Source organism: Schistocerca americana, chromosome 1 (assembly GCF_021461395.2).
Source record: "Schistocerca americana isolate TAMUIC-IGC-003095 chromosome 1, iqSchAmer2.1, whole genome shotgun sequence".
Taxonomy (NCBI): domain Eukaryota; kingdom Metazoa; phylum Arthropoda; class Insecta; order Orthoptera; family Acrididae; genus Schistocerca; species Schistocerca americana.
This window is the reverse complement of record NC_060119.1, coordinates 797356361-797500539: the sequence shown is the minus strand read 5'-3', so window position 1 is coordinate 797500539 and position 144179 is coordinate 797356361. Positions and strand designations below refer to the sequence as shown.

The following is a 144179-nucleotide window of genomic DNA, read 5'->3' as shown; positions in this document are numbered from 1 at the left end:
TCCTCTGCATTTAACAGTGGAATTCCCGTTGCACTCTTAGTGTTACCACCGTTGCTTTTAATGTCACCAAAGGTTGTTTTGACTTTCCTGTACGCTGAGCCTGTCCTTCCGACAATCATATCTTTTTCGATGTCTTCACATTTTTCCTGCAGCCATTTCGTCTTAGCTTCCCTGCACTTTCTATTTATTTCATTCCTCAGCGACTTGTATTTCTGTATTCCTGATTTTCCCGGAACATGTTTGTACTTCCTCCTTTCATCAATCAACTGAAGTATTTCTTCAGTTACCCATGGTTTCTTCGCAGCTACCATCTTTGTACCTATGTTTTCCTTCCCAACTTCTGTGATGGCCCTTTTTAGAGATGTCCATTCCTCTTCAACTGTACTGCCTACTGCGCTATTCCTTATTGCTGTATCTATAGCGTTAGAGAACTTCAAACGTATCTCGTCATTCCTCAGTACTTCCGTATCCCACTTCTTTGCGTATGTCTTGAACTTCAGCCTACTCTTCATCACTACTACATTGTGATCTGAGTCTATATCTGCTCCTGGATACGCCTTACAATCCAGTATCTGATTTCGGAATCTCTGTCTGACCATGATGTAATCTAATTGAAATCTTCCCGTGTCTCCCGGCCTTTTCCAAGTATACCTCCTCCTCTTGTGATTTTTGAACGGGGTATTCGCTATTACTAGCTGAAACTTGTTACAGAACTCAATTAGTCTTTCTCCTCTTTCATTCCTTGTCCCAAGCCCATATTCTCCTGTAACCTTTTCTTCTACTCCTCCCCTACAACTGCATTCCAGTCGCCCATGACTATTAGATTTTCGTCCCCCTTTACATACTGCATTACCCTTTCAATATTCTCATACACTTTCTCTATCTGTCCATCTTCAGCTTGCAACGTCGGCATGTATACCTGAACTATAGTTGTCGGTGTTGGTCTGCTGTCGATTCTGATTAGAACAACCCGGTCACTGAACTGTTCACAGTAACACACCCTCTGCCCTACCTTCCTATTCATAACGAATCCTACACCTGTTATACCATTTTTCTGCTGCTGTTGTTATTACCCGATACTCATCTGACCAGAAATCCTTGTCATCCTTCCACTTCACTTCACTGACCCTTACTATATCTAGATTGAGCCTTTGCATTTCCCTTTTCAGATTTTCTAGTTTCCCTACCACGTTCAAGCTTCTGACATTCCACGCCCCGACTCGTGGAACGTTATCCTTTCGTTGATTATTCAATCTTTTTCTCATGGTAACCTCCCACTTGGCAGTCCCCTCCCGAAGATCCGAATGGGGGACTATTCCGGAATCTTTTGTCAATGGAGAGATCATCATGACACTTCTTCAAATACAGGCCACATGTCCTGTGGATACACGTTACGTGTCTTTAATGCAGTGGTTTCCATTGCCTTCTGCATCCTCATGTCGTTCATCATTGCTGATTCTTCCGCTTTTAGGGGCAATTTCCCACCCCTAGGACAAGAGAGTGCCTTGAACCTCTATCCGCTCCTCCGCCCTCTTTGACAAGGCCGTTGGCAGAATGAGGCTGACTTCTTATGCCGCAAGTCTTCGGCCGCCAATGTTGATTATTTATCAAAATTTAGGCAGTGGCGGGGATCGAACCCGGGACCGAAGACGTTTTGATTATGAATCAAAGACGCTACCCCTAGACCAAGGGTCTGGTATGCAAAGATGTTAAGGACCTACTAACTCAACTTGACCTTGGCCTCCTAAACGCAGGTGCCTGCACGCATTTCAGTATGGTACATGGCACATATTCGACCATTGATGTCACAGTTTTCAGTCTTGGCCTTCTCCCATCCATCCACTGGAGAGCACATGATGACTTGTGTGGTAGTGACCACTTTCCACTCTTCCTGTCCCCCCCCCCCCCCCCCAGAGTCCTTCATCTCGCTGCTTGCCGAGGTGGTCTCTTCCCAAGGCTGACTGGGACACTTTTGGATCTGCTATCACCATCGATAAGATGATTCACACCATCAGTAGTACCATTATAGCTGCAGCTGATTGGGCAATCCCTTGTAGCTCCAGCTGCCCCCAGTGGACGTCAGTGCCTTGGTGGTCGCCTGAAATCGCTGCAGTCTGTAGAGACTGTAGGCGGGCTCTCCAATGTCATAAGCACCATTTGTCCCTGGAGAACCTCATTGCCTTCAAATGGCTCTGTGCCCAGGTTTGCCTCCTCATGAAACGTAGGAAGCAGGAGTGTTAGGAACGCTATGTGTCCATCATTGAAACACGAACGTCCCCTTCCCAGTTGTGGGCAAAGCTCTGCCGACTTTACAACTATCAGACCCCTGCAAGTGTCAGTGGAATTTCCACAAATGGAGCTGTATGTGCCAATCCAGACGTAACCACAGAGCGTCATGCTGAGCATTATGCTCGCATCTCTGCATCTGAGAATTATCACCTCACCTTTCGTCTCTTCAAACAGAGGGTGGAATGACAACACCTCTCTTTTCCTCCACGCCACCCTGAGTCATATAATGCTCCCTTCAGTGCGTGGGAATTTCTCAGTGCTCATGCCGACTGTCCTGGCACATCCCCTGGCCCAGACCGCATCCATTCACAGATGCTGAAACAACTGTCAGTGGATTCCCAGCGCCACATCCTTGCTGTCTTCAACTGCATCTGGAGCGATGGCGAATTCCCGTCGCAGTGGCGAGAAAGTATCATTGTTCCAGTCCCGAAGCCTGGTAAGAATCCACTAGATGTTAATAGCTATCGTTCTATCAGCCTAATCAACGTTCTATGCAAGCTATTCGAACTTATGGCGAGCCGGCGGTTGTGTTGACTCCATGAGTCTTGGGGCCTTCTGGCTCCATCCCACGGCGGTTTCGCCAAGGACGCTCCACCATCGACAACTTGGTGCACCTGGAGTCTGCCATCCGATCGGCCTTTTTCCGGCGACAGCACCTTAATGCCGTCTTTTCCCAACTGAAGAAAGCCTATGATACCACTCGGCGACACCACATCCTCGCTACTCTGCATGAGTGGGTCTCTGGGGTCCACTCCAGAGTTTTATACAGAGCTTTTTGCTGCTCCGCACTTTCAGAGTTCACACTGGTGCATCTCACAGTGCACCAAATATACAAGAGAAAGGGGTCCCGCAGGCCTCTGTCCTGAGGTTCCCACTTCTTGAAATTGGCGTCAATTATCTCACATTAGCAGTAGGATCATCAGTCTCTCCCCTCCTACATGCTGACGATTTTTGTATTTCCTTCTGCTCCTCTTCTATTGTTCTGGCTGAACACCGGCTGCAGGGAGCTATGCGGAAGGTGCAGTCATGGGCCCTCACTCACAGCTTTCAATTTTCAGCCACCAAAACTTGTGTCATGTACTTTTGTCATCGTTGTACTGTCCATCTTCATTGATGACCAACTACTAGATGTAGTGGACACTTACTGCCTTTAGGGACTGTTATTTGACACCCGCTTAACTTGGCTTCCCCATCTTTGTCAGCTTAAGGGCAAGTGCTGGTGGCATCTTAATATTATTCGATGCCTGAACCACACTAATGGGGTGCTGATCGTCCTACACTGCTGCAGTTGTACAAATCCCTCGTGCAATCCCGTATTGCCTTTGGAAGCGTGGTGTATGGTTCAGCATCGCCCTCCGCCACTGTGGAGTTCGGCTCATGAATGAACACCGTGAACAGCCTCCTTGTGGAAGCTGGTGTTCCTCCACTGTGGCTCTGAAGGCAACTATTGCTTGCAAATTATACTGCCCACATTCGCAGTTCACCTCGCCATCCAAATTACCATCTCCTTTTTCCTAACATGGCGAACCATCTCCTACAATGGAGGCCCTGCACTTGGAATCCCCTTGCTGTCCGTGTCCTGTCGTTTCTTAATGAACTTGACACTTTCCCCCTACCAGATTTCTGTGGGTCCACTTCTGTACACCTCCATGGTCCATATCTCGGCCATGGCTTCGCCTGGACCTATCACAACGCCGAAAGGTCTCCGTTCCACCTGAGGTCCTCCGCTGGCAATTTCTCTCTCTTCTCAGTGAGTTCCAGGGCTCAGAAATAATCTACACCGATGGATCAATGGTCGACAGACTTGTTGGCTTCGCTTACACTCACGCTGGGCACACTGAACAGCACTACTTGCCGGATGGCTGCAGTGGTTTCATTGCAGAGTTGGTAGCCATTTATCGCACCCTTGAGCATATCCACTCTTGCACCAGTGAGTCCTTCGTCATCTGTAGTGACTCCTTAAGCAGCCTACAAGCTCTCAACGAGTGCTTCCCTCGACATCAACTGGTAATGACCATCCTTGAGTCTCTTTATGACCTCGAGAACAGTGAACATTCCGTGACCTTCATTTGGACTGCCTGGACAAACAGGCTACTAGTAAACCATGTCTGGAGATTGGCCTGCTGGAGACCGATTTGCGATCGGTTTTCCGCTGCAAAGTTTTTGCGATCTGGGATACTGAATGGCGCACCCTCAGTACACCATACAAACTCCTTGTTATCAAGAAGACAACAAATGTGTGGTGGTCATCCATGCAAGCCACTCGCAGGGAATCTATTGTTCTTTGCTGGTTCTGCATTGGCCATACATGACTAACACATGGTCACCTCGTCCATCCCAAGGACCCATCTCGGCGTTGCTGCGGCTCCACTGTGACTGTCGTCCACATCTTGTTGGACTGTCCACCTTTAGCCAGTCTGCGGCGGACTTGCACCCTTCCCAGCACCCTACCTACGGTGTTGGGCGACAGTGCCTCAATAGCAGATTTAGTTTTACATTTTATTCGTGATGAGTGTTTTTATCATACCATCTAAGGGTGGCCGTCTGGCCTTCTTTCCAAGGCCTCCAACCTCCCTCCATTTTAACTCTGTCTCACTTTCTTTGCATTTATTTGTCTTGGTGTTCGTCTTCTCCGTATGTGTGTTCAACTCACCTTGTCTTTTTGGGATGGACATTTTAGTGTGTTGCAGAGTGGCTGGCTCAACCTCTTTTATTCTTGTGATCAGCCGGCGCAGACCATTTGATTTCTGGTTTTCGTACTTCCTTCTACTTTCCCTTGTGGTGTACGTTTTCCCCATTTCTTGTGCATTTCTTTCATTTTCTCTTTCGTTGTGGTTCCCCATTCCTTTCTAACCCAGTTTACTGTCTCACACTAAATTTAGGTGTCTTACATTGCGCTTTGTTTGTGTCAGGAAAAAGGGCCTGATGACCCTGCAGTTTGGTCCCTCCACACTCCAAACCAACCAACCAACCAACCAGCCCAAAATGAGCAGGAACCCTGTCACGGTGGAACCACATGCTGCGCTTCACATTTGCTGTTACATCTTCAAACAAGCGCTATTCCCCCTCTTGCGTACAGCACAACCTAGCAGTGCATGACAGTGTTTGCAGCCATGTATTGCCATACACTTCTCAGTCCTTATGATGAGCCCCACCTCACATAGAAGTCCATCACAACATGAAACAGTTCAAGTTTTGCAACACAGAATTAAGGTGTTCTAAGTAAAGCAATATATAACAGAAACACAAGTAGTTGTGCGTTAATCTTTACATTAGTTACAGATTTAAAATAGCATGAATACTATTATCATACCAATATAAGCCACTGCAACAATGCACAAGAACTTCTACACCATTTGATACATGTTGTTTTGCAAAAAGTGGAAATTTTCCTTTAACATAGGCGCCAAAGTTTCGTTCCTGTAATATTATAGTCTCCCTACACTCAATCGTTATTGTTAAAAACATTCACCAAGTAAGTAACGAGACTTTTTGAGAAGATACATCTTCAGCTGGTTCTTAAATGGTGGCACTATTCTAGCCAATTTTTTTGATGTTCAGCAGGTTCATGATTGCACAAACTCAAGCCTTTTTAATACTGTGCAGTAAATATTTTCGTTTCTTTGTTTTTTATTTGGTTTTAGGTGATATCCATCTATTATCCATCTATTTTTGTTTCTACACAAGGTATACTATCAAGATTTACATGTGACATATTCTCATATCATCTTTAACAAAACTGAAATTAAATATTTATGTGACAGTCATAGATAAATATTCATTACAAATGTAACTACACTTTGATGTCTGTGTCCTTCAGACACATTCCTGTAATGTGATAAATCCCTATATCATTTGCACTTAATAATACAGTAATGGATGCTGGCAATGGGATCTTCAGCTGGTTCAAATTGCAATATAATTTCACTTTCTGTGTCTGGTATTTGGTGCATGATTGTATTATATGATTTAATTTGGCTTCTCTTCACTGTCATGACTGCACATGAAGAAATCGATAACATTATTAATTTTATAAAGGTGACAGGTAATATCCACATCCTAACTGCATTCTTATTACAGACCTTTGGTGCCTTTTACTCATTCTGACTCCACTGAACCACACTTTCCTCTGCAGTTTCAGTTGAATACCGGCATAAAATCGTCCTTTGTTCTTTTGGGCAATAGTCCTCTCCTTGGTCCATTCCTCCCATGCTTTTAGTGTATTTTCCATATAAAATCACTACAGGGGACTCCAGTTCCTTGGAACATGCCTTGAGTTATGCTTTTGTTAGCATATCTGTCATCTATATCATTTCTGTTGATGCCTGTATGTCCTTTGATCTACAAGAAGTTTACATCAGTATCAATGCCATCGGTTCACTGTGGGGTGTATCAGGAGTACAATCAAGTATGATGGCAAAATATTTACTTCGTTTTACAAAATGAATTATTCGTTTTTTTTATTTTTTTGGCAAGCATTAACATATCTGTCAGTGATTTCGTTTCCAAAAATGCCTGTATGTTCTTTGATCTACAAGAATTTTACATCAATATCAGATTTTCTAGCAGTATGAATCAGACACAGTATATCTTAAACGTCGTGATGGGTGGTCGCATTCCAATAAGAGTTTCTATCCTCTGGAGAGTACTTTTAGAATCTGTTAAGAAGAAAACTTTTTAAATCCGTTCCTTATTTCATACATAGCCACTTCGTGAATTGCTAATATTTCTGCATGATAGATAGACTCTTCATGAGGTATAGCATACTTCCTCATACTGTTTTTTAATGGGCAATCGTATGCATACCTTGTTCCTTTTGAAATCTTGGAGCTGTCCATTTACATTTGGATGAATTTTTTCCACCTGTTTTCTCTGACAGATATTGGTTGTTTGTTCTCAGTATTCTCTTTCGGTGTTGGGAATAATATATCTTGTTACCCAAGGAAACTGGCTCATATAGATAGCTGTATTCCAGATTGCTTGAAGGTCTAATTGCGATAAAGCTCAGAGCTGGTGATAGCTTGTTGTAAGAAGAAGAGTTCAGAGAGTATGTTTGTTTATTTTTGTTTCAGTAACCGTTATCGGATGAAGAGGGACATTTCTTTTCCTTCTATGGGAAGTGCGTGGTCGGTGAGGCAACATAGCCCCCAACCATGTTCTTCTTGTTCTGTATTATGGTTTCTCCACTTTAATAGAAATTTTAGTGCACTCAGATAGGATATACACCCATGATCTAGTACCAATCCTATTAACGACCTATAGAGAATCAGAAGAGTCTATGGATCAGCTAGTATCAGCCACATACACTTGGTGGATCCTAAAATGTTCAGTTTTTTATTAATTTTTAACGTCACATAGTTGACGTAACACTACGTTCTGCTGTCCAGATATAGCCCTCAGAACCTAACTGTTGGTTTATTAAGAAAGATATACAGACCCAATAATAGATTATCAGGCGTCAGCATCAGCTTCGGATCACGTCCAAATTTCGTAGAATGGTTTTGAATGGTCTCTAGTGGTCCCAACATGAACACGACAGCTATTATTGCAGTAACACTGTACCCAAAAGTAGCGTGATGACGTTCAGTGGTGAAGCAGTCCCACAGTGTCCTTAGAAAAGGGTTGAAACTTCTCAGGGAGTAGAACGTCTTCTTGTAGCTCATTGCACCGCGAACTGTCGTTTTCGACTGGGAAATGTATAGGAGTCAACGCCCCAGCGAAAGGGGTGGTTTCATTGACGCCCTTTACGACAACCCCTGTGGCCTTTTCGTGTCAATTTCGCGCGGCGGTGTGTGTGAAATGTTTCCCTCGGCGACCCATAATAAAACCGTCTGTTTTCAACGCTGGGTGTCGCGGTTCTAAGCTCCATCGCAGAGACGTCAAAAGTAGGGTTGAAATGTGGGTAAGAGGGGCTGTGATGATCTTCTCATCGTGTGAAACATCCACGGTGGCATTCGGCACAATTGTGACGAAATTTTGTGCCAATGCTGCGTTGTTAATCTATCTTACAGGTCACATGAACTTCCGACTTGGGACCCCTTTCTCATGTGTCGACTTCTTGCTCTTCGTAGCGTCGCCAAGGCCGAGGGTGGCGTCGGTGGGTACCAGCCTTCTGTACCATTACAGAGGTAGGTCGTAGTCACCTTTGAACCAAATTACAAACTTATGCGGTGCATTGGGGGATAATTACAGGGTTTCGAGAAAGTGATCCTTTAATTTTGTTGCACAGTGCAGTTTGGCGTAAGGATTGTGGGGCGCAGTTGTTATAGCTTAAGCAATTCCTATACTGTATTACTGGAGTAACATATCGTTATAATAAGCATCTCGTACACAGATTTATTACGTTAAGCGGTAATATTTGAGTCCTAAATGCGTTCTTGCATATCGGTAGTAGCACATTATGTTCTGTTTTTGTCCTAACTGCTCATATGCATAGTTGGACACTAACAACTAGGTATTGGCTCTGTACGTCCACGTAGATATTTTTTCTGATAAAGTTGTGTCAATATCAGGTATGACTCCATATGTACATAGCAATAAATTGGGGATATACACATCCAGTTTTTTTTTCTTTGCATATAGACACCTCGATTTAACTGTTCGCTGCAGCTGCTGACTTCGGATGAATTTTCAATCTCTTCTTGCATGCCCGACTGATATAAATGTGGGCGCTGTAAGAGTGCATCAGTTTACGAATAGCCATGAAATGTAAATTTCCAATATTTTTTTCTAGGTTTTCCATGAAAAGAATGAAAGACCCCAGATCCATTCTACTGTACTCGTTGTTATTACTTTTACGTTAATGTGTACTTTATTTATTTATTTATTTATTTATTTATTTATTGTTCCGTGGGACCACATTTAGGAGAAGTCTCCATGGTCATGGAACGAGTCAATACATGAAATTATAACACGATTGTAGAAACAGGTAAAATGAAATATAAGAAACATATTCAGGCGACAAGTCGTTAGTTTAAATGAAGAAAATCAAGAATGTAACACTGGAATTTGCTTAATTTTTTAGCTCTTCCAGGAGCTCCTCGACAGAATAGAAGGAGTGAGCCATGAGGAAACTCTTCAGTTTAGACTTAAAAGTGTTTGGGCTACTGCTAAGATTTTTGAGTTCTTGTGGTAGCTTATTGAAAATGGATGCAGCAGAATACTGCACTCCTTTCTGCACAAGAGTCAAGGAAGTGCATTCCACATGCAGATTTGATTTCTGCCTAGTATTAACTGAGTGAAAGCTGCTAACTCTTGGGAATAAGCTAATATTGCTAACAACAAACGACATTAAAGAAAATACATACTGTGAGGGCAATGTCAAAATTCCCAGACTATTGAATAGGGGTCGACAAGAGGTTTTCGAACTTACACCATACATAGCTCGAACAGCCCGTTTTTGAGCCAAAAATACCCTTTTTGAATCAGAAGAATTACCCCAAAAAATAATACCATATGACATAAGCGTATGAAAATATGCGAAGTATACTACTTTTCGTGTTGGAATGTCACTTATTTCAGATACTGTTCTAATGGTAAATAAAGCGGCATTTAGTTTCTGAACAAGATCCTGAACATGGGCTTTCCACAACAGCTTACTATCTATCCGTACGCCTAGGAACTTGAACTGTTCTGTCTCGCTTATAACATGCCCATTCTGTCTGATTAAAATGTCAGTTCTTGTTGAATTATGGGTTAGAAACTGTAAAAACTGAGTCTTACTGTGATTTAGCATCAGATTATTTTCCACAAGCCACGAACTTATATCATGAACTACATTATTTGATAATGTTTCAATATTACACACAAGATCCTTCACTACCAAGGTGGTGTCATCAGCAAACAGAAATATTTTTGAATCACCTGTAATACTAGAAGGCATATCATTTACATAAATAAGAAACAGCAGTGGCCCCAGCACCGACCCTTGGGGAACGCCCCATTTAACAGTGCCCCATTGGGACTGAACATCATTACCACTCTCAATATTGCGGAGGATTACCTTTTGCTTTCTGTTCTTAAAGTAGGAGGCGAACCAATTGTAAGCTACTCCCCTTACTCCATAATGTTCCAACTTCTGCAGTAATATTTTGTGGTCAACACAGTCAAAAGCCTTCGTTAAATCAAAGAAAACACCTAACGTTCGCAACCTTTTATTTAATCCATCCAAAACCTCACAGAGAAAAGAGACTATAGCATTTTCAGTTGTTAAGCCATTTCTAAAACCAAACTGTACATTTGACAGCAAATTATGTGAATTTAAATGCTGCAGTAACCTTGTATATACAACCCTCTCGATAACTTTAGCAAACACCGATTGCATAGAAATAGGTCTATAATTGTCAACATTATCCCTGTCTCCCTTTTTATAAAGTGGCTTCACTACCGAGTACTTTAATCGGTCAGGAAACCGACCACTCCTAAAGGAAAAGTTACAGATATGGCTAAGTACTGAGCTAACATACGTGGAACAATACTTCAGTATTCTGCTAGATACCCCGTCATATCCATGAGAGTTCTTGGTCTTTAGTGATTTAATTATTAACTCAATCTCCCTCTTGTCAGCTTTCTACCAGAGGAGGTTGCTGATCCCACACCTGACATCTTGAGCCAACACTACTACAGGATTACGTTCAGTAGTGTATGTGTCAGTTAACTCTATTGTTCATTTTCCCCAGTTCTTTTATTCATCATCCTTTTGTGGATATCAAGTTCCATGTCAACTTATTATCTCCTACTATAGTCATGGGATCAGAAGAGGTTTCACTTGAATTGTGAGTAGCCACTGGCACCATGTGCTTATCTAATATCATCCTTTTTCCATTTCTGCATGTCATTTCCTTGGTGTCTCCGTATCTGGGGTATCCATACTAAGATCTTTCTCCTGCAAGACCTGTACAACGTTGGTGACAGTCACCAATGTTTTAAGATTTTTGCATAAGTCATGCTATGCTCTCTCTGCAGTCTCCATTGTCCATAGTGGAGTGTCAATTATAGTCCTTTGGAGATCAGAATATAAGTAATTCACTCTTTTCTAGCTTATGAATTTTATGTACACTTCATGTTTATCAGCTGCTAACCAAAGATATTCCTCATAATATTTTGAGCCTATATTGTGAATAGACATAATCTGTTTTTGTGAGTTGGCAAATAAAGTTGTCCTTGACCCAATGGTTAATTTAAGAAATGCAGTACTGAAGTAGGAATGGTCCTGTTAGAGGTGGTATGTTTTTGCACTCCTGCTTCCTCTAACATTTGTGCTGACTTACCTAGATAGTTGAAAGAGAAAGATCAGATTAATATGGACTCCAACCACGATGCAAATTGCCATTTGCCACATTTATAAACAATTGTCAGAGATGATTGAAGTAACGAGTGATATAAACAACAGTATAACTGGCTGAAATTTTAACCTCAGAACTTTATATTGGCAGCTGACATCCACATTATCACCGATCCACATATATTAGTGAAGGGGTACATAAACAAGAAGACACACAGAGCCAGCTTTGTGTACGCAGATTCCACATGAGGTTTCTTCATACATGTCTCGAATGGATGCCACCAGGTTTTTAAAATGCTCCATTCACAGAGAAAAATTCCTTAGCTATTTCCACGAGAATGATACCGTATGAAAACAACAAATAGAAGTACCCCCGTCCCCTCCCGCCATTTATCAATAGTTGACAGAATTATGCATAAGACAGAACTTGCTGAGCTGTTATTTATCAGGTCAAGTATAGGGCAAGACCAATTTCGTCTGTTGCCAATGTGTAGGTCCAAGAATTTACTTGCTATTTTGTTTATCATAAACCCTCTGATTTTTTTAGAGCAGAGTGTGGTGAACGTATTTTTAATATTTACAACAATCCCACTACAACTAAATTACTGTTGTGCATTCACAGAAACACTACTGATAGATAGAATTTCTGAGAGATTCAAACTTTTCTGCTATATCCCCTATAAAATTAGCACCATCACATTCTGTGGGTTATGCTCTTGACTGACTCAGCATTCAGAACATTTCTTTTGAGTACAAAACTTTATATATGTCCTTCTGCATGACTTATTGGACTAGTTAGCCTGTGAGACAGTATGTGTCTAAGAAATGGTGTGAAGCAGGGTTGTCCAAGCATTAAAGCTATGAGCAAAGGAGTTGTCATTAATGAAGAAAATTGATTTTAGTTTGCATTAGCTAACTTTTTTAATACGACATTAAACGCAAATTACCATATGCATAACTGTGTTGCTGCAGTTGAGATCTATTTTGCACTAAGATTTGTACCAACAACATTTCTCTGAGCTTTGAACAGAAAAAAGGAACTTTCTCTGATTCTAAGTGAATCTGTGCAAACCAATGGAACTTATATTTTTCGTTATACTGAATTTGTAGCATTGCATTGACTAAAGTTAATGCCAAACTGTCCTTTGTTCTGTCCATTGTGCAGCATTCACACTAGCATTAAGCTATGGATTGCACAATTGCAAGCAGTTACAAATATTGCTCATCAAAAACACAGTCTTCAAAAAAATTACCCATTTTTATGAGGTCCAACTCCAAATTATGATTCTTGCCTCTCCTAGAAAATGTTAAAATTTTACAATCTTGTCAAAGACCAAACTCTCATTCACTTTCTAGGTTACATTTTCTTGCATTCACCTCAATGAAGATTCTACATTTTCCCCATCACATACAGCCTTCAACAGTATCCTGTCAAAATGTTCAAGTTGGTATAAAGACTTGCTCCATTTTATGAGGTAAGCTGGAACTGTCGAACAAAATACCATGGATACTTCTTGAAATTTTCGCTACTGATACTGTGTCAGATCTGACGTTAATTGTTTTACTTTAGTAGTCACAAAGTTATATTTTTTCCCTCTAAAACATGCAAGGCTTGGCGAAGTACTTCAATGGTGGTCAGCAGTAAAACCCAGGCTAGCTAAAAAATATTTTAAACACTCACTACTTTCGTAGACTTTTATCTCTTCGTTCCGATATTCATATCCTAGTATAAAATCGTGGATTTTTCGCGAAATCAGCGATGTATGGCAATCCTAGTGCGAAGATTAAGCTTTTATAACACCTGAGCAAAAAAAAGCTCTACACTGTGTCCAAAAAACATTAATTGATGAAACATTTTTCATATTTAGTGACAGAGAAAAATAACATTTTTTTACGTTATTTGATACTTAGGAAGGATAAAAAATTGTTCTATGTGTTGTCTACTAAACGTTATTTGAGGTCTTTGTACCTATCCAGAAAGTAAGTTTCCCGATGTCGTTTGCTTTAAAGTAGACGTATGTAGCAGGGAAAATTGCGCATGCCCAACAAGTCTATGAAGTGACAATCAAATGCCGGCCGACATTTCCCGCCTGTTGGCAGTACTGCGACAGCAATGCTCTGAAATGGCGTCTCTCATTCATTCTCCCGCCGCCTGTGAGGTTCAGTCAGTGATAAGGTTCCTTAATGCACAAAACATAGCGCCCACCGAAATTCATCGTCAGCTCTGTCAGGCCTACGGGCAGAGCATCAGGAGCAAACTGATGGTGCATCGCTGGTGTAGACTTTTTTTTCCAAAGGTCGTCAAAGTTTCCATGATGAAGAGTGCAGTGGGCGACTGTCCCTATCAGTGATCATCTGGTTGAGCTGGTGCAACAGTGCATCCCGGAGAACCGTCGTTTCACGATTATGGAGCTCAGGGCCGGCGCAAGCCCAAGTTCCGCCTCGTGCGAGCTGCTGCTAAATTGCCGCCCCCCCCCCCCCCTCTCATTTTTTTCCAAAACGTTTGTGGAATTTTATTTAAGCAAATCTGTAGGAAATGTCAGCAATCAATCGCAATTTTTGTTTTTACTTTTCAGATCTACCTAGGTTTCGGCCACTGAGTCGCCAGTCTCAAAGCTTTTAACATGTGCTTAAATCTAAACCGTCATGTTGACAGTTACGTTCAGCATGACGGTATAGATGTAAACATAACTCAAAGCATTGAGAATAGCCACACTGTGTCCGAAATCTATGTAGATCTGGAAAATAAAATCAAAAATTGCGACTGATTGGTGACATTCTCTGCAGATTTGTACAAAACAGTCGCTGGGCATCAGCTCAAAAATGGAGTCAACCCTGATTGAAGAAATCTAGCCAATTTTAATAAGCCTTGTGAATTTAAAAAAATGTTCAAATGTGTGTGAAATCTTATAGGACTTAACTGCTAAGGTCATCAGTCCCTAAGCTTACACACTACTTAACCTAAATTATCCAAGGACAAACACCCATGGCCGAGGGAGGACTCGAACCTCCGCCGGTACCAGCCGCACAGTCCATGACTGCGGCGCCCTAGACCCCTCGGCTAATCCTGCGCGGCATGAACTTACAGTTAACGTAAATAAACATTTTCAATGGTTGTAAACAGATAATATATTCAACGGGAAACAAAATATATTTACAATTTAACGATAATTTGGTTTGAACAATAATATTTAAAATAACTAATTAATGTTGAACAAAATAAGAAACAACACATTAAATAGCCAAGACACTGATCATAATACAAAAATTTAAAAAAATACTAGACAAATCGAACCTTCCTGGCTTTTGCTTGTGCAAACTCTTTCACACGATCTGTGTAATTTAAGTCCTCTGCAAGCTCGTGTTCAATCGATATTGTTGCAAGATCATTCAAATGAGTTTGACTCATCATTGATCGGAGGTATGTCTTTATCAATTTCAGTTTTGAGAAACTCCTCTCTCCACTCGCAACTGTCACTGGGAGTGTTAGGAGAATTCTCAGAGAAATGTTAACATTAGGGCGAAAATTATATCTTCCTATAAACTTCAGAGTCTCTTTTGGACCTATTCCAGGTTTCAACAATGTTGAAAGCACTTTTAGTTCGTCCCTCAACTCCAGTGTATCAATGTCGCTTGGCTCATGATCTTGCAAAATCGCTGCGAGGTTTCTACACTTTGTGTCCAGGCTGTCAGGAGGTGCATTCTTCAGCTCGCCGATGTCATAGAGGAAATCAAAATAATCACAATCAGATATCAGCTGATTGAATCTCTCATCCAAAGATGTGGTTACTATATCTAAAAGATAATAGTAGAATTCAAACTTGTAACATTTTGTTGGGTCATCTATTGTCTCATCCCTTCCTTCCTAGGTAAAGTGTATTGGCTTCTTACTTCTTCGCCGGGAAACACTTATTGGTGGTAACGTTAGATCTTCTAGCTCTAATTCTGTAGCCAATTCTTTGGAACCCATCAAGAAAGACAGAAACTTTTCTTCTGTTCTGCAGGTCTCAAAATATGCTTTCGTTTTTTCAAGTATTTCCAGGGCCTCAGAAACATTTATGTCAATGGTCTGGAGGGTCTTACTGACTACACTGATGTGAAGCAGAAAGTCGTACCAGATTACCAGAGAAGTGAGAAAGGTGTAATTTTTTATTTGATTCGCAAGTGACGTTGCTTCGTGAGTGGTCATGCCATCTAATTCTTCTGATAGCTGAACCAGTGCATCATAAATGCCTCCAATTTGAAACCTCAGGGGAGTAACTGCATCGATGCAACTTTCCCACCCAGTATCGCTCAGTGGCTTCAGCGAAAGGTTAGCCAGATACTTCTTCAAGACATCCTAACGTCGAACGGAGGACGAGAAGAAGTCATACAAGCTTTTCACTGTCGAAAACATAGAAACAGCATATTTAGAAGACATAGCGGCATCGTTTACAACAAGATGCAATGAGTGACTGCTACATGGTACATAAAATGCTCTCTTGTACATATCTGAAATTCTTTTCTGGAGATCAGACTTCTTTCCTTTCATGTTTGCTTCATTGTCGTATCCTTGCCCTCTCATATTACACAATAGGACTTTTCTATCTTCCAAGAACTTGAATACGACCTGCGTCAAAGTGGAGCTTGAAGAATCGGGCAGTGGAAGAAATCCCAGAAAATGCTCTCGAATTCGGACATCGTATACCCCTTCGAGTCTTGTCTCCTGGACGAAACGTACCACAACTGTTATCTGCTCAACTTTTGAAATATCTGATGTGCAGTCCAGAATTATACTTTATTACTTTGCAGATTTCATCACTAATAGAATAATCCAATAAGATGAATTATTTCATTCTGTGTTTCTTTTCCAAGATAATGATGACCCTTGTTCTCACCATGCTTTATTCTGTGCAGGTGCTCCATCAGCACAGTGTCGAACTTTCCGAATAATTCAAAGAGTTTCAAGAAGTTTCCGTTGTCAGGCTGAAAGAGTGTATCTGTACTTCTCTCAAAGGCAGACATTGCCGACCCAGGAAATGAATTATTGCTATTAAGCGCTCAAGAAAATGTTTGCAATGTTCGCTTTCAGTATTCAGAACCCTTTGATGATGGGCGTCGACAGTTCATGACTCTTTCAGTCCCTCGGAAAACACGATCCACTTTTTATGTGAATTCAAATGCTCGGTAGACTTCCCGTGACTTTCGAGATACGAAACAAGGTGCCGCCAGTCTCTTATACCGTGCTTTGCAATTTTGCTGTAGATGACGAAAAAAGTTTGCAACAAAATCAGAACACAGCTTCCTTGCTCTTTGAGTACACCAACCAATATCTATCTGCTTCTTCTAAATTCTTCAAAGAATAGCTGTAGTGCACAGGGCTGAAACGTCGGTTGACCGCGTTTTTAGGACATTCTTCAGCTTCCTTAATGCGCTCGGGAGGACCTCCCATGACCAAAGTCGTTTGAATGCAGTCGGTAATAATTTCCGGCCATCTTCCGGGATCTGAGTAAATTGTGTCTTCCAGTTTAGGCTCGCCTTCAATCCCTTCTCCGGTGGTGAGTACCTCGGCTGACGTTCCTCCGGTATTTTTCGAATCGAGTCGCCTAATTTCAGTTCTGCCTGATGTTTCAATCTCGAAGCTTTCGTCACAAAGCAGGTCTTGAGTTCTGACGAGGTCTGTTGAACATGTTGTGGATGGCCCACCGTCAGCATTGCTACTGTATGCGGTGGTCGCAGTACTGTGTTCGTCAACTTTCTGGTCATGTCCAGAAGACGAAGATGTAGCTGCAGTAGCTCCACTAGTTTCTGTACTTTCTTGATCTCTTTTTCCACCCTCGCCGCTGCTAGGTCGTTCTCTCTTTGACTTGAAATATCGTTGTAGTGCATCCTTTTCCTTCTTATCGTCATCTTCCTTTAGCGCCCGTCTTTTCCTATATTCACTGCCAGACAGTCTTTTTCTACCGTCGGAAATGTTTCGATCCAGCCTGTAAAGAACGATTACGTGAAACTAACTGTTGATGTCAGTGTACTAACTTCATTTGCAACACACTTCGCAGACAGTTTCCTGATATTCCACTGCACGTAAACGGAAAATTATATTACTGTAGGATACACTGTTCAGGAGATTAAGTGATAAGAATTGAGCCTCGTGAAATTGAATTTCAGGCCGAATTTCACTACAGACGCAAACGAAACGGTCAAAGAGTGGGGCGGAAGACAATGGAGAGAGGAAGAATGAGGAGATGGAGTAATAAAATAATGCAATAAATACACACCCGGGCATCGACGGGTACCAATGCTAGTCGAAATATATTAACTCACTGCACTGCAATTGTTCATTTCAAAGAACTGACACTCGACATCTGTCGTAATTTCCATGTGTCACTTCCGTCGTATCTGACTATGGAATAAGGGGTAACAAATTAGTCATCGCCGTATAACTTCACTTTTCTTCGTTTTATTTTCATTCTAGCTATTGGGACGACTCGTGCTTATTTGCCGACTTGCCAATTTTTGAAGTGACAGATCATTAAAAAAAATTACTATTCTGCAATCTTGTAGGAGAAAAATTCTAACTTATGAGTAACGTGCATGCGCAATACTAATTGTACGTTATATGAAAAGACTGTTACATCCCAAGTTGCAAAAAAATTCGGACGCACCAATTCTTCGGTTCTTACGAAACGCAATGAAAGTGCTTCTGACCAATCTTGACTCCCTCGGCCAACTACCGAAACGAATTCTGTAATTTTCGTTGTAGAGTACGCAACGATACCTATTGCCTGGAAGGCGAAGAAGTGATGACGCGGCAGTGCCAGGAACTAGGTCACATGACGAGGTATAGCGAGGCTACGGTTAAATTAGCGCCCAGGAAGAAGCAAGAAGCTCACAATAAGTATGTGACCGATGATCTGGATAAATGTATTATCAGGCAGCAATTTCTATGGTATTATTATTATTATTATTTCGTATGGCTAATAGAATACAGCAGTAAGTAAGTAGTAACACAAACAACGTATAAAAACAATGAATGGTCAATGTTACAGGCAACAAACAATTATTAGATCTAAAAAAGGAAGTAAAACACAAAATACACAAAAATACATAGAAATTATAGTAATAGTATTTAGTAATAGGTTTTTCAGAAGGAGAAGAGCAGACCAGACTCATGGTTGTATGTCCAAGTCCCTCAGCCAGCCAGAAGCATCTCCCTCCAGGAGGTGCAGCTCCCGCATTGTGCCAGGGAATCTCCTCGTAGGGCAGTCCATTGCGATATGATGTAGAGTTTGTGGATTCCCAAAGTCGCAGTTGGGTGAGTCAGTCTGTCCCCATTTGTGCTTCCAGTAATTACATCTACCATAGCCTGTTCGGATACGGTTTAAAGTTGTCCAAGATTTTCTGGGAAGACCGAAGCCCTCGGGCCGTACGGTTGGGTCCGAGACTAAGTTAAGGTGATCAGGGTTAGACATATCCCATTCCCGACGCCAGGCTTCGTCGATATCATAATTGTCCTCGATCAGCTGTTGCCCTAATCTCCATGATGGCTTACGGGACTTGAGCCTGTGGCTGGGATTCTTGCAGTCTTCGTGTAAGGGTAGGTCACGGTTGTTAGCGCACTTTTGTCATTCCCTTTTCAGTGCAGATCTTCACCTTAGATGAGGTGGGGCTATGTTAGCCAGTACCGGGAGTCATTGTTGGGGCGTCGGTTTAATAGTGCCTGAGATGAGCCTCATGGTGTCGTTTAGCTGGGTGTCCACCGTTGCTGTATGGGTGCTGTTTAGCCAGACCGGAGCACAGTATTCAGCCACCGAATATACTAGTGCAAGAGCAGATGTTCTGAGAACTGTGGCGCTTGCTCCACAGCTACTTCCAATGAGTTTGTGTAGTACATTATTTCTGGTTTTGATTTTTGCTGTGCATTTGTATAAGTGCTCCTTGTACGTCAGAGATCGGTCCAATGCAATTCCCAGATACTTTGGGAGGGGACTGTAGTTAAGCAGCTGGCCTCTGAACTCTACGTGGGGTGCATAGTTTGCCTGTCTGTTGTTGAGGTGGAAACAGGAGACTTGGGTTTTAGAAGTATTAGGTCTGAGCCTCCATGTTTCGAAATATTCATCCATTTTGATAAGGTCTTCCTCAATGATTCTTTCGGAATTGTGGAAGTCTTGATGTTGATATGTGAGAGCAATATCGTCTGCATAGATAAACTTCTTAGATGATGTCTCTGGTAGGTCTGATGTATATATATTAAAAAGTAATGGAGCTAGCACAGATCCTTGGGGCAGGCCATCATTTAACCTATATTTCTTGCTTATCTCTCCATCTAGGTGTACTTCAAAAAATCTATTTGAAAGCATATTGTTGATTAGGGTAGCCGTCTTCTTGCAAGGAATAATGCGTTGGAGTTTAAGAATCATTTCCTCCCTCCACACTGTGTCATATGTTGACGATAGATCTATGAACACGGCGACTGGTATTACGAACAATAGAAAGAAATACGAACTTTGCGAAATCTGCACAACTTTTGTCAAACAGAAATGAGTTTCAAAGCTAGCAAGGAAACACTTAGAAGCAATGTTCTGTCTATGGATTTTCGTTTTGTTTTGTGCAGACGAGAGGGCATTGTTGCTAAAAGACCATACTTTCCGGGTTTTCATCAGATTAAAATCGATCAGTAGTTTATTAAGATGAAACATGGATTCACACGCATTATACAGTAAATAAATGTTGGCAAAGTGATAGTGTGAGAGTAGTATTGTCAAACAAAAGTGCCGGCTAGAGTTTAATTATTGTTCATGCAGGCAGAGACAGGTGTTTCATGGCTCAAAAACCAAAACGTCCGACTATCACTCAGAAACGGATAGCAAAAATTTTAAAAAATACGTCGAAACCCAACTTATGCCAGGCTTATTAGCAATGTCTTTATCCCTTGTAATTACTCGTAGCATATTTACCCATTCGGAATGCTTCTAGCCATTGTAGGTGTTGGACGTGTTTGACTATGCTAATGTTCAACCATTTTTTTCCATAATGTAGGATAAATAAAACTCTCAGAAACTGCCATTGAAGGGCTTAGCAAAATTGCTTCAGGTTTAACATGTAATCGCAGCATCGAACATTGTATTCGCATTTCCAAATTAGATTTCGTCTTCTGCAAAATTAGTTGTGAGTAAACGCACAGCGCGTAGCAGGCTGGCAGCCCTCCACTCATAAGAACACTGGCGTGTACGCCAGACTGCTTCCCCCTCTCTTGTTCCTTCGGCGTAAACACGATAGTCCTGCCACAGTGGCGAGGAAGAAATTAGTCCTCCTCCCTCCCCACGTTCAACAGGGGCGGCCAGCAGGTAGTCAAGGCGCCATGCCACAGTTCCCAAAGCCGCTCCCTCCGAGGTTTGGTTTCGAATCCCCTCTTGGGCATGAATGTTGAGTTTGTCCTAAAAAAAATGTGAGGGGTGCCGCCCTCGGAATTGCCGCCCCGTGCGGTATTATGACGAAGCGACTAGTTCGTCGAGAGGATCGTCACGAGCGATGAGACATGGATTTTGCACTTAACCCTGTAAATCAAGCAGCAGTCGATACATTGGTGTCACAGTGGGTCTCTGGTCAAGATGAAATTCAAACAGACTGTGATGGTGCAGAAAATGCTGTACATGATGTTCTGAACAGGAAGGGCAATCTGCTCATTGACTCCCGCCCACAGGTGGAACAGTTAATGTTGACCATTTCTGTAAAACAATACGGAAACTGGGACTTGCCATTCAGAACACAAGGCGTAGAATGCTTACTGCAGGTGCTGTGCTGCTCCATGACAATGCTCATCACCTTACAACTTGGTACACAGCAGCTGTTTTTCAGAAATTGGGCTGGGAGCTGTTTGATCATCCAAAATACACTCCGGATCTTGTTCCCAGCAATTTTCATCTTTTCTTGCACATCAGGAAATTTCTGTGCTCCAGCAAGTGTTTTAATAGTGACGAAGGGCTGAAGATGACTCACACACTGGTTCTGTTTACAAGTGGCAGACTTTTATGACAAAGAAATACTAAAGTTGATCCCATTACATGACAAGTGCGTCAGTTCTTTTGGTTACTTGGTCGAAAAATAGCTCAAACATTTCTGTACCAGTTACCAATAGAGTTTTTCATGTAAGTATATTGTCTATTTTTTTAAAAAATATAGAGAAACTTACTTTCTGGATGTGTCTCATATTTTCTCTAGTAAATAAATGTGGATGATTTGAAATGTCTGGATGACACTTTTCTACTGTTTCTCTTCTCAGCAGCTTACCACAAGAACTTTATCAAGAACTACATTATGAATTTTGCTTTGACCATCTACATAAAAACAGATGCAGTAATATATAGATCATTGTTCTTAGTTTCTCAATTTTGATATTGTATTCCAATTCTTTGTATTGCAAATATTATCTCCTTACCTCACTTCCACCATTCAGGATTGTGCTAAATGAAGTGACATGTTGAAGTTCCACCTAGTTTAAGCCCCATTTTACACACTCTGACTATTTGAGACAAGTAAGTCTACTGCAGAACCCCTGGTGTTTCATTCCTGTATGGAGACTTGTGTGTTTTGAATCAACATTTTTGTCTGCACATCAGTGGTAAAATTGTATGTGTTGTCAGAGCTGTCTGCTATGAAGTTTGGCATCTGATCAGTGAAAATTAGTTTATGATGGGCTATCTTTTTTACGAAAAAGGGAAAAATAATAACAAAATGTAGGAACAATGATGATACTAATCCCCAATACAGAATTCAAGTTCTTCTAGAAGGTCATGTGGCAAATTTTTTAAAATCCTGAGAACTAAAAGAATAGAAAAGTGTCAATCAATCATTTCAGAACATATAGATATTTTTCACTGAGTAAATATGTACTTGAAAACATATCAAAATATATCTAGAACGCTGTAAAAAGTACCTTATGGTTTAGACTATCGATTGTACCATGTTACCTTATTAACTACCAAGTAATGTCAGTTTTTTTGTCAAATAATTCTCAATTTTTGACTGGAATAATTTTCATTAAAACACATTTATCTATTTATATTCTTATTTATTCATAGTTTAGGTTTCTCTCTGTGTAAAACGTAAAGACCTTCTTGCTTTTGAATATTTCGCCTCTTTTGTAGGGGAACACTAACAGGAAATATACCATGACATTTGTAAGTTTTCAGTGTGTCACGAAAACAAACCAAACAACACAATAAAGATTAAGAAGGCGTCAAAGCCCAAAATCCATGCCTGTAATAGAAGTGAGCTCAGCCTCAATAGGTTAACTTCCAACACTGCAATAGTCCCATGTATCAGCATATGCACAGTGTTCAGCACACTTTGAAAATTAGAACTCCAAACTCAGCACAGTCTATAGGTCATCCACATCATAGGCAAAGGAGATTAGAATAAGCCCTTGTGTCATGATTGTCTGGCGATTTACACCAATGCATGACAGGAGCAAGCACTTCGAAGGGTTGACTTTGACCAGAAAATCGCTCATGTAAAACATCCTTAAAAACATTACAGAACATCAAAATATAAGAAGTGCAAGGCCCCTGTCATGACATGGAAACAGAGAATTACAGCAGTGTTCCAAGTGGTGTGGCAACGAACCAAGGGCGTTTTATCAGAAGTCCATATCTGAATTTCCCCCATGTAATAGATTACATCATACAAAGTTGTCAACATCCATTCCATTTTGTTCCATTGACATCTAGTGTGACTTGGCCTTAATGTGAAATATGTAGCTGGTTTCAGTGTTCTTCAGAATCTATGTGGAAGCTAATAAATAATTAATATGTTTCTGTAATCTATTACACTTTTGGAAATAAATCTAGTAGTAAATAGTCCCACAAGATGTAGTAAAGATACGTGAAACATTCATAGACAATGTGATTACCAATAAACCATAATACAGACAAAATGTACAGTTCATAAACACTAACATTTCTGATTACCATGGGGTATTATTACCGTTATCAGATAAGATAACAATGTCAGAAAAAAATGTTTAAACAGTTGTGACAAACAAAGCAATCAAACCTATAGAGGCAACAAATTACACAGATCTTGCACGCCCATTAGTATGTAAGAATACAAATGTTAAGTGGAATAAAAACTGGGTCGCAGCAGATAAGGAAATGAATGAAAAGAAAAGAAAGCTAAAAACTATTGTGACTAATCTTGGACAAATCCAACACAAGCAAACTGTGATTCCTACAAGGGTCAAAAAGACATTATATAAGAAACTGATAAGAGAAACCAAATCCAATTACTACACAAACAAAATTATAGTGTTTAATAATATCACAGAGCCCACATCGTCACACATAAGGAAATAGAGGGAAGGTGCAGACATGAAAATCATTGGACCCATAACTACACTCCTGGAAATTGAAATAAGAACACCGTGAATTCATTGTCCCAGGAAGGGGAAACTTTATTGACACATTCCTGGGGTCAGATACATCACATGATCACACTGACAGAACCACAGGCACATAGACACAGGCAACAGAGCATGCACAATGTCGGCACTAGTACAGTGTATATCCACCTTTCGCAGCAATGCAGGCTGCTTTTCTCCCATGGAGACGATCGTAGAGATGCTGGATGTAGTCCTGTGGAACGGCTTGCCATGCCATTTCCACCTGGCGCCTCAGTTGGACCAGCGTTCGTGCTGGACGTGCAGACCGCATGAGACGACGCTTCATCCAGTCCCAAACATGCTCAATGGGGGACAGATCCGGAGATCTTACTGGCCAGGGTAGTTGACTTACACCTTCTAGAGCACGTTGGGTGGCACGGGATACATGCGGACGTGCATTGTCCTGTTGGAACAGCAAGTTCCCTTGCCGGTCTAGGAATGGTAGAACGATGGGTTCGATGACGGTTTGGATGTACCTTGCACGATTCACTGTCCCCTCGACGATCACCAGTGGTGTACGGCCAGTGTAGGAGATCGCTCCCCACACCATGATGCCGGGTGTTGGCCCTGTGTGCCTCGGTCGTGTGCAGTCCTGATTGTGGCGCTCACCTGCACGGCGCCAAACACGCATACGACCATCATTGGCACCAAGGCAGAAGCGACTCTCATCGCTGAAGACGACACGTCTCCATTCGTCCCTCCATTCACTCCTGTCGCGACACCACTGGAGGCGGGCTGCACGATGTTGGGGCGTGAGCGGAAGACGGCCTAACGGTGTGCGGGACCGTAGCCCAGCTTCATGGAGACGGTTGCGAATGGTCCTCACCGATACCCCAGGAGCAACAGTGTCCCTAATTTGCTAGGAAGTGGCGGTGCGGTCCCCTACGGCACTGCGTAGGATCCTACGGTCTTGGCGTGCATCCGTGCGTCGCTGCGGTCCGGTCCCAGGTCGACGGGCACGTGCACCTTCCGCCGACCACTGGCGACAACATCGATGTACTGTGGAGACCTCACGCCCCACGTGTTGAGCAATTCGGCGGCCCTCGCTCAAAGTCCGTCAACTGCACATACGGTTCACGTCCACGCTGTCGCGGCATGCTACCAGTGTTAAAGACTGCGATGGAGCTCCGTATGCCACGGCAAACTGGCTGACACTGACGGCGGCGGTACACAAATGCTGCGCAGCTAGCGCCATTCGACGGCCAACACCGCCAACACCGCGGTTCCTGGTGTGTCCGCTGTGCCGTGCGTGTGATCATTGCTTGTACAGCCCTCTCGCAGTGTCCGGAGCAAGTATGGTGGGTCTGACACACCGGTGTCAATGTGTTCTTTTTTCCATTTCCAGGAGTGTATAAAGAAAATGGGAAGAAATCAGAGACCCTAAAGAAGTCAGTAATATTTTAAACCAACAGTAAGTCCAGGCAGTGGATAAATTAATAGAGCAAACCTCTTCTAACACAAAATGCATACAAAGTACTCTTCACCAGACAAAAGTTTGTTCCTTCTCCCTTCAAATGAACCTCAATTAGTAAAAATAATAAACTGATTAACAACAAAAAATACTGAGGGACTAGTTGGTATATCAATTAGAATAACGAAATGCTGCTTGTAGTGGGTGGTAAGGCCTCTGACTTTTCTTATAAATTTGGCCATGGAAGAAGGAATATTCTTGAGATATTTAAAAAAGACTAAGGAAGATCCAGGAAATTACCAACCAATAACTACTACACCTGTTGTAACTTACTAGTCTTTCTTTGATTACATATTCTATTATTTTCAATTGAGTGTGTAATTAAGGACAGAACAGTATATTTTATAGAAAACTGTGGTACTTTGAATTATGCCCTGCATGGGTTTAGGAAGGGTAGATCCACCAAAAAGCAACAGCTGAATTTATGGCATGTGTAACTAAGGCACTAGACCAACAAAAGAAAGTTTGTGGTCTGTTCCTTGACTTTTCAAAAGCTTTTGGTCATGTATGACCCAAGATATTATTAGAAAAGCTGAAGTGTTACGGAATAAGGGGAAAAGCAGCTACTATCATAAAAATCATTCATAGAAAATAGAGAATAGTGTGTAGAAATAAAACAAAATGTGAACAATACTATTATGTATATCTACTCCAATTTTGAATTTGTTAAATATGGAGCTCCTGAAGGATCAGTGCTTTGCCCACTGCATTTTATTTTATGTGGATAAGATATGTCCAAAATAATGGGTGGAAATGCTGTCATTTATGCAGATGAAACTTAGTGTTTGTTGTAAGTGATGTTTCAACAGATGACTCACAAAAGCGAGTCTTCACTAAATTTGCAAAATTGAAACAATAATTTTAGAGGGTGTAATCTTTTTATAAATGTATATACAGCCACATACATGTAAATACATGCAAACAAAAATGTAACTTCAACAGTATTACTGTCAATCTCGGAGACATGGATCTAAAAGAGACAGAAACTTATAAATTCCTGAGTGTGATAGTGAATAGGTACTTTTCGTGAGAAATGTATATAAACAATATTTGTCATAAAGTGATGTCGAATATATTTGTAATGAGATAAATGTCAAATACAATAAACATGCAAACACTGCTAATGATGTGCTACAGGCTAGTTCATTCTCAAATTTCGTAATGTATCCTGGTCTGGGGAAATCATGCAAATGTGCACATGCTAAGAGTACTAAATCTACAAAAGAAGGCTATAAGATGCATAAGAAGTTATCTCCTACAGGTTCCTGCAGAAATAAATTCAGGAAGCTAAACATATTTACAATAGCATCATTATACATATGTTTGTTGTTGTTGTGGTCTTCAGTCCTGAGACTGGTTTGATGCAGCTCTCCATGCTACTCTATCCTGTGCAAGCTTTTTCATCTCCCAGTACCTATTGCAACCTACATCCTTCTGAATCTGCTTAGTGTATTCATCTCTTGGTCTCCCTCTACGATTTTTACCCTCCACGCTGCCCTCCAATACTAAATTGGTGATCCCTTGATGCCTCAGAACATGTCCTACCAACCGATCCCTTCTTCTGGTCAAGTTGTGCCACAAACTTCTCTTCTCCCCAATCCTATTCAATACTTCCTCATTAGTTATGTGATCTACCCATCTAATCTTCAGCATTCTTCTGTAGCACCACATTTCGAAAGCTTCTATTCTCTTCTTGTCCAAACTATTTATCGTCCATGTTTCACTTCCATACATGGCTACACTCCATACAAATACTTTCAGAAATGACTTCCTGACACTTAAATCAATACTGGATGTTAACAAATTTCTCTTCTTCAGAAACGCTTTCCTTGCCATTGCCAGCCTACATTTTATATCCTCTCTACTTCGACCATCATCAGTTATTTTGCTCCCCAAATAGCAAAACTCCTTTACTACTTTAAGTGCCTCATTTCCTAATCTAATTCCCTCAGCATCACCCGACTTAATTAGACTACATTCCATTATCCTTGTTTTGCTTTTGTTGATGTTCATCTTATACCCTCCTTTCAAGACACTGTCCATTCCATTCAACTGCTCTTCCAAGTCCTTTGCTGTCTCTGACAGAATTACAATGTCATCGGCGAACCTCAAAGTTTTTATTTCTTCTCCATGAATTTTAATACCTACCCCGAATTTTTCTTTTGTTTCCTTTACTGCTTGCTCAATATACAGATTGAACAACATCGGGGAGAGGCTACAACCCTGTCTTACTCCCTTCCCAACCACTGCTTCCCTTTCATGTCCCTCGACTCTTATAACTGCCATCTGGTTTCTGTACAAATTGTAAATAGCCTTTCGCTCCCTGTATTTTACCCCTGCCACCTTCAGAATTTGAAAGAGAGTATTCCAGTCAACATTGTCAAAAGCTTATTATACATATATGAAATGATTACTTGTGTAAAAAGTAACTATGCTTCAATGTTACCAGAGGTATCCATAACTACAACACAAGAAATGAAAATGATTATCATATTGTAGGAAATCGTCTCAAATTAACTAACAAGGGACCTATAAAAGCAAGATGCCTTCTATACAACAGTTCGCCAATCTCTTTGAAGATATGTCTGTTTTCTAAAATAAACTAAAATGTCACATGCAACTGTGCAACTATATAAAAAATTTTAGTAACAATACGTTTACTTTAATCTTTGTAATTATTATTTTTAGATGCTTGTATTTTAGAGGCTTTTTTAAATAAATTAGTAATTTTACTGAAATGTGCATGTAGTTACGTAATCTTGAAACTTTTTTTCAAACTTCATGTAAACATGATGTGTACAATACCATTCTACAGAATGAACCACTGATATAAATAAATAAATGATCTGGAACGTTGTACCCATTGCTCGTGATTAATAGTTGAGTCTATCCCCAGAACGCACCTTCATTTGATTGCAAAGTTCCCTTCTGTTCCACACCCTTGCTGTCCAGCGTGAATCGACCGTAGGCACATCTATTAATACCTTTGGTACGACTGTTTGTTTATGTTATTGTAGTAAACAGTAAGGTGCTTTTTGTCTTTACATGTGAAGTCAGTGTTTTTTATGTGTTAACGATGCTTTCTAACGTATGCGGTTGCTTGCGAGCAGTGTGTGCACCGAGAGTTCAACAAATACGCTTTCATGCAAACAATGCAAGGACTTTTTCTGGACCAAAAATTGTTTTCACTGATAGTGGTTCGACTGTAGTGTTTTGGCACCCGGAAGAACCATTCCCCTATGAACATTCATTACCATTACCTGCAAAAGAGAAGGAGGCAGACTATGTGCTCAAATTGCATGACAGAGAGAGAGTTATGGCTCAGTTTAAAAGTAAACACCCCGAAGTTGTCCGGCAAGAACTCATGAAAATAACGCATACAACGAAACATCGGTGGTTCCCACGTGCACGTGACAAATATGCAAAGAAAACACCACCTGATCGTGAATACCTTTAACATTCACAGCGATCACCTATAATTTGGAACGTGAATTGTAGAAAACTATATTTATGAAGCGTGGTTCGTTTCAGACTAAACTTAATGCAGTATCGCTTAATGTTTGTAAAATATGTAATGCTGATGGTAGACAAACCTCAAAGCTTCACAAATTGTTGATAGTAGAAACTTTATAAATACGAGCAGTAATGCCCGCTAGAAAATAAATTAATTCGATTGAATGGTAGATTTTTATGATTACCTTTACATCAAGTAAGAGACATATATGCGTAACATTACCAATTACATGCCTGACTAACCCATAACTCCCCAGTATCTTGATTTATTGCGTAAAATATTAAAAGGTAACATGCATATAATACCGGTAATACATTATTATAACGTGTTCATGCCATTTTCTTTAGTAGTGCCCTGTACAGATGTTCGATTTCTTTCCAATATCACTACTTCTAGTTTCAGTAACAGTGATTTGAAGAAAGATATCCACAGATACTGTAATTCAGTTCATTAAACTGAGTAACTTAAGAAATAGGTGTGATTGAAGTTAACAATATTTGTACCAGTATCTGTAAAATGGGTCTGAAACAGTGCTTGGCTATGACTCTGAAACAGCTTGTTCACTTCACTTTGTGTGCTACTAAATTGTTTCACAATTGTGCCATCCTGTTAATACTATCATAATTCAAAAGACATCAAATTAAAGTCCTGTTGGGTCACACAACATGTAAATCAATACAACAGCTCTACAGTACTAGTTGTAGATTGAAAAGTTGTGAAGCATGGAGGGTTCCTTATTATGTATCTACAATAATGTAATGATCACAACATTTTATGTAAATGTGGACAATGTATACATCCAGATACTTTTTTCACACATGTACTGCAATCATAGGGTCAATACGCAGGCTACTAGATTGTGTTGAAGTGTTAGTCATGAAACGAAAATAGTTCAAGAAATCCGGTTATTCCACACCTATCTTCAAATTTCGATATAGGAAGATGATGAAATACCAACAGAAATTAAACATATATATGTACATGGATACAAGCTAATATAATACTTTGTGTAACCAGTGAAGGAATGGGGGAGTGATTAAATATTGGCATTAAATTCTTCATTTTCATGAGGTAGTTGAATTTATTCATGGAAAATATATTAAAAATTTACTAGCACTTTTGTGGAAACAATACATCCATTTGAAAGCACTTTTTAAGGTTTGTTGGACCATAGTTAGTCCTGCATTATTATTTTATACAGAAATAAATTTGCAGGCATCAGTATTTGGGTCTATTGTAGCAGGGGATACAACCCGTCAGCTTTGGACAATGACGTCACAAGTCGCCAGAGAGCAGTTTACCATTTTCGCTTTTGCTGTTATGTTTCAGTTTCGTTTTTTTACTGATTGCTTAATAAAGTGGATCTGTTTATTCTATCTCGTGAGATTTTTTTTTAAAAAAAGCCAAAAAACACTTATCAGTTACTGAAGGGAGCTACAACACTAAGAAGAATCGCTTCTCGTTTGGCGACTTGTGACGTCATTGTCCAAATCCGACGGGTTGTATCCCCTGCTACACTAGTCCCCAGTATTTGATACTCAGATATTTATGTCAGCTTCTTCCATGTGACACGCTGTGAAACTGTTCATATCAAATTTGTTCCAATTCATTAAAGTTTCAATAGCTGCATGTATTACTTTGTATGTATTTGTTGCCAGTTGTGGTGATACAATCCAATGTCTTCATTCCCCTTGACACAGCAACCCTATCATTTGTTGTACTGTATGAATGACAATATAGATCAAGACGAATTTTTGATACTGGTTATCAGCTTTGACCAGTGACATATGTTAATGGCAGGCATGATGTCACCTTTTGGAGTGTGTTTTCACAGTTTGGTTGTGAGTAGGTGAAGCCAACAGATTAGAAACCAGAAGCCTCATTGTGATGACAGACCAGTCTGTAGCTTAGGCAGTTCAAAAAATTGCTGTTGATATTACATTATAACTGCCTAGTTGCTTACGATGTTCATCAAGTTTTCTACATCAATGGTCAAAACCAATGATGAATATTGAACATTCCTCTTTATCTGATAACATGATACTATATTTACTTCACTACACAATGAAATGTCACCAATATTAGACAACCAATTTTCATCACATGTTACCTACATTAGACTAAAACAATTTTCACTACATAGCTGTGTGTCTGTGACTGTTATAGTATTAAAGCTTGGAAGGCATCAACTATAGGTAGTGTCTGCATTGTACAAATTTGTAATAATGAAACACCCAGTAGCTTCTACTGTAGATAGATAGGATTGTCCAAGAGGGTCTAAAAACTATTAGAGAGTCATTCCATGTCAAATCAACACACCTATTTTACCTCACCCTCTTAGATTTTGCTAAAAGTTGGTGGGCACTGAGACTAAGAAAAATACCAAATTTCAATTTTTTATCTCAAACCATTCCTGAAATATGGCTATGTAAACTTTTCAAAAACCAGTCAAAAATGTGTGAACGGACTTTTTTTAAATTGTCCTAGGAGCTGCCCTAATTGAGCTAGAGAACTGGGAAAGGTGTCATTTTGCAGCATTTTGCATGCTCTTTCCAGGGATATACACCAAAACATACCTTCTAATTAATAACCTTTTTCAAAATACTAATTAATATTTTGATTTAATTTTAATTTTTTTTTTACAAAACATACATAATTGAAAGTTTTAAAAATATTTCCATAACATTGTAAATCACATGGCAAAATATAAATCTGGGATGATTATGGGTTCATTGTTAAAAAAAAAAAAAATGGCCCTAGTTTGATCAAATTGACCTTTAACAAACAGGAATTTCTTTAAAATATACTGAACGGTAAGTAAAAAAAGTATTAGAAATATCAAAACATCACCTTATTAAACCAAAACTAATCAGCATATTTTATAATTAAGTTGACTGCTTATTTTAATTTCATACAACTTCACTAACAGTATATTAACCGATATAACAAAAACAAGAAATTGAGCATTTAACTACAAACTGAAATAAAGTATGAATAAGTACAAGTATTTACATAATAGTTCTGGTCCATGATGTTTGAAATGGAACTATTAAACAAATTAAATACATAATGCTTGTTTTTAAGTAACAGGTATATGTACATAGCTAAATTTAACACAATAGGTACTAACAATAATTTTGAAACAACTTTCTATAAAATATACCTGAGACAAAAATTAAGCTTTGAGTTGAAAGCAGTTTCCCAATAAATTGTCTTGGAACTTCACATATTACATTTTAATAAAGCTGACTGGGTTTGGTTTACATCACTTTCATTAAGAATGTATGTTCTCCCTGTCGGAGTAAATGGATTCACTTTCGTGAGAACATCCACAACCGACACCCACAGGACATCTGCATGTGCGGGATAAGAGAATGACTTAGCTGGTCCACATGGATGAAGAAAAGTTATTTTCATTTCATCAAGTTCTTCATTTTTTTCTAAAATGTACCCAAGCCACCAGTTTCTGCCATATACAGTGGTGACATAGCCTGATACATCTTGTAACTTCAGTTTGTCTGGTGATGTAGTGACTTCCCTCTCCCAACTCTGCACCTGAGAAGTATTTGACTATTAATTTTGATGTAGTGTTGGGAATGAAAGCGTGAAATTGCTGTGTTCCGTTGATTGTCAATGCCTCTTCAGGTCGGCTTTTTAAGAATATTTCTGAAGCAGCATATAGTCTTCTTGAGTGGAATATGCAAAATCAACATTTGTCATATTATCTACTGCCCGCTCAAATAGATCTCGTGCGATTTGGATTTGATTTTGGTATGGCCTTTGCAAACTTGCACAAGCTGCCAGTCTCTTTACTGAACCCCCTACTCCATCACAAGGCCCTTTCCCATGTGCTGTGGCTGAAAAGTGCCACCCAGCTTTTATGTTGAAGTCTCCCTCATGAAGGCAAAGGTTCAGGAAGTTTTTCTTATTTTTATACTGTGCAGCAGAACCGTCAGAATAATAGTATATATTTTTCGGAATCTTTTGAAATTTATTTGTTAGATATGAAATTAATTTCTTTTGAAAGGTGTAAGCTGCAGTTGTATTGCGCTCCAGGCAATCAGAAACAATGACAAAGCTCATATGCTCAATTTTGTCTTCCTGTTTGTAATATATAACAAAAGTATGAATGGTAATCTGTTGTCTTGTCCAGTGGAAACTCTGAGCTTCATCCTGTAGAACTATACTATAATTTTCTGAAAAATCACATATGACAACAAATTCAGATTCCATAAGGTTTTCTCTTGTGGAGTTAAGGAATGTTCATTGGTGCTTGGCAATGAAGTCATGCCGAATCAAAGTCGACATCCTACTACAAAATAAATCTATGAATTCTTCAGAAGTTTTCTGAACAATTTCCAGATTACATCGGTCAACTGACATCCACTGTCGGAACTGAACTTGTTCAATTAAGTTTTCATGAAAAGTGTCTTTTAAAATTTTACGTATGACAGTTTCTCCTGGGCAGTATTCTCAATTTCCCATGTTGCAATCAACTGATGAAGGGCTACAAAGCATTTTTGCAATGCACTGCTTGTAATTGTTTAAGCTGCTGTTTGTTACTGTATTTAGTTTGGCATTTTCTATCATTAATTTTGTTTTGGTGAGTTGTGCACACACAGATAGTGTGTGTACCATTCCAGCCAGCTAATACATAATGTTTTGGTCCCAACTCAGCAAATTTAGAGAAACCTATTTTTATGAAACTTCCTGGCAGATTAAAACTGTGTGCCCGACCGAGACTCGAACTCGGGACCTTTGCCTTTCGCGGGCAAGTGCTCTACCATCTGAGCTACCGAAGCACGACTCACGCCCGGTACTCACAGCTTTACTTCTGCCAGTACCTCGTCTCCTACCTTCCAAACTTTACAGAAGCTCTCCTGCGAACCTTGCAGAACTAGCACTCCTGAAAGAAAGTATATAGCGGAGACATGGCTTAGCCACAGCCTGGGGGATGTTTCCAGAATGAGATTTTCACTCTGCAGCGGAGTGTGCGCTGATATGAAACTTCCTGGCAGATTAAAACTGTGTGCCCGACCGAGACTCGAACTCGGGACCTTTGCCTTTCGCGGGCAAGTGCTCTACCATCTGAGCTACCGAAGCACGACTCACGCCCGGTACTCACAGCTTTGCTTCTGCCAGTACCTCGTCTCCTACCTTCCAAACTTTACAGAAGCTCTCCTGCGAACCTTGCAGAACTAGCACTCCTGAAAGAAAGGATATAGCGGAGACATGGCTTAGCCACAGCCTGGGGGATGTTTCCAGAATGAGATTTTCACTCTGCAGCGGAGTGTGCGCTGATATGAAACTTCCTGGCAGATTAAAACTGTGTGCCCGACCGAGACTCGAACTCGGGACCTTTGCCTTTCGCGGGCAAGTGCTCTACCATGTGAGCTACCGAAGCACGACTCACGCCCGGTACTCACAGCTTTGCTTCTGCCAGTACCTCGTCTCCTACCTTCCAAACTTTACAGAAGCTCTCCTGCGAACCTTGCAGAACTAGCACTCCTGAAAGAAAGGATATAGCGGAGACATGGCTTAGCCACAGCCTGGGGGATGTTTCCAGAATGAGATTTTCACTCTGCAGCGGAGTGTGCGCTGATATGAAACTTCCTGGCAGATTAAAACTGTGTGCCCGACCGAGACTCGAACTCGGGACCTTTGCCTTTCGCGGGCAAGTGCACTTGCCCGCGAAAGGCAAAGGTCCCGAGTTCGAGTCTCGGTCGGGCACACAGTTTTAATCTGCCAGGAAGTTTCATATCAGCGCACACTCCGCTGCAGAGTGAAAATCTCATTCTGGAAACATCCCCCAGGCTGTGGCTAAGCCATGTCTCCGCTGTATCCTTTCTTTCAGGAGTGCTAGTTCTGCAAGGTTCGCAGGAGAGCTTCTGTAAAGTTTGGAAGGTAGGAGACGAGGTACTGGCAGAAGTAAAGCTGTGAGTACCGGGCATGAGTCGTGCTTCAGTAGCTCAGATGGTAGAGCACTTGCCCGCGAAAGGCAAAGGTCCCGAGTTCGAGTCTCGGTTGGGCACACAGTTTTAATCTGCCAGGAAGTTTCATATCAGCTCACACTCCGCTGCAGAGTGAAAATCTCATTCTGGAAACATCCCCCAGGCTGTGGCTAAGCCATGTCTCCGCTATATCCTTTCTTTCAGGAGTGCTAGTTCTGCAAGGTTCGCAGGAGAGCTTCTGTAAAGTTTGGAAGGTAGGAGACGAGATACTGGCAGAAGTAAAGCTGTGAGTACCGGGCGTGAGTCGTGCTTCAGTAGCTCACATGGTAGAGCACTTGCCCGCGAAAGGCAAAGGTCCCGAGTTCGAGTCTCGGTTGGGCACACAGTTTTAATCTGCCAGGAAGTTTCATATCAGCTCACACTCCGCTGCAGAGTGAAAATCTCATTCTGGAAACATCCCCCAGGCTGTGGCTAAGCCATGTCTCCGCTATATCCTTTCTTTCAGGAGTGCTAGTTCTGCAAGGTTCGCAGGAGAGCTTCTGTAAAGTTTGGAAGGTAGGAGACGAGGTACTGGCAGAAGCAAAGCTGTGAGTACCGGGCGTGAGTCGTGCTTCGGTAGCTCACATGGTAGAGCACTTGCCCGCGAAAGGCAAAGGTCCCGAGTTCGAGTCTCGGTCGGGCACACTGTTTTAATCTGCCAGGAAGTTTCATATCAGCGCACACTCCGCTGCAGAGTGAAACTCTCATTCTGGAAACATCCCCCAGGCTGTGGCTAAGCCATGTCTCCGCTATATCCTTTCTTTCAGGAGTGCTAGTTCTGCAAGGTTCGCAGGAGAGCTTCTGTAAAGTTTGGAAGGTAGGAGACGAGGTACTGGCAGAAGTAAAGCTGTGAGTACCGGGCATGAGTCGTGCTTCAGTAGCTCAGATGGTAGAGCACTTGCCCGCGAAAGGCAAAGGTCCCGAGTTCGAGTCTCGGTCGGGCACACAGTTTTAATCTGCCAGGAAGTTTCATATCAGCGCACACTCCGCTGCAGAGTGAAAATCTCATTCTGGAAACATCCCCCAGGCTGTGGCTAAGCCATGTCTCCGCTATATCCTTTCTTTCAGGAGTGCTAGTTCTGCAAGGTTCGCAGGAGAGCTTCTGTAAAGTTTGGAAGGTAGGAGACGAGGTACTGGCAGAAGCAAAGCTGTGAGTACCGGGCGTGAGTCGTGCTTCGGTAGCTCACATGGTAGAGCACTTGCCCGCGAAAGGCAAAGGTCCCGAGTTCGAGTCTCGGTCGGGCACACAGTTTTAATCTGCCAGGAAGTTTCATATCAGCGCACACTCCGCTGCAGAGTGAAACTCTCATTCTGGAAACATCCCCCAGGCTGTGGCTAAGCCATGTCTCCGCTATATCCTTTCTTTCAGGAGTGCTAGTTCTGCAAGGTTCGCAGGAGAGCTTCTGTAAAGTTTGGAAGGTAGGAGACGAGGTACTGGCAGAAGTAAAGCTGTGAGTACCGGGCGTGAGTCGTGCTTCAGTAGCTCACATGGTAGAGCACTTGCCCGCGAAAGGCAAAGGTCCCGAGTTCGAGTCTCGGTTGGGCACACAGTTTTAATCTGCCAGGAAGTTTCATATCAGCTTACACTCCGCTGCAGAGTGAAAATCTCATTCTGGAAACATCCCCCAGGCTGTGGCTAAGCCATGTCTCCGCTATATCCTTTCTTTCAGGAGTGCTAGTTCTGCAAGGTTCGCAGGAGAGCTTCTGTAAAGTTTGGAAGGTAGGAGACGAGGTACTGGCAGAAGCAAAGCTGTGAGTACCGGGCGTGAGTCGTGCTTCGGTAGCTCACATGGTAGAGCACTTGCCCGCGAAAGGCAAAGGTCCCGAGTTCGAGTCTCGGTCGGGCACACAGTTTTAATCTGCCAGGAAGTTTCATATCAGCGCACACTCCGCTGCAGAGTGAAACTCTCATTCTGGAAACATCCCCCAGGCTGTGGCTAAGCCATGTCTCCGCTATATCCTTTCTTTCAGGAGTGCTAGTTCTGCAAGGTTCGCAGGAGAGCTTCTGTAAAGTTTGGAAGGTAGGAGACGAGGTACTGGCAGAAGTAAAGCTGTGAGTACCGGGCATGAGTCGTGCTTCAGTAGCTCAGATGGTAGAGCACTTGCCCGCGAAAGGCAAAGGTCCCGAGTTCGAGTCTCGGTTGGGCACACAGTTTTAATCTGCCAGGAAGTTTCATATCAGCTCACACTCCGCTGCAGAGTGAAAATCTCATTCTGGAAACATCCCCCAGGCTGTGGCTAAGCCATGTCTCCGCTATATCCTTTCTTTCAGGAGTGCTAGTTCTGCAAGGTTCGCAGGAGAGCTTCTGTAAAGTTTGGAAGGTAGGAGACGAGGTACTGGCAGAAGTAAAGCTGTGAGTACCGGGCGTGAGTCGTGCTTCAGTAGCTCACATGGTAGAGCACTTGCCCGCGAAAGGCAAAGGTCCCGAGTTCGAGTCTCGGTTGGGCACACAGTTTTAATCTGCCAGGAAGTTTCATATCAGCTCACACTCCGCTGCAGAGTGAAAATCTCATTCTGGAAACATCCCCCAGGCTGTGGCTAAGCCATGTCTCCGCTATATCCTTTCTTTCAGGAGTGCTAGTTCTGCAAGGTTCGCAGGAGAGCTTCTGTAAAGTTTGGAAGGTAGGAGACGAGGTACTGGCAGAAGTAAAGCTGTGAGTACCGGGCGTGAGTCGTGCTTCGGTAGCTCAGATGGTAGAGCACTTGCCCGCGAAAGGCAAAGGTACCGAGTTCGAGTCTCGGTCGGGCACACAGTTTTAATCTGCCAGGAAGTTTCATATCAGCGCACACTCCGCTGCAGAGTGAAAATCTCATTCTGGACCTATTTTTATGTTAGGAAACTTGTCTTTAAAATGTTTGTAAGCTGCTTTAAGGTTACACAAAATAAGTCTTTTTGATATTTTTGTTTTATTTACACTTGTTTCTGTAATTGTCACACAATCTTTAATACCTGGCATTGCCCTGCTAACTTCATCATTTTCATAAAATGAATGTACAGTTTTGACAGTTTCTGTTGGTAAACACTTCCCTGGTTTTGGGTTTGGACCTTCCATGAATCCTCTCTCTTTCAAAATTTTTTTGGACTGCCGAACAATGTAATTAGGAGCATTAAATTCCCTCATTATTTTCCTGACACTCCACTTTTCAGGTAAACTTGTAAGAATCATTAGTTTTTTTGCTCTACTTATAGAATTTTTAAAGTTTCTTTTAAGATTTTCAAGAACGGATGTATCAGTATCTGACAAAGTTTCGGGAGCAACAAAAAGTTTACGTGTCATTGATGAGATTTTCTTCACTTTTGATTTGGCATAATGCCTAGATTTTAGTTTTCTCTTGTCAATTGGGGACTCACCTAGTTCTTGAAGTGTTGTGTTAAATGTTTTAACGGCTACTGAAGTTGGAGTGAAGTCAGGGTCTTGGTCTCGGATGATTATCTCTGGTCCAGAAGATTCTTCTTCAACACTTTCATCACTGATGGGCTCTGGTGTATTTTTCAATTTGGTTACATGTTTCCTACATTTATCACAAATCTTGGCACCACTTGGTATTTGAGGAACATGGACATTTCTCAGTTTTTTTTCTGTCTCTAATAAAATGATTTGACTTCAATGGATTACAACACTGCACTTTTTACTTGGTTCCATATTTATACAAGAACCACTTATAAACTGTCCTTCAATGTATAGATTTACTTGAAAATGAACTATTAAATATAATAGATACAGACTGGTCAATGCAGAGGTAACAATTGATTTGCACTAAAACCACAGTGCACAATAATACTGTAGGCACACAAAGCCTTAGAAGGTAAGAATGCAGACTACATCATCTCAACAGTGGCTCCAGTCTCTAAATTATTGTACAGACATCAAGCCCTATGTATACGGTCCTCTATTGACTTACTACCTTAAAGGTCAGTTTGGTCAAACTAGGGCCGTTAGTGAAAAACAAGAGTCCGGAATAATTTTTTTTTAACAATGAACCCATCATCATCCCACATTTATATTCTCCCATGTGATTTACAACAGTATGAAGTAGTTATGGAAATATTTTGAAAATTTTCAATTATGTACTTTTTGTAAAAAAATTAAATCAAACTATTGATTACCATTTTGAAAAAGGTTATTAATTAGAAGCCATGTGTTTTTGTCTATCATTGGAAAGAGCATGAAAAATGCTGCAAAATGACACCTTTCCCAGTTCTCTAGTCAATTAGGGCAGCTCCTAGGGCAATTTAAAAAAAGTTCGTGCACACATTTTTGGCCAGTTTTTGAAAAGTTTACGTGACCATATTTCAGGAATGGTTTGAGATAAAAAATTGAAATTTGGTATTTTTCTTAGTTTCAGCACCCACTATAAGTATACCAACTTTTAGCAAAATCTAAGAGGGTGAGGTAAAAAAAAATTTATTTAAAGTGTGTTGTTTTGACATGGAATGACTCTAGACTATAGTAACCACAGGAGGAGAGCTGTATTCCTCTTGTGACAGCCACATAAAACTGTCAAATACTCTGTTGCACAATGTGTCACTTGCGTGGGTTGGAATATAAAATATATTTTATATTTATAAAAATGTTTTATGTTATAAAATATATTTTATATTTATATATTTGTAATTTAATAGATTACACATGGCTGTGTACAATGCTCCACACACTTCTTCCAAGTGAGGCAAGTAAGTGATCTGGAATGAGATTCCTCAAAGTGTGTTGCACCATAACAGTGAGATCTTATTAGTAACAAGGCAACATAGAGTAAATTGTGTACATGTCCGCAGCTACACGATGCAAATAAATGTATCCACATAGCGTACTGTGGTTATATATAAGATGGTGTCTAAATGTGAAGCTAGAAGGTATATCTTGTATGAATATCAAGAGCTCAGATGGAAACCCAGTTCTAAGCAAAGAACGGAAAGCAGAACGGTGGAAGGAGTATATAGAGGGTCTATACAAGGGTGATGTACTTGAGGACAATATTATGGAAATGGAAGAGGATGTAGATGAAGATGAAATGGGAGATATGATACTGTGTGAAGAGTTCGACAGAACACTGAAAGACCTGAGTCGAAACAAGGCCCCAGGAGTAGACAACATTCCATTATAACTACTGACGGCCTTGGGAGAGCCAGTACTGACAGAACTCTACCATCTAGTGAGCAAGATGTATGAGACAGGCGAAATACCCTCAGACTTCAAGAAGAATATAATAATCCCAATCCCAAAGAAAGCAGGTGTTGACAGATGTGAAAATTACCGAACTATCAGTTTAATAAATCACGGCTGCAAAATACTAACGCCAATTCTTTACAGACGAATGGAAAAACTAGTAGAAGCCGACCTTGTGGAAGATCAGTTTGGATTCCGTAGAAATATTGGAACACTTGAGGCAATACTGACCCTATGGCTTATCTTAGAAGCTAGATTAAGGAAAGGCAAACCTACATTTCTAGCATTTGTAGACTTAGAGAAAGTTTTTGACAATATTGACTGGAATACTCTCTTTCAAATTCTGAAGGTGGCAGGGGTAAAATATAGGGAGCGAAAAGCTATTTACAATTTGTACAGAAACCAAATGGCAGTTATAAGAGTTGAGAGGCATGAAAGGGAAGCAGTGGTTGGGAGGGGAGTGAGACAGGGTTGTAGCCTCTCCCCAATGTTATTCAATCTGTATATTGAGCAAGCAGTGAAGGAAACAAAAGAAAAATTCGGAGTAGGTATTAAAATCCATGGAGAAGAAATAAAAACTTTGAGGTTCGCCGATGACATTGTAATTCTGTCAGAGACAGCAAAGGACTTGGAAGAGCAGTTGAACAGAATGGATGGTGTCTTGAAGGGAGGATATAAGATGAACATCAACAAAAGCAAAACAAGGATAATGGAATGTAGTCAAATTAAGTCAGGTGATGCTGAGGGAATTAGATTAGGAAATGAGACACTTAAAGTAGTAAAGGAGTTTTGCTATTTGGGGAGCAAAATAACTGATGATGGTCGAAGTAGAGAGGATATAAAATGTAGACTGGAAATGGGAAGGAAAGCGTTTCTGAAGAAGAGAAATTTGTTAACATCGAGTATTAAGTTAAGTGTCAGGAAGTCGTTTCTGAAAGTATTTGTATGGAGTGTAGCCATGTATGGAAGTGAAACGTGGACGATAAATAGTTTACACAAGAAGAGAATAGAAGCTTTCGAAATGTGGTGCTACAGAAGAATGCTGAAGATTAGATGGGTAGATCGCATAACTAATGAGGAGGTGTTGAATAGGTTTGGGGAGAAGAGAAGTTTGTGGAACAACTTGACTAGAAGAAGGGATCAGTTGGTAGGACATGTTCTGAGGCATCAAGGGATCACCAATTTAGTATTGGAAGGCAGCGTGGAGGGTAAAAATCATAGAGGGAGACCAAGAGATGAATACACCAAGCAGATTCAGAAGGATGTAGGTTGCAGTAGGTACTGGGAGATGAAGAAACTTGCAGAGGATAGAGTAGCATGGAGAGCTGCATCAAACCAGTCTCAGGACTGAAGACCACAACAACAACAACAACAACAACAACAACAGAAGGTATATAACAACAATCACAGTAAGTGTAGTTATGTAGGCACTCATGGGCTAACAGAGTTATGTGATGCTATCAGATACGACTTTGAAGTGCAATTAGCTCCAAACTGCCTTTTATAATGCATTAGTCTATTTTGCCCATGTAACAAAACTATAACCTAGTAAAGGGGTAAATATTTCCGCAAGTATGTCAATCCATAAATGGATGCCTATCCGATATATGCCATGTGTATCATAAACATATCTTACTGGCAGAAGTAAAGCTGTGAGGATGGGGCATGAGTCGTGCTTGGGTAGCTCAGATGGTAGGCACTTGCCCGCGGAAGGCAAGGTTCCGAGTTCGAGTCCCAGTCTGGCACACAGTTTTAATCTGCCAGGAAGTTTCATACACTTATCATAGGTTGTTTGGTTTGTGGAGACACTATGTATAGTTGTCTATTGGATCACTGAATGGGTTCACATATAAATAAAAACTAATATGTGGAGATAAAGTTATTATTATTGTTGCACATAAATATAACAGCTACAGTTCTAATGGCCATTGGAAGATGAGTGTACAGAAATTGGCTTAGACTCGGTAATCTTGATGTTCACCACATGTTGGAGATTCTGTCTCTCCAATCCCTATGGAGGTGTGCACTGAAACATGCACGCCGTAAAACTTTATGCAAATAATTAAAGTATTGTGTCTCATTGAAAGGGCTTTTTCTGTCTGTGATGTTTGCCACTGGTATGCCTCATTAATTATACGGAGAAAGTTGGAATTTACAAGTTGTGTAAGTAGCAGTTTTCTTGCTTAATACTGTCTTTTGTAAGGTCATCTATTACTTCATTTTGTCAGATGCCAAAGTGTCCCTTTAATTAGATTCGTCTAATTCAACAGTCATCTAATGTTTTTTCTTTCTTTCTTGGCTTTCATTATTAATTTCACAACATAAATGTAGCTGTTGATATGAGATTTCTATTTCTGTAATTGCTCCATTTTTGGATACCAAACATAGTTTTTTCTCTAATTGTAGACTCTTTGTAGGGACTTTATGTTGATTTTCTATAGATAGCAATTATAAGAACACACACAGCTGTTGATTTCCAGCTTTAGATCATTTCCACCCTTAAAGTTTATAGTAAGGGTTGAAGATCATTCTCTGACAGCTTTTGAGTTGTTTTTTAGGAGTAAATCCTACACTGATAAACAGAGGTAAATGTTACAGTGATGAACACAAGTGTACTAAAACATGGCAAACAATTAGCGTTAGATCACAAAAGAAAAATACTGTGTAACTGATTTTTCACATGTGTTTGTAATTAGTGACTCAATTTCAATGTTAAAGAAGTGAGAAGTCTTCAAAGCACACACTGAAGTTAAAAGTAGTTGGTTTTTCCCTGCAGCACTTAGAGTCCATTTTTAAATAAATTAAATGGCAGTAAAATTCGACAGAAGCAGAGATAAGGGCAACACTCTGGATTACAGTGTCTTGAAATAGAAAGAGATAGCTATTGATTCAGAGAACAAGTTTTGTTTGTGTGTTGAAACTCCATTAACATCATTAATTCAAAATCCTCCAATCTATTGAGAGTGTAATTTGTGACAATTCTCAGATAGTTCGTTCTCGTTTCTCTTGCTGTATGCAAACAGATTTGGACCAGTCCCTCCATTAACAGCTGACTCGAATTGATATCATGATGCTCTTTTACACCCAGCAATGCAGCACGAGGTATGTCAACTGACCTTTAGTTGTAAAAGACAACATAAAAAAAGAAAAACAGAGAAAATTTTATTTTCCAGTCTTTTATAAAACGTGAAACATATGACCTCAAAATCCAAAGTAGAGTATTATTAGATGAGACAAAAAATGTGAGCTGAATAAAGCTGAGTGTCTTGAAAATAGCTATGACAGAAATGATGACACATTGAAATTATTGTACATAAAATTCAATGTTTACTTTCAAAAAGTGGCAGCCGAACATTGCTTCTACAAAAATAAATAAAAATATAAAAAAATCAAATGCACATATATTAGATTTACTCTGGCAAACACTCTATACATCAATGTTGAATTTAATTGAAAAAATACAACTCCTAAGGTGACTGAAAACAAATTAGGATATTAAAAATGATCGTTATTCTGGCTATAGTTGTTTTTCTACTTTAGTATTAAAAATCTTGTACTGATGTTACTGGGTACATCCTGTACATAGCCCACTTAAAAAAACTTCCAGTAACGTAGTAGAAATGTTTATGTATAAGTGTTTGCTTTGTCAATATTTGCAGTGCTTACTAGTCAGTTGCTACTACCATTACATTTCCACACACAGATAAGAAAAAGTCTGTCATTTTTAGCTGAATATTTATATTATTTCTGACCAAACAAGTTTCACTTATTCATACTAGGCATCATTAGTGTTTGAAAAATGAAAATTGTTAATTCTCAAGATCAATACCTCTTCAACTTCTTGAATCATCGTGTGAAGAGAAATTGGATACGACGACAGTAATCATTTTGTAATTTTTGGCGGGAGGTTGAATGCTCGTCAGTATGTGGCAAGGATGAAAATCTCTGTTGTCATACTCTTCATGACCAATGTAAGTGCCCCAAGTCATTTTGGCATGTGAAAATACAAATGTAAGGAAATGGTTGTGGGGACCTCATCTTTGATGATACAAAATATCACACAGTTGAAACTCTTTGGCAGTAGGGTTGTCCTCAGTTCACTGTGTTTAATTGTATTGTATGCAGGTGTTTTGTCTGTATGTACCATTGGTAGTAATAAATTCTTGTTAACCTCACTCACTAGCATCCAGCTTTATCTCACAGGCCTACTGCACTAGAATTTCTACATGGTGGACAAAATTAGCTTCTAACAGTTGTTTTGCTATGTTAATGTGTACCTTACCTCATTCCACATCCTCAAATGCTGTCTTTCTTTAAGAATATTAATGATTTAATGAATTCGTGCCAACCACAGAAATTATTGTTTCTAACCAGTATATGACTATTTCTACAGGAAGCCAGACATTATGATTCACTGTAATACTCAAGAGTGGAAACACAGACATGTTGAACCATGGGTTGTCAAAGATACGTGATTGGAATGTGTGGTGTCCGTTCTTTCAGACATGGCCAAAAGAATAGACACCACGCATTCATATAATTGATTCGCCTCAATGGGCAATGAATCCACAACCTTCAGTGTGGATGCCCGTTTATGTTTGACCTCCTATGGGAACCTACAATTAGCGAACATGAAGAACATGAATGGAAACTGAGAATAGGTGGTGCTACTTGGGAATGTGAGTCAGTCCATGCATTTGCGATTAATGCGGTATCCAGCAGTGGTTAATGCAACTGCCTAGTGAACAAAGATCCCAGGTTCAAGTCCCAGTCAGACACACATTTTCACTTGTCGTCACTGATTCCGCATAAAGACCCGGTGCAGATCTCTTTAGTTGTTGAAGTTCCATAAAAGTTTCAATTAAATATCTCTATAGACAGAATAAAAATATGGCCACCAAATGAAGTAATTTAGTCAGGACTAAGTTATTGACATTGGACAATAAAACAGTCAACAAATTTTATCCTTAGATTGTGACAGTATTCACACACACAATGATGAATTCACTAGAGAGATCTAGATAATTCAGTGTCTGTATAGTAGAATCAAGTGGAGCCTACGAGTCAGTAGGTAAAGCAATCCTAGGCTCTAAAAGCAAATGGCACTGCCAGTAATGCCTCATGGATGTGAATGCTGGACATTAACAAGGCAGCAGACCAGAAAAATAGTGCCCACATAGAAGAGATTCCCTATAAGAATAACAGGTATATCAGAATAACTGTATAACATATATGACCATATCAAAGAAGAACTATAGATGTTTAATGTTACTGATAAAGAAATAAAATGTAGGACCAAATGGAACACAAGTTAAAAATGGATGGAGCCAAAAACAGAGTAAAAGGGATGTTTGACGATGAAGGAAAGATGACGAGATCAAAATCAAACAGTAGAAACAGGTAGGAATATCAGCAATGTAGGAAAAGATAGATTGCTACTTATCATAAAGAAGACACATCAAGTTGCAGACAGGTATAATTAAAAGACACACAAAGTATTTGGCCTCAGCTTTCATCAGTAACAAAGACACACACACACGACTGCCAACATCAATGTGATGCAAGCAGCAATCTGAAGGAATCAGGGAACGGGAATTGATGGTAGTGTATGGGTGGGGAGACAAAAACACTCTCTGGTGGAGTGTGCAGGGATTGTACTGACAACAGACACAGTGTCAGGAGGTTGTGAGGCAGGGAGGTAGGGAAAAAAGAGGAGTGGGGACAGACAGACAGAAGCATTGACAGGAAACTGCAAATAAACATGGAGGGAGAGGAGAATGGGGAGAAGATGACAGGACAGAGGGGTTGGAAACTATTGGGTGGAGGGTGCGTGAACAGCGTGTTACCGTATGTTGAGGCCGGGATAATTACGGGAGCCAAGGGTGTGCTGTAAGGACAACATCCATCTGTGCAGTTCAACGAAGCTGGTGGTGGAAGTAAGATGGCTTGGGTAGTAAAGCATCAAGTGTGTGATGTTCATCAGCTGCATGTTGTCCCACAGGGTGATCTACGCTCTTGGCCACAGTTTGGCAGTGGCCGTTCATCCTGGTGGATAGCTGGCACATAGCCACACCAATATAAAAGGCTGTGCAATGACTGCAGCAGAGTTTGTAAATGACATGGCTACTTTCACATGTGACCAGGCCCCTGATGCATTGCACAGCCTCTTATACTGGTATGACTACCAACCACTTGTCCACCAGAATGAACAGGCACTGCCAAACTGTGGCCAAGAGAAAAGCAGAACCCCCTGTGGCACAACATGCAGCTGAACATAATACACTTGATTTCAGTGGCTGATTCACTACATGCACCATCTGGATCCTTCCATTTTCTGATCTGTGCAGATGGTAGTTATTCTTAAAACACATTCTCTGCTCCCGTAATTGTCTCGGCCTCAACCTATGGTAACATACTGTCCCCCCAACAGTTTCCACCCCCTTTGTCCTATCATTCCCTCCCCATTCTCGTCTCCCACCTTGTTTATTTGTAGCCCTCTGCCAAAGCATCTGCCCATCTTTCCCCACTCACCTTTTCTGCTCCTTTTTTCCCACCTCCCTGCCCCACAACATCTTGATGCTGAGTCTGTTATCAGTTTAGTCTCTGCACACTTCACCAGGCAGCACTTGTCCCCCCCCCCCCCCCCCCCCACTTACACTACTGACCCCTTTCCTTCCCCCTCCACATTACTGCTTGCATCCCACGTGATGTTGAATTGTGGCCCTGTGACAATGGAGTTGGCAGTCATGTGTGCGTGAGTTGTGCTTGCTTGTGTGTGTGTGAATGGTCTGCACTCTCTTTTACTGATGAAGTCTGTGGCCAAAAGCTTTATATAAGTGTCTTTAAATTGTGCCTGTTTGCAACTTGACATGTCTTCTTTATGGTAAGTAGCAATCTGTCCTTTCCTACATTGTTAATTATGAGACCAAGGCTGTTGAGGGCAGTACTACCCAGAAATGGTTTAATCCTTGATGCTGATATAAAGAGATAGAGGAAAAACAGCCAAACTGCATACTTAGAGTTCTCTACAGCACAATCAAGTTTTGAATCTGCAGAAAGTAACTTTTGGTTAAATCATTAATTATTAATCTCATAACAATCAAGCAATGGAAACTCCAGGATGGAATGTAACAATATAATGAAAAGGAAAGTTGCCACTCGCAATATAGCAGAGATGCTAAGTTGCAGATCACACAACAAAACACTGTCACAAATAAAGCTTTTGCCCAGTAAGGCCTTTGTCAAAAATACATCACAACACACACACACACACACACACACACACACACACACGACTGCAGCCTCAGGCAACTGAAGCGACAATGCGAGCAGCAGCATCAGTGTATGATGGAAGTGGTGACTGGGTGGGGGTAAGGAGGAGGCTGGGGCAGGGAGAGGGAGGTATAGTAGGGTAGGGGTGGCAAACAGTGAAGTGCTGCTGGGGTGTGTGCAGGGACGAGGTGGAGAGAGAATAGGGCAGCTATGTGCAGTCGGGAGGTTAGACGCAGTCAGGGGGTTAGGCAGAGGGCAGGGGAGAGGTGGGGAGGGAGGGTATGAGGGTAGTGGAAAAGGAGAGAGGTAACAAGACTGGGTGCAATGGTGGAATCAGGGCTGCGTAGTGCTGGGGTGGGAACAGGGAAGGAGCAGATGGGTGAGGACAATTATTAACAGAGGTTGAGGCCAGGATGGTTACGGAAATGTAGACTACATTAGAGGGAAAGTTCCAACCTGTACAATTCAAAAAAGCTGGTGTTGGTGGGAAGGATCCATATGGCACAGGCTGTGAAGCAGTAATTGAAATTAAGGATGCCATGTTTGGCAGCATGCTCAGCAAAAGTGTGGTCCACTTGTTTCTTGGCCACAGTTTGTCAGTGGCTATTCATGTGGACAGACAGGTTGTTGATTGTCATGCCCACATAGAATGCAACACAGTGGTTGCAGCTTAGCTTGTAGATCATGACTGGTTTCACAGGTAGCCCTGCCTTTGATGGGATAGGTGATGTTTGTGGCTGGACTGGAGTAGGTGGTGGGAGGACTTATGGGGCAGGACTTGCATCTAGGTCTATTACAGGGGTATGGGCCATGAGGTAAGGGATTGGGAGCAGGGGTTGTGTAGGGGTGGACGAGTATATTGTGTAGGTTTGGTGGATGGTGGAATACCACTGTGGGAAGTGTGTGGAGAATAGTGGGCAGGACATTTCTCATTTCAGGGCACAACGATAGGTAGCTGAAACCCTGGTAGAGAATGTAATTCAGTAATTGGCCAGTTACTGTGCCCCCACTGAGAGAATCTGCTCTTGCAGACCAACACCTTCAACCTATTACTTGGAACCTACCCTCCTATATAAAAGATACCAACCATTTCCTCCACTGACTCTCCACAGTTCCCGCACCTTTAATCACAGTGCCCTGCTTGTCACTATTGATGCCACCTCTGTTCTTTAAATTAACATCCCTAATACCCATGGCCTTACCAGTATTGAACACTACCTTTTCCAACACCTGATGGATTCCATACCAACAACCTCCATCCTAGTCGCCACAATTACTTGTGCTTTGAAGGCATTACCTACAAGCAAATCCAGGGCACAGCTTTGGGCACCCGCATGACACCATCCTATGCCAACCTATTCATGCGCCATCTAGAGGAATACTTCCTAAACACCCAGAATCATAAACCCCTCACTTGGTGCAGGTTCAGCAATGACATCTTTGTGAACTGGATTGAGGATGAGGACACCCTATCCACATTCCTCCAGAGCCTCAACAACTTCGCTCCATTTACTTCACCTGGTCCTACTGAACCCAACAAGCCACCTTCCTAGATGATCTTCACCTGAAAGATGGCTACATCAGTACCTCTGTCCATATCAAACCTACTATCTATCAGCAATACCTCCACTTTGACAACTTCCACCCGTTTCATACCAAGAAGTCTCTTACATGTAGCCAAGCTACCCATGGGCGTTGCATCTGCAGTGACAAGCGGTCCCTCTTGAAATATACCAAGGGTCTCACTGAACCCTTCACAGACCATATCTTGTATAAAAACAAATCTCTCGTGCCTTACCTATCCAGTCTCCCACCACCTCCCAAAGTCCAACCGTCTGGCCACAAAGGAGCATTCCCCTTGGAACTCAGTACTACGTAGGACTGGAGCAACTGAATTACATTCTCCGCCAGGGTTTTGACTACCTCTCATTGTGCCCTGAAATGAGAAATGTCCTGACCACTATCCTTCACACACCTCCCACACTGGTATTCCACAGTCCACTGAACCTACACAATATACTCGTCCATCACTACACAACCCCTGCTCCCAACCCCTTACCTCATGGCGTTACAGGGGCATACCCTATAATAGACATTGATGTAAGTCCTGTTCTGTATTTCCTCCCACCACCACCTGCTCAGTCTGGTCACAAACATCACCTGTCCCATCAAAGGCAGGGCTACCCGTGAAACCAGTCATGTGATCTACAAGCTAAGCTTTAACCACTGCGGTGCATTCTATGTGGACATGACAATCAACAACCTGTCTGTCCACATGAATAGCCACCGACAAACTGCAGCCAAGAAACAAGTGAACCACCCTTTTTCTGAGCACGCTGCCAAACATGACATACTTAATTTCAAAATCTGTTCCACAGCCTGTGCCATATGGATCCTTCCCACCCATACCAGCTTTTTTGAATTGTGCAAGTGCAAGTGAGAACTTTCCCTCCCATATATCCTACGTTCCCATAACCCTCCTGACCTCAACCTTCGTTAGTCATTGTCCTCACCCATTCAGCCTCTTCTCTGTTCCTATCCCAGCACTTACACAGCCTTCATTCCACCATTGCACCCAGTCTTTTTACCTCTCTCCTTTTCCACTACCCCCATCCCCTCCCCACCTCTCCCCTGCCCGCCTGTCTAACCTCCCGACTGCGCATAGCTGCCCTGCCCCCTCTCCACCTCATCCCTGTGCACTCCCCAGCAGCACTTCCCTGCCCACTACCCCTACCCTACTATCCCTCCTCCTACCTCCCACAGCCTCTTCCATGTCCCCACCCAGTTGCCATTCCCATCATGCACTGGTGCTGCTGCTCGCAGTGTGGCTTCAGTTGCCTGAGACTGCAGTCATGTGTGTGCGAGTTGTGTTTGCATGAGTATCTGTGTGTGTTTTTGATGAAAGCCTTATTAGCTGAAAGCTTTATTTGTGACAGTCTTTTTGTTGTGCCTATCTGCGGCTCAGCATTTCTGTTATATGGAGTGTGGCAACTTTCCTTTTCATAATTTGATTAATCTCAAAACATACATTTCATTCAGATACATGTTGAGTCTCAAAACATACATTTCATTCAGATACATGTTGCACATCATAAACATGATAAAACATAATAACTATTAAAGTACAACTAATGAGTTGCTACTGGAAGTAAACTAGTACTATACTGTGAAACACTGAAATGGCAGTCATTTCTTCCATATGTTATATTCCTTTGTTCTATAGCTGCCAATATCCACCTCCTTGGCCGAGTGGCCAGTGTGGTTGACTACCATGCGGGGGGTCAGATCCAATTCCTGGCTCGGTTGGAGATTTTATTGACTTGGGGATTGGGTGTTGCGTTGTTCTCATCATCACGTCATCATAATCATCATCAATGGACAGATTGCTGAAGTGGCATCAGATAAAGAGACACACCAGTCAGCCGATCAACCTCAGATGGGGTTTCCTGGCATATAATGCCATACAATCATTTCATTCCATAAATGCCAATATGAAATTTTTCTTTAACTTATGACCATAAGTCAATGATGATGTCAACACACTGTCATTTCACCTGTAGACACCATCAAAATAGCATCATAATAAAAAACATTCATTGGCAGACAGACACTTGTATTTGACACAGAATATGTGCCAACATACTACTTGGTTCACATCTCTGTTGCCAGTATCATATTTCAACAATCAAGCTGTGAGAGCTACTTTGCTATCGGCAAGCAGGCTCTGACAGAAATATGTTACTTGACCAAATACTTCTGGGGCTTTGGTCCTATGCTACCATTGACACACACACACACACACACACTCTCTCTCTCTCTCTCTCTCTCTCTCTCTCTTTCATTTATAGGGTGGAGAAAAACTGTGTCATCACAAAATTTTAACTCTGGATAGCTGATGCCAGTAGGAACCAAAACTACTAATGTTGTGTAGGTGAACAACGCACCATTTTTAAACTGCGGAAACTTGGCGCCACATGCTCCAGTTGGCCATGGGATTGCCCTGTTGCCATTCATCAGTTGACAGGCAGCATAATGGTTGTCGGTTCACACCTACGAACATCTCTCACGCCACCACTGCCCCAACGTGATATGCACATGTGTCGAACAGGCTTTGCTGTTTGTCTCCATCTCATGTCAGAGGCAATCACATGTAAGCTTCGCTTTTGAGCACACACATATCACCTATGATTTAGCCATACAGTAAGCATGGTGGCACAGCATTCGTTTGAAGAACAAGATATGGTTTTTGTTTACAGACTAGCCGATGGTAATGTGCATGTAGTTCGATGGTTGTATGAGGAACGGTACCCAGTAAGATGCCACCCACACCAACAAACATTTACAGCAATCCACCGGTGACTTGGCAAAACGGGCTCGTTAGTGGGATAGCATGATGATGCTGGAAGACCTCGAACACGACGGGATTCTGCATTTGAAGAGACTGTTCTCGAGCGCTTCGAGGAAGCACCTACAACAAGTACTCGATCAGATGGACACAACAGGGGGGTCACTTATCGGTTAGTTGGGGGGGGGGGGGGGGGGGTTTGAGGGATGATGGCTAGCATCCATTTAGTTTCCACCCTGTCCAAGACCTAAATCCTGTGGTGGACTGTGAACACAGGCTAGGGTTTTGTCAGTGGTTTCTGCAACATGTGTGAGATCCCTAATTCCACACCATTGTGTTGTTTACCAACGAGTGCACCTTCCATCGGGTGGCCTTTACAACATCAAAACATTCATTACTGGGCAAGGGGAAATCCTCATGTCACATACATCCATGGACACCAGGAACAATTTTCGCTCAACATTTGGGCTGGCATTGTGGGTGACCATGTGATTGGGATGGTCCGCCTACCTCCTCGATTTACTGGGGCAAATTTCCTTCACTTTTTGCAAGAAACACTATGTCACACCACCCGACTTTTTCCTGTGGGGATTCTCCAAGGTTCCAGTTTACCGGCCCGGATGTGAACCACCTTGAAAAATGCCACCAATCACATCAGGGCAATGTCAGGAATCTTTGAAAGTGTTTGGCAAAACACCGTTCAACGTTACCAGGCTTTTGTAGTGTCAGAGGGTTGCCATTTTGAGCACCTGCTTTGAGTAAACAATGTCCTAGCTACAAAAAAGGCCCTTTTCAGGGTGGACACAATTTGTGAAAGACTTTCTGTATGTGAACTAACAGCTGTTGATGGGCTTGTTTCTGGTGTGTCTTATCATGAAACAACAACGGATACGTTGGGACCCCAGTGGATTCGCCCCCAAGCCCCCAGAGTGGTAGGCTGGCATGCTACCACCTAGCATGTGGGCTGTCTTGGATACATCGCGATCTCTGGCAGGCAAAGCATTCGTGGTCATGCGTTGTTCAGAGCATCCGGCAACAGGGCAACCCCGCGGCTAATTGGAGCACATGGTGCCAAGTTTCCGCAGTTTAAAAATTGTGCATTGGCGTTGTCAGCCTACATAACATCAGTAATTTCGGTTCCTATTGGCATCAGCTATCCAAGGTTAAAATTTTGTGCCACAATTTTTCTCCACCCTTATCTGTCTGTTTAGTTGTCTTACAGCAATTTTCTGGAGTTTAAATATCTAGCATGTGCTATTTGTGCTTCCCCAAAGAAAACTATGTTCATTCATAGATTGGAAATAACTGTGATAACCTAAGACCGCAGTAGTGCAGGTGTAGGTCTAATAATAAATGAGAGAATAGGAATGTAGATAAGCTACTGTAAACAGCATAGTGAACATATTATACTAGCCAAAACAGACATGTAGCTGACATCTGCCAAGTAGCTCCATGCTAGCTCCACAGGTAATAGAGACATTGAACTTACAATGAGATAAAAAAAATTATTCAGTTAGTTAAGAGAGATGAAAATTTATTGTGATGGAAGATTGGAGTTCATTTGGAGGGAAAGGAATGAAAGGAGAAGCTGCCTGATAGATTTTGCACAGTGTATAATTTAATCACTGTTTACATTTGGTTTCAAAATCAGAAAAAAAACATTTTATGCTAGAAAGAGATTTACCTGACAATAAAAAGTTTCAGTTATATTATATAGTAGTAAGACAGCTATGTAGACATCAGAAGTTAAATTCCGAAACATTTCCAGGGGCAGAGGATTATATAATCAAAAAGACAAGGCCCAATAAAAATAGTGGATACTGCATAAACTACTGAATTTAATTGATGTAAGGAGAAAATATAAAAATACAGCATGTGAAGCAGGCCAAAAGGGAATACAGATGTCTTAAATATGAGCACAAAAAATTGGCAAATGAGAAATGCAGAGCTATAAAAGCACACATGCATGGCTATGGGAGAGATAAAAGCTGCATATAGGAACATTAAAAAGACCTCTGGTAAAAAGAGAAGCAAATGTTTGAATACTAAGAGATGCGATGGCAAGCCACTGCTGAGCAAAGAAGGGAAGGCCGAAAAGTGAAAGGAATATACAGGACAATACAAGGGAAACAAAATATTGTGGAAAGGGAAAAGGAACTAGGTGGAAATTAGATTGGAGGTATTATACTCTGAGAGAGCTCTAAAAGTCCTAACTCAAAACAAAGCCTCTGGAGTAGATAACATCCCCTCAGAATTATTGAGACTTTTGGGAGAGCAATCCATGATATACATTTTGGAATTCTGAAAGTAGTAGAGATAAAATACAAGATGCAAGAGGTTATCTACGATCAAGCGCGCTGACTTACAAAACATGTTGGGGGAGAGCATACTGGGGTTCTTGCCCTGGGAAATTTTCTAAATTTTAGATGAAAAATAGTGAGGTTTAAAGTTTTTTAAGCATTTTAGAGTCATATGACCAACACTAGAACCCCAAAAACTGGACTCTCAATAACTCGACACTCTGGGAAACTCGACAAGCCTGACACATTTTATTGGCCTTGAAAAAAAGAAACAAAACATAAACACACACGGTATTTTCATAAAAAGCTAATTTAATTTACAGTAATAATCATGCTTATAGACTATTATGGAGCAGTGAATATATAGCTCTTAAAAAACTGAAATTATATTTAAATAAATCCTAAACTATCATTACAAGAATGAAACACAAAATATCGCTGTCACACAGTAATAGCACTTTGATTAATAAGTGACATAGCTAATTTAAACTTACTTTGAATAAGGCTCAGGTTTCATTAAATAAAAACAATATCTCGGAGTTGATGCTTTAATACAGTTAATGTAGTATACCTAATACTTTCAGTCAATAAGTATGTAAATGGTCTTAATTGGGTCTTACACCCTAAAAATATTAAAGTATTTGAAAATAACTCATACAGTACTATAGTAATACAGTACTAAACTAGTACTAATATTTCGAAACTGAAAATTTAACATTATGTATGTATTTAATTCTCTATTTTATAAAGATTTTTAATATTGCTCTAAATGCCATTATTAGGGATAGAGTGTCTTTAGAAAGGTGCGAATGTCGACTGTCTGACTGGATTACTGAATATGAAGTCACTGATGACTGGTCGGATATCCAATTCATCCAAAACATCTCGGTGAGCATGAAGAACAGCCAAGTTGTTCAATCGCTTCTGTCCCATTGTTGATCGGAGATATGACTTCAGATGTCCAAGAGCGCTAAATGACTATTCTGCTGTTGCTGTCTTGATTGGAACTACTTGGAGAAGTTTCATGCACTTCACTGCTTTAGATAACATTTCTCCAACTGCAGGCCCTTGTGTAATGTACTTTCTTACACCATGCATGTTCTTTAAGACCAGCTGTTTTTTATTAGCAATATTGGCTGACATATTCAATTGTAAGTGCAGTCTCTCAATGTCTAGATCATTTTTGAAAAACTCAGTTGATTTTTCCAAATTTGTTTCACCTCTGTTTACTAAAAGCAAGCACTCTTGTTCAACTGCAAAGACCTGTGTGAGTCCACATGAAGCAAACCGCTCAGTAATGCAAGACTGCACAGTTTCGCAAACTTCAATGTAAATAGCTTTGTAGTATTCCTTTGGGGTTTTGAAAGTGTGCGGTGAGCTCGCTTCGTTGTCATCATGCTTCTTTGGTATACTTTGATTTCGAGGCAGCGAAGGATCAACAACTTGTGAAGGGTTTTATTTTAAACACAATTCCCAAAAGTGTTCAAAACTACTACACCTTCCATTCAATACACAAATCAAGCCGCCATACATTTTTTTCCAGATCAGCAACACATAGATGAGAGCATTGAATTTTTTCATTGACATCCTCTACTGGGTTCATTGCAAGGCAATAAAGACATAAAAAGAAATAAGTCTTGAACTGTAACATTGACTCTAGGTAGCCTGCACATTTATAACTGCCTCTGTTTTGTCCTCTGCAGAAAATGTTTCAAAAAGCTCTAGAAGTTCTTCAAAGTTTTTCAATATTCTCAGGATACTAGAAGCTCGCATAGTCCATTGAGTTGGGCAAAGGGGTCTTAGACCAGCTTGGTCATTGGCGCTCTCACAATGTATGCTTCTGAAAAGTTCCATCCTTTTGGTGAATTCTCTTACGATGTTTATTAAGTACTTGGCTAAAGCCATATATAATGGCGGAGACTGTCTACAACTGCCAAGTCTAAACTGTGAGCAGCGCAGAGCACATAACGTGCTTTTGGTTGTATATCCAAAACTTTTTTTTAGTCCTTTGAACTTACCTCCCATACTTGAGGCACCATCATAGCACTGTCCTCTTAAGTTATCCATTGGCAAATCAAGGCGAGCAAAAACGTCTTTTAAAATACTAAACAGAGTTTTTGATTCACTGCTGGGGGTCTCGTATAAGCCAATGACAAAAGTCTTCATTGATGATTAAGGAATCATTGACAGTACAAATACAAAATGACACTTGTTCGTGAAGCAAAGAATCACTTGTTTCATCAACCATAATAGAAAAATGGTCAGTCTTCTTGATTGAAGCCAATTCCTTTTTCAACACAGACTTTTCTAGTAGATCAATGATCTCGTTTTGAATATCAAGGGATGTCCACTTATACCCCGAATGCCCTAACCAATCAATGTAATTCTTTCGGAGTGCCTAGTCCTTGTCGGCATAGAAATTGCACGGTAGTAAAAATTGTCTCAAGAGCTAGACAGCCTTTCTTCATATCACTATCTAACTGTTCATTCAATTGGGAGGCCACACTTCGGTTAGTGATAGAATTTAGTTTCAGAACACCTTCTTTATGTGTAAACATATTTTCATGAAGACAGAATTTTTCCAAAGCCTTTTTCCAGTTATAAAACCCTACAGAAGTAACGCATCTCCTTTTTTTGAAGAAAATTGTAAGAGATTTTTAGCATCTGCCTCTTTGCAGGTTTTGCAAAAAAACTTTTTCAGTAGATGCTTCATATTCTAGCCATGTATATTTGATCAACCAAGACTTCTGAAATGATCTTCCCTTACCAGATTGTCCACGTTTCGGCTGTGAACGGTTCTCACCTGAAGACAACGAAGGCAACTGATGACACAATTGTTGGAGGTTGACTTAGGTATCATCAAATTCCACGCGCGCCTTTTTGGTAACAAATTTATCCATTGTAAACTTTACACTAAGAGACTAAAGTAAACAAATAAAATATAGTCATATAAAATAGTTCACTAGACACTAAAGTCGGAACACTAAACACGTCTGCAGCATGCGCACAACGTAACTATCCACATTGAATGACTGTGACAGCAGGGTGGGCTTTATATAGACATGGCATTGTAATGTCTCGAGGCGTCAAGGCGATGTGAGGCGGAGCGTTCCAGGCGCTTCTGCTCCAGTCCTTTTGATGTCGCTGTGGCCACAGTGCTGGTCTGCCGGCGCCAGACTTAACCTGAAGGTTCGTGCACCAGTACAAATTCTAAGTGTGCCAGCAACACCGTGATACTATCATGATTCACACCATTCATTTTCAATTGACCTGCTTACTACTGCAATAATTATTTGTTTTATGTCACTACTGAATGTATTTTAAAAGGTAACTATCATCAAACAAGGAAAATAAAAAATTCCAAAATAATTTTGTGATTTTACAAAGCATAATATAACTAATAATTTTCTTAAATTATTAGGCGGGGGGTTCTGCAATTGTAAGAGTCAAAGGATATAGAAGAAAAGTAGTAGTTGAGAAGGGAGAGACACCTATGCCTGTACCTTGTACTGGATCTTATTCATTCTCTATACTGAGCACGATGTAAAGATAACCTAGTAGAAATTTGGGAAGGAAATTAATGTTCAGTGGAAAGAAATACAAACTTTGAGGTTTGACGGTGACATTGTATATCTTCCAGACAGCCGTGCTTGGTAACCTCGCAGTCTGAGGCGCCTCGCCACAGATTCGCATGGCACACCCCCTTTGGAGGTTCGAGTCTTCCCTTGGGCATGGGTGTGTGTGTTGTCCTTAGTGTAAGTTAGTTTAAGTTCAATTAAGTAGTGTGTAAGCCTAGGGACTGATGACCTCAGCAGTTTCGTCCCATAGGAACTTATCACAAATTTCCAAATTTTCTGCCAGACAGAACAAAGCCAATGGAAGATCAGTTGAACAGAATTGATGTCTTGGAAAGAAGTTATAAGGTGAACATCATCAGTATATGTATTCCACTGTCAAAGGTATCAGAATGATTTTTGCTTATAACATGCAACTCTGTCATTTCCAGACTAAGGTCCTTTACCTCAAATTAATACATTTACCCTTTTCAACAATCCTTCAAAGTTTGTATCATTGCCATGTATGTCTCATAGAAACACCTTGGCTTTGTAAAGGAAACCTTGCTTTTGGAACTCTTGGAATAATGATCAGTTCTTGTCTCATTGTTAACAAATGCAAAAGAGTGTTGTGTTCCTTCACATCATCACTCATCCTAGCTCTAAGCCTGACAGGATTTATTGCACCACTTCAAATGAGACGATTTTAACTACCCATCATAAAGTTCAGATTTGACTCCAAGTAATTATTATTATTTTTCATGATATGAAAGGGTGTTTTATGTACAGGTGATTCGACACTGACGCAGAACTTCAAGACGCCATCAATGACTAGCTGCAGTCTCAGATGGCACAAACTGATCAGTATAATAAATAATTCTGAGTACACTCTAATACAATTTTTGTAGGTGTATCGATGTTCAACTTGTAACAGAATGTGATTTCTTTCTGGACAGCCCTCTAACAGGATGGCAATTATTGAACTATATGAAATAAAATCATCGTAACTTCTGAATGGTTTGTGTTACGATGTTCAAACTGCGCAGTTGTGTACCGATATACTGTACAAAATATTAAAATGTGTGATGAAAAGTCAAACACAAAACAAAGTAAAATGAAAATAGAAAAAAACTCTGAAAATGTGCTTGCAATTAGCTCTCATAATGGTAATGTATAATAAAATGAAATAATAATGGCACAAACAGACTCTATAAGATAACTGTATAGTATCTCTATGATAATAGATTAGTCCTTTACTCGCTGACAAAAGGAACTAAAAAGACCAGTGTTATTACACACTCTCTGTTCTAGTCTTGAAGCTAACACACGTTATGGCGTCCATTACGCATTGTAAGTTGTAAATTTTAAATAATATATGATAATTTATGCTGATTGTGTATTTTTTCCTTCATATGTCTAGTGACCTTCATGCAGAAATAAAAATATTATTTGTAAGGTTTTCAGCGCACTGGATAAATGACAAGAATGGTCAAACAATTGACCATTCTTGGCAGACATCTTGCGTAGGAAAAATTTTGTTATAAATTTCATTGCTTTCCATCATCAACAGATGCATTAAAATATTTGCACCATAATTATTAAGGAAAAGAAAGTGAATATACTATTTTATGTTGTATGAAAGTAAAAACTAAGAACATTCCATTAAGATCAGATATTGGCCACTTCTTGGCAAGATGAAGATTATTATGTTAAGCAAAAGGGAAATACTTTCTTTCAATACAAGGTTTCTTTTAATTAAATTTCACTACAGTAAAGATATCCTGCAGCAATATTTTAATGTGATAACACGACATACAATTCCTGAGATTATGTATTTTTTTAATTCTTTTGTCAGTATGAATGCTCCACGTAGATCTCAGTTTTAACATATGCTAAAAGTCCCTCACCCAATCCTGTATTAGCAAGGCGGTGAGTCGCACACTGTGGAATAATCAGAGTTCAGGGAATTATTTTACGAAAGTATAAATTCAGGTCCCACGTGGTATCATGATTTTTTCTTGTGTCCACTCCCCCAAATAAGTGCTCTATTCACACTCTTGCTGGGCATAAATATCAGTAAAGTTAAGTGGTAAAATCTTACATTCACTGAATACACCGTAAGTATACTTACGACGGTGTACGGACCTGAGCGGTAATGGCACAGTTGGCCACTGGGAATGATGGGAATTAGTATGTGCATGGTTTGGTTTAGCCGACTTTCATGTGGATAGATTCATCAATAAACAAAATTGATGCATTTGGGTAACTGAGAACCCGTTTTTTGCAATTAAGAAGTCTCTTCACCCTCAATGTCCAGTCATGGAATAATCTGTGTGATATTCCTTGATGGCACAGTGACTACTAAACTGTATGTGAAAGTTTTGGAGATGATTCCATCTCCATTATCCAAAGTGGTCCCGATTTCAACAAGATGTGGTTCATGCAAGATGGAGCTCGACCCCATTGAAGCAGGAGTGTGTTTGATATCCTGGAGAAGCACTTTGGGGACCACATTCTGGCTCTGGGGTACCCAGAGGCCATTGGCATGGGCCTCGATTGACCACCATATTCTCTGGATCTGAACGCATGCAACTCCTTTTTGTGGGGCTATATTAAAGACAAGGTGTACAGCAATAACCCCAAAACTATTGCTGAAGTGAAAACAGCCATTCAGGAGGTCATCAACAGCATTGATGTTCTAACACTTCAGTGTGTCATGCAGAATTTTGCTATTCATCTGCACCACATCATCGCCAATGACGGCAGGCATATTGAACATGTCATAACTTAAATCTGCAGTGATGTTTACATGTTGAATAAAGTTTGTGCATGCTGAAGTTTGTAACTAATTTACGTTCTTTTTCATATCGTTCAGTAATTGTCACCTTGTATTAACAATGCCAACACTGTTTAAAAGTGCAAAATCTTCACAAGGAAGATTAGAACTAAGCATACCATTGACATCATAATCACTAGAGATGGTGTGCAAAGGAACTATCCTGGCATTTACCTTAATCAATTTCATAAAACCTTGGAAAAGCTACACCTACCTGGTACTTGATGCAGAAACACAACTTCATTATTCACAGGACTCTGATTCAAATATACTTGTATACATAAATTATTGTGAACTGCTCCTATAAAGCTGTATACACTGATAAAAAAATTAGGGGATCAGATAATATATCGTCCATTAGAGGCTACAGTTTCAGAAGCAATATGATGTATTGGAATATACAGTTGCAAGGGATGTCTAATGATTGTCCAACTAGTTCTGGATGAGAATAAAATGGTGCTTAAATTATTTAACATCTAAAATTTCAAAAAAAATATAAAGCACTTTATTTCACACATTTAAAAAATCCTGTGATGAACTGATACCAGACTTATGAGTATTATATTCACAGAATATAAGTATGTCCTTTCTCGATAGCCTGAGCTATTGTAAGGCAAACAATGACCACATCATTACATAAATAAATGTAACATATCAAATGTTCTGCTGATTTCTATGCCTTCATAATACCTGCAGATTCTGCAAAATGCAATTACCCAATATGTAATACTATCTTCAATGGTAAAATTTAGAATTTTCCAAACTTTGAAGATACAGTTACATGAGATTATTAAAAGAAATTAATGAGTTCATCGATGAGATGAAGATAAAATAACAATTTATAACTAAGGATACATACAAATGATATAAGTCCTTTTGACATTTTCTGTAGAAAATACTACACCTTATTAATATCTTGAAACTATGTTTTCATCTCATCAGAATATCAAATTAAAAATAGAGCAAGTTTTTTTTGCAGAAAACTACAATTACTTGAATGTCTAATAGTAACAGAAAGACAAATAGTTAAATTATTACAGCCTTGAAACACATTTCTGGGCCATATACATTATTAATGGATATACACATTATTTCAGGCAGTTAAAAATGAAGAAAAAGAAGAACTGTAAAGCTCTTAATTTCTTGTAAATATGTGGCAGTCCCACACAATGAAAGCTTCTTGTTAAAACAACTACTGCACTCACTTGGTGTATTGTAAGCAATTGATATCAATTATAGCAATCTTTGCCACTATATGGTCACTTAAAATCTTGACAGAGCATGACCAATATTACATGAGTTGAATTAGTTAGCAAGTAAAACATTACACAAAATGGAACTTCAGTCAGTGGAGCAGTAAACAAAGAAAGCAGCAGTGAAATGTCAGTCACTCTCAAAAATCTAATACCTATGAAGTTAAAGACAAGTGGCACTGAGAGACGTTGACAAATTATATATAATGGGAGGGAAGGCTTTGAAAAGAAAATGACATGCAAGAACAACAAAAGATAAGTGAAGATACAAGTAAATTCAATAACAAAGGAAGACCACCCACATTAGTTTGTTTACAACTTATTAAATCTCCTGGTGAGGATTTGGAATCATCTTCAGCCCATTATCTTATAACTGCAAAACTTTTCCTGTACAATTTCATCCACTACATATTTTAGCTGCATCACATTTATAAACTATTCCAACAAAACTAAGAAACCAATGGCTGACATGCAACCCCTCTATCTTTTTCTGTTGGTATGGCAACCACAACTGATTGCTATTAACTGGAGATTCTCTCTTTTATAGTTTCTTTCCCAACTGCCCTCTCCCTCTCCCAGCAAGCAAATCTGTTTCTCTGTCCCTTTCCATCCTGTAATTTTTTTTATTTTCCCTTCTACATATTTTATTTTGCCTTTTTCTTCCAGTCTCTCTTTCTCTCCTAAAGTTTACATTTTAGTCTAGTGTTTTCAGTTCTTGCACTCTCTGCCCAACTTTGACTCTTCCAAGATTCTTTGTATGATATACCTGTGTCATCTGTACTACCCCTTCCACCATTTGTAATGTTTTTGGTGTTTGAATATCATCTGTTGTTGACATTTCAAGTATATTCCCTGACATGCTGCAGCATTCTTAACCTGAAATTTACATTAGCTTTACTATTTTAGCTTCTTAAAAGCTTCATTTCCTTCATATCCTATCCTTTTCCACATGAGAGAACCTTGCAAATGTCCAGTGATATGCCGCTGACTGGAAAAAAAGGGGTGGATAGACAGAAAATTGGAAGAAACATCTGAATCAATGATGGTACCAATAAAATCATCAAGTTTCCACGATCTGAATCAACAAGTTTATCAGTAGCTATGTTCATTACCTGTCTTAATGACAAATTAAAAACATCCAATGAAACAATAAAAACTACTAACAATGATTGATTTGCACTATAATCATTAACACAACAATCTTTCAATATCAGCTTCGATAATCTTCATAACGTGTATTCGTTTAGAAAATATCTGACTTTGTCAAAAGGTGGAAAATGTGTTGAATACTTGATGAAAGTACATGGTAATACTGCAATACTGAAAATGTGAGAACAGACCAGCTGCAATATGGTTTGTGAAACCCGCTTGCATGTATAAATATCTTTACATCATCATTCCAAAATATGTAAATTAAGAAATTAAATAGTTGTCTCTAGGCTTCTACTGAGACAGCATATGAAATCACTCAAATGGCAGCCTATACACATGATCTGCTTAGGGCTATCAACACCACAACCCAGAATCTCACATAAGGTTGCAATACTGCTTGGTTCCCAACTATGTGACTATTTATCAGCAACATAAAGGTGGGTAGTTTCTTTTCATTATAGATCTGTCTCACAATGAAGAGAGACAGAAAAGTTACAAAAATGGTTTTTAATACACATTGTGCAACATAGTTACTTAAGAGAAGACAATCCTTATCATCAAAACAATACAACATCACATGGGCAAGCACTGTAATAGATTAAGCAATACATTGATATCTTGTGATAAAAACTTTGTAACCTTTTAACACATAGTGCTAAACTCTTGAAAGTACAATCTAAATGGTTACAGTTTATAATACGATTTTATGTTTTTGTAAAAGATTACAAAACACACTAACATTTAATCAAAAGCATTCATGGTTTGGTGATGAGTACTTAAAAAAAATCCAAAAATTACTGTAAAAATGCGATAAAAATACATTTTCTCAATTTGTTCCCATCATTTCCACTAAGAGTTATACAACTGTTAGTATACTGCCTACATATTCTGGCACAGTATAAATGCATGGAACATATTACACATTTCATCCTTTTCACCAAAGCACAACATGTTGCAAGTGTTACTACAGAAGGCCTTCCTTCGGTAACAGTGTTGTTTTTCCATACTCTCAAGACAATTACGAAAATAGGGGTTTCACAAAATGAGAAGAAACTTCACAGAGCTACCTAAACTGGCACTATCACAGAGGCATTATGTGATGGGGATGGTGTTGATGATGGTGGTGGGATTGTGTATGCATAGCAATATGCATATGCTCTGGATGGTAGATTTGCAGTTGTGGTGGAGTTGGTTGTGAATGGTGTGGCTGTAGAGCAGACTGGTGGTACAGTGTTTCTGTAATTACTGGTAACTGAGTTACTCCCAACTGTTGCTGTTGCTGCTGCTGCTGCTGCTGCAGGGATGGCGGTGGCGGTGGGGGAGGTGGTGGTGGTGGTGGTGGCGGTGCTGGTGCTGGTGGAGGCTGGCACACAGCAACATGAAGAGAGCCTGATTGTAGCTGCTGTTGCTGAACTTGTTGCTGAGATTGCTGTTGTTGAATCAAATGCTGCAAAACAATATTTACAGTTTTGTTTACTAACATTTTTTTACCAGCATTAAAATATTAAGCCTGCCATTCTAGTAATTTTATTGGAATTACATTGACAGATGACAACCCACCACAATTCAACACACATTTAATAATCACTATTATGCTTCACTGCATGTCAACTAAAATGGAATCTGATGAGATACATTACTGAACGTAATTTATGAATTGTATGGAGTGCAATATTAGGTATGATATACTAACTACCATATTTTCAAAATATACTATAAATTATATCTACTATTACAACAATATGGGTCCTTGTTCTAGGTTTTATACCAATTCATTAGATTTTATGTAAAAATCTATAGAAAAATAAACCTGCATTGATGAGAGGAAAGGAAGGCAGAAAATAATTTATTAACCCTAGCAATACCAACACCTTTTCCATAATGTATTACCAACAAGGGGAGTGCGGGGGTGCTACTGTATGACAAACATCAAAGCAACAAAAAATGCAAATTTTGTTAATTGTTGTTGACTTTTATTGACAACATACTTGTTAAACAGATACTGATTCTTAATAGCATTGAGAACCTGAAGATACTGAATACAAGATTTTTAGACTACAGGTTTTTATAACAATGAAAACAATCAATTACTGACAAAATTATCTAATTAGATAGATAAAAAATCTACTCACCAAGCAGCAGCAGAACACACACACACACACAAAAGGCAGTTGTAATTGGCAAGCTTTCAGAGCCAGTGACTTCTTGTTCAGGCAGAACGGTTGAAGGAGAAGAAAGAAGGGGGAAGGAAAAGGACTGGAGAGGTCTAGGAAAAGTGGTAGATTTTGGGAAATTCACCAACAACTGCGGGTCAGGGGAGACTTACCATACGGGATGAGAAGGAAAGACAGACTGTTGGGGACTGCATTGGACGAGATTTGAAAACCTGAGAGCTTAAAAGGTGGAAGACAGGGTAATATTCAGACAAAGATAACTGCTTAAACACCATGCATGAGTTGATAAGACTGAAAAGCTAAGTGCATTGTACATAACAGAGGTGGGACGGGGGTGGTGAAAAATAGGCTGGAAAGACAATGAAAGATGTAGAAAACCAAAATGGAGTGAAGAAAAGAGTAGTTACAATGCAAAATGCTGAGATGGAAGAAATTAATTAATTTTCCTTAATTTACATTAATTTCTTCCATCTCAGTATTTCTTCACTGTAACTACTCTTCGCTTCACTCTGTTTTCGTTTTCTACATCCTTTATTGTCCATTCCATCTATTTTTCACTGCCCTCTTCCCACATCTGTACGTACAATGCACTTAGCATTTCACTCTTATTAACTCATGCATGATGTTTAAGAGTAATCTCTGTCTGCATATTATCCTGTCTTCCACCAAGCTCTCAGATTTTCAAATCTCGTCCGATGCAGTCCTCAACAATTAGTCTTTCCTTTTCGCAGGAAGCGGTTACTAGGGTAGTGGAGTATGTGTGGCACACACATGGGGCTTTTTTAGCTTAGAGAATCCCTCCCTTGGGATCAAAGACGATTTGCATGTTAAATAAGCCACAGTAACCTTACAGAATCTCAGCCCTCGCAGATCAGAGATAGAAAAGATTAATATGATTTTAGTAAACTGCAGGAGCATCCAAGGAAAAGTCCCAGAATTAGTATCACTTACTGAAGGTTATAATGCACAGATAGTATTGAGAACAGAAAGCTGGTTGAAACCAGGTGTCTATGACAACAAAATCCTAAGTTCAGATTGGAATGTTTATTGTAAGGATAGGTTAGTCACCAATGGTGGTGGTGTGTTTATTGCAGTATAAAATTCGACAAAATCTAGCGAGGTTATCACGAATTCCGAAAATGAATTAATATGGGTGAAACTGAGTATCAAAGAGTGGTCAAAAATGATGATCAGACCACCTGGGTCAGGATCTGTAGTTGTAGAGCACTTCAGACAGAACTTGTAGAATATCATTAGTAATTTTCCTGATCACGTCGTTATAACAGGGGGTGACCTCAACTTACCAGTTATAGATTGGGAGTGTTATGCCATCAAAACTGGTGCCAGAGACAGGGATTTGTGTTTCACTGTTCTGGATGTCTTGTCCAAAAATTACCTTCAGCAGATAGTTGGAGAACCAACTAATGAGGATAACATCTTAGACTTCCTGGCAACAAACACACCTGAACTTATCGGATCAGTTAACGTAGAGGAAGGTATCAGGGATTATAAGGCTGTGACAGCATCTACGACATTGGATCCTACAAGGAATGTCAATACAGGTAGGAAGATACATTTGCTCAGCAAGGGTGAGAGGATACAAATTTCAAACTATCTCAGCAGTCAGCATCAAATATTCAGTGATGAGGATGAAGATGTGGAGAACAAATGGAAAAAATTCAAAAGCATTGTTCAATATGGCCTAGACAAGTATGTTCCGAGTAAGGTTTTAACGGATGGGAAAGATCCACCACGGTTTAATAGCTGCCTTAGAAATGCGCTACGTAAACAAAGAGCACTTCATCTCAGATTCGAGAGAAGTAAAAACCTAGCTGACAAACAAAAGCTGAACAAAGTGAAAATGGGTATAAGGAGAGCAATGAGAGAAGCATTCACAATTTTGAAAGTAAGACATTGTTAACCGACCTGAGTAAAAATCCTAAGAGGTTCTGGTCGTATGTAAAATCAGCAAGTGGTTCAAAATCATCTATTCATTCTCTCAGTGCCCATACCGGCACCGCAATGGAAGATAATAGAGAGAAGACCGAAATACTGAATTCGATCTCCCGAAGTTGTTTCACTGCAGAAGACGGTAACACTGTCCCTCCTTTCAATCGTCGTATGAATGTCGAAATGGCAGATATTGAAATAACCGATCGTGGAACTGAAAAGCAGCTAAATTGCTTAGTATTGGAAAGGTGTCAGGACCAGATGAGATACCTATAAGATTCTATAAACATTATTTGAAAGAACTTGCTCCCCTTCTTGCAGTAATTTATCACAGAGCGCTTGAGCAATGAAATGTACCTAACGACTGGAAAAAAGTGCAGGTCATTCCCATTTTCAAGAAAGGCATTAAGACAGATCCACACAATTATAGACCTATATTGTTGATGTCAATCTGTTGCAGAATTATGGAACAAGTTTTATGCTCAAGAATTATGACTTTTTGGAAAATGAACATCTCCTCTATAAAAATCAACATGGATTCTGTAAACAGAAACCCTGTGAAACTCAGCTTGCTCTGTTCCTCCACGACACCCACAGCGCAGTGGACAATGGTGCTCAGGTTGATGTCGTTTTCCTTGATTTCAGTAAGGCATTTGACACACTGTCCCGCATTGCCGTTTAATGAAAAACAAATACGAGCTTACAGAGTATCGGGGCAGACTTGCAACTGGATTCAAGACTTTCTTGCAGATAATCTCAACATGTCACTCTTAATGGAACAAAATTGACAGGTGTATAGGTAATACCCGAAGTACCACAGGGGAGTGTGATAGGACTGTTGCTGTTTACAAAATATATAAATGATCTAGTACAAAGTGTCAGACACTCTTTAAGGCTATTTGCAGATGATGGAGTTGTCTATACCAAAGTAGCAATGCCAGAAGATAGTAAGAATTTGTAGAAAAACCTGCAGAGAATTGATGATTGGTGGAGGCTCTGGCAGTTGACCCTGAATGTAAATAAATGTAACATATTGCGCATACATAGGAAAAGATATCCACTACTGTACAGCTACACTACTGATGACAAACAGCTGGAGACAGCATTTGCTGTAAAATATCTAGGCTTAACTATCCAGAATGACCTTAAGTGGAATGACCACATAAAACAGATAGTGGGAAAAGTAGACACCAGGATCACTGCCAGATTCATCGGAAGAATCTTAAGGAAATGTAACTCATCCACAAAAGAAGTGGCTTATAAGATGCTTGTTTACCCATTTCTTGAGTATTGTTCCTCTATGTGGGATTCCTATCATGCAGGACTGATGGAGGGGATAGAAAAGTTCCAATGACGAGTGGCATGTTTTGTCATAGGACTGTTTAGCTGGTGAGAGAGAGTTACAGAAATGCTAGATGAACTCCGTTGGCAGAGGTGTTGTGCATCATGGAGAGATTTACTATTGAAATTTCGAGACAGCACTTTTCAGAAGGAGTCAGACAACACTGTACTTCCTCCCACATACATATCGTGTATTGACCAGGAGGAGAAAATCCAAGAAATTAGAGCCAGTACAGAGGGGCAGCACTTTTCAGGAGGAGTTGGACAACATATTAATTCCGCCCCCCCCCCCCCCCCCCCCCCACATACATCTCATGTATTGACCACGATGAGAAAATTTGAGAACTTACAGCCAGTACAGAGGCTTACCGACAATCATTCTTCCCACGTACTATTTGTGAGTGGAACACGGTTGGAGGTATCAGATAGTGGTACCAAAAGTACCCTAGGCCACACACCGTTAGGTGGCTTGTGGAATATGATGTAGATGTAGATGTACAGTAAGCCTCTCCTGACCAACAGTTCTGGTGACTTTCCCAAAATCTACCCCTTTTCCTGGACTTCTGCCTGAAGAAGGAGCCATGGGCTCAGAAAGCTTGCCAATTACAACTGCCTTTTGTGTGTGTGTGTGTGTGTGTGTGTGTGTGTGTGTGTGTGTTCCACTGCTGCTTGGTGGGTAGATTTTTTATCTATCCAATTCAATAATTTAGACTATAGTTTTTGGATTAAGTTTACCCCTGAAAAACTACAGCCTTTATCCCCCCCCCCTCCCCCAAACCCTCTGAGGTGACACAGCTCTATCGTATGGCTTAATGATGATGGCATCCTCTTGGTTAAAATATCTGGAGGTAAAACAGGGACTCCTCAGGGAGAGTGTCATCATCAGGACATCAGGAAAAACATAACTGGCATTCAATGGGTTGAAGTGTGGAATGTTAACAATGTAAGTATGTTACAGAATTTAACCATGGAAATGGATAGGTTGAAGTTAGATATGGTGGGAATTAGTAAAGTGTGGTGGCAGGATGAGCAGGACTTTTGGTCAGGTCATTACAGGGCTGCGACAACAAAATCAAATATGGGTATTGCAAGAGCAATAATGAATAAGAAAACAAGACTGTGGATAAACTACTACAAACAATGTAGTGAATGCATTATTGTAACCAAGACAGACATGGAGCCAACACCCACCATAGTACTACTAGTTTATAATCCAAGTAGCTCTGCAGATGATGAAAGAATTGAGAGAATGTATGATGAGATAAACAAAATTATTCAGGAAGTTAAGGGAGATCAAAATTTCATTGTGATGGATTGCTACCCACCACATAGAGGAGGCACTGAGTCACAGATGACACAATGAAAAGATCACTGAACATCTACGCTTTTGGACAAAAAAAGATCCTTCTTCAATAATAATAATAATAATAAAACATACACACACATTCACACAAGTACAACTCTCACACACATGGCCATTGTCTCTGGTGTGTGTGTGTGTGTGTGTGTGTGTGTGTGTGTGTGTTCATTTCTATTTCTGAATACAGACTTTTTTGTTCAAAAGCTTAAATGTTTAACAGAGTCTTTACAGTGCTTGCCTGCAACTCAGTGCCTCCTCTATGTGGTGAGTAGCAATCTATCGTTTTCATAACATTGTTTCTATCCCATCCTGGCATTTCCACTGTTTAACTGTGATGGAAGACTGAAATTCGGTAGTAGGAAAAGGACAAGAAGGAAAAATAGTGGGAGAACAAGGACTGGGGGAAAGGATGAAAGGGGGAGCCCTGGTCGAATTTTGCACAGAGCATAATTTAATCATCACTAATACTTGGTTTTTAAGAGACATGAAAGGAGGTTGTATAAATGAAAGAGACTGAGAACACTGGAAGGTTTCAAACAGAGTATGTATTGGTAAGAGAAAGATTCTGAAACCAGATTTTAAACTATAAGACTTCATCGGCAGATGGGGATTCTGGCCCTAATTTATTGGTTGTGAACTGCAGATTGAAATTCAAGAAATTGCAAAATGGTAATAAACTAAGAAGATAAGACTTGGGATTAATTGAAAGAACCAGAGGTTGTTGAGAATTTCACTGGGAGCTTTAGGCAACATTGGACTGAGTGAATTAAAGAGAATACAATAGAAGACAAACAGGTAACTTTGAAAGAAGAAACAGAGACTGCAGCAGAGGATCACAAGGTAAACAGACAAAGCTCAGTGAAAATCTTTGAACAGCACAAGAGATACTGATTAAACTGACGAAAGAAGAAAATATGAAAATGGAGCAAATGACGCACGCAACAGAGAATACACACATCTAAAAAAGTGAGAATGACAGAAAGTGCAAAATGGCTACACAAGAACACTAGAGGACAAATGCAAGGTTGCAGAAGTACGCATAATTAGGGGAAAGATGGATGCCACTATACAAAAATTAGAGAGATCTTTGGAGAAAAGAGAAACTATCAGTTTCATAAGCCATGCTGGCAAAAACTGACACAAATTATTTACAGAAAAATGGAAAAAAATTGACAGAATTAAATCTTGGGGAAGATCAGTTTGAATTCCAGAGAAATGTAGGAATATTTGTGGGAAAACAGACCCTGTGATTTATCCTAGAATATAGGCTGAAGACAGGAAAACCTACTATCGTAGCATTTGCAGATTTATAAAAAGCTTTTGACAATGTTAACTGGAATACAGTTTTTGAAATTATGAAAGTAGCAGAGATAACAAAAGGCTACTTACAATTTGTACAGAAAGCAGGCTGCAGTTGTGTGAAAGGACATTAAAAGGAAGCAGTAGTTGCAAAGGGTTGTAGCCTATCCTCAATATTATTCAATCTGTATGTTGAGCAAGTTTGGAAGGAAACGTAAGACAAATCTGGGAATCAAAATTCATGAAGTAGAAATAAAAACTTTGAGGTTTGCTGATGACATTGCAACTCTGTCAGAGACAACAAAGCACTCGGAAGAACAGTGGGGTGGAATGTATAATATCTTAAAAAGATGCAATATGATCAGCTTCAAAAGAAATAAAACAAGGGTTATGGAATGCAATCGATTTAGACAAAGCAATGCTGTGGGAATTAGATTAGGAAATACGATACTAAAAGTAGCAGGTTTGCTATCTCAGCAGAAAAATAACTGATGATAATTGAGGCACAGAAGATGTAAGACTGGCAACAGCTAGAAAAGCATTTCTAACAAAGAGAAATATGTTAACATCTATCAATCCAAGTGTTAGGAAGTCTCTTCTCAAGCTATTTGTTTGGAATGAAGCCTTATATGGCAGTGAAATATGAATGATAAGCAGTTCCAGTAAAAAGAGAATAGAACCCATTGAAATGTGCTAAAATGCTGAGATTAGATGGGCAGATTGAACAATAAATAATGAGGTACTTAATTGAATTGGGGGGGGGGGGGGGGGGGGGTGAAGATTTATGGCAAAACTTGACTAAAAGAAGGGATTGGTTGGCTGGACACATCCAAGGCATCAAAGAATTGTCAATTTGGTAATGGAAGTGTAGCGACTCACATCCTCTTGCTGCAGTGTCGCGCTGGGTAGTGCGACTGGTGTCAAAACTGTTTTCATGCCAGCCACCAGAGGCACTGTTTTATTTCCTTAGTAATGTGCGTATTCTTAGTTTTGTGATCTATTGTTTTTCAGAGATATATTCCTGTCCAGTTACTTGATTTTGGATGTAACAACATACTGATTCGTCCTTGTATCTCCGGGAAGTGTCTACACGTTCGAAAATGTCTCCGAGTTGCTACATCTTAATACTACCCATTGCTGTGCACTGCAATAAAGTTTTGTTCATTCCTTGGTCAAGAGTCAGGCTAGAGCTCAACATGACAAATTTAAAGATTGGACAGTGGAAAAGCAGCCAGCCCGACAAATCGGTGACACTGCTTTGATCTAGCCTGCACTACAGCCCAGAAAGAACTCAAGCTACTAGCCAACCAAGCTTTCTGCCATGACTGATTGCTGTGGCCTACTGGCCACACATCCCATGCTGTGATTTGTGCAAGTGGAGGCCTTTTTTCTTCCTGCCACAATGACAAAAGATTCCACAAAGTTTGCAATTGTGGTGAGTCATTAGTATGCAGCAGGGACTGAAAATGTGATAACTAGGCTACCTACAACTAACTCCTATGAGAAGCTGAAGACGGAATTAATTCATACTCTCAGCATCTCAAGAAGAGCATAACAGGCAAGTTTTAGCACATGAGGATATTGATGACCGGAAGCCATTGCAGCATCTATGGCACTTGAGGAGCAAGGTCCAGAATGGCACCATACCTGACAACTTGCCACATGCATTACGGAGTAGTCACAGACGACTGCAAATAAAGGAGATTATAGAATCACAAACTGGGGTGTCTCAGGATGCAGTGGTTGACTTAGCTGAAAAGATAATGGGTGTGCTGACACCCACCTTCATAAGTGCAGTGTAGCACCATATCACCAACGATAGTAACGTGTGGACTGTGGCTATCTTGCAGCCAAGGCTGATGTGCTCACTAAACAGATCAGTGAACCGTTATCTTGGCACAATTGTAGCAGCGACAAAAACTGCTACCACAAGAGATCAAGAAGCCACTCTTCCACAACCTTTTCATCTTCTGAAGCATATCAATTAGGTATACAAATGTACCATGCTCTCTCTACCAGTGGCCATCAGGTTTAAGCACATCATCTGATAACTGAGCACAATCATAGTGCCCATTTATAATGGGGTCAGAAGTCAGATCGGAAATATTTTGGGGATACTGTACCAGACTTAAGCATATTTCCCTGAATCCTATTACACAGCAAGATTAGATTTAGATTAGATTAGATTAGAACAAGCATCAACCTTATTCTGCCTTACCACAGCAAACAACTCTTCCATACAGATGGAATGCAGCAAATTGAATTAGATCTGGGGTTGCATAATATCTTTGCATGGTATTTCACGATTGCAGATGCGACAGAGTCCATCGTGGAGCCAATTTCTCAGTGTACTATTACCTGCTGCCTGAGATAGTGAAAGTGCAAATTGCTGACAGCATCACAGGCCTGACGGCATCACTGGCCTGACGGCATCAAGATTCCAATGCAGTGCAGCAATGCACACGGCCATTGTCATGCAAGCGGCCAGTGGCAAGCCTGTGGACCTATTGCTGCGATTTCCAGCCCTGATGCAACCACCTGGAGCACTGAAAAGGTACGTCACAACACAGTTCACCGTATTAAAACCACTGATGGACTGCCTGTCCCATTTAAACCTAGATATCTCGCACCCGACCGCTTAGCCATTGTGAAGGCAGAATTTAGCACCATGCTTAGGGAAGGAATTATTCATCCATCCTGTAGTCCATAGTCATCTTCCTAGCCTCTTGTATCAAAGAAGTGTGGTGCATAGTGTCCTTGTGGGGCTATTGTGCACTCGATGCTTGAACAGTACCAAATCATTACCCAGTGTCTTTATTATGGGATTGTAATCACACGTTATGTGGTGCAACGATTTTCAGTGTCCTTGATTGTGCTAAGGTGTTTACTCAGATACCAGTGGTGTAAAAAGATATACTGAAGACAGCCATCATCACATCATCTGGGTTATTTGGGAGCCTTTTCATGACATTTGACCTACAGAATGCTGCACAATCATGGCAATGATTCATCAGTTCAGTCTTCCTTTCTATGTCGCATATTTGGATGACACGCTTAGCTGAGCACCACAGATGGCACTTAACAGAAGTTCTCAACCATTTAGAATTTTATGGTGCAGAGCTGAACACTGCAAAGCATGTATTTGGTCAGTCACATGTCAACTTCCTAGGGAACCTTACAAATTTCTCAACTGAATACTGCTAGAAGACTGTGCTGCTTCCTTGGCACATTCAACTTCTATCACTGATATCTGCCACACTTGACAGAGCTACACATATTGTAGACAGCAGCACTTGCTGGTCTGAAAATCTAGAGTAACTTACCAATCCAGTGGCAGATGCCATGAGTTCTACCTTTGAGGCAGCAAAACCGACGCAGCACTTCTCACTCATCCTGAACTGGATGCGGTCCTTGCACTAGTTGCTGATGTACACCCCTCACCATTTAGTTATTGATGGAATCCAAATAGTTACCAGTGCAGTGTTACAACAATTCCATGATGGCACATGGCAGCCACTCTCACAAGCTGTCTCCTTCATAGCAAAAGAGGAGCACAAATGATAGAGAACTTCTTGCTATCTATGATGCTATGAAGTACTTTCATACACAACTAGAGGTCAGAAAGTTTACTATTTTTACAGATCTCAAAGTGATCACTTATGCATTCTGGCATAATGATTAAAGATTTACAGGGAGACCAAGGCTTGAATATATTAAGCAGGTTTGGATGGAGGTAGGATGCAGAGATAAAGAGGACAGATCAGCATGGAGAAGTGCATCAAACCAGTCTTTGAACTGAAGGCCACAACGGCTTGTTTACTGAATGGCTTTTTTATGTTACTCTTTCTATTTTGCCAGTCTAGATTTTTTTTAGTAAGAATATCATATAAATGTAATTATTTAGTTTATTTGTTTTTATTATTATGCTATTCATGGCAGCCACTCTCTTTTTACTCTCACAAGCTGTCTCCTTCATAGCAAAAGAGGAGCACAGGTGATAGAGAACTTCTTGCTATCTATGATGCTATGAAGTACTTTCGTCCGCAACTAGAGGTCAGAAAGTTTACTATTTTTACAGATCTCAAAGTGCTCACTTATGCATTCTGACATAATGATAAAAGTTTTACAGTGATTAATTTGAGCTATGTAGGGTAATTGAAGTTAATGATACAATCTCAATTTCAAGAGGAGAGGAGTAACATGGAATACAGTGGAGAGGGAAAAGCTACACCAGGACAGAAATCAATGAGGAAGTTCTGACAGTGATGATAATTGTGGTGATGATGATGATGATGATGATGATGATACAATCTATATACACTCCTGGAAATGGAAAAAAGAACACATCGACACCGGTGTGTCAGACCCACCATACTTGCTCCGGACACTGCGAGAGGGCTGTACAAGCAATGATCACACGCACGGCACAGCGGACACACCAGGAACTGCGGTGTTGACCGTCGAATGGCGCTAGCTGCGCAGCATTTGTGCACCGCCGCCGTCAGTGTCAGCCAGTTTGCCGTGGCATACGGAGCTCCATCGCAGTCTTTAACACTGGTAGCATGCCGCGACAGCGTGGACGTGAACCGTATGTGCAGTTGACGGACTTTGAGCGAGGGCGTATAGTGGGCATGCGGGAGGCCGGGTGGACGTACCGCCGAATTGCTCAACACGTGGGGCGTGAGGTCTCCACAGTACATCGATGTTGTCGCCAGTGGTCGGCGGAAGGTGCACGTGCCCGTCGACCTGGGACCGGACCGCAGCGACGCACGGATGCACGCCAAGACCGTAGGATCCTACGCAGTGCCGTAGGGGACCGCACCGCCACTTCCCAGCAAATTAGGGACACTGTTGCTCCTGGGGTATCGGAGAGGACCATTCGCAACCGTCTCCATGAAGCTGGGCTACGGTCCCGCACACCGTTAGGCCGTCTTCCGCTCACGCCCCAACATCGTGCAGCCCGCCTCCAGTGGTGTCGCGACAGGCGTGAATGGAGGGACGAATGGAGACGTGTCGTCTTCAGCGATGAGAGTCGCTTCTGCCTTGGTGCCAATGATGGTCGTATGCGTGTTTGGTGCCGTGCAGGTGAGCGCCACAATCAGGACTGCATACGACCGAGGCACACAGGGCCAACACCCGGCATCATGGTGTGGGGAGCGATCTCCTACACTGGCCGTACACCACTGGTGATCGTCAAGGGGACACTGAATAGTGCACGTTACATCCAAACCGTCATCGAACCCATCGTTCTACCATTCCTAGACCGCCAAGGGAACTTGCTGTTCCAACAGGACAATGCACATCCGCATGTATCCCGTGCCACCCAACGTGCTCTAGAAGGTGTAAGTCAACTACCCTGGCCAGCAAGATCTCCGGATCTGTCCCCCATTGAGCATGTTTGGGACTGGATGAAGCGTCGTCTCACGCGGTCTGCACGTCCAGCACGAACGCTGGTCCAACTGAGGCGCCAGGTGGAAATGGCATGGCAAGCCGTTCCACAGGACTACATCCAGCATCTCTACGATCGTCTCCATGGGAGAATAGCAGCCTGCATTGCTGCGAAAGGTGGATATACACTGTACTAGTGCCGACATTGTGCATTCTCTGTTGCCTGTGTCTATGTGCCTGTGGTTCTGTCAGTGTGATCATGTGATGTATCTGACCCCAGGAATGTGTCAATAAAGTTTCCCCTTCCTGGGACAATGAATTCACGGTGTTCTTATTTCAATTTCCAGGAGTGTATTTACACTAGCTTGGTTTATTTTGAATACTGCTTATCTGTGTTTGGTGGGTATTCTGGAGTTGACTGTAGCTATGCAATAAAGTGGAGATCTGTACAAGACCATAAAGTAACAAAAATGTCATGGGCACTGCACATAAAAGAAACAGGCAGCAAAATAATCCTACTCCAAGTTTTTCCTTTGCTTGAACAGCCCATAAATGAAGTATGGAGTAAAACACTGCCTCTGTTCAAAGTGCATTTCATTTCATTTCCTATGTACAATGCTTTCTGAACTTTGCAGCTTCATCCCTGGGTGTTACGTGACATTTTTACTCGTTATGGTTGTTTATATACACAAAATGTTTGGTTAGAATCTGAAAATGAAGACTTGGGATTTTCATTCCAAAATTAATTTAAAATAATCCTATTTTGAATATCAGATACGATATGCTGGAGTTAGGTAAAAAAAAATTATGTGCATGTGAATGTTCAGTTCCGGCATGATTGTATACTCAGCCTTCGCACCTGAAGATGACGGCCAGATGGATTGCCAAAATATCATGTAGTGAAGACAATCATATGCAGCAGCATACCCATGAAGAGCATAAACATATAAGACGCCGGGAAAATCTACGGAATCACAGTGTGCATCTTTGTTTACCGATGAGGCGTCCACATAATTATCCACTTTTGTTATAGGTTATAATACTAAACAATAAAACTAAAAAACTGTCTCAAATGTGGTTAATTCCTAACATTTCAAGTAACATGTGTCTTTTGAAAACATTTTGTTCTTATGCATTATGTGTTTTTCAAAAATATTAACCATATGTACTTTCTTCTTTAGTAAAAGATAAAGCCTCTGGCACAAGCCAGAGACAGGGCTAAGGCCTGGCTGCAGGTAGAGTGCAGCATTTCCTTGCAATGGTTGGTTGGTTGGTTCGTTGATTGGTTGGTTTAAAGGGGGGGGGGGGGGGGGAAAGGACCTAACCGCGAGGTGATCAGTCCCTTGTTCCCAGCAGAACAATTACCCAAGAGAAAGAAGAAAACAAAGAAGATGTATGGCACAATAACAGGAGAAAGGAAGAATGACAGAAGGACAACAAACACTACAATGAACAAAACAGGACAAGAAAACCACAGAGACACGCAAGAAACAGGGAGAGGAGATTAAAAACAAGAAAGCAGATTACCATGACTGGCTGATCATGACAATAAAAAAGGAGAAGCCAGCCACTCTGCAACACCCTAAAAGTCGTAGGGCGGGGGACGAAGAGGGACAAAGGACGTGTACTAAAACTCAGATCAAATGACAAAACCCACCCTCATGAATAAAATGTAAAAGTAAAGCTGCTATTGAGGCATTGGTGCCCAACACCGAAGGTAGGGTGCTGGGAAAGTTAAAAGTCTGCTGCAGAGCGGCTAGAAGTGGGCAGTCTAGCAAGAGGCGGACCACTGTCATTTGGGAGCCACAGCAACACTGAGGTGGGTCCTCACAACGGAGGAGGTAACCATATGTGAGACACGTATGGCCAATGCAGAGTCGACAAAGGACAACTGATTCCCTGTGAGAAGCCCGCAGGGAAGACTTCCACACGTTCTCAGTCTCCTTAATGACACACAGTTTGTTGTGCATACTGTTATGCCACTGAATCTTCCAAGACAGAACGTAGGTCAATTTCAGAGATGCCCATCTCCAGGAGTGGTTTCCGCGTAGCCTGTTTGGTCAGCCTATTAGCAAGTTCATTGCCTGGAATTCCGATGTGTCCTGGGGTCCACGCAAACACGACAGTAAGACTGGACGATTCCAGGGCAGAAATGGACTCCTGGATGTTCACTACCAAAGGATGGCAAGGGTAGCACTGGTCAATAGCTTGTAAGTTGCTCAGGGAGTCAAAACAGAGAAGAAACGACTCACTAGAACAGGAACGGATGAACTGAAGTACACGGGATACAGCCACAAGCTCTGCAGTGAACACACTGCAGCCAGCGGGCAAGGAATGCTGTTCAGTATGACCTCTGTGGGCATAGGCAAAGCCAACATTACCATCAGTCATCGAGTCATCAGTGCAAACAACTTCAGAGCCCCAGAACGTGTCAAGAATCAAGAGGAAGTGACAGCGGAGAGCGGTAGATTAACAGAGTCCTTAGGGCCATGCAAAAGGTCCAGACGAAGCTTCGGCCGAGGTGTACACCATGGAGGTGTACGTGAATGGACCTCAAATAGAGGTGGTAACTGTAACCCAGACTCCCATAGTCAGGGCGGGACTGAACAAGGGCTCTGTAGAGCTGCAGCAGCGTAGAGCGATCTGCATGCCAGTTGGTATTGCTCAGGCAGTGGAGAGTACTGAGGTGCTGCCAGCACTCCCACTTAAGCTGATGAAGGTGGGGTAGCCAAGGCAACTGGGCATCAAAAACCAGTTTTAAGAATCGATACTTCTCCACTACAGAGAGTGGATTGTCATTAAGATAATGTTCAGGTTCTGGACGAACAGTGTGATGCCAACAGAAGTGCATGACACACGACTTCACGGCTGAAAACTGGAAGCCGTGGGCCAGAGCCCATGACTGCACCTTGTGAATGGCTCCCTGTAGGCGCCACTCAGCAACACCAGTACTGGAGGAGCAATACGAAATGCAGAAGTCATCCACGTACAGAGAAGGGGAGACTGACGGCCCTACAGTTGCTGCTAGGCCATTGACGGCCACTAAAATAGTGATACAGTCAATACGGAACCCTGCAGAACGCCATTCTCCTGAATGTGGGGGAACTAGGGGAGGCACCAACTTGGACATGGAAAATATGGAGTGACAGGAAGTTTTGGATAAAAATCGGGAGTGGGCCTCGGAGACCCCACCCATACAATGTAGCAAGGATATGACGTCGCCAGGTCATGTCATATGCTTATGTAAGTAAAAAAAGATGGCAACCAGATGTTGGAGTCTAGAAAAGGCTGTTTGGATGGCAGACTCAAGGGACACAAAATTATCAGTGGTAGAGCAACCCTGGCGGAAGCCGGCCTGACATGGAGCTCATAGGCCACGTGACTCCAGGACCCAACCCAACTGCCGACACACCATACATTCTAGCAGCTTACAGCCTGATGGGCTGATAGCTATCCACATAAAGCGGATTTTTACCGGGTTTTAGCGCTGGAATGATGGTGCTCTCCCGCCATTGTGATGGAAAGACACCATCGCACCAGATCCAGTTAAAGATGACAAGGAGATATCACTTGTAGTCAGACGAGAGACATTTAATCATCTGACTGTGGATCCGATCCGGCCCAGGGGCTGTGTCGGGGCAATGTGCAAGGGTGCTGAGGAGCTCCCACTCTGTAAATGGGGTGTTATAGGGTTCACTGTGGTGTGTAGTGAACAAGAGGACAATCCTTTCCATCCGCTGTTTGAGGGTGTGAAAGGCTGGGGAGTAGTTCTCCTACGCGGAGGATCATGCATAATGCTCAGCAAAGTGCTTGGCAATCGCATTTGCGTCGGTAGAGGGCACACCATTGATGTTAACGCCAGGAACACATGTTGGGGACTGGTACCCAAAAAGAAGTCTGACCTTCATCCAAACTTGGGAAGGTGATGTATGGCACCCAATGGTCGACAACACTCCTGTTTCCATGATTTTATAAGCAGGCAAATGCAGGTACAGAGCTGCTTAAAGGCTATTAGGTGCTCTAGGGAAGGGTGCAAATTATGTCATTGTAGAGTTCACCAACGCTCTTTAATTGCCTCAGTGACTTCCGGTGACCACCAAGGGACTGTCTTTTGCAGGGGGCACCCTAGAGAACGAGGGATCACGTTTTCCGCCACAGAAACTATTGTTGTAGTGACCTGCTCTATCACAACATCGATGGCATGACAAGGGGGAGATTCAATGATGACAGCAGAGGTGAAGGCTACCCAGCCTGCCTTGTTTAAAGCCCATATGGGTAGGCGGTTCAAGGGCATGATGCAGGGAGAGTGACAGGAAGATGGGGAAGTGGTCACTACCACACAGGTCGTCATGTGCTCTCCAGTGGATAGATGGGAGGAGACCTGGGCGGCAAATTGATAAATCAGTGGCCGAGTAACTACTATGAGCCACACTGAAATGTGTAGCGGCCCCAGTATTTAAGAGGCAGAGATCGAGTTGGGACAGTAAATTTTCGACATCTCTGCCATGGCCAGTAAGCATGTTGCTACCCCACAAGGGGTTATGGGCATTAAAATCTCCAAAATATAGGAAAGGTTTAGGAAGTTGATCAATCAGTGCAACCAATATGTTCAGGGGTACCGCACCCTCTAGAGACAGATATATGTTACAGACAGTTATTTCCTGTGTTTTCCATATCCTGACAGACACAGCTTCAAGAGGAGTTTGAAGGGGCACAGGTTCACTACATACCGAGTTCAAGACATAAACGCAAACTCCACCTGACATTCTATTATATTTGCTACGATTCTTGTAATATTCCCTGTAGCCACGAAGGGCAGGGGTCCGCATTGCCGGGAACCAGGTTTCCTGCAGGGCAATGCAGAAAGCAGGTGTAAAGCTTAACAGTTGCCGTAGCTCAGCCAGGTGGTGGAAAAACTGCCGCAATTCCACTGGAGGATGACGTGATCGTGAGACTGGGAAGGCATGAAACACTCAATGAGGTAGCCTAAGCCTCAGGGTTACCTGCTGCCACTGACTTATTTCCTGAACAGGCTATATCCACATTGTGTCTGAGGATTTGGCGAGATCTAGGTCCTGAACAGATGCAAGAACCTTCACCTCATCCTCAGACGCAGAGCTTATAGGTAGTGTGGTGTGGGTGCCACCGCAATCCCCTTGGTCTTGGGAGTCTTCTTTCTGGATTTGTCTCACTGATCCTTGGGTTTCTCTGGCTGGGAGGGCTTCAATGATTCAGTTTCCAGGACTAAGGATGACAGTGAAGCCCTATGACCAGCTGTTTTTGGGCACTTCAGCCACTGGCGGGTGTCATCTTTCCCACTAGCAGAAACCTGGGAAGGGAGTGATCCAAAGAAGACTTATGCTTCTCCGGCTGAGAAGTGGGGACTGGTGTCCCTGATGGTTGCAGGGACACTGCTCCCAAGGTAGGTGGTGCAGGAGCAACAGGGAGGGAAATGCCCCCCCCCCCCCTCCCCCCATCATCAAGGGGGCAGGTGTAGTCTTCCGGCTCCAAGAGCCAACTGGAACTCGAGGAACTGACGGGGCTACAACTGTTCTCGAAGCAGCGGCATAAGAGCAGGTCATAGCCACATGACGCAGGTGCTCAAATTTCCTCTTGACCTCAGTGTAGGTCAGTCAGTGCAGGGTCTTGTATTCCATGATTTCCCTTTCTTGCTGTAAAATCCTGCAGTCTGCTGAGCAAGGTGAATGATGCTCTCTGCAGTTGACACATATAGGATGTAGGGAACATGGAGTATTGGGATGGGATGGACGTCCACAATCTCAACATGTGATGCTGGAAGTACAGCGGGAAGACGTATAGCTGAACTTCCAGCACTTAAAAATACAGCATGGGGGGAGAGATATATGGCTTGCAATCACAGCGGTAGACCATCACCTTGACTTTCTCAGGTAATGTGTCACCCTCATAGGCCAAGATGAAGGCACCAGTGGCAACCTGATTATCCCTTGGACCCCGATGGACGTGCTGGATGAAATGAACTCCTCGTCACTGTAAGTTGGCGCACAGCTCGTCGTCAGACTGCAAAAGGAGGTACCTGTGGAAAACAATATCCTGGACCACATTTAAGCTCTAATGAGGCATGACGGAAACAGAAACATCCCCCAGCTTGTCACAAGTGAGTTATGCCCATGACTGGGCAGAGGATGCCATTTTTATCAAGACTGACCCTGACAGCATTTTGGACAAGCCCTCCACCTCCCAAACTTGTCCTCTAAATGCTCCACAAAAAACTGAGGCTTCATTGAGACAAAGGAGCCCCATCAGCTCTCGTACATATGAGGTACTGGGGTGAATAAGGTTTGCTACCATCCTTAGCCTGGCATTCCTACCATGGACTGGAACAGGAAACGGAGGTAATGACAGTGGCACGTAAAGTGCCCTCCGCCACACACCGTTGGGTGGCTTGCGGAGTATCAATGTAGATGTAGATGTAGATGTAGATGTAGATGGTGTGCCATGGAGGGGAACGATTTAGGATCATACTTCCTTGCATTGTACTGAGACTTGGAACGCTTAGAGACTGCTGACGTTTTATCACCAGAAAGTGATGATGTGGTACGCTTCATCATGCATCATCTGCCCTCATGCCACTCACTCTGACCACGGGACCTCCCCACGGCTGCCACCCAGCCGCAGCAAAGGCCACCAGGCAGGATGACCATTGCGGGAGTCCTGATGCCCTAGGGTGATGGGCATCTATTCCTTGGCATACATGGGGAGTTAATGGTGCATGCATCAGCAGAGCGATCTCTGTATAGTCAGAGGTCTACAACCAATAGCGTACATGGCGGCCCAACTACAACAGACTGGCTACTGTGCTGGATATGAGGTGCAAAGAATTCCATGCTTCTCGTTGGCGCAGAAAACGGCACTGCATAGTGGGTGGAGGAAAATGCACTCAGGAAGGTGTCCTCACTCAAGAGATAGAGGATGAGCAGGACTGCAATGCCACGATGAGAGAGTGGGCTACAGATCTCAATGCATAATGGGCACAATGCACCATGTAAGTCACCCTCCCCCAATTGGCTCGCTCTTTGGGAAAATTCTGCAAAACAGAGGTCAAACCCTACAGGGGACCATCACATAAAGGCTGAAAGGTGTGGTCTCCTTTTAGTCGTCTCTTACAACAGGCAGAAAAACCTAGGGCCTATTCTAACCCCCGGGCCCACACGAGGATTCTTCGTAATGGCACTAGGAAGGGAAAGGTGGTGGTTCCATTGCCCTGACTGCCTTTTTTCCCTGGGAGAGATGGTCAACACTCATTTGATAGCAAGCTGAGTGAACCCGGGCCATCCTGGAGGAAAGACCTTGGGCCGGAGCCTAGTGCTCTATCCACTGGACCACCACAGCCACCTTTTTAAGTACATGTTTCAAAAAGAGACGAAATAGTTAAGGGAAGGGGAAATGATTAGTAATAGTATTATGCTCCAACCAGACTGTGAATAAGCAGAATAAACAGAAAGGAAGAACTTCCTATGATTTTTTTTACTGTGATACTATGATTAGATTAGATCTAGTTTTCGTTCCATTGACCCAAAAATGAGGTGACTCTCATGGGTGTGGAACAAGTCATAAAATATAATATAAAAAACATAAAACATCTGAATATAATACTCACTACCCTGATCATTTGTCAGGAAATTGTCAAAATAAGTGAATATATTACTATATGAAAGTAACAGTAAACCTTCCTATGATGGCAAGACATGAAGACACAAGTAGAGTTCAGTCTACCAAGATGATGAAAAGTTAAAAAATGTTATATTGATAATATATGCTGACTTTCATGGCCTCTATTTGCATTTTGTTACATGGGTGCTGGATCATGGCTTGAGGGATGTTTCTGTGCCTGGTTTTTTGCCTCCTAAAGCTGGAGACATCAGATGCTATAATGACTCATGTAGCAGTTTGAATTCAAACAAGTCCAGTTTGGCTTCTTGAGTTTGAGTTTGAAATCACTATTTGAGTCTTTATAACCTCTACTGAGAGCACAGTGTTTTTAAATGTGAATAGTGAAATGCAATGATATGTACCCAAGTAAATAATTATGAAATATGACAATGTGGAGATGACACGTAGATTAGATATCTATTAATGCTTGGAGTAAGCACAATATTAGAAAATCTTTAACATTTTTATGGTGAAATGTTATGAGCTATTGGAAATTTGATAAAGCATTATCAAAATTTACATTCTGTTAATGGAACCATACAACCAAAAGATTAATACTGCTCTTATTCAATAGCCATTTGAAGGCCCTTGCGGCAGCTTTTAAAATGTAATAGCTAAGTTTAGGATTCACTGATTTCCATTATATATATATCAGACCCCCCCATGAACCATGGACCTTGCCGTTGGTGGGGAGGCTTGCGTGCCTCAGCGATACAGATAGCCGTACCGTAGGTACAACCACAACGGAGGGGTATCTGTTGAGAGGCCAGACAAACATGTGGTTCCTGAAGAGGGGCAGCAGCCTTTTCAGTAGTTGCAAGGGCAACAGTCTGGATGATTGACTGATCTGGCCTTGTAACAATAACCAAAACGGCCTTGCTGTGCTGGTACTGCGAACGGCTGAAAGCAAGGGGAAACTACGGCCGTAATTTTTCCCGAGAGCATGCAGCTTTACTGTATGATTAAATGATGATGGCGTCCTCTTGGGTACAATATTCCGGAGGTAAAATAGTCCCCCATTCGGATCTCCGGGCGGGGACTACTCAAGAGGATGTCGTTATCAGGAGAAAGAAAACTGGCGTTCTACGGATCGGAGCGTGGAATGTCAGATCCCTTAATCGGGCAGGTAGGTTAGAAAATTTAAAAAGGGAAATGGATAGGTTAAAGTTAGATATAGTGGGAATTAGTGAAGTTCGGTGGCAGGAGGAACAAGACTTCTGGTCAGGTGACTACAGGGTTATAAACACAAAGTCAAATAGGGGTAATGCAGGAGTAGGTTTAATAATGAATAGGAAAATAGGAATGCGGGTAAGCTACTACAAACAGCATAGTGAACGCATTATTGTGGCCAAGATAGATACGAAGCCCACACCTACTACAGTAGTACAAGTTTATATGCCAACTAGCTCTGCAGATGACGAAGAAATTGAAGAAATGTATGATGAAATAAAAGAAATTATTCAGATAGTGAAGGGAGACGAAAATTTAATAGTCATGGGTGACTGGAATTCGAGTGTAGGAAAAGGGAGAGAAGGAAACGTAGTAGGTGAATATGGATTGGGGGGAAGAAATGAAAGAGGAAGCTGCCTGATAGAATTTTGCACAGAGCACAACTTAATCATAGCTAACACTTGGTTTAAGAATCATGATAGAAGGTTGTATACATGGAAGAACCCTGGAGATACTAAAAGGTATCAGATAGATTATATAATGGTAAGACAGAGATTTAGGAACCAGGTTTTAAATTGTAAGACATTTCCAGGGGCAGATATGGACTCTGACCACAATCTGTTGGTTATGACCTGTAGATTAAAACTGAAGAAACTGCAAAAAGGTGGGAATTTAAGGAGATGGGACCTGGATAAACTGAAAGAACCAGAGGTTGTACAGAGTTTCAGGGAGAGCATAAGGGAACAATTGAAAGGAATGAGGGAAAGAAATACAGTAGAAGAAGAATGGGTAGCTCTGAGGGATGAAGTAGTGAAGGCAGCAGACGATCAAGTAGGTAAAAAGAAGAGGGTTAGTAGAAATCCTTGGGTAACAGAAGAAATATTGAATTTAATTGATGAAAGGAGAAAATATAAAAATGCAGTAAATGAAGCAGGCAAAAAGGAATACAAACGTCTCAAAAATGAGATCGACAGGAAGTGCAAACTGGCTAAGCAGGGATGGCTAAAGGACAAATGTAAGGATGTAGAGGCTTATCTCACTAGGGGTAAGATAGATACTGCCTACAGGAAAATTAAAGAGACCTTTGGAGATAAGAGAACCACATGTATGAATATCAAGAGCTCAGATGGAAACCCAGTTCTAAGCAAAGAAGGGAAAGCAGAAAGGTGGAAGGAGTATATAGAGGGTCTATACAAGGGCGATGCACTTGAGGACAATATTATGGAAATGGAAGAGGATGTAGATGAAGATGAAATGGGAGATACGATACTGCGTGAAGAATTTGACAGAGCACTGAAGGACCTGAGTCGAAACAAGGCCCCCGGAGTAGACAAAATTCCATTGGAACTACTGACGGCCTTGGGAGAGCCAGTCCTGACAAAACTCTACCATCTGGTGAGCAAGATGTACGAAACAGGCGAAATACCCTCAGACTTCAAGAAGAATATAATAATTCCAATCCCAAAGAAAGCAGGTGTTGACAGATGTGAAAATTACCGAACCATCAGTTTAATAAGCCACAGCTGCAAAGTACTAACACGAATTCTTTACAGACGAATGGAAAAACTAGTAGAAGCCGACCTCTGGGAAGATCAGTTTGGATTCCGTAGAAATACTGGAACACGTGAGGCAATACTGACCTTACGACTTATCTTAGAAGAAAGATTAAGGAAAGGCAAACCTACGTTTCTAGCATTTGTAGACTTAGAGAAGGCTTTTGACAATGTTGACTGGAATACTCTCTTTCAAATTCTAAAGGTGGCAGGGGTAAAATACAGGGGGCGAAAGGCTATTTACAACTTGTACAGAAACCAGATGGCAGTTATAAGAGTCGAGGGACATGAAAGGGAAGCAGTGGTTGGGAAGGGAGTGAGACAGGGTTGTAGCCTCTCCCCGATGTTATTCAATCTCTATATTGAGCAAGCAGTAAAGGAAACAAAAGAAAAATTTGGGGTAGGTATTAAAATCCATGGAGAAGAAATAAAAACTTTGAGGTTCGCCGATGACATTGTAATTCTGTCAGAGACAGCAAAGGACTTGGAGGAGCAGTTGAACGGAATGGATGGTGTCTTGAAGGGAGGATATAAGATGAACATCAACAACAGCAAAACGAGGATAATGGAATGTAGTCGAGTTGAGTCGGGTGATGCTGAGGGTATTAGATTAGGAAATGAGACACTTAAAGTAGTAAAGGAGTTTTGCTATTTGGGGAGCAAAATAACTGATGATGGACGAAGTAGAGAGGATATAAAATGTAGACTGGCAATGGCAAGGAAAGCGTTTCTGAAGAAGAGAAATTTGTTAACATCGAGTATAGATTTTAGTGTCAGGAAGTTATTTCTGAAAGTATTTGTATGGAGCGTAGCCATGTATGGAAGTGAAACATGGACAATAAATAGTTTGGACAAGAAGAGAATAGAAGCTTTCGAAATGTGATGCTACAGAAGAATGCTGAAGATTAGATGGGTAGATCACATAACTAATGAGGAGGTATTGAATAGAATTGGGGAGAAGAGAAGTTTGTGGCACAACTTGACTAGAAGAAGGGATCGGTTGGTAGGACATGTTCTGAGGCATCAAGGGATCACCAGTTTAGTACTGGAGGACAGGGTGGAGGGTAAAAATTGTAGAGGGAGACCAAGAGATGAATACACTAAGCTGATTCAGAAGGATGTAGGCTGCAGTAGGTACGGGGGGAGATGAAGAAGCTTGCACAGGATAGAGTAGCATGGAGAGCTGCATCAAACCAGTCTCAGGACTGAAGACCACAACAACAACAACAACAACAACAACATATATCAGACTCCCACTACCATCAACTGCAGGAAGAATGATTGGAGAACTTTACAACACAGCTAATTTTTAGTATTAAGCAACTTTGTGTGATCTCCACCATATCAGACCAAAGGAAGAGATTCAAACTGAATTGTAATTTTTTGGGTGAGTAAATATGAGCGAATTCTGATGATAACAGGAATCAGGAATTTAGAGTGAAACTGGATAAAAATAGCTTATTGCAAAACAATGGTGGGCAAAGCTACAGAACTCACATTGAACAGAACCTGTTAACAACTTTCTGCTGCTTTCAATGTATATTTGGCACAGAATCATACGGACAATACACAACTTCCATTAGAAAAGAGCTCAATGGCAAATGATTTGCTCAACACCTGGCTGGCTATGCACTACAAGGCACATATTTGAAAACACACTTGTTAATAAAAAAATGTCTAATGAACTAAAACGTTTCTGGTCCTGATCTTTTTATTTTATTTTTAGAAGGTAATTAGTCAATTACCTGCAACTCATTCTGGATTGTGAATTTGCCAAATTAGCTCAGATAATGAGCTGGGTTGATAACCTATGCAATATTTCATTAACTTATGTTTCTACATTAATTTTTTGGTACCTGTGGCTGCATGATATGTTGTGCCTGCTGTGGCTGCGACTGCTGCTGCTGTGACTGCTGCTGCATTACACCTCCTCGAGGATCAGCCTTATGACGTCTACGTGTATGCTTCAGCCAATTGGGGTAATTTGTAAATGTTCTTTCACAGAATTTGCACGCATATGGCCTCTCGCCTGTGTGGATATTGTAGTGTTGCTATGTATATTTAAGAGGTAAAGAAAAGAAACAAGTTAGTTATATGAAACATGTCAGCAATAAAGGAACACATTTTCAAAACCAGAAGTCTGAGCACTATTTGAAGGGAAGCCAATGTACTATGGTAAGATGCATTATTTGCAAATTAATAGTATCCCGAGTTCACACACAAAATGTATTCAATATTTGACATAATTATTCATTGCCTTTTATTTTACACAGTTTTCCACTGCTATATTGTTTACCATCATTGCAGAAAGTAATATACAACTTTTGACTAAGCTTTGCTTCTTAAAGTTCAGGTTATTCATATTTATATATATGATGGAAATTAAATAGCATGGAAAATAGTGCACATCCACAGAAAACAAGTCGGTACTCCAGGTCAGCAAAGTACCACTATATAAAATTGGAAAATTACAAGGAGACAGAATCACATTCTACAAATTTCCTCAGCAGCATCTTGTTTGGAAGATCACATTCCCTTAATTTTACTGTAGCTATTTATGTAATTATTGCAACATTCCCCCTTTTCTCACTCATTGACTAGTTTGTTCTAAGGAAGTGTTTGAAAGTATATGATTGCAATGTGAACAAAACTCTTTTAAAGGCAACTGCTGTTTCTTGGTACAGCATTTTACATTTCTATAATTGTCTTATAATGAAACATTTAATTTCCCCTTCCAACATCGGTGTATATTATCTGTATTCATAATAAATTCCACATTTTCAAGTTTTTAGTCACAATAATATTTTTTTTAAATAAAATAAAACAAAAAATCACAAAGTTCCACATGGTTTCAGGGAACGGATAAATTTCATTCGGGATATCTTTTCCTTTGTCAAAACAGAAATAACTTTTTTGGGTATACATTGTTTCAGTTCTTAAATTAAATATGTATTCTTTGTAACATAACACATCCAAAAATAAAGAGAGAACCAACAAGCTTAAATTAAAGTTGTTCTCTTACTGTTCCATAATGAACCACCCACAATACAGCCCAACTACGTCGTCCTTAGGAATGGAACGATTCACTTGTTGTTTGCAAGCAACTGGAAATTGGGCTGACTGTTTTCAAGTGACTGGAAGCTACTGCAAAGGGGTTGTTGAGAGAGCTACCAAGAAACATGTACCAGAAATAGGAAAGGTACATCCAATGCTACACTATCCCGTGGATGTTGTCTGCTCCACAGGGAGTACATGTCCATTTGACTGTGAGTGGCATGTTGGTGGTATGAGTGGCATGTTGGTGGTAGGTTTAGGGGCCCTTCTGGGGGGAGGAAGAGAACAGAGAGAACTCAGAGTATTGCTCACATTCCCTTTATCAACAAATTCAAATTGCTGTTTTCCACAGAAACTAAAACCATTGAACATACTTCACCTGTTGAGAAGCCTGCTGCATTTCATGTCAAGGAGAGGTGAGCACAAAAGGGCAAGGGTCCGTTAATCATCAGCAGTTTACAAACATGCAGTGAATAATGGTCCCCCCTTAGGGAAATGCCAGAAACGCATGAGAAGGAATACCCGATGCACCTAGTGTGTATGCCTGGGGGCCTCATTCAACATGCTGAATAGACTGTTTTGACAGCCAATTCGGGAACAAGGTGCAACCAACTGCTGACTGTGGAACACGTTAGAAAAACAATGCTGGTCACCTACGTTTCTAGCATTTGTAGACTCAGAGAAAGCTTTTGACAATGTTGACTGGAATACTCTCTTTCAAATTCTAAAGGTGGCAGGGGTAAAATACAGGGAGCGAAAGGCTATTTACAATATGTACAGAAAGCAGATGGCAGTTATAAGAGTCGAGGGACATGCAAGGGAGCAGTGGTTGGGAAGGGAGTGAGACAGGGTTGTAGCCTCTCCCCAATGCTATTCAATCTCTATATTGAGCAAGCAGTAAAGGAAACAAAAGAAAAGTTAGGAGTAGGTATTAAAATCCACTGAGAAGAAATAAAAACTCTGAGGTTAGTCGATGACATTGAAATTCTGTCAGAGACAGCAAAGGACTTGGAAGACCAGTTGAACGGAATGGACAGTGTCTTGAAAGGAGGATATAAGATGAACATCAACAAAAGCAAAACGAGGATAATGGAATGTAATCGAATTAAGTCAGGTGATGCTGAGGGAATTAGATTAGGAAATGAGACACTTAAAGTAGTAAAGAAGTTTTGCTATTTGGGGAGCAAAATAACTGATGATGGTCGAAGTACAGAGGATATAAAATGTAGACCGGCAATGGCAAGGAAAGCGTTTCTGAAGAAGAGAAATTTGTTAACATCAAGTATAGATTTAAGTGTCAGGAAGTCGTTTCTGAAAGTATTTGTATGGAGCGTAGCCATGTATGGAAGTGAAACATGGACAATAAATAGTTTGGACAAGAAGAGAATAGAAGCTTTCGAAATGTGATGCTACAGAAGAATGCTGAAGATTAGATGGGTAGATCACATAACTAATGAGGAGGTATTGAATAGAATTGGGGAGAAGAGGAGTTTGTGGCACAACTTGACTAGACGAAGGGATCGGTTGGTAGGACATGTTCTGAGGCATCAAGGGATCACCAGTTTAGTACTGGAGGACAGGGTGGAGGGTAAAAATTGTAGAGGGAGACCAAGAGATGAATACACTAAGCTGATTCAGAAGGATGTAGGCTGCAGTAGGTATGGGGGGAGATGAAGAAGCTTGCACAGGATACAGTAGCATAGAGAGCTGCATCAAACCAGTCACAGGACTGAAGACCACAACAACAACAACAACAGTCACCTGTGCTTTGAGGACAAATTAGCTCATTCCAGCAACCGGCAGACAAGGTGAAGAAGATCAGCCTTTCTCTTGGAACTTCAATGAAGTTCATATTCTGCAGTACTGTCCCCAGAACTAATTATGTGGCCCCCTGATTCTGAGCCAAATGGAAGGCTTGAAGTAGTGACTTCAAAGCTTCTGTGACAAGCTACGCTGCAACTTCCTAGTCTTACTCCATTAAGATGAGAACTGTAGGAGCCTTCTAAATGGGTCACATGGATGCTACACTTCAGAGGCTGCTACAAAAGTAGATGATCGTGTCTGGGTTGCACACAAGGAAATTTTTTAAATTAGGCAACTCTTTAGGTGATGAGAGCTGTAGGAGGCCTTGAATTATTCATGTAAGATCCAAAGAAATGCCCCCACAGACAAGACTACAAAAATTCCAGTGATCAACTGCCAAAGCATTCACAGCACTGCACAGACAAGATTTTTATAATAATAGTGATCAACTGGCGGAGCATTATCAAGAAAGCATCAAAGTCTGAGACACTCCTCAAAACATAGGAGATCATATAATACAAGGAGCAAACCCACAAACAAACAACAGTACCTTCACTTTGATAGCTGCCATCCATCCCACATCAAACGCTCCCTTCCCTACAGCCTAGGTATTCGTGGCAAACGTATCTGCTCCAGTGACGAATCCCTCAACAATTACACCAATAACCTGACCAGTGCTTTCCTCTCCCGCAACTATCCTGCAGACCTTGTCCACAAACAGATCTCCCAAGCAATACATTCCTCCCCGTCCAACAACAATGTTCCTACCCCCAGACCACCCCCTTGTCACTCAATATTATCCTGGCCTCGAACACATCAACAAATTACTCCGCCAGGGACATGACTTTCTCAAGTCAACCCCTGAAATGAGATCATCCCTTGACAAAATTCTCCCCACACCACCCAGAGTTGCCTTTCGTCGCCCCCCTAACCTCCGTAACATCCTTGTTAAACCCTACAATATTCCCAGACTACCTTCTCTACACAGCGGTTCCTACCCCTGTAACCGACCCCACTGCAAAACCTGCCCCATGCATCCCCCCACAACCACTTACTCCAGCCCTACTACTGGTAAAACATACACAATTCAAGGCAGGGCCACGTGTGAAACTACACACGTCATTTATCAGCTGACATGCCTGCACTGCACAGCCTTTTACATCAGTATGACAACAACTAAACTGGCTGAACGCATGAACAGACACAGACGAACTGTCCGCCTAGGAGATGTCCAATACCCAATAGCGGAGCATGCCCTCCAGCATAATTCTAGGGCCGGCCGGAGTGGCTGTGCGGTTCTAGGCGCTACAGTCTGGAACCGAGCGACCACTACGGTTGCAGGTTCGAATCCTGCCTAGGGCATGGATGTGTGTGATGTCCTTAGGTTAGTTAGGTTTAATTAGTTCTAAGTTCTAGGTGACTTATGACCTCAGAAGTTAAGTCGCATAGTGCTCAGAGCCATTTGAACCATAATTCTAGGGACCTAGGAACCTGCTACACCGTATGTGCCATTTGGCTTCTCCCACCCAACACCAGTCCCTCTGAACTGCGGAGATGGGAACTTGCACTCCAACACATCCTCTCATCCCGCCATCCCCCTGGACTGAACCTACGTTAAACAACCTCACTCCCATTTACTCTTCAGTCTTCTCCTCTTTCCCTTTCCTCTGTAGCCATTCACGCATCTTTCCATCCTACATAGTTGTGTTTATCTTTATACTATATACCTCTTTACTTCTGTATGCATCCTCTTTGGTTTGAAGCTGGCACAGTACTTACAGTAGAATATCTTTGGCTTCCCTCTGACAACCATGCCTCCATCCTTGCAACCCTCCCTGTTTTCCTTTCCCTGTTGCTTCATAACCTGGGTTGTGAGTAACTGAATCCACTTTCCCTTCTTCCCTTTCTTTCCGCTCTCCCCTCCCTGATGAAAGAGCATTTGTTCCGAAAGCTAGGAACGTAAATTTTCGGTTCTGTTTTTTGTGTATCTATCGGCTGTACTGAGCTGAGGTAAGTACTGGCCAGCCTCTCTATCTCTTTGTTAGTATTTGTTTAAAAATATTGTGGGGATAATATACCAAAACCGCCCCTAGGGGTGAGGAAGAGGATGAGAAGATTTGACATGTAAAAATATTCTGTAATGATTGATATTTGTAGCAAATCTATATTTTTCCAGGCTGCTAGACTTATCAGTGGCAGTCATGACAAATAAATAAGGGGTGCAAAGACACTGACATATCAGCATATTTCTATTATGCCTGAAGGAATTTCTACCACAACTGACACACATATCACTTGATGTCTTTAAAAATTAACTGGGACAGTAAGACATTCCTAACACATCTATTGTTTAGTGTTTGGGTTAAAAAAGTATAACTCAGGAATGCCTGGAGCAATTACAATCAATTGTGGTATATACATGGCTCATTACTTGCATAAAGAAGCTGTGGGATTACTACTCCATTACCACTAGGGGTGGCAGTGATGATGAGAAAGAGTGATATGTACAAACATTCAAAAATGAAATGTTGGCATTTGTTCCCTGTAATTATTTGACTTGGAATACTTCAAATCTATGAAGCATAGTCAGTCTCTCATTTGTGTTACAAAATGCATCAACCACATCAGGTTTCAGACCCAAGATCATGCCACATGGCTCAGTACTACAGATGCATTTAACACCTTCTCTAGAGTCACTTGATGTAAAACAGCAAAGAATCAGTCGCTAGAGATCTGGAGGAAGTGTGTGTACAAATATGTGTGAAATATGTTAAATATATGTGGAAGTGAATATTCATCTCTCTCTCTCTCTCTCTCTCTCTCTCTCTCTCTCTCTCTCTCTCTGTGTGTGTGTGTGTGTGTGTGTGTGTGTGTGTGTGTGCGTGTTTGTAAAAAGAGGCATTGCATTGCAAAAGACAAAAGAGGCAAAGCTAGTATGGAATATAATGGCAACAAACAAACCTGACCTCTTTGAGAATGACCATGTTGAAACTGGTATCAGTGTTATGAAGCAGCTATAGCAATAATGTTTACCAAGTTACAAAGGACAGCTAAATAATGAGAAATATTTACATCTTCTGCAAGCGAGATAACAAAGCAGTAATGCCACATCTCGTGGAAGAACTAGAAATATTTTGCCAAGGGCAGAAGCATCTCCTGGAACTGTGATCAAAAGTTAGAAGAATATGGACTACATAAATGTGTACCTAGTCAACAGTTCATGATAGGAGGAACCCTCCATAGCATACAGTCTCTGTAAAGGAACTTCTAAAGAAACAATGACTATTTCATAACAGAGCTATAGTCAGGCAAATGTTAAATTGCGCTGTCAAAATGCATAGTGCAAAACCCTTCAACAATTACCTTAGCAGAATCCATGAAGATACTTCTCACAAACCACAAATAAGCTCTGGTCATATGTAAAGGCTGTCAATAACACCAAAGTTAGTGTCCTGATACTCGAGAACGACAGAGGAACCAAATTGAATGTAGCAAAGGAGAAGCAGAAATGTTTAACTTCATTTTCAAAATGTTCTTTTGTACATGAAGATCCAGGAATACTGCCCTAGTTTAATTCTCGCACCACTGCAAAAATGACTGATATAGATAGTAGTGTCAGTGGTGTTGAGTAATGATTGAAATCACTAAAATTGGATAAAGCTCCAGGGAATTTCTATCAGATTCCACACAGAATTTACATTTGAGTGAACCCCTTTTTTTTAACTGTAAAATACCATACATCTCTCAAATGAGAAACTGCCCAGTAGTTGGAAGAAAGCACACACTCCATCCACCAACAAGAAGAGAGGCAGAAGTGATTCACAAAAGTGTGACCCAATACCTTTAACATTCACCTGTTGTACAATCTTATAACATATTCTGAGCTCACATGTAATGAATTATCTGAACCAGAATGACATATTCTATGTCAATTAGCACAGTTTTTGAAAACATCTGTCATTTGAAACAAAACTCCACTTTTCTGATGACATCATAGAAGCAATGGCATAAGTCAGTCAGACAGATGCAGTATTTCTTGACTTCTGAAAAACATTTGAGTCAGTACCACACCAACAATAACCCAGGAAAGGATGTTTGAATCATTGCTGTTAATGTTGTACATTAATGACATAGCAGACAATATTAATAGTGCCCTCAGATTGTTAGCAGGTGATGTTATCTGTAACAAAGTATTGTCTGAAAATAAGCTGCATACATACTCAGTCAGATCTTGATAAGATATCAATTTGGTGCAGATGTTGAAAATTTGCTTTACATGTTCAGAAATATAACATTGCTTGTGTCATCAGATGAAAAAGCATAGGACCTATGATTAGTTTACGGTGAATGCATTAATTTAGTAATTAAAAATAAAAGTCAGTATTTTTATTTAAAAAATATTAAATACATATTATTTCCTATTTGTTAACAAATATGAAATTGAAATAAAAGTAGAAAAAAGTTGTTGCTTGCAAGATTCAAACTAGTGACAACAAAATTACCAGACACTTACATTATACACTGATCTATTGACAATTACAGTAAATAGATAGAAATGTTTTGTACTTCACCACATTCAGAAATCTTCTGATCTTCAAAGATGGCTGTTTAAGTCTTTCTGAGAATTGTGCTGTACTGCTTTGGGAAATTGATGTCTGGGTACTGACCTTTAAATCCTATAGGTATAATGAAAATCCAGGAGGGCCAGTCTGCAAGGTCTCATTGTAAATTCTAAGTCAAGCAGGTGGCAGACTTTGGTTCATTGATAGGATACTGGAAAAATGCTACCCGTCTACAAAGGAGACTGCTTACAAAACACTTGTGGTCCCATCATAGAATATTACTCAAGTGTTGGGAGGGCCCATGGAGTCAGATCAATAGGATATATTGAACATGTATGAAGAATGGCAGCACAAATGGTCACAGGTTTGTTTGCTCCTGAGATGCCATGAGGGTGCTAAAACACGTAAACTAGCTGTTACTTGGAGATAGATATCAAAATATCCTATGAAACTACAGGGAGGAAGGGGGCATTTGCAGTCCCATCCAAATGCACAGGATTCAGAAGATACAGTATTATGAAAGGTGACACCTATTATCCCACTGGTTGCTTTCTTTCCAGAAGAGGCTGTGGCAATTTTAGCCCACTTCATGCTGCCCGTGTGGTATGTCCATCACAGACTGAAGTATATAATAGAGGGAAACATTCCACATGGGAAAAATATATCTAAAAACACAGATGATGTGACTTACCGAACGAAAGTGCTGGCAGGTCGATAGACACACAAACAAACACAAACATACACATGAAATTCAAGCTTTCGCAACAAACTGTTGCCTCATCAGGAAAGAGGGAAGGAGAGGGAAAGACGAAAGGATGTGGGTTTTAAGGGAGGGGGTAAGGAGTCATTCCAATCCCGGGGGCGGAAAGACTTACCTTAGGGGGAAAAAAGGGGTATACACTCGCACACACACACATATCCATCCGCACATACACAGACACAAGCAGACATTTGTAAAGGCAAAGAGTTTGGGCAGAGATGTCAGTCGAGGCGGAAGTACAGAGGCAAAGATGTTGTTGAAAGACAGGTGAGGTATGAGCGGCGGCAAATTGAAATTAGCGGAGATTGAGGCCTGGCGGGTAATGAGAAGAGAGGATATACTGAAGGGCAAGTTCCCATCTCTGGAGTTCTGACAGGTTGGTGTTAGTGGGAAGTATCCAGATAACCCGGACAGTGTAACACTGTGCCAAGATGTGCTGGCCGTACACCAAGGCATGTTCAGCTATTAAACAGCCATTTCGGCTAGTTCCAATAACTTTCGCTTTTTTTCCATTTCCGTTTTTCCCAAATCACTGATCTTTTTTAGCCGCTTCCCACAGGTTTTAACGTCATTATTTCTTCGCCAGACAATTGTTAGCCTCATTTTCACAATCTGCCACCACAAAACCACTCCTTTTAACACATTTACACGCAGTTTTTTCGAAATTTTCCCGAATTGCTCCACCCTTTAACGTGTTTTGGCGGCAACACAACCACATAACCTTTGTGCACATCGTTGTCTACCAACCCAAGTTCACCACAGGATCAACATAGCCCAGCTATAACCAACACCTTTTCGCCTTTTTTCACACCAGATCTCCAGTTGCTTTCTAGTTCACCTTATCTCTCGCCATATATTTTTATTTTCATTTTCATTTCAGCCTCATGTTACACTTTCCACCTTCTAATACCATGTCACCCTCACAACACCCCCACAACGACCCCATTAAGTTTTATTTACATTCCCTCCGCAAACATGCCTTCGCCCTAGCCAGATTACGCTCCCATATTTTATTTTCTCAGGCTTGTCTGACATTTGACATTACCCCCAAAGGCCTCACACTTAAAGTTCCCATCTCTGGCTGTAATCCTTTTTTCCATCAGTCCCTATACCAGTTCCAAACTGAACAATCCATTGCCCTCACCCATCTAATCCTTCACCTACACATCAACTCAGCCAATGAACACATTTGTCAACTCCTATCCTTATTAAAAGTCCTCAATCTTTCCTCTCCCACATCCATACCGGCTATTCAGAGCATCCTCCTACAGGCCAATCGCAAATTAGAACAGCATGCCACCCTCCACCTCAAAAAACTATCCAATCTCCTGGTTTCCCACCTCCGGAAAGGCAACTGACTCACCCTTCACAACCTTTCCAGCAAACCTCAACCTCCTCTCATTGCACACAGACCCAGTCTCTCCCATCTACTCAATCTCCCACTTCCAGCTCCACTCCCCCCAAAACCTCAAAATTCCAATCAACACAATCTGGAACCACAACACCCTAATTCAGTAGTTAACCTTTCCCCCAAACCTCTCTCCCAATCCGAAACCTCTGTCCTATCCAAAGGCCTCACCGTCAGCCCCACTCCCAAATTCAACCAAACAGCCCTTGTCAAAGATTTACTGTCCTACACCCGTACTCTCTGCTGGAAATATCACTTTGCCACGAAGAAAAATGATCCTAATCCTACTCCTAATGGTCCAACTCCCCAAGACACTATCCAAATTGAACCCTGCCTGGAACAGTTCCGTCCTCCGTCACAGCGGGACCCACCTCCTCTTCCTCAAAATCACCCTCTCTAAACTTTCCAGGAATTTCTGACTTCCAGCCTTGCCTCTCAATCCTTCTTAAAAAACCTTAATCCTACTCTCAACATCACCACTGCTGAAGCCCAGGCTATCCGTGATCTGAAGGCTGACCGATCTATCGTCATTCTTCCGGCGGACAAGGGTTCCACAACTGTGGTACTTGATCGTTGGGAGTATGTGGCTGAGGGACTGCGTCAGCTTTCAGACAACACTACATACAAAGTTTGCCAAGGTAATCCCATTCCTGATGTTCAGGCAGAGCTTCAAGGAATCCTCAGAAGCTTAGGCCCCCTACAAAACCTTTCACCTGACTCCATCAACCTCCTGACCCCACCACCACCCCGCACCCCTACCTTCTACCTTCTTCCTAAAATTCACAAACCCAATCATCCCGGCCGTCCCATTGTAGCTGGCTACCAAGCCCCCACATAACGTATCTCTGCCTACGTAGATCAACACCTTCAACCCATTACATGCAGTCTCCCATCCTTCATCAAAGACACCAACCACTTTCTCGAACGCCTGGAATCCCTACCCAGTCTGTTAACCCCGGAAACCATCCTTGTAACCATTGATGCCACTTCCTTATACACAAATATTCCGCACATCCAGGGCCTCGCTGCGACGGAGCACTTCCTTTCATGCCGATCACCTGCCACCCTACCAAAAACCTCTTTCCTCATTACCTTAGCCAGCTTCATCCTGACCCACAACTTCTTCACTTTCGAAGGGAACAGCCATGGGCACCAGGATGGCCCCCTCGTACGCCAACCTATTCATGGGTCGCTTAGAGGAAGCCTTCTTGGTTGCCCAGGCCTGCCAACCCAAAGTTTGGTACAGATTTATTGATGACATCTTCATGATCTGGACTCACAGTGAAGAACAACTCCAGAATTTCCTCTCCAACCTCAACTCCTTTGGTTCCATCAGATTCACCTGGTCCTACTCCAAATCCCATGCCACTTTCCTTGACATTGACCTCCACCTGTCCAATGGCCAGCTTCACATGTCCGTCCACATCAAACCCACCAACAAGCAACAGTACCTCCATTATGACAGCTGCCACCCATTCCACATCAAACGGTCCCTTCCCTACAGCCTAGGTCTTCGTGGCAAACGAATCTGCTCCAGTCCGGAATCCCTTAACCATTACACCAACAACCTGAAAACAGCTTTCACATCCCGCAACTACCCTCCCGACCTGGTACAGAAGCAAATAACCAGAGCCACTTCTTCATCTACTCAAACCCAGAACCTCCCACAGAAGAACCCCAAAAGTGCCCCACTTGTGACAGGATACTTTCCGGGACTGGATCAGACTCTGAATGTGGCTCTCCAGCAGGGATACGACTTCCTCAAACCATGCCCTGAAATGAGATCCATCCTTCATGAAATCCTCCCCACTCCACCAAGAGTCTTTATTTGCATTTTCACAAACGTGGTATGTGCGGTAGGCTATGACGTCACGGTCGACAAAGCTTTCCAGTCCAGATACATTGGGTACACCTGTACCACCTCGTACAATTGCAACAGTTAGCCAGCCGTTGCCATGAGAAAATGTATCATTCAGATCAATACTGAAGTTCAGTCTACATCCACAGAAGACAGCGGGTCCATCTAGTAGTGAATGTGCAGCGACAGATTTTATAGTATTCTTCTTCTTGTCAGCAGCAGATGTTGTCATTTCGACGTCTTCAATTGTTTTATATATTGTCTGTCTTGCACGGCGACGGTATCTTCAGATCAATACTGAAGTTCAGTCTACATCCACAGAAGACAGCGGGTCCATCTAGTAGTGAATGTGCAGCGACAGATTTTATAGTATTCTTCTTCTTGTCAGCAGCAGATGTTGTCATTTCGACGTCTTCAATTGTTTTATATATTGTCTGTCTTGCACTTCCTTGCCATACAGAAGATACCGTCGCCGTGCAAGACAGACAATATATAAAACAATTGAAGACGTCGAAATGACAACATCTGCTGCTGACAAGAAGAAGAATACTATAAAATCTGTCGCTGCACATTCACTACTAGATGGACCCGCTGTCTTCTGTGGATGTAGACTGAACTTCAGTATTGATCTGAATGATACATTTTCTCATGGCAACGGCTGGCTAACTGTTGCAATTGTACGAGGTGGTACAGGTGTACCCAATGTATCTGGACTGGAAAGCTTTGTCGACCGTGACGTCATAGCCTACCGCACATACCACGTTTGTGAAAATGCAAATAAAGACTTTGGCAAATCATCATATATGTCACCCTCACCTTTTTCCTTGTATACCCGTAATAGACGTAAAATATCTGTTAATGAAACTGTATTTATTTGGATTAAAGGTAAAGGTACTTGTGAATATGTAAAATTTGTTGGAGACTGTACTTTGTATTTTCATAAATAAATTGATCTGTAGCGTAGCTGAGAACCGGACAAGGGTACATCTAGAATCTGTCGACATAGAGTATGCAACAGCATGTTACGTCAGCTCTCTGAGCGCGTGACCTTTGACCCCGCCGATAAGGTGGCTCAAGGGCATCTGGCAGCGCGCCAGCCGCAGACTTGACGCTCCAAGGAGCGGTTCTCAGCTACGCTACAGATCAATTTACTTATGAAAATACAAAGTACAGTCTCCAACAAATTTTACATATTCACAAGTACCTTTACCTTTAATCCAAATAAATACAGTTTCATTAACAGATATTTTACGTCTATTACGGGTATACAAGAAAAAAGGTGAGGGTGACATATATGATGATTTGCCAAAGTCTTTATTTGCATTTTCACAAACGTGGTATGTGCGGTAGGCTATGACGTCACGGTCGACAAAGCTTTCCAGTCCAGATACATTGGGTACACCTGTACCACCTCGTACAATTGCAACAGTTAGCCAGCCGTTGCCATGAGAAAATGTATCATTCGTAACCTCTTAGTTCATCCCTATGAAATCCCCAAACCACCTTCCCTACCCTCTGGCTCCTACCCTTGTAACCGCCCCCGGTGTAAAACCTGTCCCACGCACCCTCCCACCACCACCTACTCCAGTCCTGTAACCCAGAAGGTGTACACGATCAAAGGCAGAGCCACGTGTGAAAGCACCCACATGATTTACCAACTGACCTGCCTACACTGTGAAGCTTTCTATGTGGGAACGACCAGCAACAAACTGTCCATTCGCATGAATGGACACAGGCAGACAGTGTTTGTTGGTAATGAGGATCACCCTGTGGCTAAACATGCCTTGGTGCACGGCCAGCACATCTTGGCACAGTGTTACACCGTCCGGGTTATCTGGATACTTCCCACTAACACCAACCTGTCAGAACTCCGGAGATGGGAACTTGCCCTTCAGTATATCCTCTCTTCTCGTTACCCGCCAGGCCTCAATCTCCGCTAATTTCAATTTGCCGCCGCTCATACCTCACCTGTCTTTCAACAACATCTTTGCCTCTGTACTTCCGCCTCGACTGACATCTCTGCCCAAACTCTTTGCCTTTACAAATGTCTGCTTGTGTCTGTGTATGTGCGGATGGATATGTGTGTGTGTGCGCGAGTGTACACCCCTTTTTCCCCCCTAAGGTAAGTCTTTCCGCTCCCGGGATTGGAATGACTCCTTACCCTCTCCCTTAAAACCCACATCCTTTCGTCTTTCCCTCTCCTTCCCTCTTTCCTGATGAGGCAACAGTTTGTTGCGAAAGCTTGAATTTCATGTGTATGTTTGTGTTTGTTTGTGTGTCTATCAACCTGCCAGCACTTTTGTTCGGTAAGTCACATCATCTGTGTTTTTAGACAGACTGAAGTATTGTTTTTATACAGAATCAGACCTTCTATTAAAAGTCATCAGTGGGCATTCTTGGGACATTATTACATTTCTGAATTTGATTGATGTTCTTTGTACGGCATGTTGACTTCAGGGCAACTGACATTTCATCTTTAAATGTTAGTGTTTCTTGCAGTAATCCTACTTGTATTTATTCTCCTATACCAATATATCTTACCTCGGAGGTGTCTTCTAATAAGGTTCTGCATTGTGCTTATTATTGTACATATCTATAATCATTATTTGCCTCAACTTAACTATTTAAAATTTGTAGTACTGTATGAGTGGCAGCAAAAACCGGCCCTGGATCGTAAGAGGCACCTCCGTTATAAAACAACAAAAGATCACTTCAAGCTACTTAACAAATGTTACAGATACAATGTGCACAATCACTCTCCCTACACTGCTAGTCTCTTTAACATTCATTTTTTTCTTCACTCTCTGCATTGTTAACTTCTCACTCTTCATTATCTTATACTCAAATAGGAGTGGTGGAAATTTGAAATACACAGCTGTTATTCATCCATAAAACTGTAATGTTTATCTGATAAAAGGAAAATTATGTAGAACTAATGCTCAGTTTTATTCAACATCCCACGAAATCACAAAATGTTTCCATTTTCCTGTCATAATTCCTTCATTATCTTGCTAAGGTGAGCTACTTCATTTATGCCTTATAAAGTCTTTTCAGTTGTTATACTACACACTTCTGACAGGGCTCTATTACATACAATAGAATACAAAATTGTGTGGGGCTGTGAAACGAGCAATACAATACCTTTAATTTTGTAGTGCTAAGGAATCCTTTATTGCAATATGTGCAAACATAAGGTCTCGCTTCAGCATGAACCATAGCATGGACCTTCAAGCACCGTTCAGTTTTGTACATTTTTTGACAGACAGGACACTGATAAGGCCTCTTCTCACTGTGAAAGCTGTAGTGACGATTTAAGTGTGATTTTTCAGCAAAGCTGAAACAAAAGAAAAAATAAAACTATAAGAATTTTTCATGGTAGTGAAGTATTTGAGTCCAAAAATAAAATCAACACACTTAAAAAAAAAAAAAAAAATAGGGATAAATTCATACCACTTTCCACATTTTTCACAGGCATATGGACGTTCCCCAGTGTGATGCTTCACATGTTGCTGCATGTTTACTTTCTGTGTGAAAGTCTTCCCACAAACATCGCACATGAAACGTCGACCTAATTTATGAACATTTTGATGAGCTGTCAGACCACCTCTAGTGTGTAAGCTAAAATTGAAATACACAAAGTTGAAAGTAATGAATTTACATTCTCACAATTCTCTCTTGTTTATCAAATAATATGACATTTTCAAGGTCCATCAATGCACTGATTTTATTAGTAACGTTACTCTTTGGGCAACAACGATACATTTCATTTATGTTAAACTGTACATATCACAGTGCATCTTGGTGACAAGACTAGTTGCAAGCACACTGCACAGTCTATAAGACAATACTGTTAGCATGTCATGATAAGCTCTGGTACCTTCGGTTGTGCGCAGCTTGCAGTAGTGGTTATGCGACAAACACTGGTAATAGTGGCAGCATCACATGTAGGGTAACACACTTTTTTCAGTGTACTTGTTTCCTTCTTATTGTAATGATTTTACTTATACATTTCTGGTTTTTTGTGATTGAATACAATTACCACATATTATTTGATATATACATTGTAACACTTACTCTTATACTATTATGCTACATTGAGCTGCTTTTGCCACGACTACAGAAATAACAACAAATCTGCGTAGTTACATGGTCGCCACATAGCAGCATTTCTCCGAAATTCGGCTGAAGTAGTTGGGGTTCACATCCCCTCAATACCATTTTTTTCACTGTATTGTTTATTGGAGGGTTGCAAGTGGAACATAAATTTACCTGAGGTATGCTGAACATGATAACACAATGTGCCACAGACAGGTATGTGACAAATGATCATTTACTGTCAGGATGTCCCAGCATACACAGGCTACAAGACATAGTGTTCTGGCACTCATCCAGAATGGTGGTTTCAGTGAACATAAACCAGCAGCTAGGTGTGGTTTTGAACCTTACTTTGCCCAGAAGGGGATAAAGTGATGCCACAAGAGAGGGGTAATTGGCTGGATTTATGCAATGGCTTCAGCAAGGAGCTGACACCTCAGAAAAACAATGTTTAAGTAGGCACCTGTATGGAATGTCTGTTTCTAAATACCAACAAACTAAAAAATGGGATCAATTTCCCTGGATAATCAAATCATTCACAACTGCTTACAGGACGCTGGGCTTAGAGCCCGCAGGGTTGCAAATAAAGTAGCCCTCTCTGATGGTCACAAACATTATAGCGTTGCATTTGCTGAACTGAATGTAGACTGTGCCTGGCATCACTTCATCTTTTCAGATGAGCACTATTTAGCTCAGTGAATGATGTTCCTGTGATGGTCTGCAGGCCTTGGAGAACACACTATGATCCACCAATACAAGGTGCAACATTCATATGTTGGCCACATCACAGTCTCTTGTTTGGGGTGGATGTACAAGCCTCATTCCATATGAGAAACTTCCCTAGTCTCACATTACTCCTCTTTATATTACAACATTTGGTACAACTGTATGTTTGTTAATTGGAAGTCTACATGAAGTCATTGCACTTTAAATTTTATTTATGGAATTCATGCTAATTAACACTTAACATCTATTTCCTCATTCTGTTTTCAGCTTCTATGAACAGTTTTATGCATACAGACATAACTTCATCTTCAGCAACTTAATTTGGACCTGACTGTCTTCAAAATTGAGGATGATAGTGAATTTTAGTGTTCCCAAATAAATTTGGGAAAGGATCACTGTTGAGTTTGGCACTTACATTTGAGTACATAAAAATTATATTAGATTCTTTCATGCTAAAGAAATAAATAAGTATTCAATTAGTTACTTACTACATTTGAAATATGAGCTTTGTAAAAGATAAAAATTTTTGTAGAAGTAAATCAGATTGGTCTAAAATCACTTACTCCTCAAAATAACAATATTATCTCATGCCTATAAAACAAATGCCCTTAAAATAACTTGGGTGAACTTTGTGATACAGATTTGTTAGTTCAAGCTACAGTAGTTCTCTAAAAGATGACAAATAAAAGGCACCAGTGTTGCACTCATCAAGAGAAGCTCATCCAGAAAGGCCATTGACACCTACCATAATGGGGACAAAAAAAATATTGGCTGAATGGCAGAACCAAACTGGGATTCAACAAGTGACACCCAGGAACTCTGACTGTGAACTACTTACACAGTGATGCTAACGCCTGTTTTGGAATGCATCTAATGCCGCCGGTCAAATCACTACATATTTTGTGATCACTGTTTACATCCTATATGTCCATGTATAATGTTTAACTGGTATTAATTTCCTATGTTCTATATAATACATCTCACTTGTATGATGATGTCACTATAACCCAATATGGGCATTAATAGGACAAAAGTGTTCACACAATTTGTGATGTGGGTGTACATGCTGAGAATGCCAACATAGAATTTGGCCATTTCCTATGCGAACAGTTTTGCTTTGTTGACTGTACATACTTGTATGCCTTCCAATGAAAGCCATAATCATTTACTTATACAAAAATCATGACAATTTCAATCTACATTTCATAAGTTCATTCATTATCTATACAATTCAAGAAACACAAACAACAGCTTGATCATACTAATTTTCACAATGTAAAGAATATGTTTTTGTTTCCCATTGAGAAAAATTACAGAGGAGAAAAAGGGGGGAGGAGAGGAGGTAGGGGAGATGTAGAGATGAGAGAGTAGGAGGGATGTAACAAAAATACATTCCTTGGTACAAAGCAAAATTAAATTTTCAAAAATAAGATGTCTTACATTTTACCACAGTCAGTGCAGGGGTACTCCATCTTTTCATCACTTTTATGTTTTTTGAGATGGATATTGAGACCTGGTCTTGTAACAAAACCTTTACCACATTCTTCACAGATAAATGGTTTTACTGTTGTGTGCTTTGCCAACACATGGACACGTAACATACTTCTTAAACTGAAGCCTTTCTGGCAGTAATCACACCTGCAAGGAATTGTAAGTTCATAAAGCCATACATAAATGAACTAAAAAAGAAACAAAAATCTAAAAAAAATGTACTTCTTTCATAATCTATTTCAAATTGCTTCCAGTATGATCTTGGTCTTTCAACGTTCTTGTCACCGCCATCATCATCATCATCATCATCATCATCATCATGTGGGTACTACGTAACTCATGTTGTGTAGACAGAAGCTGGAAGTATCAACAAGTCCTATCATAGTCAGTTGTACACAGGGAGAAACATAAATAGTAATGGGCAAATGATAACCTAGAACAGGATAGTCTAACTTTTTTGCCTACTGCCCACTATTGTACCTCTGTTAGCAGCAAAATTTTCTAACCACCCATTAGTTCCAGAATAACCATTATTTTTAAAATAGGAAAGAAACTTTAAATTATAAAATTTTTATAGCAGAATTGCAGTATGTTAAAGCATATAATAACAATTACTTAGCAAATACTTTATCAAAATTTTATGAAAGCCTAATGAATGTATCTTTAACTTCCCAATTGCCCATTGCCCACCATGAAAACTGGAATTTCTATTAGTGGGTGGTAAGACCAGGTTGACTACCACTGATCTAGAAGCCACTCAGTTGCCTTTACTGCTGTAACTGACACTGAAATCATACTAGCAATGACAAACTTTGACTCACTGATTGACATTCTACACACAAATAATGGTCAATATACTGTTACACCACTCTTTCTTTTTGTGAAAATATATGACACTAGCAAATGATCTGTCACAGAAAACTGTTCTATTTATTCACAAAACACACCATCAGTATAAAACCCAGTATCTCAGCAGCCACTTGCACAAAGAAGTCACTGCTGCAAGTAATTCTAACCTCTGAATTTGGTCACTAATCCTTCAACAGCTCTTGCAATTTTACATCCTACCAAGTACGGCTCTGTGGTTGCTGTTTATACCAATTCCTCTGTTTTACCAGATAAAATGACAATATGTCACTGGCTATGAGTTCACACAAGTTATTACAAAACATGACAATGAATATTACGAATGACAAACACTCAAAGTGAATTTTACTTATCTCCCCCCCCCCCCTCCCCCCCACCATTAAACAGTATAAATAAAGACTAAAGTTCTGTTTTACTGTACCTGAAATTGAACTGATCACTTTTCTCCCTATTCTTCTAAATATAATTCCACCTGACAATTTTTAATCATGAAATATCTTATCTGCATGATAAACATAATTAAACATTTCTGTACAATCAAATGTATGGGGCAGCTATTGTACAATTTGGAAACATGAGCTTGGTGCTTTTCTACATATCAAAAATAAGGCTCCCATTTAATACATAGGATGATTATAATTAAAGTTCCAGTTTTAAAACACAGTAAGAAATAAACCTCTGCTCAGCATGACACCAAATTTGAACAGAATATTACCAAAGAGGGGGTAAATATTATGGAAACAAAAAGAAGTTTAACAAAAATGTTACCACTTTTAGTGGCAGAATATGAAAAAAAAGAGGTTGTGGGATACACAGCTGAGCCTCAGTTTGCATCTGAGACACTTGGCATCCATGTTTCAATGTACAAAAGCATTCTGTTGGTAAAGCTCTTTTACAAGAATGGTGACTGTGCGCCAGCAACTCTGCGGAAGTCCCGGACACTCAGTGGTATGAAAAAAGGTGTTGTTCCAATACCTGCCAAAAGTACAGAGAAAGTGGTATGGAATTTGAAAAGACAGTTTCTTTTGAAGTGCAGTGTGGCAGAGGGAGGAAAACAATTGATCTTACATCAGCAGGAGACATGGCCACAACACTGCTAGAAGTGTCACATGATAGTGTGCAAACATGCAGTGCACAGGGAATTGATGGAAAATCTGCTCACACATCAACAATACCACTTCATTCTGCAAAGGTAACTGTGTGGCATGGGTTGATGGCATCATTTATTGTAGGGCCAGATTTTTTTAAACGAAATGGATCTTGGAGGTCCTGTTACCTATACCATCACTGGTATATGCTCTGAGAGTCTTTTGAACACCATCATTCCAACCCTTCAGCAGTGTGGATAGGATCATTTTTACGCAGGACGGCACACCTCCACACATTGCACAGCCAGCTAAGCAGCTTCTGTGGAAACATATTTGGAAATGCTAGAATTATCAGCCATCATTTCCCTACAGCCTGGCACACTTTGCTGCACGTAAAAGCTAAGTACATTTTGATGGACATTATTTCACTAAATGCTTTTTCTTGCTTCTCATGTGTTGCCTAGTTATTCTGTTGTAGATAGATTGTCCTGTAACATAACTGTGCCAAGCATGCAGGTAAGCCACTTTCCTGCAGCCAGAGAATTCTGTAGCTGGAGGTTCGTTTCCCGCTACCTTTATTTTGGGAACATGGTGAATACAATAATTTCTCACCTGTATCTTCCTTCTGTAACATGCCTGTAGCAATGTGATCTGAATGTTGAATATTTCTCCATCATTTTATTACAGTATGAGCAAGTGTATACAGGTTTCTTCTCATAGGAATTAATGTAATGTTTATCAAACTGTGATTTGAAAGGAAATATCTGGTCACACTGGTTGCACTTTATGCCCCAATGTGTTTTCCATTCTTCTTTATCATTCTGTTCTTCATTATCATCTTCATCAGCACAAAAATCATCTCCATTAACATTACCATTCATACCTGTAAGATATCACATTCCAACTTTACCATTTTACATATTTTGGTGAATGGAAAGTAAATGTTATACTGATTTTACTCTGAATATCAGCATAAAAGATATTTTATTAATTATAAAATTTATTGAGTTGCACGCAAACATTTACAGCAATATCTAGACCTGAGGAAAGACTTCAGATGGAAGTGCAGAAGTAATTGCCAATTTTGCAATTTAATAAACTGTGAGACAGACCTGCTGGCAAGTACATTTCACATTTTTAAGGTGAAATGTTTAGTACTGCTGAAAGATACACATAAAAGTACATGTGACAACACTATCCAAACTTTCAGAACTACATTCTAACATGTGGGTCCCTCTCATCTGGTTTGATACAATTAATGTGCGAATTTTATTACCAAACATGTAAAATTTGATTGATAACATAAACACTGATTCCCACCCATTAAAAACACTTCATCTTTTATTGGATTTTCACTCTCTTTCTGGTTTATAGTTGTGTCATACGTGAATCACTTCATGTGAAATCAACTAATGGCTCTGGTTCATGCCATATCAAATATTGTTATACTTCTGTACATTGATAAGAGAAGTCGCTTACATGAAAAATTTCAAATTAAGATTTGTTTTGGACCAAACATTCTTGCATCATTAATTCTTGATGTTTCCAAAATTGTACGATTTTTTGTCAGATTGTGAAACCTTAAAATAGCCATAGCTCAGAAATTTATTAGCTTACAGACCTAAAATTTGCACTATTTTATTCAGTTTCTCTTAAGCTTTAAAAATATGCGTTACTTCACTATATTCATAAAAATGCTGAATTTTCTTAAACAATTTTTTTTTACATCTTAAAATTTCAAAACCTGATCTTTTTTTTCTGTTGGGGGAAAAAATTAAGTCATACACTATTTCGTAATGCATGTGCCAAATTTCACAATGGTATTCAAGTGGGAACATATTAAGATAAATTCTATTTTGATGATAAGCGCAGCATTCAGTATGTAGTCTGTAGGATTTTGGACTTATTTCTAGACTTTACATTGTGAATGCCAAATAATCCTGTCAAACCACTGAGATTTTTTATTTGGTGATTAATAATTTATCGCATTATAAGAGTTATCATTTTAAATTCAGATTCGGTTTTCCAATGTTAACTGTAAAATATTTTAACACATGCCATAACAACATATGCTCAAAAAAGATTATAAACAATTTATTTAATTCTATCTTTATTTTACAATAACATTAACATTAATTAAACATTGGAGATGATGTTCCTGTTTAACTGTGTGTTATTTGAGTGCCTTGATGTGAGAAACTTTCTACTTGCCTCAAAAAGATAAATATTATGGTGAACCAAATACAATCTTATTAGAGTCTAAAATTATACATTACAGCCTTCTTTTAAATGACGTAACCTAGTCCACACAGGCAATAATGACATATTATGATACTATAACATATCTGTCTTCAATGTAATCTATGAGAGCTTTATAATCTCTCTATCTCATGTATGTACTTTCGGTGGCTGTTGTGGGGTATAATTTACAATCTGATTAGCTAATTTATCTAGTCTTCTTGGGTATGAAAAAGGAATTGGCCAACAAGGATGCATAAATAAAAAGTTTATTTATCCTTTTTCGTATTCTGATAGCACCCCCATTGACCATTTGTTGTTAAAAACAGAAGTGACAAATCCTATAATCTGTCCAAAGGCCATGCCATCTAAATATGGTCCCACTTGAATTTTATGAACATCAAAATTGTTAAAATCAGAAACAATTTATGATTTAATTTTGGTGTTGCTGATTGGAATAAATGCATTGTATTTCTGCCTCTTTATGACTGCTATGGTTTCATAAAATCTTTGTCAAGCTCTTTTCTTCTGTTGCATGCTCATAATATGACATGCAGAAAAAAGTGACTGATGATATACTTGTTTTACCCCACTTCAACAACTGGAAGAGAGTTAATATTTGATTATTCATAGGATTTTGCAAACTAGCTTTGACTGCAAGCCTTTTTACTGTGCCACCAAAACCATTGCACTCTCCCTTTAAATGTGAAGTAGCATAAAAAGGCCACTGTGCCTCAATTTCTTCAAAATCTACAAGACAATAACAAAAGTTAGAAAAGTTTTTTTATGATTACATTGTGCTGCTGAGATATCACTGTTCAAAACAAAAAATTATTTTCAAATTGGGAAGGAAATAAAGTTTCATAAACTCTGTAAGCTTTTTAAACATTTTTATAAGGCATGGTTTACTACATTGTTAAAATGATAAATTGAATGTTCTTAACTAGTGCACAACAATTTCATTCAAACTTTAATTTTATGAACCAGTCTGCAAACCATGTGCAGCTGTGGTGCAGTGGACAAACCAAATGAAGTAAGATAAAATTTATTTCAGGAGCTTCCCATTGCAATACCATCATGAAATTTGGCAAAGACATTAACATGAGTGACATTTTTTTCAATAAAAAGAAGTTCTAACTTTTAAAAAAATCTGTGAAAATTTAGCAGATTCACGACTACAATCAAATAGATCTTATTTTCAAAGTTTGTAAGAAACTGATAAAAATGGTTCTAACTTCAGATCAGTAAGTCAAACAGTTTGTGAGATATGGTAATTACAAGGTTTTCAAGCAAGACAAACATCAAACACTTTGTAAACTTTAAGAATTAATGTCTTAAAAATTAAATGTCCGAAAGTTTTGTATTTTATCTTATTTTGATAGATACAAAAAAATTACCAAATTGAAAATCATCAAGGTTCATTTTTTTAATTGACTGATTTCACACAGAATGACGCAAATAAATATGGCACACCTTGAAACATACCGTTTACTTCAGACTCATCTGCTGCAGTTAGCCTTTCATCACTAAACTTTTCATTCATGTCTTCATGCTTTTCCTCCTCACACTCTTTCTTTTCTCCTTCTCCAACTGAGTCCTCATCACTATCACCATTACCATCATCACGATCACCATCGCCATCATCTTGGTGATCATCACCACCATCATTGTCATCATCATCACCATCATCATCCCCACTTGAACTGTGAGGTTTTATATGTTGTACAGTGCGTCTTCTTGGAATGTTCTGGGACTTAGAAGACAGGTGGGCTTTCCTTGGTTGTGGAAGTTTTCTGCGTCTCTGAGGAGATTGATGGCTCTGGCTAGAGGTACTGACATCTCTGTCACTGGTGTTGTGATTGTATTCTAGAACTGTCTTGGATTCTGTAACAGAAATATATACAATTAAATTACATATGGATAAGAGTATAAATGTCACACTACAAATTCTAAGCTTTGTGGATCAACCCCTTCAGTTTAATGTTTGGAAATGATTTGCATACAGTAATGCACCTTTACACTGATGTCTGTTTTTCTGTACCCTCTTCATAGAGGTTTTTCCAGGAATTCCAGATTCTTATTAAGAATTCCTGCTGGCATAATGTAGTGTTTTAAACATAACTGAGATATATGGAGTTGAAAGATGAATATTGTTATTGTTATTATTATTATTATGTACCATATGTTTTAGGCATCATCTCTAAGGTTGGTTTGATGCAGTTCTTCATTCCTGTCACTTTCCAGCACCTGTCTCCATTCTTCTCCATCCCACACCAATGACTATGTCTTATACATTTTTATCCAAAACTCGCCCTGTTATTCTTTTCTTATACCATCCCTTCAACTACACTTTCCTGAAACAACCCAAACTGTATTATCTGCCCAACCATGCTCCCTCCTTATAAGCTTGGTAGGAAAGTCTCTGGTGGAATATAAAGAATTTAAGGAGTAAAGGTTACAACTCACCGAATAGTTGAGACACAGGATCATCAATAGGCATATAAACAAGACAGAGAACTTTCAAACAATGGAAAATCCAGGATGGAATATTGGCAATATTATGAAAAGGATAGATCGCTACCCACCATATAGACATTGAGTGACAGAGTGGCACAACAATGAACCGCCTATACATTTAACCTTTCGGCCAAAAGATCTTCTCTTCAAGTAGAAAAGACACACACACACACACACACACACACACACACACACACACACACACACACACACACACGGCATGGTCTCTGCCCACTGAGGCCAGACTGCACACAGCAACTGCGCCTCGTGGTATAAGTAGTAATCTGTGGGTGGTGGGGTTAAGGAAGTGGTTGGGTTGGGAAGGGGAGAGGGATAGCAATGTAGGGTGGGGAAAGGGTGTAGTGCTGCTCATGGGGGCACGCATGAAGATGGTGGGGACATGGTGGGACTGCTATGTGCAATCAGGATTTTTGAATGGGGGGGGGGGGAGGGGGGGGAAGGAAGAGAAGTAGAGTAGTGGGTGTGATGGGAGAGTTCCCACCTTAGCAATTCAGAAAACCTGATGGTGGGAAAGATACAGATGGTACAGGTCAGAACCCTGGTGGAGAATGTGATTCAGTTGCTCCAGTTGTGGGTGGTACTGAGTCACAAGGGAGGTGCTCCTTTGTGATTGGACAGTGGGAATTTGGCAGGTGGTAGGGGACTAAAGAGACAAGACACGGGTTATCTGTTTCTGTACATGGTTGGAAGGGTAATTTAGGTCTGTGAGGGCTTCAGGGAGATCCTTGGTAAATTTGGAGAGGGAGTGCTCATCATTATAGATGCAATGGCCAAGGGTGACTAGCCTTATGAAAGGGACTTCCTGGTATGGAATGGTTGACATCTGCCAAAGTGAAGGTATTGCTGGTGAATATCCAGGATGCCATGCAACAATATTATGAAAAAGATAGTTGCTATTCGCCATATAGCGGTGATGGTGAGTCACAGATAGGCACAATAAAAAGACTGTCAGAAAGCTAACTTTCTGACAGTCTTTTTGTTGCAAATCTGCAACTCAGCATCTTCACTATATGGTGAGTAGAAACTACCCTCTTCACAATATTATTGTTGGCCATTGGTAGATTTGATATGGATGGGGGTACTGATGTAGTCACCTTTGTTGTGGTGGTTAACATTGAGGATGGTGGTGTGTTGGGTCGGGAAGGGCCAGGTGAAGAAAATGGGGGAGGACATGATGAGGTTCTGGAAGAATGTGGATAGGGTGTGCTCACCGTCAGCCCAGATCACGAAGATCTCATCAATGAATCCAAGGGGTTTGGCAATCTGGGTGGTTAGGGAGGATTCCTGTCGATGGCCCATGAATAGGCTGACATAGGATGGTGCAATGCGCGTGCTCACTGCTGTACCACTGATATGTTTGTAGGTGATGCCTTCAATGGTGAACTAATTATGGATGAGGATGTATTTTTGGTCATGGTGACTGGGAAGGAGGTTGTGGGTTTGGAGTCAGTCAGGTGTCGGGAAAGGTAGTATTCAATAGCAGCAAGGCCGCAGCCATTAGGGATGTTAGTGTAGAGGGAGGCGGCATTAATAGTGATGGAGAAGGAACCATGAGGTAAAGGAACAGGAACTATGGATAGCTGGTGAAGGAAATGATTGGTGTCTTTTATATAGAAGAGTAGGTTACAGGCAAGTTTCTGAAGGTGTTGGTCCATGACAGCAGAGATACTCTCACTGGAGGCACAGTAACCGGTCACAATGGGGCATCCTGGGTGGTTGGGTTTATGGACTTTAAGAAGCATGTAGAAGGTAGTAGTGTGGCGATTGTAGGGGTGAGGAGACAGAAAGAGGGCAAGGGCACACTATCCACATTCCTCCAGAACCTCAACGTCTTCTCCCATTCACTTTGCTGGTCCTCCCCAATTCAATAAGTCACCTTCCTTGATGTTACCTCCATCTCAAAGATGGTTACATCAGTACCTCCATCCATATTGAAACCTACCAATCATCAGCAATCCAGTCCATACCAAGAAGCCTCTTCCATACAGCCTGGCCACTCATGGCTGTCGCATCAGTAGTGATGACTAGTCCTTCTCTAGATATACCAAGGGTCTCACTGAAGCCTTCACAGACTGAAGTTACCCAACAGAAACAGATTTCCCATAGCTTGTCTCTCCAGTCACCTATGTTGTTGTTGTGGTCTTCAGTCCTGAGACTGGTTTGGTGCAGCTCTCCATGCTAATCTATCCTGTGCAAGCTCCTTCATCTCTCAGTACCTACTGCAACCTACATTCTTCTGAATCTGCTTAGTGTATTCATCTCTTGGTCTCCCTCTACGATTTTTACCCTCCACGCTGCCCTCCAATGCTAAATTTGTGATCCCTTGATGCCTCAGGACATGTCCTACCAACCGATCCCTTCTTCTAGTCAAGTTGTGCCACAAACTTCTCTTCTCCCCAATCCTATTCAATACCTCCTAATTAGTTACGTGATCTACCCATCTAATCTTCAACATTCTTCTGTAGCACCACATTTCGAAAGCTTCTATTCTCTTCTTGTCCAAACTATTTATTGTCCATGTTTCACTTCCATACATGGCTACACTCCATACAAATACTTTCAGAAACGACTTCCTGACACTTAAATCTATACTCGATGTTAACCAATTTCTCTTCTTCAGAAACGCTTTCCTTGCCATTGCCAGTCAACATTTTATATCCTCTCAACTTCGACCATCATCAGTTATTTTGCTCCCCAAATAGTAAAACTCCTTTGCTACTTTAAGTGTCTCATTTCCTAATCTAATTCCCTCAGCATCACCCAACTTAATTCAACTACATTCCATTATCCTTGTTTTGTTTTTGTTGATGTTCATCTTATATCCTCCTTTCAATACACTGCCCATTCCATTCAACTTCTCTTCCAAGTCCTTTGCTGTCTCTGACAGAATTACAATGTCATCGGCAAACCTCGAAGTTTTTCTTTTTTCTCCATGGATTTTAATACCTACTCCAAATTTTTCTTTTGTTTCCTTTACTGCTTGCTCAATATACAGATTGAATAACATCGGGGAGAGGCTACAACCCTGTCTCACTCCCTTCCCAACCACTGCTTCCCTTTCATGCCCCTCAACTCTTATAACTGCCATCTGATTTCTGTACAAATTGTAAATAGCCTTTCACTCACTGTATTTTACCCCTGCCACCTTTAGAATTTGAAAGAGAGTATTCCAGTCAACATTCTCAAAAGCTTTCTCTAAGTCTACAAATGCTAGAAACATAGGTTTGCCTTTCCTTAATCTTTCTTCTAAGATAAGTCGTAAGGTCAGTATTGCCTCACTTGTTCCAACATTTCTACGGAATCCAAGCTGATCTTCCCCGAGGTCGGCTTCTACCAGTTTTTCCATTCGTCTGTAAATAATTCGTGTTAGTATTTTGCAGCAGTGACTTATTAAACTGATAGTTCGGTAATTTTCACATCTGTCAACACCTGCTTTCTTTGGGATTGGAATGATTATATTCTTCTTGAAGTCTGAGGGTATTTCACCTGTCTCATACATCTTGCTCACCAGTTGGTAGAGTTTTGTCAGGACTGGCTCTCCCAAGGCCGTCAGTAGTTCTAATGGAATGTCTACTCCCGGGCCCTTGTTTCGACTCAGGTCTTTCAGTGCTCTGTCAAACTCTTCACGCAGTATCATATCTCCCATTTCATCTTCATCTACATCCTCTTCCATTTCCATAATATTGTCCTCAAGTATATCGCCCTTGTATAGACCTTCTATATACTCCTTCCACCTTTCTGCTTTCCCCTCTTTGCTTAGAACTGGGTTTCCATCTGAGCTCTTGATATTCATACAAGTGGCTCTCTTTTCTCCAAAGGTCTCTTTAATTTTCCTGTAGGCTGTATCTATCTTACCCCTAGTGAGATAAGCCTCCACATCCTTACATTTGTCCTCTAGCCATGCCTGCTTAACCATCTTGCACTTCCTGTCGATCTCATTTTTGAGACGTTTGTATTCCATTTTGCCTGCTTCATTTACTGCATTTTTATATTTTCTCGTTTCATCGATTAAATTCAATATTTCTTCTGTTACCCAAGGATTTTACTAGCCCTCGTCTTTTTACCTACTTCATCCTCTGCTGCCTTCACTACTTCATCCCTCAGAGCAACCCATTCGTCTTCTACTGTATTTCTTTCCCCCATTCCTGTCAATTGTTCCCATATGCTCTCCCTGAAACTCTGTACAACCTCTGGTTTAGTCAGTTTATCCAGGTCCCATCTCCTTAAATTCCCACCTTTTTGCAATTTCTTCAGTTTTAATGCCAGTCACCTACCTGCTCCCAAATTCCCACTGTCTGGCCATAAAGGAGCACTCCCTGCATGACTCAGTACCACGCATGACTGGAGCAACTGAATCACATTCTCCACCATGGATTTGATAGGCTGGGCACCAGGCCCGACATATTCACACTGTAAGTGAACATGGCTGTTCCTTAGTCACGGTCCAAGCAAGCACATGCGGGCAGGAGTTAGCTACTTATCAGGAGTTCCAACTTAAGGTGCACTATGAAGCCTCTTAGGAAGATAGCATTCCGGGCAGGAAAGAAAGCCAATGTGCACTCGGTATGTCAGCTGGGGGCCTTATCTGAAATGTGGAGGTGGCCTTGCCTGCAACTATTGACCCTGCAGGTTGCAGTTGTCTATAAGTTGTGGCTTACACCAGCAAAGTTTGTTGCATGGGTTCTGGGAACATCCTCAGTTCATTGAGGTAGCTGGCGGTCGTGGTGAAGACAGTTGGCCTCTCGTGCAGGGTACAAGTTGAGTTTGCAATTTGCAGCATAGTTTCCAGAGCTGATCAGGATCCTTTGGGCTGGACCTTAGTGGAGGGTCTCAACCAATGGCTTCATCAGGTATGTGATAGTCTTGGCTGCAGATTTCTAGATGTGCGATATCGAGTGGCGAATTGTAGGACTCCCTTTGATAGGTCAGGGGTGCACTACACAAAGGAAGTGCTACTTGGGTAGCAGAGTACTTGTGGAGTGCACACGGGACTTTTAAGGCTATGACATAGTTTGAGGTATTCTGATGAACACTCACCAGTCAATACGCAGGTAGGAAATCAGACCACGCTGAGAGTAAAGATGCTGTGAACGTCAAAATTTTATCAGTAAATTGTCGAAATATTCATAACAAATTTCCCCAATTTAGTGTCCTCCAGAAATTTTCTCACTCTCAAATTGTTATTGGGACCAAAACTGGCTAAAACGCAAAGTAAGAAGCTCCAAGATCTTAAGCGAATCATGGAACATTTATTGCAAGGACAGATTAGATGCCATTGGAAGGGGAGTGTTCACTGCAGTTGATAAAAATATTGCTTCTACTGAGGTAGAAACTGAGTGTGACAGTGAAGTTATCCAGTCGCATATAACAGGTCTATGTGAAATCTAGCTAATTTTTACTGGCTACTCTATTCTGCTGTGACAGTTCTTGAGTCATCCAAAGAAAGTCTACAGTCAGTACCATGTAAATATCCAGACCATGCAATACTCATTGGAGGTGACTATAACCTACTGAGTATAGACTGGGATGTCTATGCGTTCACTGCAGGGGGTGCAGACAGTCTTCCAAAATAGTTTTGAATACTTTTCTGGAAACTGTCTCGAACAGCTAGTTTGGCAGCTCACACACAATGGAAATATCTTAGATCCTGTAGCTACAAACAACGTTATCGATGGCATCACTATAGAAAAAGGGATTAGTGATCATTATGTCATCATAGTGACTATGGTTACGAAAGTTAATAAATTAGTCAAGAAGGGTAGGAGGGTGTTTTGCTAGAAAGAGCAGATAAGCAGGTGTTAGCATCTCACTTAGATAATCAATTGCAGTCATTTAATTCCAGTATGAATGTCATAGAGGAATTATGAGCAAAGTTTAAACAGATTGTAAATTATGTTCTGGACAAGTATGTGATTCATAAGTGGATTAAACAGAGAAAAGATCCACTGTGGTTTAGCAATGTCGCACTCTCATTTCAAAAGAGAATGTGCAAATGACAACAGGCAAAGGCTAGCAGGCATTTGTGCGTCTGTGAAAAGATCTGTGTGCGAAGCAAACAACTACTACCACTATCATACCTTAGCAAAATATCTGGCTGAGAACCCAAGAAAATTCTAGTCCTATGTAAAATTGGTAAGTTGGTCTGATGTCCAGTCATTCCCTTCATTAGCTTGGTGTGGCTGTTGAAGATACCAAAATGAAAGCCAAAGTTTTAAAGTCTGCATTTAAGAAATCATTCACAAAGGAGAATCATATACACACACCACTGTATGACCATTGCACAAAGATATGAGTGATACAGTATAGGCATCCCTGGTGCAGAAAGAGTTGAAAACAAATAAGTCACCATGTCTACATGGATTCCAATCCCATTTTACAAAGAGTTGTCTACAGCAATGGCTCCTTACTTAGTTTGTCTTATCATGAACAGTGGAAAGTCCCAAGTGACTGGAAAAACATACAGGTAACTCTTGTATATAAGAAAGGTAAAAGAATGGATCCACAAAATCACATACAAATATTCTTAACATTGGTTTGCTGCAGAATTCTAAAACATATTCTGAGTCTGAATATAACAAGTTTTCTAGAGAGTTAAAAGCTTATATACACAAATAGGCATTGCTTTAGAAAGCACTGCCCATGTGGAACTCAGATTGCCCTTTTCTCACATAATATACTGTGAACTATGGATGAAGGCCAACACGCAGATTCCATATTTCTTTATTTCCAAAACGCATTTGACACAGTACCCCACTGCAGACTGTTAATGAAGGTACGATACGGAATAGGTTCCCAGATATGCAAGTGGTTTGAAGACTTCTTAAGTAATAGAACCCAGTATGTTGCCCTTGACGATAAGTGTTCATCAGAGACAAGGGTATCGTCAGGAGTGTCGCAGGTAGGTGCGATAAGACTGCTATTATTTCCTAAACATATGCATCATCTGGCAGACAGGATGCAGCTATCTGCGGTTTGTTTGCTGATGATACTGTTTTCTATAGGAAAGTGTCAAAGATTAGTGACTGTAGGGTGATACAAGATTACTTAGGCACATTTTCTAGTTCATGTGATGAATGACAGCTGGCTCTAAATGTAGAAACATTTAAGTTAATACAGATGAGTACAAAAAACAAACAGCTAATGTTTGGATACAGCATTAGAAGTGAGCTGCTTGACATAGTCATGTTGTTTAAATACCTGGACATAACATTGCAAAGTATATGAAATGGAACAAACATGTGAGGATTGTGGTAGGGAAGGCGAATGGAGAGAATTTTATGAAAGGGTGGTTCATCTACGAAGGAGACTGCATATATGACACAACTGCGACCTATTCATGAGTACTGCTTGAGTATTTGGGATCTGTACCAGGTTGGATTAAAGAAGGAAATTGAAGCAAATCAGAGGCAAATGGAGAGAATTTTATGAAAGGGTGGTTCATCTACGAAGGAGACTGCATATATGACACAACTGCGACCTATTCATGAGTACTGCTTGAGTATTTGGGATCTGTACCAGGTTGGATTAAAGAAGGAAATTGAAGCAAATCAGAGGCAAATGGAGAGAATTTTATGAAAGGGTGGTTCATCTACGAAGGAGACTGCATATATGACACAACTGCGACCTATTCATGAGTACTGCTTGAGTATTTGGGATCTGTACCAGGTTAGATTAAAGAAGGAAATTGAAGCAAATCAGAGGCGGGCTGCTCGTTTGTTACCGGTAGGTTCGAGCAACACGCAAGTGTTATGGAGATGCTTCATCAACTCAAATAGGAATGTCTGAAGATAATGCAACATTCTCTTCAAGGAACACTACTGAGAAAATTCAGACAATGGGATTTTAAGCTGACTGCAGAATGATTCTACTGCCACTAACATACATTTTGCATAAGGACCAAGAAGATAAAAGATTCGAGAAATTAGGACTCATATGGAGGCATGTAGACAGTTATTTTTCCCTTGATCTATCTGTGAGTGGAATACAAAAGAAAATGACTAGTAGTGGTACAAGATATCCTCCACCATGTATGTATGTAGATGTAGATGTACACATCTCATCGTGGCCTGAAATGACTCATATCCTACTTACTATCATTCCCAACCCTCTACAGTGGTAATCCACCACCCACTGAAATTATGCAGTTTCCTTGTCCACTCGTGTTCCACCCCTGCCCCCATATTACAGCAATAGACCTAAATTCAAGATCTGTCCCACACATTCTCCCACCACCACCCACTCCAGTTCAGTCACTGGAACTGCCTATCCCATCAAAGGCAGAGCTACTTGGGAAAGCAATCATGTGATCTACCAACTAAGCTACAACCACAGTGCTGCTTTCTCTGTGGGCATGATAACTAACAAGCAGTCTGTCTGCATGAAGGGCCTCCAACAAAATGTGGCCAAGAGATAGGCAGCCTGCCACGAATTTCTCTTCTTTGCCAACCCCATCATCTCAGAGTAGCACTTGCAACCTACGTCCTCAATTATTTGCTGGATGTCTTCCAATCTCTGTCTTCTTCTACAGTTTACCCTTCTACTGCTCCCTCTAGTACCATGGAAGTCATTCTCTGATGTCTTAACAGATGTTCTATCAACCTGTCCCTTCTCCTTGTCAGTGTTTTCCCCACATTCCTTTCTTCTCCAATTCTGTACAGAACCTCCTCATTCTTTACCTTATCAGTCCACCTAATTTTCAACATTCATCTGCAGAACCACGTCTCAAATGCCCTGATTCTCTTCTGTTCTAGTTTTCCCACAGTTCATGTTTCACTACCATACAATGCTGTGCTCCAAACGTACATTCTCAGAAATTTCTTCCTTAAATTAAGGCCTATGTTTCATACTAGTAGACTTGTCTTGGCGAGGAATGCCTCTTTTGCCAGTACTAGTCTGCTTTTGGAGCCCTCCTTGCCCTGTACATCACTGGTTATTTTGCTGCCTAGGTAGCAGACTTCGTGACCATCAACCCTGATGTTAAGTTTCTCACTGTCTTCATTGCTGCTACTTCTCATTACTTTCGTCTTCCTTCAATTTACTGTCAATCCATATTCGAACTTATTAGACTGTTCATTCCATTCAATATATCATCTGTTCCAGAAACCCCTCTGGCCTCAATCTTCACTAGCCCTTGTCCTTCACCACCTATCCCCTTCCCTGACCCCAATCTGGCACTACACAGCATTCTATACCACCAATGCACCCATTACTCTTTTTCTGCTCCTATACTTTTCTCCCCTCCTGCCCCCCCCCCCCCCCCCAAGCTTCCTGACTGCATCTAGCAGTCCTACCCTGTCTCCATTGTGTTCCTGCATGCTCTCACAAGCAGCACTGCACCTTCTCTCACACCTAACCTGCTATTCCTCCCCCTCCTTGCCTCAGCCTCTTCCTGACCTCACCATCTTATCTTATGACATGCAGTTGCTGTGCGCAGTCTGGCTTCAGAGGGCAGAAATAGTGATCGTGTACATGTTTTCTACTTTAGAAGGTCTTTTGGTCTAAAGCTTAAACTTACGGTAGTCTTTTTGTTGTGCATGTCTGCAACTCAACATCTCTATATGGTGAGTAGGAATCTACCCTTTTCTGGATATATCCTCTTTCAGAGTTACAGAGCATACTCCCCTCTCCCCTGGCCCCAGATAAATACACCCTGCCCCAGATAAATATATACATACATACATACACAAAATCTCTGCAGCTACACTGTCCTGGCTGACTTCGATGTTCTGGCACTGTAGCTCAACTGGGGTGAAGGTTTCTCAAAGCTGTAGTGGAGGGGAAGGGGAGGAGATGGGGAGTAGAGAGTTTGGTTGAGGTAGGATGGCGGTTGGCTGGAAGGGAGAGGCAGCATGTGCATGGGATAGGAATGCAGCACCAATGAGTTCACTTCATCTGCAGGCAAAGGGTACTGAGAACAGTGCACAATAATGTAGAGGGCTATTGGGAGAGGCAGCTAGAACAGAGGACGAGGGAGACTGGAGAACAGAGTGTGAGTGCAGGATGAAAGTGAGTGTCATGGGGCAAGGGTGGAAATGGATGTAGTGCAATGTTTAGAGGAGACAGAGGACTGGATGATACTGAAACAGAAGGCTGTGTTGCTAGAAAATTCTCATTTATGCAATTCAGACAACTGGTGTTGGGAAAAGGGGGTGTGAAAGGGGGGTGGGGTTGGGGCGGGGTGGTGGGGGACAGAAGGATCTAGATGTAATAGTTTGGAAACCAGCCAATGAAATTGAGCACTGTGTGCTCAAAGACGAGTTCTGACACAGTGTTGTCAACTCTGATCCTGGCAACAGTTTACTGTTGACCATGCCCACATAAAACACTGTGAATAAATAACAGAAGAGCTGGTGTATGTTGATTGCTTATACAAGTGGTTCTTATTCCGAGAGGAGAATATACGCCTGGGATGGACGTGGCAGATGGCTATATTGGCCAGTCTTGCACCTGGATCTTATGCAGAGGTATAACCCATGTGGCTAGTGGACAGCAGTAGATGGGTTAGAATACTGTGTCGATTTGGTGGGCAACAGAATATCACATTAATAACCCATGTGGCAAGGGACTGGGAGTAGGTGTTGTGGAAGATTGGACTAGAATGTTGTGTGAGTGACAGAATGCTTTGGCACAGTGGGAAGGATTGTTGGTAGGATGTCCTCATTTTCAGACCTAAAATTAAGTAATCACAGCCCTGGTGAAGGAAATGGCTCAGTTCTTGCAGTGCAGGATAATATTAGGTGATGGTAGGTGTTTCATTTACAGCTGGTTTCTTGGCAAAGGGGTGTATATGGAAAGGCATGGGAAACCTGTATGCAGGTTAGATTAGGAGGTAATGCTCCTGTGAAAGCCTTAATACAACCAACAGTATACCACTCTAGGGACCGCTCATCACTGCAGGCAAGTGGTCCATGGGTAGCCAGGCTACATGGGAGAGACTTTCTTGTAAGCTGATAGTCTTACGAAGGCCATCACATCTACACCTACACAAAAACTCAGCAAACCACTGTGAACTACATGGCAGAGGGTACTTATCATAGTACCATGTTAGAGTTTCCTCCTATTCCAATCATGTGCAGAGCAGGAAGAATGACTGCTTACATGCCTCTGTGCATGCTGTAATTAGTCTACTTTTGTCTTATAGGTCCACACAGGAGTGATACATGGTGCACTGTAGAATATCCTAGATTCTTCAATTAATACTGGTTCTTGAACTTCCGTAACTAGGGTTTCTCAGGATTATTTGTGTCTATCTTCAAGTGTCCATCAATTCATGTTTTTCAACATTTCCATAATGTTCTCTCACAAGTCAAATAATCCCAGTAAGTTGTACTATTTTTTCAGTTATGCATGGCTTATTGGCCTCTGCTTTTTATGTACGTATGGAAGCCACTATGGAAATAATTATTTTTTTTTTTTTATTGTACAAGCAAATAATACTCGTAACGTCTTCTGAATATATAATGAGAGACAGTATGTTGGTGGTTGTTCCAATGAAATTGAGCACTGTGTGCTCAAAGACGAGTTCTGACACAGTGTTGTCAACTCTGATCCTGGCAACAGTTTACTGTTGACCATGCCCACATAAAACACTGTGAATAAATAACAGAAGAGCTGGTGTATGTTGATTGCTTATACAAGTGGTTCTTATTCCGAGAGGAGAATATACGCCTGGGATGGACGTGGCAGATGGCTATATTGGCCAGTCTTGCACCTGGATCTTATGCAGAGGTATAACCCATGTGGCTAGTGGACAGCAGTAGATGGGTTAGAATACTGTGTCGATTTGGTGGGCAACAGAATATCACATTAATAACCCATGTGGCAAGGGACTGGGAGTAGGTGTTGTGGAAGATTGGACTAGAATGTTGTGTGAGTGACAGAATGCTTTGGCACAGTGGGAAGGATTGTTGGTAGGATGTCCTCATTTTCAGACCTAAAATTAAGTAATCACAGCCCTGGTGAAGGAAATGGCTCAGTTCTTGCAGTGCAGGATAATATTAGGTGATGGTAGGTGTTTCATTTACAGCTGGTTTCTTGGCAAAGGGGTGTATATGGAAAGGCATGGGAAACCTGTATGCAGGTTAGATTAGGAGGTAATGCTCCTGTGAAAGCCTTAATACAACCAACAGTATACCACTCTAGGGACCGCTCATCACTGCAGGCAAGTGGTCCATGGGTAGCCAGGCTACATGGGAGAGACTTTCTTGTAAGCTGATAGTCTTACGAAGGCCATCACATCTACACCTACACAAAAACTCAGCAAACCACTGTGAACTACATGGCAGAGGGTACTTATCATAGTACCATGTTAGAGTTTCCTCCTATTCCAATCATGTGCAGAGCAGGAAGAATGACTGCTTACATGCCTCTGTGCATGCTGTAATTAGTCTACTTTTGTCTTATAGGTCCACACAGGAGTGATACATGGTGCACTGTAGAATATCCTAGATTCTTCAATTAATACTGGTTCTTGAACTTCCGTAACTAGGGTTTCTCAGGATTATTTGTGTCTATCTTCAAGTGTCCATCAATTCATGTTTTTCAACATTTCCATAATGTTCTCTCACAAGTCAAATAATCCCAGTAAGTTGTACTATTTTTTCAGTTATGCATGGCTTATTGGCCTCTGCTTTTTATGTATGTATGGAAGCCACTATGGAAATAATTATTTTTTTTTTTTTATTGTACAAGCAAATAATACTCGTAACGTCTTCTGAATATATAATGAGAGACAGTATGTTGGTGGTTGTTCCAATGGACAGTTGGATGGTGGTCATGTGAACATAAAATGCTGTGCAGAAATGACAGCAGAACTGACATGTAATATGACTGCTTCCTCAGGCAGCCTTGCTTCTGTTAGGACAGGATAAACCTGTGACAGGACTAGAGTAGGATGTGGTGGATGGGCCTAAGTCTTCCAAAAGGGTGTGTCCCATATGGCACAGGATTAGGTGTAGATGAGGCACAAAGATGGTCTAGGATATTGTGTAGATTGGGTGTACAGTGTAATACCACTTTGTGAGGGTGGGAAGAACTGCGAGTACGATGTTCCTCATTTCTCTGTACAGTAATAAGTAGTAAAAGCCAGGGTGAAGGATATAGTTCAGTTATTCCTGTCTGGAATTATACTGAATATTTGCACTTGGTTCCTGAAGGTAGTCAGATGACGATATGTCATGGAAAATATGTTTGTGGATTAGTTTTTTTTTTAAGTGTGTGTGTGTGGGGGGGGGGGGGGGGGCAGCCTGCCTATCTGCTGCTCCAAGGCCTGATGTCATCCCTACCAGGTATTATACAGAATTTGCTGCTGAGCAAGCTCTCATTTTAACCAGAATATATAGTGTAGATCCAATGAAAAGCCTGCTCAATGATTGGGAAGAAACCACACATCCCACTTATCCACCTATATGAATGTGTGGCATCTGTTCTATCGGACATGTCTGATAGAATAGACTATCTTGGCACACCTCTTGGCCAACCCACCAGCCCACTTAACACCACCTAATCGCAGCCCCTGAGTGTGTCCTCCATGCTCATTACTTGGAGACTCCTGCAGAAGGTCAGACATAATTGTGCATCTGCATATGTGCACCCAGACATGCCCAAAAGAACAGACACCACGCATTCATATAATTGATTCACTTTGATGGGCAATGGATCCATCTCTTTCAGTGTGGATGCACAATTATGTCAGAGTGCTGCAGGAATCTCCAAGTGGCGAGCTTGGAGGACATAGATAGGGATTGTGCATAGGTGGCACTACGTAGGAGTATGTGTCAGCTGAGAGGAATGCCGACATAGTCTGTGCAGTTGCAATAAACATTGTCTCCAAATAGTGCAGGGGTTAATGCAACTGCCTAGTAAGCAGGACAGCCCGGGTTCAAATACCAGTCTGGCACACATTTTCACTCATTGCCGCTGATTCTGTGTCAAGTCCCAATGCAGCTGACATCAATAGTCCCTTCTCTTCCCTTTCCCTCCCTCCACCTTCAATTTACACAGATCACACATGTCTAGGAGAAGGGTAACATAAGTGATCCACTACAGAACTGTTCAACCTCACACATGCCTGTCTGTTGTAGAATCCTAGAACAGAACAATCTCCTCCATGTCAACCACCATAAATTCGGCAATCAGAGATTGTGCAGAGCACAACTGACACTCTTCTCACAAAACATTCTGAGAACCACAAATCAAGGAAATTGAGTAGATGCAATATTTACTGGCTTCTGAAAAGAGTTTGAGTCAGTACCACATGAATGACCATTAATGAAACACTGATCATATGGGCAGCTGAACATTATTTGTGACTTGGAAGAGAAGGATACAGCATGTTATTTGTATGGAGACTCACTGATAGATGTAGAAGTACCTTTAGGTGTGCCAAGGGAAGAGTTTTTGGACCCTCATTGTTCATGTTGTATATTAATGACCCAATAGAGAATATTAACAGCAATGTTAGATATTTTGCAGATGATACAGTTATCTATAATGAAGTATTTTGTGTAAAGAGCTGCAGAAACATTCAATCAGATCTTGGTTAGATTTCAAGGTGGTACAGATTGGCGACTAAATTTAAATGTACAGTGATGTAACATTACACACTTTACAAAAAAAGTAGTATCCTATGACTACAACAGTGAATCACAGTTATAAAATTGGTGTTACATTGCACACCCAATCTACACAGCAACCTAGATCATCTTTATGCCTCACCTATTCCCAAACCCTTGCCATATGGCACATGCCCTTTTGGAAGACGACTTAGGCCCATCCACCACATCCTACTCTAGTTCTGTCACAGGTTTATCCTGTCCTAACAGAAACAAGGCCATCTGTGGACGCAGTCATATTACATATCAGCTTTATTGTAATTTCTGCACAGCATTTTATGGGATGTGACAACCATCCAGCTGTCCACTGGAATGAATTGCCACCACCAAACTGTCTCATATTATTTATTCAAAAGACATTATGAATATTGTTTGCTAGTACAAAAAAGAAAGAGAAATAATTTCATAGTGGCCTCCACACATACAGCAGAGGCAAAAAAAACCATGTATAACTGAAGAAATAGTAAAACTTATTGATGAAAGAAGAAAATAAAGGGATGCAAAGGATCATAGAGGAAGGCAGCAATAAAGGCCAATCAGAAACAAATTTGAGAAACTGAAAGTAAAAACAGAATGGATAACAAACAAACAGCAAAATAAAAAAATACAGAGAGATACTTGTAAGCAAATTTATGCAACATACAGTGAAACTAAATATGGGTTCATAGGTGTGAAAATAAAAGCTGTTAATCTACAGGGTGAAGATGAGACCTTTTATTATATGCAGAAGATAATTGGCAGAAGTTTGTGCAGCATAGAAGAGCTGTAAATAATTGATGAAAGAGAGAGTTGTTGGCATGAAAGAAATAGCTGATTCTGCAGTGAGTGACAACATCCTCTGAAAGAAACTCAAGTATAGGTGCTGATAAAATTACTGCAACTAACTGCCTTCCATTTATAGTATTTTTCCATCTTTTAACTACCTGCTTGACGTAAGAGACAAAGGAATTTAAGAGATCATGCATAAAATACAAGGCCATTCAAAAACTTCATATTCACCATATGCCCTCTAGATAAACTTAATGCAATATCTGTACGGTCAGATAAAGCTGCTGTCATATTATGTATGATTCAAGTGTGCCTGACAGAACATTTTTACACCTGAGAAACTCTACAACAACCAGTGCACATTAAAGCAGAAACTCTGGCTTATACCAAGCATACAAGCAGTAACATTCAAATAAGACCAAATGTGTTACTTTTAGTATTAGCAATTAGCTGCACTACAATTCATAAAGTTCTCACTTAACTATTATTGTACACTAAAAACCTCAAGAAAATTAAATGGCAAGAGTGTGATAGTGTTACCAGCCCCTCCCACCCACCTCCACCCACAATTTTGTTTACGGTGACAAGACTAATCTGCAGCATAGCCTGAAATCTATGTTAGTTTAGAAGGTGACATTCTAGGCAATCAGAGACAATGAATCTGGGTGCAAAATAAATGTAGTGGTAACAGATGTGGAGTATAGCCCAATGTCCAAGTCAGTGCTATATTTAATACAATTTTCACTACAAAAACGGAAACAGAAATGTAAATTCAGAAAAGGTGCATTAGATACCATGATCATATGGTACACAAAGAAACTGTAAAAGTATTTTAAAGCCTTTGTGCGAAATGTACCATAAAAAAAAAAAAAAAAAAACAATGGAAGTTGCACTGCAACAATGCACTTGCCTATACACTACTTCTGATCTGCAGTTATCACATAAAATATCATACAACTGTACTGGCTCACCCACATTAATCATATGGTTTGGTCTCAGCAGACTCATATCAAGGAAATTTGACAGTGCAATTTGGCACTACACCATGGAGTGCATTCAAACAGTGAAGAGACATTGGGAATGAGGTGTAATTGTGGAAGTGAATTATTTCTGATGGAACAACAGTCAATAAATATTGCACAATGAAGTGCAGCAGTCTGCTATCTTTCTGAACATACATTACGAAATGATAAACTGACAGAAGATTGTCAATACAAAGATTGCATGGGATGCGATCCCTGTTAGAAAAAGAAAGCACAAAAAATACAGCAGGAAGAATTAGAAGATGTATTATTTTTACATAGACCAATGATGAGGTGTAGAATGAACATATGGTACATGACAAGAAGACAATAAGGATATAGGTCTACACTTAATTTTTCTTTATCCCCAGTGGTAATATACACTAAAGTGGCCTTTTTGTAAAAATATTCACACATCATTTATTAAGTTTTAAGTAAAAACACTTCTATTAACATAACCACAAAGGCTTTTGCAATGAACCTGTTCTACTTCTATTAACTGCCCATTTCCAGTACCTTCTTCACAGCTGTCAGTTTTCCTATCCACATCATTTTCAGTATCAGACTCCAAAGTTACATTAAGTGGCAATTCCAGCATTTCATCCTTGATGTGCATATCGTCAGGATCATTTTTGACTTCTATGGGTTGGTCATCATGGGCTTTTTCCACAACCTGTGGCATATAATTAGCATAGGTCCAGTTATTTGGTACATAAAGGTATTACATTAACCATTTATTTAATAACATACCAATGTATTATATCTTGCTTTTATCTGCAGAAGTAGTTCTAGCGTATGCTGAACTCTTGTTGCTCTTTCAGTGAACCTATGCAGATCATCAAGTTGATTATGGCATTTATCACAAACCTTCTTCGGTAGATGGTCGTACATAGATACCTGTTAACAGCATTAATCAAACTTTTTACAAGCAGAAACAAACTTTTTACAAGAAGAAAGTAATCATTGCACAATATAAACAAATGGAGACTTATATACAGAGCTTGAATAGTTAGTTTTCAATATGGATTGAACTCAAACAAGTTATGTGCTTATTGTGTTACTCCAAATCCAAACGGGATAAGTTTGCCAATTCATACAAACAATGTGTAAGTTACATAAAATTTCATAGGTATTCACAGGATCTTCTATATGTACTAGTATGTTAAGTCTTTAAATCCTTACTTAATTTACATCGCTATGCATTTTAATCTCTGATAATATTACACTCCTGAGGTTATAATTCATTATTCAGCTTATTTGTGAAGAAAATATGCGTCTCAACGAGCATTAGACTATGAGTATCGCTTACAAACGTTTTACACACAAAAACACATAGTTGAATTTCAGGGGGAAAGGTGTATCAAAAACACTCAACAGTGTGGTTAATAGTGCACTAATCACCAAATTTATTACTCATGAAGGGAAACGGCAAAAGCAACTTCTCACACAAAACAACAGATGTGGAATTTCTGACCATGGAAAGTGTATTAATTGAAAATGGTGCCAATAGCACTTCTTTCATTCTTGCACAACTACTCTGTATAAATTTGTGTGTATATCTACTTCATGCTACGTCTAAGGTAATTCAGATACGTTTCCTAGCATACTTTAAAACAGAATAGTAATTCTGATTCACAGTCCATTTTATGTTTACACAAGGGATTAATGTTTTGTTTTGGGAAGGATGCGGGACTTCACTGGTAGGCCAAATGCTTATTGAACTGCTTCTGGTTGCCCATTTTATTTTTGTTTTGGTGCTGTGGTAAAATCGTACATCAACGGAAAAATGATTTTGATTTCGTCTTTTTAATTAGTCAACACGACATTGACAGCTATTGACGCTAAAGATACATCCACACACTAAAGTTCTGTAACACGGAAAAGCATGTCGTTCCTTACTTCAATTCTCAAGCACTGAATTATCTTTTCTTCAAGACACAGTCCCATGCCTTCCGTACTGTAAATAAAAATACCACCGTTCCCCTCAACTGCACATAAACGACAATAATTTTCAATCCCTCCGGCATTTGGAGCCATTTTATCAGAGACTCTACAGTATAGGACGCGGACTTGGAGAGAGCGGAGGCAATTTTGTCAGCATTGGTTTTGTTGGGTGGTTTTGTTTTCGAAGCCAGAATTGATCTGCTTCTGTTTATGGTTCAAATTAACTGAACTACTGATCTTATAGTTCTATGTGAATTAAAATCTCAGAAGAACATCCGCGTGTACGAGTAATGTCCATTATCATATGTTTCCTGTTGTCATTGGGTATGACATTAGCAGATTACGGTCAAACGTCAATACGAGTAGATCTGTAACTGTGGTTCATACACTGATACCACCACCGCGGAGCGCGTAGAGAGCTGTGGAATATGGGATTGTGAAACAAGTCATGGTATTCCTTAATAATTAATAGTCACATAACCACAACGACAATCATCAAATAATGTAGTTATCGATCTAGAGGCGTTATTTACAACTAAGTAGTAACAGGCGGCTAGAGGCCCCTTTTAAACGAAACAGTCTGTCTGCGCAGATATACCCTCAGTTCTGTATAGGAGAACATATGTGCCAACTGGAAGTGGTGTTGAAGGTTTGCGCAACATTCCCCGAATTTGTGGGCACCAATGAGCAGACAACTCGTAGCTTGCGGACAGGAGGTCGTCGCATAATGACGCTGTTTGTTTAGTCTAGTGTTTCTTTCCTGTGAGTGCACAGTGAATTTTTAAATGACAGGGACGTGTACGTGCTATAGAGAGTCTATCGCTAAATTCATTGAAATGTGTAGGAGTTACACTTGTTTGTGGAAAATTAAGAGCAAGGAATACAACGATCGAGATAAGAAGAGGGGTTGACCCTCCAGCAAAAAAGGAAAGGGTAGTGAAAAATAAATTCGTTTCAGACTATTTACCACAAAGAGCTAAGCAGAGTAACGAAATCTGTTCGATAGAGCGCTGGGAACGATGAAATATATAAGCCAAGTTTGTGGTGTTTTGACCTCTTCTCTTCTGAGTTATTCCGATGAAGATGGATTAAATGATACACAGTTTAAGGTTCATCTTGTAGCTGGTAGTAACTATTAGTTGTCTTTTGCAACTCTGTTCACTTATCTACAAGATAAAAAGCATACAAGTAACAACTGAGGGAACTATATAGACATTGAAACAGAAGTTTACTCAATTCCTTTTTTAGAAGCTACTGAATAGAAATAGTTTCATCAAACAGAGGTGGCACAAGCATATGGATAACTGAACCAAAATTCTGAGTTTTCCGTGCTTTGCACTTAGAAATCTCTCTCATTATGTTGACCTGCAAAAGAAATTGCTAGTATACTTTCAATCAGAAAGTGTGACAGTGGGTAGAGGAAAGTAGCCCCTTTTTTATTCTAAAGAAGAGTGTAATCAAAATATTGTGTTAAATTGATGATGGAAGATCTTGCAAAAGTGCCTTCAGAGATTCTTCCACTTGTTTTACTTTGTAATATGATATGAGATTCATAACAGTAGTGAATTAGAAGAACTGAACTGTAGAATTCACTATGACAACTCTAGAAGTAAAATTTTCCATAAAGATACGGATCCCTGTCTAGAGTTCAGAATGGAGGTTTACATTTTGGTGCAAAAGTCTACAAGAGATTAGTGGTAGACTTCCGACAGAGAACTGAAAACCCCGATTCAGAAAGAAACTAAAGTTCAGCTCATTGGCCACAGCTGTAATTTCCAAGAATATACTGATGTTAAAACACATCTAAAACCGTAAAAATCTTTTCTGGGAGTTCTAAGAATTGTTGTATTACAGAATTCAGGTACTTTACTTGCCTTCATCAAAGTCTGTTTCAGAAAAGTGTAAAGAGCTTTCCATGTGTTGGGTGGGTTTTCATAAAATGACTGTTTCAAAATTGCAGAAGAAAATTCTAGAGCCTTGTAGTTTCTTCCTGTTTCCAGGAATCTTAGCGCCACCATCAGCCGACCATGTGGAGATGTTGCTCTCCTCATACAAATATTTTTCTGTATTATACAAAGCGCTACTAGTGACAAAAGACAATTACACGTTTCAGAGTCCATCCGCAAATAATTACACCAGTCGTTTGGTTCGCACTCTAGCTCAAGAAATAAGTTTCCGTACCAAAACTGGCTTTTTCTTAAGTAACCACTGTCTAGACAATTATGCACACTCTTTCTGTTTCTTGCTTTTTATTTTGCAACCCTAGTTGCGAACACATACGAAAATAGAATATACTTCATTCGAGTTTCTGAATAAATGAAATAAAATAATTAGATTGCAAGAACAAAGTCATTTAAATATCTTTTGTGGGCTGACAGAAGGTGGACAAGCAGAAGTTTGGAACTTGTGTCGTATGTACACACAACATATGAAGAGGTTTATTCCATGCACATACATTGGCACTGATATCAATTAATCATGGAGCAAGAGCCACTTCAGAATTTCGTTCCCAAAATCAAAATAAGGAACACAAGACAGCGCTTTCTTCCTGAGAGTGTAACTGTTCAATAAATTTTCCAAGGACACAGAAAAAAATACTAAAATACATCTATTTTAAAAGGTAGCTAATCAGATATATAAGTCATAAATAATGATTACTGCATAATTACAGATTATTTACTGGACTCAGTATGTGGGTTAATAATAAGGGGACAGCTGCAACACCCTGTCACATTAAAGAACATAATCACACTGTAATGCTTTTCCAAGCAAATGGGTCAATATGTATACTGCATGTAGTAATGTCTTGTCATTCTTGAGCTCATTATCTATCTCATCAGCAGGGATACAGTCTCAATTTTCCAGGCCAGCTGAAGAGAGGAACTGGTGGTGTGCATGTTGTTGGTCCTGGAGTCACCATCAAAACATATTTCTATATTCTGTGTTGTGTGCATATTATAACGATACAGTCTTCCCCAAAATCCATATGAAATGTCTGACACAACCTTTTTTTATATCCGGATAGTTATCGGACAATTCAGCGGTTCCTAAGGCCTTGTATGTGTGTCTTTATAGGTACCATTCTGACCTATTTGATAAAAAACTTGATATTCATTGCAAAGGCATGTGGAATGTTCTAGAAGGACGTGCATTGTCGTAATTATGAGTGGATTGTTGTCATTGATAAAATTATGTACATATACTAAATTAAGTAACTAATCAAGAAATTGGAGTAATAAGTCCTTAGCAGTAAATAACTAGGCACTGCAGATATGTTAGCATGAAATATCAATGCTTCTGATTAACAAAATGGTAATCTAAAAATGCAGTAACAGAAGACCTCACTGTCTTGAGAAAAAGCTTAAAAGTTATTACCAAGCGATGTATTTTCATTTGTTATTTTATTTTTATGTCTTCCTCTGTAATTAATATTCTTTGTAATTAGATTTCTAATTAACTCTCCAATTGTTTACAGTTCACAGTTTTCCAATTTCCAGAATTTGAGGCCTTATTTGTGCATTTTATGTATATAATTGGATAAAGCATGAGTTCTGTACTACCATTGTATGTTATTAACCAAATCCAAACTGTAACTAAATACATAACTAAAATAATACAAGAGACATTATTGTAATTGAAGTTCAGAATGATTTTCTTGTGGAAAACTAAAGGTATTCTATAAAAGATTGTCATTCAATATTGTATTTTATACCTTATTCGGCTTTAACATCAGTTTCTTTACGTTTTGTAAATTTTAATTGTAACATCAAAATTTTGCAAAATTAATAATGCTTCATTTTGGAAGTTCTATATAAAGCGATGCTTGCAATGAAACAGTTTTGAAATTAATTTTGGAAGTCAAAGAGATCAGTGAAGTCTGTCTGTGTTTTGTTTACATGACGAGTGTGCAGTTCAGATGTCAATTAACGTGAATAAATTTTGTGAAGCACGAAAATTTCGCATTCATTCATCAGTGGACCAGGCAGAAGAAACTTAAGTAACATTCAGCATGAATCGTTACAAAACATATCGCAACTATTTATTTTCATAGTCTTATCATGACAAAATCCTATATGATTGTGAAAGAAACCCCGAATGAATGAATGAATAAATAAATTCTTCAATATAGCTGATCAAATGCTTTGTAGAAGTATTAGTCAATAAGTGTTGATTGTAATTAGCTATTTAATTGATACAGACTGCTTCTATCATTAAGTCTGAAGTGAACTTCTTGAAGACAGTATGAATAGAACACAGACCATTACTGCCAGTTTCTGGTCAGTGAGGACAGAAAAGTGCAGCTGCCCTACTCCCCTAAAAGAAACAAATCCTTCACAAATAGAACTCACGCCTGGCTCACCAAAAAGGTAAGCATATCAATTCAGTATAACTTTGAGGAAAACGAGAATATGTAATGGATATTGACTAGTAAGCATGTGTACCCATAGCCATTTGTAGTAAAATCTCCAACCCATTTTGTCTTGCTGTGAAACTATCATAAATCACTCCCTCTCTCCTTCTAACTCAGGCGATATAGAGTACACTTGTGTCTCACTTCAGATGTTGTGAAGGCGCTTCTGTTTCTAATGAAAGGAGGTTCAGTACTCATTCTCTGCGTAATGGTGCTTAGCCATCACATGTTGCTGTTTTCCATAGTTGGGTGTTTATCGCATAAGTTACTTGAGCCATAGATTATATGCGTAATAAACATTATGATTTGTAACACACACACAGACTTGTATACATACAGAGTGTCTCTCTTAAGAGCTGTCAGATACATTTTCTTTGGTGCTTCAGCAGATGTTTGCAATTTCGTTTATGCATTGTGTAGCTGGAGTCAGCCCAAACAAATAGTGCTCATCATGTCTTTCATGCGACGCCCAGTGTCGGCGGAAAGCATCGGTTTGTTTCCCATTACAAACAAATGATTTTTAAAGTGGAAATTTAATTCGATAGAGTGCTCCCAGGTTAGTCTATGGCGATATTTGTTTTATCGATATGTATTAACAAGGGGATTGAAATGATATCTTGGTGTGTCTAGGGCCTCCAGTCGGGTAGACCAGTCACCTGATGCAAGTCCTTTTAGTTGACGCCACTTCAGTGACTATCATGGTCATGAGGATGAAATGATGATGAAGATAATACAACACTCAGTCCCCAAGCGGAGAAAATCTCTAATTGGACTGGCAATGGAACCCTGACCCCTTGTATGGCATTATACTGCACCAACCATGCCAACTATGGAGGCATACAACAAGGGGCAATGAAATCTGATGAATAACCAATAAACCTTTAGCGACAGTACTAGCCTGGCCCACGCTGACTGCTGTCGCCAAACATGCACCGCTACTGGTTGTGAATCACTGCTGTAGGGATCATATTGTTAGCCAGTAAACAGATTTTATTAATACTTGGAAAGTGTATTTTTAAATGGAAAAATGCCTACCATCATTAACAAATTAAAGGAAAGGTAAATTAGATTGTGAGTGGTGTTTGCTGCACAGGTCTATTGTGAGTCGTTTACGAGATATGGTATGTTTTGAAAAGTCTGTATACTGATGGTTGTGCCATTCAACCTGTATTGTTGCTAGGTAAGATGTTGTAAGTTGGTTTACAGTGTGCTTTTGTGGTCTTTGAGTGCATTGCAGCTTGCTAGTCACAGTAAAAGCAGTAGGTCGTCAGAGAACGATGGGCTTTACCAATGCAGAAAAAGCTGACATGCTGATGGGGTATGGAGAGTGTAGGAAGAATGGGGCGTCATATATATATATATATATATATATATATATATATATATATATATGGCACCCCATCCCCTCGCGAGTGTTTAAGATATATTTCAAAAACATGTCATTTTGAATCTTATCTGCTTTCCTTAGAATAAATATATGCCACACTGCAGAAAAATACTACTTTCCTACAATACTGTTGGACCACAACGAATGGGAGGCAGGCTCTGATGCAAATATGCTACTTGACCAAATACATAAGGGGCTTTGGTCTTATTCTTCCACTGAATAGTAACAGTTCTCCAGGAGGGTGTCCTGTGCCTTTCTATCAGTGAACTAACTTCATGCTGAATATGGCTTCATCTCTGAATTTATTATACATTTTCTTCCTCTTGTACTGTAGAATCAGAGCACATGTCCAGTGTGTGGAAAGCTAACATTTTTCTCATTTCAAAAATACATTCTCTTGAGGAAACCGTAAAATTACCAAAGGTAAGACAATATGGCTGGAACGTACTCACCTTTAGAAGGTAAAATTCTGAATACTGCCAAACAAAGCACACACACACACACACACACACACACACACACACACACACACACACACACACACACACACACACACACACACAAATAAACAGTGTGGAGAAAAACTGTGTCACGAAATTTTAACCCTGGATAGCTAATGCCAGTAGGAACCAAAATTACTAATGTTGTGTAGGTCGAGAGCACACCATTTTTAAACTATGGATACTTGGCGCCATGTGCTCCAATTGGCTGTGGGATTGCCCTGTTGCCATTCGTCGGTTGACAGGCAGTGCTATGGCTGTCGGTTCCCACATACAAACGTCCATCACCCAATCACTGCCCCAACGTGATACGCACACATGTCGAATAGGTCTTGCTGTTTGTCTCCAGCTCATGTCAGAGACGTTCACATGTAAGCTTCGCTTCAGAGCACACACACACACACACACACACACACACACACATTACCTGCCATTTAGTCATACAGTAAGCATGGCGGCACGGTATTCGTTTCACGAACAACGAGATATAGTTTTTGTTTATGGGCTAGAAAACGGTGATATTCATGAAGCTCAACAGTTGTATGAGGAACGGTACCCAGCAAGACGCCACCCACATGTGCAAACGCTTACAGCAGTTCACTGGCGACTTGGCAAAACAGGCTCATTAGCGGGATATCATGGTGATGCTGGAAGACCTGAACATGATGGGATGCTGCATTTGTAGAGACTTCTCGAGTGCTCCATGGAAGCACTTACGACAAGTACTTGAGCAGTTGGACATATTCTCTTGTTCTCTGTGAGGTATTGGATGGGTTAAACAAAAGGTTTCGAACGCTAAGCATATTTTTTGAATGTGTTGATCAGAAAATATTAGTCGAGAAGTTGTACCATTATGGAATATGGGCAGTAGCTCACAATTGGTTCACCTCTTGCTTTAAGAACAGACAGCAAAAGGTCATCCTCCACAGTACTGAGAATGGCTATGATGTTGGGTCGAGTGGGGCATAGTTAAAAGGAGGATGCCCCAGGGATTAGTGCTGGGGCCACTTCTGTTCCTGGTATGCCTTCTAGTATTACAAGTGATTCTAAATTATTTATGTTTGCTGATGACTCTATTTTGGTAGTAAAGGAAGTTGTGTGCAACTCTGTTCCATATAGTGCAGTTCAGGTCATAAGTTCATGGCTTGTAGAAAATAAACTAATGCTAAACCGCAAGAAGAGTTAGTTTTTACAGTTTCAAACACACGATTCAACAAAAGTTGACATTCTTATTACACAGAAAGAGAGATTAAACAATTGGCTCAGAAAAAGGCGGTTCAGGCAATAAGTGTTGTAAGTTCGCAAACCTCTTATCGACCCTTGTTCATTAGTATGCGTATTCTGACATTGGCCTCTTTACATGCTGGGTTGTTATAAGTGAACTTTCCCTATTTAACACATTATAATATGGAAAATAATTATCGTGCGAGTACCCAACTTTGTGACATTAATGTTAAGGACATGGGGAAGAGAAATAATGCAGAATCAGTTCAACTGAAACACTTTTAATGTGCTGCTTCGGTACATCATACCATTACATACTGCTACCATTACTGCTACTGCGCCCATCAGTGCCCAGATGTGTCTGAAAGCGCGGGATTGCATTCTGCACAGCAGAACGAAGCATGTCCGTAGGTATGCTGGCTACCTTTCTCGATATGCTGCGCTTCAGATCAGCACATGTGTGAATGTTCCCCTTGTAAATTCTGTCCTTCAGGTAGCCCCACAACCAGAAATTACACGGATTGAGATCAGATGATCATGCCGGCCAAGCACTTGGAAACGATCGGCTGATAATTCGATCGTTTCAAAATGTGTTTTGGAGAAGCAGGAGAACATCACCAGAGGTGTGCGGTGGGGCCCCATATTGCATGAAAACTGTTGAGTTCAATGTGTCTCACTCCTGTAGGGCGGGTGTGACATGCAGGCAAAGCATATGGCAGTAATGCTGGTGAGTCACACTGCACATATTTAGTCCTTGCACGCCAACTTGTTCAAAAAAGAATAAGTCAGTGTTGAATGTGGTCTTGAAGCCACACCATATGGTGACACATTCACCCTACAGAGGAACTTCATGCATAGTGACTGGAAGTGAAGATCCCTACTCTCGGCAATTCTGTGTGTTCACCTCACCCGTGAGAGAAAAATGAGCTTTGTCTGTCTATAGGATTGTCCAGGTCCAGCCCTATCAACTTCAATCCTTGTGAGAAAGTGGAGAGCAAAGTCAACAAGTGGTTGTGCGTCCTGTGATCCAAGCTGCTGTACAGTACGGATCTTGTACAGATAGCATTTGAGAATGGTTGAAAGCACCTTCCGTACAATGGACTACTGGAAGTTCAACTGTTGTGACACAGTACGTGCACTGCCTGACGATCAGGAACTGCGCCCAGCGTTGCCTGTCATAGCAACTGCGATTTCATCAACCACCTGTGGTGCAGCCAGTCGTCAGTTGTCAGTTCTCCAGTTGATTTGAAATTCTTTATCATGTTCTGCACAGCAGCAGGAAAAAGGGGTCCCTTCCATAATCGTTTCAGTTGACAACATTCTTGAAGTGCAACTGCAGCAATACTGTTGTTTTTATAATATAGTTTCACCAATAATATCCTGCTCCTTTTGTCCAACTTCATGTTGACATGTCAACAAGTGCACTGTGGCTGATCAGGTGTGTGAGCCTATGAATCATGATGACTGATCATGTCACCTTGTGTCCATAGTTGAAACTGGATGGTGGCGCTGTAACACATGCAACTCATGCTTTGGACATTAATGCAACCTCATTTGGTATTCATAAGGTAATTAGTTTCTGTGTTACAACATGTTAAATAGGGAAACTTTAATTATAACCATCCAGTGTATAGTCTTTAATGTTGTTTCTTGTTAAAAATATGAGCTTATTCCCAAGAATTAGCAGGTTTCACTCGGACAACACCAAGAAGAAATCCAATTTACATTTGGATCATAGCTCCTTGGCTCTTGTCCAGAAAGGCGTGTAGCATCCTGCTGCATCTATTTTAAATAAGCAACCACAAGAATTCAAATACCTTAGCAGCAATCCAAACGCTTTCAAATATAAGCTGAAGAGTTTCCTCATGGGTCACTCTTTCTGTTTTGTCAAGGAGTTCCTTGAAAAATTAAGCTAATTCATGTATTACATTGTTGACTGTGTTATATAAACTTATAGCTTGTTGTCTTTTTAGTATTTGTAAACATTTTATTGCATCTGTTATTACTTTATGTTGCAATTTCATGTAGTGACACATTCCATGACCATTGAGATTTGCTCCTCAGTTTGGTCCGATGTAACTAGACATGTAAAATAAAAAAAATGGCCTGGGGAGACATACTGTTGTAGGAGTGTACTGATTTCCAAATCTTTGATTATGGTACACACACTGATCAACATTGGTGTGACACTGTACTCCTTCCACATTTGACTCTTTTCAGTGGTGCATTTGATCCTATCTTCATTTTTATGGATGACAATGTGTGGCCACAATGAACAACACAACTGGAGGAGCTCTTGAAATGAGAGGGTATTCAGCGAATGAACAAACCTACTTGAATCCCATTGGGCACATGTGGAATGTATTGAAAAGATTTATTACAGGCATGTCTTCATGCAGCAATGACTGTTCAACAGTTGTCAACTGCGCTGGTGGAGGAATGAATGTCCTATCATAATAATTCCTCACTGGCCTTCAGGCCAGCATAGGAGCATGCACTGTTGTACATGGTGATAATACATCTTATTAAGAACTATGTCCAGCCTTTTGCAATATTCAGGGGACCATCATCAATTGTAATTTCAGTGCAATTATTGTCTTTCAGTAAAAATGTCATTTGCTTTCATCTCACTGTATATTTCTTTCAATTGCCTTCTGTAAAGTTCTCTAGCATGTTTCTTTGAACTATCCTACTTGGCATCATTTGCCAGTTACTTTCACCCTTAAATTTTGCGCACCAGTGTATTACGTATTAGCAACAATGTTAGTAGTACGGTACACTCAATGACAGAGCCATATTTTTTAGTTATATTCCGCATACTACAGTATTTCCACAAGCATCTTTAGCTGAATTGGCACCATGTTCAAGATTAAAAAAGTTATTATCAGGATTACAGTGTAAGAGGTCCGAGTAGATGTAATTTCGATGTATTGCTCATGCGCTGCCTGCGATATGCAAGGTATAAGAGAATCGCTGACCAGAGCAGTGTTGACTGAGTAGGAACTGTGTAGCTGTAGCAGTAAGTTGTTGCTAGTCTGCGCTAGTCTGGAGTCTGCTCTGGTCTGGTATAGTGTATTGTGTTGGCTGGGCCAGTCACGGTGAAGCGATGCCGGAGCCTGAGTATTATTGTATAAGGTAAAAAGCAGCCTCGCGCATATCTAGTAATGTTATCTGAACTCCCATGTAAATGTTTTAAAAATATCCTAATAATAATCTGTGTCATATAAAGTAATTTTTTAAACAAGCATTCATTTCAATTTAAAGAATTTACTAATTTCTCCAATCCATGATCATTCCGATTGTTGCAAAAAAAATCACTTGTTTCCTTTCATAAATTACAAATCTATCAGCCAGCATTGCACAGAGCTGTGCCAGAAAAGTTTATTTTAAGAGCAGATATTTGACGACTTTATTGAGGTAAGAATTTTTGCTTTTTTATTCAGAATGATCTTACAGGGCCATGACGCAGCACTGCTGTAGTCCAAAATTTACCAGGTTACTAAATTTATTTTTTATTACGAGGTTTAGGAATTTTTCTGTTTCGAGCTTACATTAAATGAGAAAAGAATTTTGTGGGTACATTAAATGGGAAACAAATTTTGTGTCGAGGTTAAATGTGAATGAATTTCTGTAGGGAGGTTATAAATAGGAACCAATTTTGTTCTGAGGTTACACTAAAATTAGAGACATATTCATTATTATTATTTATTCAATTTTGTGGGGAGGTTACACTTGGCGACAGCCGGCCAGGATCGTATTTCTTTGTGAATCTCTGAGAAGTAGTCATATATCTGCTCTTATTTACTTAAATGTAGTTTGCATCTGGCGCAACGCATTTACTAATTTGTCACTTTTTCTTTCACAGATCATCGGCAATTTATTGCTCTTTGTTGTAATTGTTTGTTCCATTTCGCTTTGTCTTTGTTTCATTTTGTGGTTAATTTTGATTTGTGAATAATGCCTTGAAAAACTGTTAACAGTACATCGCGATGTGCAATGAGTGAAATAGTCGACTCGAATAATTTGACCGATAATACTTGCGACACTCAGTGTAATAATGATGATCCCCTAATTACAGATAATCAGTGCCTGCCGATCACTAGTATTGAGTCAAATCCTAATGATGGGCAAATAAATTCAATTATACCCACTGTAAATTTACCAATTGATGAGGCGGCACGTTCCGATACAATGAATGCTGCCCAGTTTGACACACCCGGTTTGCAAAATTTGAATTGTGAACAGATAAATTTTTCTCATGAAGATGAACAATGTAGTCAAAATACGTCAAATTTATTTGGTTCCGAGGTAGTGACCCACAGTGCACATCCGATTGGCAAACCTTTTCAAGAATCACAGAATGACCAAATGGTTATACAAAACGTGACACATACAGATACATCATCACACAGCACAGAGAATAGAGAATTATGGCATTATTGCTACAAATCAATGAAAACAATAAAAACAAGACAACAATTACAAACAACTTAATGAAAAACTAGATAACAATTCCAAACAGTTGAATGAAAAACAAGACAACAACTTCAAACAACTTAATGAAAATCTTAAACAGTTGAATGAAAAACACGACAACCTAAATGAACAGAACAAACAACTTAGTGAACAGATCACAGCCATTGCCGTGCAATGTCGTGATACTAAAGAACAATTAGGTGAGGAAATTAAGGCTTGTGCTAGGAATAGTAGTGAAGAAATTAGATCTGTGGCTCAAGAATTAAGTAGTACACATGCAGCCACAACTAAATTACTTAGAGATGAAATTAGTGCAGTCGCTAAACAATGCTCTGAAAACGCAACACAGTTACGCGACGAGTTTAAATTAATGTCAGCAGATCTTTCACGCACGCTGGATGCAAAAGTAGACGCGAAATATGACCAACAGAACAGCCAAATTGACGAACGTTTTAATCATCACTTACAAAGCAGTGAAATGCGTTACCGTAAATTTATACAGGAACAGAATAAAGTAAAGCAACAAGTCATGGAAACAATTACTGCACAGAGACAGGAAGATAAGCGTAAATTG

At 40.6% G+C, this 144179-nt stretch overlaps 1 protein-coding gene across 1 annotated transcript; it reads right to left on the bottom strand.

The window, feature by feature from the left end:
- Positions 1 to 60923: 60923 nt before the first annotated feature.
- LOC124545708 (zinc finger and SCAN domain-containing protein 12-like) lies at positions 60924 to 131704 on the bottom strand. The gene is made up of 11 exons (XM_047124656.1): positions 131563 to 131704; positions 130414 to 130560; positions 130180 to 130336; positions 112209 to 112607; positions 109098 to 109368; positions 106480 to 106677; positions 103669 to 103836; positions 103360 to 103552; positions 88630 to 88824; positions 64234 to 64293; positions 60924 to 62445 (listed from the first exon to the last, which is right to left on the bottom strand). Exons 1-11 carry the CDS (start codon positions 131698 to 131700, stop codon positions 62389 to 62391), a joined length of 1983 nt encoding a protein of 660 aa, XP_046980612.1. The 5' UTR covers positions 131701 to 131704; the 3' UTR covers positions 60924 to 62388.
- Positions 131705 to 144179: the final 12475 nt, after the last annotated feature.

Coding starts and splice junctions, on each gene's coding strand:
- LOC124545708 (XM_047124656.1), bottom strand. CDS start 131,700: ATGGCTCCAAATGCCGGAGGGATTGAAAATTATTGTCGTTTATGTGCA. Junction 106,678..109,097: donor GTTACAGAAGGAAGATACAG/GTGAGAAATTAT, acceptor AATTCCTTGCAG/GTGTGATTACTGCCAGAAAG. Junction 103,553..103,668: donor TGTGAAAAATGTGGAAAGTG/GTATGAATTTAT, acceptor CTTTTGTTTCAG/CTTTGCTGAAAAATCACACT.